This window comes from Molothrus ater, chromosome 3 (genome assembly GCF_012460135.2).
Source record: "Molothrus ater isolate BHLD 08-10-18 breed brown headed cowbird chromosome 3, BPBGC_Mater_1.1, whole genome shotgun sequence".
In the NCBI taxonomy this organism is placed as follows: Eukaryota; Metazoa; Chordata; class Aves; order Passeriformes; family Icteridae; genus Molothrus; species Molothrus ater.
This window is the reverse complement of record NC_050480.2, coordinates 65,213,693-65,328,216: the sequence shown is the minus strand read 5'-3', so window position 1 is coordinate 65,328,216 and position 114,524 is coordinate 65,213,693. Positions and strand designations below refer to the sequence as shown.

The following is a 114,524-nucleotide window of genomic DNA, read 5'->3' as shown; positions in this document are numbered from 1 at the left end:
AAAGAATCATACAGATTTGTTCATGGCTCATATAGACTGCAGAAGGAACAGTAAAACCCTCATGCAGCTGGCTGCTGTGGGACATTTGGACTGGGTCACAGGACCTTCCCTATACAGAAATGAGACATGTAGTAGACCCACAATGTTAAAAGAGCAGCAATAAATAATGGCAAGGGACAATTAGTGCCATGGCTTATGTGACTCTCTACCAGAGCTCACCCATCAAAGCCTCCTTCAGAGCCATGCTTGGTTTTTCAGACCTGTTCCCTTCCTGCCTGCTAAAATCCATTTTCAGCCAAAAACTGCTAATAAATGTAATGCCTTAAAATAGCAGTATAATGTACACAAATGCTTGTAAGCTGTGCAGGCCCAAGCACAGTGCTACTTCTCAGGCTGCTGTTCTACTAAGTATTAGTACTTTTAATGATTTATGTGGTGCCACTGAGCTGTGTGACATTTCCTAAACTTGTAAGAAGGCTGGTTTAGCCATAAAGTCAGAATAACTTCCTCAGTTTCACAAAGTGAGGCAATGGGCCTCTGGGGGAGGTCAGTCCACCTGGAGGGTAGGTGCAGAGCTGCTTGTGGACAGGACCTCCAACATTTTAAGCATTAATTTCACCTGGAATGAGACAAAAGGCATTACAAGAATTTTCCTAGAATAAAAACAGTTATTATCCACGTGTCTTACGGAACTGGAGAAATGCAGCTTCCATTTCTTTCAGTTGAAGAAGGAAGTGCAGTTTTTATAAACAGAACACCAGTGCAAAGGTGCTCTTTTCCATTGCAACCATGACTGTACAAGATACTACAGTATTAACATGAAGAGGGAATTGAGCTTTTTAAGACTAATGGAAGGAATTTAGGACAGGAGAGGCCTTGGCTGTAACAGCTGGAAGGAGCATGACTTGTAGGAAAACAAAACAAAACCAGTTTTGGCTATCCTAAACAAGTAGAAAAAGTTCCAGAAAAAAAAATAAGAAATAACCTACTGTAAGGATTTACTAACATAAATAAAACAAGATCTGCACAATATGTATTGGTAAATCCCTTTAGTGCGCTAACACACACTTACACATGTCGCATTTATGACTAGTATTATGCATTTTATTGAACTACAGAAATTAGTTCAGTCTACAGATTTTTCCACCTAGAAAAAGTTTGAGGATCATTCATCAGCAAATGAAAGTACAGAAGTTAAAATGTCAAGGGGAAAATAAAATATTAAACAAGTCCACTTGTTTTCAGATGACCTCTTCATTTTAATAAAGAATATTTCAAAGCAGAAAGATATTTCAAGTTAAAAAATGGCCTTTTGTTCTAAAAAAACTCCATCTTTTAAATTCTTGCATTGTTCCATCCCCTCTTGAAAGACATGAAATTTAATGCAAATCAATGTAAAAACAACCATTAAATTGGAAGTCTGGGTCCTTTAACAGAAAGCTGTTTTTCTGAATACTTTCCATATAATGCTTTGCAGCTGTTGTGGCTAGACAAGTGTTAATTTAGAGGGCAAGAAAGAGCTGCCCTGGGAGAAGAGAGCTCTGAGTGAACGGGGGCTCTGTAACTCCTTGGCCCCACAGCTCCTCACACCCTTGGGCTGCTCCCCAGCTCCCAAAGCTGCCACCAGCTGGGCTCATCCTGGCCACTCCTGCACCCCACTTGGCTGCCAGCACAGCTGCTCCCCCACTTCCCAACTAGGGTGGTCTCTCTTTCCTCGCTCACCACTCTGTGAATATTTACTGGAAACATGTTTTCTTGGAGGCGGGTTAATCCTTTTTCATGCAGAGCTCCCCTCCCTTTTCCCAAGAAGCTGGTTCCTGAAATCGTATTTTATTACAGATAAATAAAACGCTGCTAAAATTAGGCTCAGAAAGAGAAGTAGCAGGGTTTCTTGGCTCTACACTTTCCCCTGTGTGGTCATAATCTGTTCCAGAGAGCTGCCTCTGGTCCTTTGCCTCTCTTCTTTGACCAGTTCAGTGCAGTTTTGGAGGCAGCCCATGTCCCTGTCTGTCAGGATGTGTCCTTGCAGCAATTGCATCTGTTTCTTCTGCCGTGCTGACAGAGAATCACAGAATCATCAAAAAAGATTAGGCTGGAAGGGTCCTTAAAGATCATCCAGTTCTAACCCTTCTGCCATGGCCAGGGACAATTTCCATAAGACAAGGCTCCTTAAAACCTCATCCAACCTGTCCTGGAACACTTCCATGGATAGGGCAGCTGAATTCTAGTTTCACAGCTTTCTAACCTCTGCCTCTAACTGCCTCTTAGTAAAAATCAAGGTAACAATACTTGCCAATAATGCAAAGTTATTCTTGATATTTAAAAATGAATCACTTCTTTAAAGATCTGGTGAGATACTTTCTTAGGCTGCCTGATCAGAAAGCAAAATGATGTGTCTAATTCAGTATTGTAGCAATCTGAATTGCTGCGCCCATAGTCCAGGGTAAGGAAGCAAAAAGCACTTTTGCATAATATTCACAGGTGTTTTATTGAGCTGTTTGGTAAGACGTTCAGGTCCCAGCACCCACACACAGAGGGTCTCACTTCCTCTCTGCAGGGGCCTGGGGGCTGACCCTGGTCTCAGGGCGTACAAAGATGAGGGCCAATCAGGGAATAGGGAAGGAGTGTCTCAGGAACATAGGAACAGACGTAGGAACAGGGGAAGGAGTCAATGCGGTCTCACAGCTTTTTGAGGGAAGTTTCTTGTGTCTCCCTAGACCAGGGAATGCCCCTCCAGAGTCTCCACAATTCCCCATTTTTTATATTATTAAGAAAGCTTCTCTGGAGGATCAACTGAATCAACACAAAATGACAAAAACAATCAAAAGCACTCATAAGACAATTTTTCAAAATGCAAACAATTCTGAGTTTCCAATGTCTCAAGAGATTTCTTGGAGTGTCTTAGAGATGGCAGGAGGGATGTGGGGTTTTCTCAGCACGGTTTATTAGGAAACTGAGTTAGGAGAAATCTTTTCAGCAGGGATTGGTTCTCTGCCACCTGAGGCAGTGTTGCTGGCTGGTAATTGGCTGTGTATGAGGTAGTGTAGGTGGTGGTGTATCTGCTGGAAACTCCAAATAGGAATCATTAGCTTTAAGAAAAAGATGGTTTCTTTAGGGAAACTTTCTTTTCTTTCCCTTCCAATCACCCTCCCTCTGGTATTACGAAGGAAATTTGGGGGAAGGGATTAGTGGAGGGAGGCCATGGAAAGGGGGAAAAGGAGGTAGAAATTTGTGGGAACATAAAAAAGGGGTAATAGGCCAATGGAAAGGCAAAGAGGAAAGTGGGAGGGGGGCAGGGGAGGCCACAGGAATTGGGGAAGGATATTAGAAGAAGTGGGACTTATCAGACTGGAAGGTTCTTTCATCATGGAGGTGAACTCTCGGATGGAAGATGGCTCATCGGTGTTCTGTCCTCTTTCAGATTTTAGGCTGTTGCTGGGGCTTGGTTGTTGGTTTTGTGTTTTATTTCTTTGGTGGGAGTGTGGAGGACTTCTATGACATGGGTAATATTTTGCAGGTTTGCAGTTTGGTGCATGTTTATTACCTTGCACTGGAACTCTACCAGGTCCTGTCACATCAGCTGCTTGGGGGTCTTCGCTTCCTTGTATTATATTAAATTCCACAATTTTTCCATCTCCTAGACTGTGGAGGTATTTCTCGGGGTTATTCTTTTTTATAACAGCCTGATGAACAAACACATCGTCTTTGTTATCATTCTGGGTTATGAAGCCATATTTGTTTTTTACATTGAACCATTTCACTGTCCCCAAAATGTTCATGGCAAGGACTTTTTTACCTTTGCCAGTGGGTTTGTGTTTGTGTTGCTGGATGTGTTGTTTGTGCTGAGGTTGGTGCGCTGCTGTGTGGGGTTCGTCCTGCTCCCGGTGCTGGCGGTCGCACTGAGACCTGGCTTTTTCTCGGGGGTCTCTCTCTGCTGAAGTCCACGGGCGCTGCCGGCACGGTGCTTCCAGAGCAGCGGCGGTGGTGCAGGCTCCGCGGCCAGGCGGGGGGTGGCAGTTTCGCTGCCAGGACTGCGGCTCTGAGCCATCTCCTGGCACGGCTGCCCACCCACCAGTCTCGCTCGCCCGCCCTCGGCCCCGGTGCTGTGGGCTGCCGCGACCCAGGCTGGGCAGCGGGGATCGGCTGGCTCACGCTGACCATGCACGGCAGCAGCGGGATGGGATGGCCGTGTGTTTTCCATGGGGGCAGCTGTTTGGTGGGAGCAGGGACAGCCCTTGCCACACACGCTGTGTCCTGTGGTGCTATAGCAACCGAGGTAAACACGTCCGTTCTTTGTTTACTGTCCCTTCCAGCACTGCAAGTGCACGTGGGGTTTCTTTCCCCTTCGTAGTAAGAGACTGGTGCAGCTTTATATTGCCAGTCACGGAGCGCTCCTCTGACCTGGGAGTGTGGAAGCTGTGGGCGGAGGCGTGGGGACTAGAGGGCAGAAGGGGGGACCCTGTGGCCCCTGCCATGCGGTCTCCACCATCCTGAGCACGTGAATGCAAGCATGTGGATGCGGCCATGCAGTGACAGCAAACTTGGGCAGCAGGAGTACAGACAGAAGAGCTTGGAGAAGGGGTTTTCAGCTGGGGTTCACTATTTTTTTAACTGTTCCTCAAGATTTTGAATGTGTATCATTATCATATTCAAAAAAGGATAGAATTCTTTATGGAGTTTTCCTTCAGGTCTTAATTTTTCTCAAACTAGTTCTACAAAGTTATTGGTTAGGACTACATTCCACAAAATATAAGGAAAATGCTTAAATAACCAGTGTAAAAACCACTTTAACTCTTTCTCTGAAAAATTAAATGTTCTTGAAGAAAAGACCTTTTAAGCTGATGTGAACTTTTTGTTTTGCGTGGGTGAGTGTTGTTTCCATCTTAATCTAGTCTCTTCTCAACACCTGAGAGTAAAAGGAGGAAGGAAGTAAAATTGCAAACTCATCACACTGGGGTAAGACAACAAAATTTTCGTGTTGGTTTAGCACAGACGTTTTCTAGGAGAGGAAGTCCCTGCTCAGGCCCCATTTTTAGCAATCTGAATTACTGCTAGCATAGTCCCAGGGTAAGGAAGAAAAAAGGACCTTTGCATAATATCCACAGATGTTTTATTCAGCCATGCGGTGAGATGTTCAGGTCCCAGCACCCACACACAGAGGATTTCGCTTTCTCTCCACAGGGACGTGGAGGCTGACCCTGGTCTCTGGGTTGTACAAAGATGAGGGCCAATCAGGGAATAAGGAAGGTGTGGCTCAAGAACATAGGAACAGACGTAGGAACAAAGGAAGGAGCCAAGAGAGTCTAACAGGCTTTTTGAGGGAAGCTTCTTGTGTCTCCCTAAACCAGGGAATGCCTCCCCAACATTTCCACACAGTATAGAATAAATGGTGTTCAAAGTGAAACCAAATCTACCTTCATATATACAGAGATAGACTCTGAGCTTGCTGAGGTTATCTCTCAAGGACTGAAGGGCTTTTTATTATAATGCATATCTTGTTAAAATATCAATTCATGGATGATAAAAAAAATTCTAGAAATTATTTCAAGGGAAGAGAAGACAAATGTCAGTATTCCCTTGTAGCAAACTGTGATTCAGTTGCATCTTCAATGCACTGGGAATCTGGTATACTTCCTATTTCCTCTCATGTGAAAAATGATACTTGAATCCTAGAGAATAGTTCAGGTGGCAACATGGATAAAGAAACTATGCAAAGCTATATATCAGATGAGGAATGACTATATTAGGGTTTCCTCAGCCTGGGACAGAGAGGGCTATGATGAAGGTGTACAAGACCATGAGTTGATGGAGTTGCCAAGGATCCATTCTTTTTTCTCTTTCCCTTCCAGATCCTGGAGACATCAAATGTCATTGATTAGAATGAAGGTTAAGCACACTTGCTGTACAGTATTTTGGATGTCAGAAAGTCTGCATGGGTTAAAACAAAAGGCATTAGATACAAAGAAAATCCCTGAAACCACACAGGGTGTGAGGACATTGTCAAACTTCTTTTTCCCGCCTCTGTGCTCCCCATTCAGCTATTGGCTGTAGCTGAGATGTGGCCAGACTAACCTTCAGTCTGATTAATTCTTCCTGGTTTTGCATCCTTTTTTGATTGCTATGTCATTGTATTACAAAGGCTCCTCCAGGCCAAGGCAAGCTTTTCATTTAGCAGCACATTTTCCTCTGCAGCAGCAGCAGCTCGGCACTGAGCATGGCACATCTGCTGTGAGCCCAGAAGCCACGTGAACCAGTGCTGCCTGATCTGGAGCCTCTGGTCATCCTCTCTGCTGCCCAAAGAGCTGAAATGGGAACTGTGAATTTTCAAATTCCTGACCTCCAAAACACCCTTCTTTTTAAATTGGAGCTTGTCAGGCCTTGTCCAGCAAGACCTAAAGCCTCAGCAGTTTAAAGATTAAACAAACAACAACATCCAGCTGCCCTTCCCCTTAGCAAAGACAAACAAATCCATGATTTAATGTACTTTAAAGTAAAAAAAAAAATAAGAGTTATATAATTTACAACATAACTACTTCAAAAAATTGATAGATTGATTATCTTGAAAAATTGACATGATTATAGTTGAATTTTCTTCCATAAGAGAACAAGCCATATTGTATAGCTAAAAAGAAGGCAGGATAAAAATCTTTATATGGTTCTGGGTCGTTTTTTTCACATTTTATTCACACTTTGAATCTGGTGCCTCACTGACAAGATGATGAGGTTTAAGCCATTGCTAGTTACAATGCTTGTGTGGACAAACACAAACTATTTTTATAGGAACAAATGTATAGGAAATTGTTTTGCTGTTGAAGTTGGAGTGGTTTTCCAGTGTGGTCTCTGCTTCACTTTAAACTGACTGTTATTTCCTCTATGAAGGGCTGCTTCTGTGCCTCACTGTATTACCACAACCAATAGAAACTGAAAGCTCTGTAAGCTGTGGGGGCTGCAGGAGACTTGTCTCTCTTTTTTCCTTTTCTGACAGAGATTTTGCTCTTCTCAAAGTAAGGAGAGGCAGAAAAATGGATAGGTTACAGAAGGCAGTGGATTTCTACATCCGCTACCAGACCACTCTGGGTTTCAGCATCGTGTCCCTTGTGACGGCTGCCAGCGAGCGCATCTTCTCATCTATGGTGTTCAAGTGTCCCTGCAACTCTGAGAACCTGGTGTATGGTTATTCCTTCCTCTTAGCACCTGCCTTCGTCCTCTTGCTGCTCGGCTACATGATGAATACCAGGACATGGCGCCTGTTTACAGGCATGTGCTCTCTGGAGAAGTATCCCCAATACTGTTCCTGGCGAACCTGGGCCCACGTCTGCCAGCTGTTAGTGCCAATGACAGCCAAAGCCTCGGTGGCCCCGCTCACCTGGATAGCGGTGGCCCTGCTCGGAGCCAACTTCTACGAGTGTGCAGCCAGCGGGAGCAACATGACAGCACACCTCTTCTGTAAAAATAACACAAATTACAGCCAAGAGCAGCTGTACAAAATGCCCTGTGATGAGGAGTTATCAGCAGCGATGTCAAGTGTATGCCTCAGCTTTCATGCACAGTCCCAGGTAAAGCCTCACTGCTCTTCTCCTCACCCTATGGGCTTCAACCCTGGCTGCTCAATGCATAGAAGTGCCTGCTGGGAACTGTAAACAGTCCTTCTCCCTCATGTCATATAATATCAGGTACCAAAAGCACACGGCTTGCCAATATTCGTTGGCAAAAAAGCTGCAACAGAAAAGAAATAGGTGTATTTTTACAATACTTTCTGGGTTTGCATGTCTGCATGGTAATGGTTTGGTACTGTCATTTACAAAACCTCATGTGCAGGAAGCCACCCTAGAGAATGGGACTTTGCACAACAAGTTTTCTTCTCAATTAACTTAGACATGGTTTGAGTTCTTCTCCTTCTCTACTTTTATGTCTTTGAATACCTCAAACTTCTGCAGATAGGCATTAGTTGAGGGGAAGCTGAGATCATTAACACAGGGGGAAGCTGATGTCCCCTTGCAAGAGAATGGTTGCAAGGGGACATCTGGAAAGAGAAACAAATAGGAACAGCTTGTTTGACTATAAACCTCAGTGCTTGAAACTCTTAATAATTTCACACTTGTATTCTAGAAGAATAGTTAAAATATATGTTTGTCTTGTTAAAGTTGCTTGTGCTGAAAGCAAATTGCATGATCAAAACAGTAACACTTGTGGATTTTGTTTGGTTTGTTGGCAGCACTGCAGTTTTGTTTCTATATTTGTGTGGATTTTGTCTTAACTCCAATAGGAAAACCCTGTTTTGCAACTTTTTCTCAGGAAAATATTAAGAGCTGGTTAAGGGAGTTAAGTTTATAAGAGTTCCTGTTTAGTACAAATGCCTATTAAAACAAAAATGTGTTTTTATTTGTTAACTACTTAGCATACTGCTTCTCTAAGAAAAAGGGGCAAACTCCATACCATTGATTTTAGATAGGATAAGAAAGGAGAAAAAACAAGGAAGCCTGACTGTTACTGACATTGCAGTAGAATCTAAAAGAAACATCCAGTCAAACAAAAATAGGAAAAGTGTGAGTATATTTTTATTACTGACCACTATTTTTTATATCCAATCTACTTTCAACAAAATTAAGAACCAAAAAGAACACAAACTCCTTTTCATTTAGCACTCAATACTTTTTCATTTGAAGAAAAAGTCATCCTGGGGTAAAAGAGCATGTTGCAGGATCTCTGCCTAGAGCTTCTAGCTAAGTACCCCTGAGGAGACACCAGCAATTACTAGGACACTTGGTTTTGATGGGACCTCTGAGTCCTTGTCTAAGGGTGTTAAAATCAGATATAAAACAAGAATGAATTCCCATATTCAATAGTCATATCTGTGTCCTGCCTACAACACATACAGGACACAACCTTTCCTCTGCGTTGTGCAAAAACTAGCTGTTTTTGCAGGCTCAGACATCAGGGAGAGTAACTACATTCCGTGAGAACATAGCCAGCAGGAGCTCTAATTTGCAGCACAAAGCACATGGAGAGATTCTGCACCCTTTGTACCATAAATGTGACCACAACTGCAGAAACTGATGGTCAGTATCTTGCCTTACAACTTAAGAAAGCTGGATATAACTGAGTAAATAACTTCTGTCCATCTTCTCTTTTTTCGGTATTCATCCTTAATCTGACAAGATCAGCTGAGGGGTGCAGAAGGTCTGTATGTCTGTCTGAATTGCATGCATGGGATCCCCTACTTTGGCAGCAAACAGACAGTTACATGCACTCCAGGATTCTTTGCTTACGGTTTTCTTATTTTTTCAGTGTTATGTTCTGTACTCCCACATATGGCCATGCAAAACCACCAATAACCTATATATCCTTTTTTCAAGCTGATAGGATGGTTCCTGATAGCCAGCATCATGACTGTGGCACTGATTTCAACATGTGTCACCCACTGCTTCTCCCCTGTCAGCTACCTTCAGTTCAAGTTCTGGAAAATTTACTCAAGAAAAGAACATAAACTCTTTGAGATCAAAGCCAAAGAGCATGCAACCAAGCTAGCAGAAAGAAATACAAATTGCTTTTTTGAAGCCACTGACCCAGCACCATTTTGTACTCCCAGCAACAAAGACTGGCAGAAGGTTTCAGTCTCGTATACCTTTAATTCACAAGAGCAGTATTACAGCATGTTACACAAGTATGTGAACACCGACAGAGGCAACGACGCTGAATTCAAGGAAGAAGGTCGGGATCTCAATGTTTTTGAATTTGTGGATGAAGCCCAGGCAAGCGTTTCAGGGTTGTAATGAAACAAATCCTTTGCAATGCTGGCAGTCTTTTAGCCTACTGATATAAGAAGAGTCTTATTCTCTGCTCTTACTGAAATCTATGCAAGCTGAAAGGGAAAGCTAATAGTTGTAATCCTCAGTAGATTTACTTTTTGCTTAAGTACATTTAAAAGGCACTTTTCTTATGTTGTTGTCTATTAAGAAGAGTTGTATGTAAAATAATCAGCATCCACAAAGGTATCAGCACATATTATGTCAAATTATTACCGATACCTCAAAAGCAGTTGGCAGGTGGAGTGACAATACCAAATCTTATCAAAGAGACAAAGACAGGAATGGAAGATTTCATCAGAAATGCAGCTTAGTTTTTTAGCTCTCTCTTTAAAATGAAGCTTTCAGTGAAGCTTAGAGCAAGCTGTAGATTAAAAAATTTAGCTTGTCTTGAGGGGTTAGGCTCATGCATACCGTGGCGATGTAGGGTGAAGCTTATATATTAACAAGCATTAAAAGCACATTCATACACTTAAGGACATTAAAAATCTGCAATCCATATTAGCAAGTAGTAGTATGCTTATCAAACAACATCTTAATATAATAAATAAAGATACAAGTTTTGAGTGAAGAATAATAAAGTTCACTTTTGTCCTGAAAAGCTGTTGTTTAAGAGAGTGTTTTATGTGGCAGCAGCTCTCTGGCCACAGAGAGCAACACACAACTTTCCCAGGCATTGTCCCGGGGAAGGCTATGAGAATATCAAAGAAAAGAATGATAAACAATTCTTATCTTCACTTGCTGCACCTGTTGTTGTAAACATGTGGAATGTGTTATGGAGGTTTGTTTACCAAAGGGTGTTTTCTTAATTATCCAATGGTGATGGCGTTTTAATTAAAGGACCAATTCGGTCAAACTGTATTGGACTGTCTGTAAGGGTGATGGGTTTCTTAATAAGTATAGTATAATAAAGCAATTGATCAGCCTTCTGGAATCATGGAGTCAATGCTAATTATTACCTGGCCGGGGATGCCATGCTATGACAGTTTTAGATATGTAAGTCAGATTGTTTGGTCCAGGCTGTCCATTTACTTCTCCCAGAAATTCTCTCTTTCTACACAATAAATTCAAAAGTCATTTAGACAGGCAGGCAGGAAACCCAAGAATTTATTCTTTACATTCATTTTGCAAGGAAGGAAGAAGGGGAGAGCCTATTTTAACTAGCTGAATATAACGAGTTTGAAGCTTCTTTCTCACTATAAACTAAAAATATAACACATGAAGGCAAAACCAGATTTAATTCTCGAGTAGAAAAGAATTTTTTAAACATATTCATCACAGTCACTTATTTACTCAGTGCTCTTTTCCTTCCGAGAAACTTGATGATTATGGAGTAACAGTGCAGGGGCTGACCGTCTTAGAGAGCATCTCTGTAGAGAAGGACCTGGTGTCTGGGTGGATGACTATGAGCCAGCAGTGCTCTGGTAGCCAGGAGGGCCACTGGTGTCCTGTGGTGCATTGGGAAGAGTGGGGCCAGCAGGTCAAGGGAGGTGCTCCCGCTCCTCTACTCAGCCCTGGTGAGGTCACATCTTAAGTGCTGTATCCAGCTCTGGGCTCCTCAGTACAAGAAAGACAAGGAGCTACTAGAGAGGCCCCAGCAGAAGGGCCACAAGGTGATTTGGGTCTGGAGTATCTCTCTTATGAGGGGAGACTGCCGGAGCTGGGCCTGTTTAGTCCAGAGGAGAGGATTGAGAGAGGATCTCGTTAATACCTCTCAAAAGTGAGTGGCAAGAGGAGGGTGCCAGACTCTTTTCATTGGTATCTCAGTGACAGGAGGAGGAGCAATGACCACAATCTAAAGCACAAGAAGTTTCACCTCAACATGAGAAGAGCTTTACACTGAGGGTGGCAGAGCACTGGCGCAGGCTGCCCAGGGAGGTCGTGGATTCTCCCTCTCTGGAGACAATCCAGACTCACCTAGATGTGTTCCTGTTGGGACCCAGGACATTCCTCTGGCCGCTCTGGGTGATTTGAGACCCTAGCAGAGGGGTCAGAGGGACCTTGGCACAGAGTCAAAACCACCTGTGGCTTCGATTTTAGTCCATGGAAAAAATTACCAACTTTGTGTGAAGATTTGCAAACCACAAGAGTTTGAGTAGAATGATAGTTAATGTGTCACAGGGTAAAAAAGTAGAATTTTGGAGTTTTAGAATGGGGGTTCAAGAGGCAAGATGGAGGAATCTGGGCATGTCCTGTCCTTCTTCTCCTTCTTCTTGTCCTCCATCTTCTGCTGGGATGATGACACTTTTTGATTGGTTTAGAGTAGAGACAAACTGTCTAACATAGGTGATAGGTATTGGAAAATTATTGTAAATAAAGTACACGTAGTTCTTAGTACAAAAAGTTAACACCTCCCCAAGGGCAGTCACTGTGCCACAACCTGACCTGCTGGACAGATTTCACAGGTCAAAGAAAGAATGTAATAGATAAGAAAAATAAACAACCGTGAAAAGCAGAACCAATGAATCTCGACTTCTTCTTTGGTTTCAGGGCTGGGAAAAAAAGACTTTCTAATACCTTGGAGGTCATCTCAACCACAGAAACCTGAGATGTTCCTGTGTCACCTGCTCTAGGTGACCCTGCCTTGTCAGTGGGGTTGGACTAGATGACCCTCAGGGGTCTCTTCCAACCCTAACAGTTCTGTAATTCTCTAAGAAAACAAGGACAGTATAGGTTATTCACTTTCAAGATAATAACAAATTTAAAGAAGAGAATATTTGGTTAGTGTTGTTGGAAAAAGTACAAATGGCCATTGTCAATAAACAGCCTTCATTGTGGTCAGCCACATGTACATCTCAACCAGCAAAAGCCCCACTGAGGGCTCTTGTACAGGCAGTGAAATCAGACAAACTCTACAACACATTTCAGCTCTAATTAAAAAAAAACAGTAATAATAATTAAAAAAAAAGACAGGGAACATTGTTACTTGTTATAACATATTATTACATGTACATGTTGCCACTTCTTACTGGTAGCAGGTAACAGCGGCTGGGCTGAGACCAAGGCTGTGTAACAAATAATTTAGTTTTTGTTCCCTTCAAAATTGCTCACTTGAAGTGCTATTCTGCTATACCACCACTTTACCACACCATTAAGACAAACAAAGGGAGAGAGATTATCGTGAGGACTGTACAGGTCTGGTGAGAATGAACCCAAGGTAAGAGATGCCCTCATTTAGCATGATGTAAACAGACTGAGGGAAAAATAGGAGAAGAAGGTACAAAACACAGTGATAAAATCAGAGTTAACTTGGGACTACACTGACCTTAGTTGTTGGTATTTCAGTTTAAAAGAAGTGTTTTGATGAGAAGAGGGTAAGGTGGCTTTGTGGGTAGGGTGCTGTGCTAGGACCTGGGGTTTTGTCCAACCCTTATCCAGACATCTTGCATTACACCAAACAACTTTAAACCTATCCTATAACTTGGGTTTCTCTGAGGCTGCTCCTTCTCTACTTCCCAGTCAGGTTGTGGTAACAAGTCCACAGCCAAGAGGAAGATGTTCAACAGCTGGTGGTGAAGGCCAGGTAAGAACAGAAAACACGACCACCAAAACAGTTGTGTGGCAATCTCAGAATTTTAATTCAAGTTTAATTAAAGTTAAAGATTGTGTGGCAATCTCAGAATTTTAATTCAAGTTAATTCAAGTACAGGTCCACAATGGCTACACATTAAATACATCATGCTTTGTTCAGTTTGGTCACAAGATCAGTGCTCTTGGAGAGAAGGCTGACATGGAAAGGCCCATAGCTTGGTGAGACACAAGCACCGCTGCAGTTGTCAGAGTGCTGCAGCCTGGAGTGTGCACAGGACTGAGCAGGAGTGCCAGCAAAACTGCATGTGGGGCCTGAAGAGCTGGAAAGAACACCACCAGCAGCAGTGAAGACCCATACCTCCCTGGTTTCAAAGACAGCAGGATGTCCAGTGTGGAGGACAATGAATGGCAAAGCATCACACATCAAAACATGCACCTGTGAGCAAGACACTGCATACAGCAATGACAGCAGAGGAATCCTTTGTGGATAACCACACACAGCCAGGGAAATAAAGCACCTCTAGCAGCCATGCTTTGAAATATTACTGACAAAATGGGTAAAGGTTATCAGCTTTCCCTGAAAACAATTGGTATACAGACAAATAAATACTACTATACTAAATACTGAGATAAAACTTCCATTAAGCTCGAGAGCCTGGGTATGTGAGAAGAAAGGGCAGATAATTTCAATCTTTTTTACTGATATCTGTGCCACAACAATTGACATTGCTCTCCCCTGCCCTGCCCCTTCTCTTTGCTGCCCTGCTCTCTTCATCTTTCAACCAGGTGACCGGTACAGCTGACTCAGCAAAGCCACTTTTACCCTGTCTTCTTCTAAAACAAAAGGCACAAAATATCCCCAGGCAAGGGTTTCTCCCAATATTTCTTTCATTTGTTCCTTCTGTGCTTTCTGTCTTCAGGCTTCCTTAAAAATGTAATTCCTATTTCTGTCACAGCATCACCCTTCAGCCTGTCCTGGAGGAAGGAAACTTCTGCTGCTAAGTGAACCTGGAAAGAATCAGGTCTGATTAGTTAAGCAAAAAAATGCCCAGTTTTCCACCCTCCTAATGAGCTTTTTCTCTCTCTCTTACCACAAGAGGACCCCCTTTCCCAGGTTTCATAGGAAATGGATATCTAAATAGTTTTAAAATAGCTTTCCCAACTAAGCTAACACAAAGGAAGTTTATAGACACTGGAATTTATATAGCACATTACCCTTCTCCCCAGTGCTTTGCTTTCTTCTGAGACCCTAAATTGCATACTTAATGATTTCGTGATCACAGAATTTCCTAGTCATGTACTAAGAGTTATGATATAATACTTTTGTTACTGGGTCTTGTATCAGATGCTATAATTCTGAGACTGATGTATGAACATAACACCGCAGGGTTGAGGTTTTCGTCTCTTGAAATATAAGATCTATGCAGAATCGCATACTGACAAAAAAAAAGCAGCCCAAAAGTAATCTCCCTGAAGAAGCTCTACAGGTCAGAATTTTCAAATTAAGCCCTTTATTTATTTCTTTGCAAAAAACCTTACATTTAAGGACAAAATTTGAATTGCCATCTGATACACTTCTGATGCTTTGGTTTTAACATTATACTCATCCACACTTCGTTCTCTTTTTCAGCAGGTACCACAGTAACCTAAGAGTATTATTTATCTTGACATATTTGGAAAGCATCTGGGATGACTATTGCTGGCTACAGCTGTGCAGGGAACTGTTATAGGGTCCGAGAGCAGTGGAGGAACCCAACATGCCCCTCTGTCCCTCCACTTTAAGTGTTACCTGTCTTCTTGATCCCACCTGGCTTTTGCACCCAAGTCAGCCACTGAACAGACTGAACAGCCAGGCAGGGACAGTGTGGAGGTGAGATAATCCCATGTGCTTCTCTACCTCAGGATCCACGATCAGCCTTGTCCTCTTTTATCTAGATACAGACATTTAACTCAAGAGGTTAAACAATACTATATTTCCTACTTTTATCTGAACAAATGATTTTGTTTTCCTGTGCTTCTGTGAATTAAGAAAGAATGGAGAAAACAGATGTGCACCTCCTTACCATTTCCAAGGCCCCTCGAATCACACCACAGAGGAGGTTACAATAGCAGAGTGACGCTCGTTCCGCTGGCAGCTCCTCCACAAAATCCACCAGTGGGTTTTTGTCCAGGATTAAGGAGAATTTATTCCCTGTGACACTATTGCAGCTCACACTAGGGGTGACTCCAAGATACATCTTGAAAGCAACCTGCAAAAGAATGAAACTCTGCCGCTTAAATGTGTTGTGTGCAAACCAGAGGTGAAATTTTAGAAAGAAGTATCCTGTAGACCAATTTTACCCCAGGAAATAAGGGGGGAGAGCCAGACAGGCTAGAAATCAAAGTACATTTGTCTCTTCCGTGATCAGCTTGAACCAGCAATGCAAATCTAGAGCTGTGTGATGCTCCAGGAAAACACAACAGAGAGCTGTTCTTCTTTGAAGTTCCTACATTTACAACCCGACACAAAGTGGTTTTACTGTTATCACTCATCTCCTTTCAGTCATGTCATACTCCCTTGGGACCATTAGCATCTATATTAGGTCATTCACTACCTCACCAGCAACTTTTGTAATCACAGCTCAAGATCTCCCGCAACTCTGATCTTTCCATTTGCAGTCACTTCAAAAAACAAACAGCCCACCAAGAACAAGGCTTCCAAGACTGCAAACTCAGTTGGTCACACAGAGCACTGCCTGCTTTCTTTCCGCGCCCGGGTGAATGCCGCTGTGGATGTGCCACATCTGGCCTGCCAGCGTTCTGCAGCAGTGACATCACGGCGCTATCTCGGCAGGGCGGGGGCAGGCGGGGAGAGCCGGGCTGCGCCTCCTCGGAGAGCTCTGCCCCGCCTCACGCCGCTGCCAGCGGAGAGAAACCGTCCCGGCTTTCACCTCCTTAGTGAGTACCAGAGATGGATGCATTCCAAACAATCCTGAAGTTCTTTATGAACCGGAAAACCGCTATAGGTTACAGTTTTATGGCGCTGCTGACAATGGGAGGTGAACGTGTGTTTTCTCTTGTTGCTTTCAGATGCCCTTGCAGCAACGAAAACTTCAGGTACGGTTTGGTATTTCTCTTCTCGCCAGCTCTTGTTTTGCTGGTCATCGGATACTTCTTGAACAGCAAGACCTGGAAACTCTTTACAGGCTGCTGGGTGAATCCCAGGAAAATATTCCCCAGAGGGAATATCTGCCATTTCTTTTACGTCTTTGGACAAATCACTTTAAATGCTCTGGTAGCCCCGGTGATGTGGCTTTCCGTGGCTTTGCTCAACGGGACTTTTTACGAATGTGCCATGAGTGGCTTGAAAAATCCTGCCTACTTACAAGCAGTTTGCCACAGCAAATCGGAGAGCTGCTTTGAAGAGCTACACAAGGTAGCCTGTGACAAAAGTTCCCTGCCCTTTTCAGAGAGTGATGAACTGAAAAGAACACTTCAAGCACAGTCCCAGGTAAGAAAAATGATAAACAAAGAGCATTATCCAGGTTGTACTGCTGCTTTGATTTATCTGTGGAAGATCCTGATGTCAGAAGTTTTGTTAAAACTGTTGGCTTCATGTAAACAATGTTTTGGCATACAATCAATCCATCTTTTGGTTCAGTTTGAGCTGTTCCATATTTCTTAGGGGTCCTCACTGATGGCAGGGTCAATAAGACCAGAAAACCTAAAGCTTTCTTCCTGAATGGAGATTGCTCTAAGGAGGGAAAAAAAAACCCAAACCCAACTGGATTGTTTTGGAGGCTGAATAGATATCACTGCATTAAAGGGGTCTGTTCCTATTAAAAAATTCATGCCACGCTCTCCTACTTTAAATCATTGTGATAACTGTAGGTCACTAACAGCAGAAAAATACTGGAAAATAAGATTTGTGAAATATCTTTTGACTGCTTAAATAATATGCTTCTATTTGTGTTCCTCTTTTTTGTGATGACAAATGTAAGCATGTTTTTGTCCTGCGTGGAGGAAGTGAGAAACAATAAAGCAAGCAGATCATGCAAAGCTGAGATCTTACTACTTTCTACAGTATTTGTGCAGTACAATTTTGCTCTCGGCATTGTAATGCAAATAAATTCAGAGGCAAATAATCAAAACAGTGGAGAGAATAAAAAAAAAGCTACAGAAAAAGGAAAACACTCTGTGGAGCCGGCAAGTTTTTGTATCCATCTGGAACAATTTCCTTTCCAAGAGCTGGTTTTATTTTTAAGTCCTCATGCAAACAGGACAAAGACTGCATTGCAGACAAAGCAATTTGTTTGTTAGTTTTAGAAGGCAACAACAAATAGTGCTTGAGACTTTAAGGTGTATGTATAGGAAATACTGAAAGACCAGGGATTCAGTATTACCATGAGAATATATGAGTTCATTTTCCAAGCTGCAAGAAAGTGAAAAACTGCTAAAAAGAGCGATTTCTCAAGTACCCATAGAAATTGCTAGTCAGTACAAAGTGATTGGGAAACATAAAGGAAAGCTCTAACTATTCTTCTATACCAATTCCTAAGAATAGTTGTTTGTCAAACTTCTCTGTTTCACAGACTTCCCTGAAGAAACTTTCTATATTACATCAGCTAAACACAGATTTTTACTGGTGGTTATTTTTTTTAACATCAGTGCAAGAGTTCACATGAGAGTTCACTCTCCATATCATCACCATTAGAGCATGGGAAATCCGTTCCAGTTCATACAAGCCTCTGAGCCCTAGAATATTTGTCCCACACTGGAACTTTTTCCAGTGTTTGAAAACAAGTTTTTTTTTTTTTTTTTAACTTATCACAGTGGATCAGACAAGTGAAACTATTGGCTAGGTCAGTGGCACAAGGCAGGAAAAAATTGTGTTCCCACTGCTGCTCTCCTTAGAGGAGAACATCCCACAATAACCAGTTCGGGCACATTTTTCCATTCTCTCTTCTTGCTGAGGAAGTAATTATGGAAGTAGCTCTTTCTTTGAAAATGTTCTTGACAGAATTTTGTCCACATCTGAAGCTGCTACAGAAAAAAAGAGTTAAGTGATGCTGGTTAATTATGTAGTTGTTTTGTTGGAGGTTTTCTCTAATAAAAAGAACTCAGAAAACAAAACATCTAACAGTGGTCACAGTTTAAAAGGCTGGTTGATCTGGGACAAAAGTTACTTGCCCTTTTTGGTTTTGTAGTTCTTCATGATTTAAAATTAGTAATTCTTGTTGGGTAGTTTTATGTAATGCTTTCAGGAGTTAGAAAACACTTTACCCTTTACCAAAGAGACACCAAAAGGAGCAGTATTGAGAAGCCTCTATGCTGATGGATTTACTCTTTCTCTTCAGTCCTGACTTGGTTTGAAAAGACAGGTGTTTGCTAAAGAAGGCAGGAGCCTTCCTTGAAATGGAAAATATAAACTCCCTCCCTCCAAATTATTATAATTTTGAAATGAAGGGGCTCTCAGGAGAAGATATGGGAATAGGAATAACAGTTCTTTACTAGGAAAATTAAAAATAAAAAAATTATTAGTACAAGAAAAGAAAAGAAACCACTGACAGAGTCAGAATACAACTTGACACCCTGTGGGTCAGGGTGTTGGTAGCAGTCCCATTAAATGGTGACTGAAGTCCTCCTGCAGTGGCAGGCATGGTTCTGCTGAAACAGTGATCCTGTAGAGGGGTGAAGGTTTTCTCTGAAGGTCTGATGGTGGTGTAGATGGGCTTGGTCTTCCCCTGGGAATCCAGTGGAGAAGACAGTTGCACCTCTGGGTATCCAGTGGGAGAAGGCTGCTCCTCTGGGAATCCAGTGGAAAAGGCTGACTGTGTTGTTCCTAATCTTAGATTATATCCAGGTAGGAATGCTTGGCTCCTCCCCCTGGGCAGAGTTTTCACAATGGGATGATGTAATTTTTTTCAGTTATGCAGTGCAACTCAATGGCCCATGAACAGCAGATATCTCCTGGAGGGAGGATTGGTTGTAGAAGAGATAAAGAGAACTGCCCAATTAACAGAAGATAACTGCCCCACCTTTACCTGATGGGAATAGAATACACACCCCCATTTCCAACCTAAGACAAGTCCCCATGTGGATGTCCCACTAACATCAAGGCCAGCACCAAATGCAAACAAAGTGTGGTCACTTTGTCAGACATTCATGATTCAAGTAGCATTTTCACTTGGGTCTTTTTTAACCTGAAACTGATTTCTTTTGCCTTCCCAGATTTTAGGCTGGTGTGTGATAGTTACCACAGCCCTCCTCTCCCTGCTAACCACTTGCTGTGCCAGCTGCCAGTCAAAAGTCAGCCACCTCCAGCTGATGTTCTGGAGAGTGTATGAGGGGACGGAGAAGGAGCAACTGGAGCAGATTTTCCAGCTGTATGCCACCAAGCTGAGCGAGCGAAACCTGAAGTGCTTTTTTGAAAACAAGGAACCAGAACCCATTTCCCTGCCAGCTTTTCAGGCATGGGAAGATGCTTCCCAGCTCTACTCTTTCAGCAGCAGCAAACAGCATTATAGCACGATTCACAAGCTAGTTGAAGAAGGCCAGAAAGGAACCAGTGAGGAAAGAGAGACAATGCTGGACCTTGCGGATAGAAGGGAAGTACCATAGACCAAGTATATTTTCAGATTTTTTTATATCTTGTTAATAGGCATATTTCTATCTGGTTTCATCTCTATGTTTTTTTTCACAATGGCCTCTTTCTTCTTCATCATGTTTCCTCCCAGTTAGTTACTTGCTCCGAAAGGATGGAATGAAATTATTTCCCTATACAAGTGAAAAGGCTGCAGCACTCCACAGCACCCAGGGTTCATGTCACTAGCTCAGCATCAAGAGCTGAGAGCACAAAGAAAGGAGTAATGGCTTCTACAAGAGGGTTTTAGCAATATGCTATGTAAAATGTGCTAAAAATGCTATGTAAAGTAGTGTGCTTGTCCTATGTAAGTCTAGAGACTGTCAACAAGTAAAGTCATTTAAAGTGTGTGAATATAATAACAAGATACGTGTGCCTTTCTGACAGCCAAAACACAGAAAGTAAAGGTTTTCTGTCCAGGTCATTTCCAGGCCAATTGCAGGTACAGCCTTGTTTTGAGGCACCACCGATCCCTCAAGGCTTCTTTGTCTTCGGATATTTTGCCTCTGTAGGACATCTCCCTGTTATCTGCTCCCAGTCTAGACTTTTTCTTTGTATGGATGTAAAGTTCTAGTTTTCAGCAAGTTTCAGGCACTGGGTGCAGCCTGTAGTGCTCTGTAATATTGTTGTTTCTGGGCCTGCAGCCAGTGTACAACAGAAGGCCTAGAAGGAAATTCCACTTTTTAAGACAAGGAAATATTTTTGCAGAAAACTGACTTCTTTTGTAGAAAACTGACTTTCATTTTTTTGAAGATCCTTGGAAAACTTGGTCTCTGGAGCAAGAAGAACCAGCAGGTGAGGCAACTGCATGGTCAGTGCCTCTGACAAACACATTTCACCCCAGAGCCCTGTGCTTTACGTCACTCACTTGGAATTCATCACATGGCTCAGGGTGTTCAGAGTATTCGCAAATGCTGTATAAAAGGAGAACAAAATTACTTTCCCTGGGGTAGCTGGGCAGGCTTTTGTGCAGCATTTTATTGCCGGTCTCTCTGAGTCTGCAAAGAATCATAGTTTTGCTGTGCTTGAATCATGCTCTTCTCAACAAACCAGGATATCCTGCCCAGCTGTTCTCATGTTCAGTTGGTTTCTTCAGTGGGTAAAAACATCTATATACAGACCATTACTCTTATGAAATAAAACACAAGCGCTAATTCAACTCTCTGCTTAGAATTTTCTCCTTATGTTTTCAAGAACTTGTGACCTTTGAGACAATGTTTTAAAGTTCTTTCATCCCAGATGACCCACTTAGCAGCATACTTAAAATATGTTGTACTTAGCAGCATACTTAAAATATGTTGTATGCTTAAATGAGCCTGCTGCAGCTGAAAGCACAGATGCAACACTGCTGTAATGAAAGTCACAACAGCAGATGCCTGTTGTGTAGGCACATACACCAACCATTTTCTTCCCAGGAGCCTCTCTTGGTATAGCATCTACCTACTTCCAGGCTATATGACCCCTCCTATTTGTCTGGTTTTATATTTCCTCATGAGAACTGCCCCAATATCTTCTGTCCAGCCCCATTTCACCTCCTCCCTGCATACAAAGGGAGTAACATACCTGTTAATAGGACAGCCCCGCTGCCTGGGCCAAACTTCCCTTTTCAAAACTCTCTCCACCTCCTTCCTCAGAAAATCAAAGCAAGTAGGGATGCAATGGGGAGGACAGCAAGTAGGTTAATGAGTTGATGAAAGAAGTACAGGAAACAAGTGGGTTGAGATAAATTAAGGCCTCCAGTGTGATATAATAGCTGGTACACAGAAGCACAGCTTTTAGAGAGACAAGTAGGAGGACAGAGTGATCCCACTTAGAGCTTTTGGTATCCTCTTTTCCCTCAGAAGAAAGCTTAGGGCTCTGCACCTAAGTAGCCCAGGCCATCTGAAATGGCAGTACTTCCCAGCCCTATATTCTGCTTTATTGTGGAGGGGCAAATCCAAGATGAATTTCCCTCTCCTCCTCCTTGCCTGCTTCATGTTTGCAGGTAGCTCATGTTGAGAGTGTCTCCACCCTCAGGAGCTGCTGAACATTCTGCGCTGCAGTGTGTGCCTGGTAGGAGCCCATCTCTCCCTGATCCCCATTCCCAGGGCTGTGTGACTCTTTTACCAAAATGCCTGTGGCTTAATGCAATCTCGATGTGGATCCTAGAATACTTCTATGAAAACAGACTGAAATAACAGCCAGTTTGACCCTCTGTTTTCAACTGGCATGTGGGTTTGAAAAATGTAACTTCGTCCTTCAAGGGGCTATTGCAAAATCCGCTTTCTATCAACGTTGTTCCTGAATCCAGCAGCTACCATAGCAGAAAGAGACAGACTATTGTCCAAAACAAACTGGAGAGAGAGAAAAACACCCAACAAATAAAACCAAACAGCAAGATCAACATTTTCTGCTGGAAAATTTAGATTTTGCATTAATTCTGATACCCATCAAAATATGAATGTACAAGAAAAAAGAAACTTCTGTTCAATCTTCTGTGGTCTGTCCCTTGGTTTAGTCTTTAAATTCTCTTAGCTCTTCTTCCACTACACATCTGCTGCTCCATCAAACTTGAAGTTTGTTATAAGAATAAAGACTTTTTAACCATGCTAGGCTTCATATGCTCTCAATTTAGTTTCATCTGTACTTTACATTATGGTATGATGCATCTGTCCAAATTCTATTGTTAAAAATTCTTGTGTAAAAGAGAACTTGCATGGAAACTATGCAAAAGAAGTAGCTGGTTTGCAATGGAGCATCAAATTAAGGCCAAATTGCAAAGCTGTAAAGTGAAAATTATGAAAATGTCTTGGCAGCAACAATAATTTAGGTGCATAGATAAGCAAATCAATGAATAAAAGGATTTTTTTTCTTAAAACCAGGCTATAACTGAACAGCAACTGCTTTAAAACTACCATTTACAGCTTCTCAGAGCATAAAACAAAGGTCTTTTCAGCCTTTGTGACTCCAAAAGACTAGAAGGTAAAATGAATGAGGTGGTTTAAAACATGCATCCCATAAATGTGTCTCATTTTTATCCATGAAATGGAAGAAAAAAGAATATCTGTTTAGACACGTACATAGGCTTGCCAGCAAAATGATGCCCATATAAAGTAAAACCTCACTTTTGAAAATGTTGTTTACAATGCTATGACATTATACGTTGCTTAATGAGAAAATAAGATCTAAGCAGTCTGAATTAAAAATGTATTCTCTGCCCTTTCTCAAAAAACTCAGTCAGCATTCTCTCTCTCTCAAGCAGCAAGAATAAAAATTGTTAACATTTTGATGGTGCTCAAACACAGCCTAGAATTACTGAAATATTTAGGAAGCCACTAACTTTTCAGTCCCTCTACATACTACTGGGGACTTTTCACTTCCACACTTTTTATGCAAAAGTCATGACACCAAGTAAGTAAGTACAGACTGTTAAAAAAATTGAAACCATGATTTCAGACAATGTAATAACAAGATTAATGAAGGACCAGAATTCATCTGCTTAAAAGGGGAAAGGCAGCCAAAGTAATATTTCTGCTACCATATTTTTCGTTCTTAGTATTTTTCCAGTTAGTGTTTGGAAAGAGGAAGATATATTAAAGGTGTTGTCATCTGTTGTCAATTCCAAACTTGTCTTCCGACCTTTTCTTTACTCTCCACAGTGCAGCACTTCAATGTCCTGTTTACTGTCTACCATAGTAGGCAACCTGCTTATGCATTTCCCTCTCCCTGCTGAGATCTGAAAACCAACATTTGCCAGCTTCATAAATTCTGTCAGCTTCTGTCAGACCTTCAAACTGGCCATGAGTCAATATGCAGGGACCTGGTGTGGCAGCACCTTCCATGACACAGAGACGGACTTTTCCTGTCCTACAGCACTGGACAGGGGCGACATGATTGGATTACCCCATCCTTTGTCATCCCCCTCCAGGAAGCTTTCTTCAAAGACCTCCAGAGATGTTAATTTCTTGTGTTCACAGAGTACTGAGCGTCCACAGTAAAGCCCATCTCTGCAGCCACTGCTTTTCAGGAACAGATCTATCCTTAGGCACAGCACTGTTTAATCCAGCAGTGGAGCCTGTGAGCCAGCACCAGCTTGCTGTGGACCAGAGGGTATGGTCAGGCTGCTTCCACCTCTGGCACACACAGACACCTCCTGGTGCTGGTGAATGTAATATAAATATTAGATCTAAAACCAGAAGCTGTTTTTTGCAACTCATTTGATCAGATCAATTACATCAAGGTCTTTGAGGATAACTTGAATTAAAAATTAGATTTTGCAGGATTATCGAGAAAAATTATCAACCTCATTTCAAAAGTAATCCTCAGTTATACTCAGATCCAAATTCTGAATACCATCTTGGGCATTACTTCTTCAGCTGGGCTTTGCTCTTAATATCATTCCTCAATTGGTTTCCATTTCTTACCCCAATTTGCCAGAAAGCCTACTTTTACACCCAACAAATAAAAAGCCTGTTTCATCTTTTTTTTAATTCAATCCCAACTCTAACCCTGCCAAGTCACAGGACCAGCATGAGAAGACAGTGAACACCATGGGAACTCAGTGTAGAAGGGCTCACTTTGGCTCCTCATCAAAACTTATTGGCCTTTCTCCAGGCCAGTATAAGTTAGCAGTAAAGCCCAGGCTTTGCAGTCTGAAGCAGCGGTGGAAGTTTTAAGCTCCCAGTCACTGCTTTAGGTGCACCTTTCCTCCAGTATTTATTTCTTAATCTGGGAAGCAGGCTTTGTAGTTCTCATTTTATACTTTTTTTTTCTTTTGCTTCATCTCTTTCCATTTCCACAGGGAACACCCACAGCCTGATCTTACAGACTTCTTTGTTTTCCAAAGAACTGAAGGATAATAGCTATGTTAACAGGTGGTTTGGCTTTAACTATTTGAATTGCTGAACTGTCTTAATTACTTTAACTTTGAACTGGTTTTACTCATCCTCAAACAGATTTATAACTCTGAAGACTTAATGCAGTTAAGTATTTAAGCACTTTCTCCTGGCTGGGAACACTTCTGCTGAAGAGTTAAGGAGATCATGTAAACAGCTTCATGATTCTGAACTAAAAAGTTTGATAGAGTATTTGCAGCTCCTTACTGGGTCCCTTTAGACATGTTTTGTTGGTATGCGTCTCAGACAAATGTGCTTGAAGATTATTTAAAAATTGTTTTGCCAAAGAAATATGAAAATACTGTCTATATCACATTTTGCCTCACAAATGTTATACTCCTACTACAGAACTCCTTTGAGTTTGCTAAACATAGTCTTTCAAAGGGACAGTGTGTGCTTTAATGTTTGTCCCAATCTTTCCAAATAATTTTTTACTTCTCTTAATAAGTCTCTTTGGAAGTACAAGCTGCAGAGAAACAGTGTCTTTTTCCATTGTTAATTTCTCACTGCACTTTGCTGTTGAATACCATGTACTTAAGAATGAAGGTTCAGCTGTAATAATCCATTTATAAAGAAGGGAACTATGAGGAATAAGACCCAGAAAACCAGGTATCTGACATGTATGTGAAAATAAAGTACCAATACCACCTGAAGAAGAATGTAAAACTGAACAAAAATTTGATTTTGCAGCCTGGAATAATTTTGTTAAATGAGGCAGTGTATTTTAAAACAAGGACTGAAATGCTGCTTGTCTCATCTGTTTCATTCAGCTGTCTTCACCATTTCCAATGAGTCCCTACCCCAGCTCAGCTTCTTACCCCGAGGAACTTTGTTATGTATTCTTATTTAAATTTCTCTTTGAAATTCCTTGGAATTCTAACTTGCCAGTAGGGGCAAACAATCTTTAGAAACCTGTGTCCTTGTTGTCTGACAGAAGTGTGAACGGCTACTCAATAAAAGGGAAATTTCCATCAAAGTAAGTGAAAGTACATGCTCTGATTTTATCTTTTTGATTTTATTACTAAATTTGTGGGTAGTCAGGAAAATGTTTCTCTCGTTTTACTTTTTTACAGTTCTTCTTTGCTACCACTGAGATTTTTCATTTTGCAGAAAATCCTGCCATTTATTCTTAATATTACCATTTTAAAGTAATAAGATATCTAAGATAATTATGGCAATGATGAGAAGAGACAAATGGCAGAAGTAAAAAAATCAAAGTTTAACATCTGTATGAGACAGTTAAGACTTATGCTCCTAAAAGGGGAAAAAGGAAGGGAATACATAATTTTAAACTAAGATCACTGAATCTGATGACGCTTTAGAAAATGCAAATCTTATTTACCTGTGCAATCATGTCTGCTGTTTCAGAGTAACTACGGCACTTTTTCACAGCTGAACGAGCCAAAAAGTCATCAATGAGCCTTATGCCAATGCTGTATCCCCTGAGGAGGAAACAAGGAAGGCAACATTGTCAATGGGGAACTTCTTTCCACCTGCCATGTCCCTAATGCGTCTCTTGCGCTTCCTCAGCAAAACAGCTGCGTGATCCTAATTGAGGGACTTAATGACAACACATTTTGCTGGTCTACATTCTTCTTTCTACCACATTTTACAGCACAGTGGGACTGCTGTTCCTGTAGTCATTTAAGGAATCATACTTCTTTAAGCATGATAGTCCTGGCAAGGATGATATGAACTGTCTACACAGTTTGCACATTGTCTATACGTATGGACACCAGTCCTGGGCACCCTTGTTGCAGTATTCAGATGCCATAGGAAATGCACTCACACCTGATCTCTTTCACTTTCTTCTCTTACCTCTTCACCTCATTTATCATTTTTCCTTCACAATTACCTGTTTGTCTTTTTTTCTAACATGTTATCTCCCTTCATCTAACTAGCTGACAAAAAAAAAAACAACCCAGAAGTTGTTAGTTAACACCTGTTACCAATAGGTAAAGGCTTTATAAAGGGAGGGCCTTGGAATGTGGCTCCAGCCTGAGGCTTTGGCTAAGTAGAAGGGAACTTATGGGAGAGTGACCCGGCTGGAATAAGGGTAGAGAAACGTGAGAGATGATAAGTGAGAGATGTGAGACGTGCTGTGTGACTGCCACATGTCCACATCCTGTCTGCATTGTGGTGTATGGTGGTTGGTTGACTTGAGCTTGCTGTGCCTTAAAACTGTGTGAACTGGTTAGTGGCTAACTGCTTCAAAAGGCCGGGTTTTTGGCAATAAGGAGCACTCCTTTGTACCTGCCTCGGGTCCCTGCGTCACTCATTACCACAACAAATGCAGGGTTCTTGTACACTGCCATGTCCATTTTGTATTTAAAATACTACAATTTAAAAAAGAAAAACAAACAAAAAGGGATGGAAGATAATGGAATTTTTATAAAACAAATATTAATTTAGCTCTGACACATTAACAAAGGTCAATAACTCCTTAGTTTGCAAAACAGCTGTGACTCCAAACATTTTCTGAAAAATGGAAAAACATCAACACAAACATTTTATAAGAAGGGGTACTCAGCTCAGAAATGTTTTTAGGAAATTCTTCATTCCCAGTTACGTGGATGTTGGCAGTGTCTGCTTGTTTGTCGGGGGCCCTACATCCTCAGTGAAGCAGCCTGAACTCTGTGGAGTTTCTTACTAGTTTGTGTACAACATCTTTGGCTAGAAGACAGTGAGCTGATGACAAGACCAAAAAGTGGATTTGGCAGTGTGAAGATTAAAATTGCAGTATGTCATGTGTCTAGAAACAATTAAATATTTATCTATTGCCTAAGTATCGATAACATCGGCAAATGTGTCATCAGCATTTATCAAGGTATGTATTAGTGACATACAAGACTACTTAGATACATTTCAACTTTTATGCCCTAGATTTGCAAAGTCAAATTAATAACAGACTGGTAAGCAGCTACTTGGCAACTGTACAGTGAGAAACACCCTTCTCACTCCAGACTATATATGTACACTGAGAGAGAGAGATAAGTACACTGTCCCCACCTGTCACAGGTCTGCTGAGATGTGAGGTTTCTTTGTGAAGCTGGGCTGTTTCATAATCACAGAAGTAAAGAACATACTGTTTTATTGAAACCTGTCATTATATGATCAAGTCTTCCTCAAAATAAAAAGATTTTATAGAAACAACTGCAATAATGAAAACATAAGGAGCAAAATCTGTCTCCACACCTTCCAAAACTGCTCTCTAGTAATTTCTACCATGGCATCATTGAAGAAGCCTGTGCATATTTTAAATGTATGATTTTCACCAGATCTGAATGAGAGATGAATACAAAAAAGTATCTGAGGGATGTTATCCCTTATAAGTTTGTGAATAAATTACTTTTCTTTTTCCCAAACAATGAATTTTTTAAAATTTACTCTCATGGGTAGTTATTGTGCTAAAGCTAGATTACAAACTTTCAGGTTCATAGTAAAGTGGTAAGGTTATTCTGTCCACTGTGATTTCTGTAAATCCATTTTGCATGTCCACTTTGCCCAGAAATAGAAGCCTAACTGTTCTGGCAAAGGCCTTACTATATGTTCTTGTTGACCAGCTAAAAAGTTGTTTCTTGATGATTCTCCATTATATTGTCATTTTTGTGGTAGCAATGCCTAGGACTCTCAGTCAGGATGACAGGGCTTGTAAACATTGGATCTTCATTTTCCAAGGAGTTTATCCATGTAAAAATTCACCTTCATTGACATTTTGTGCTATCTCACTCATTGCTGTATGGTCTTTTAAAGGTGAGAGGCTCATTTGTCCCTACCCCAGTGAGGGACATAGGATAAGAAATTTAGAAGATTATATTCATAATTAGCATAACTAAAGGATCAGCAAGGAACAAGTGTAAGCTATGAAAACAATCCTGACACTTTTTCTCAGAAAATTAAAAAGCTAATTGTTGATCTTAATTCACAAATTAGTGTTGTTTCTGTTGAGAGAATATTGAACCTTTTTCGTGTCTTCTCTATAACCACAGACAGAATGCTGGAACTTGTGAGATAACAAACAAAAAGCTGAAAGGTAATATATATGTAAACAAACAGCATTATGGAAAAACTGAACATTTAAAGCAGTACTTACATTCTATCTAAACAGGCATTGACATCTTCATCTTTTTCATACTCCTTGCACAGCTGGGCTACCAAGGCCCCATATGTGAGTACAAAAAGTTCTCTGCTCTGTCAGAAAATAAGAAAATCAAAAATGAAGCAAGCTACAATCCAACTCTTCCATGTTTTAAAGCTGCTGCTCATTAAAAGCAAGTAAAAAATAACATTTAAATTAATAAAGAAATTTTTGTCCATGGATGTATAATCACTGAAATCCACATTTCAAGCATGACAGAATCTATATTGATCCTCACTTGAATTTGTAAAGCATTTTGGTTGTCATAAGTATGATTTCTTGGTATACTCAGAGTTACTATTATCAGTAATTCTTGCATCTTGAGTGTATGTAAACTGGATTGACAAATTCTGTCAAGTGCCATCCAAGAATAATAACAAACAGCAGCAGGAAAAGAGGCAATGAGCCAATCCTTCTGCAGTAGCACAACAATTCACAAAAGTAGGGTTGATCTGAGTCAAATTATTAGCTGCTTTCTCTAAAAAAGTAAAAAGTAGATAAAATTTAGCTCAGAATAATGAAAAAATAGTATAATTCAGGACAAGGGTAAAGAATAACAACAAGATGAAAGGGATGGGGAGGATTGCAGCTCCCATGGAACATGGAGAGCAACTGAAGATGCCAAAGGTATATCTCTGCACTGGTCCTTCCACAAGCACTACTGCGGGGTCTTCAGGTGTCCAACAATTTGGAGGAGAGTTTCCTTTTCTCCCTGCCCTGTCAGATCACATCTGTGCACTGCAGAACAGTCTGTATTTAGCAGGAGAAGCAGCCTTCCTTTAAGTGAGAGATTGGGTTGACTCTTACTAAACTTCTTGGACAGCAATTAATTAAAGTGCTATAGCCCTCTGGCATATGGTCAGATCAGTGCTGCTTTTTGTCTTTAGCCTGTGGAAAAATAATAGTGAATACCAATAAAAACAACAGAACAAATCACACTAGCAAAGTAAGAACAGCTGGGTGGAAAGTTCTGCTTCCTTTGCATCAGAAGTTTGGAGTTTAATCAGTGTTGCTGTTTTAAGAAGTCATTGTTCAAAATCTTAAGCAGAATCATTTTCCAAACTCATTTTAGTGATAACTCTTGTTTGAAGAAATATTCTACTCTTGGCCAAATTCTCAGTAACAAGTTTTCAATGGAGTAAATGGATGTCATACAGGTCCTATATTACTTTGCTATTATTGTTCAGCAAAAAGTCTCTGTTGCAACAAGAAAATTACCTCAGAGAAACTTAAGCATAATATATCAATGTAATCAAATTTATCAGCCACATTTGCAATCCATTGGAATACTTTTTGTCTGTAAACTTAGGTATATTAACTGTAATTTTATTACACTCTTCTATTTGTTTTTCAGTGGAGACCCTCTGTCCTCTTTTCAGAAATTGATACAACATTGTCTTAAAGTCTTCAGGAATTTTTCCACTGCCCTGTTCCTGTCAAAAATCACCATTCGCCATAGAGAAAGCCCTAAGGCTCTTAAATCCTGAAGAAAGGTTTGTTTGGAGTCAAACCATTCAAGCATAGAACAGAGATCTCCTTCTCTCTGTGTTTCATTGAATGGCTATCTAACCACAGAGGTATGTAAACTTACCTGCCATTTCCATCTTAGACCATAAACACTTGAAGCACTTAGACTTCTGTTTCTGAGCAGATTGCATTCTCAGAAACTTTGTGCCCCTCTCTCCCAAGCCTGTACAGAATCCCAGCAATAGGAATAGCATCCAAAAATGCTGTCAGCAGTTCTGCTCTTGTACTACCAATCTTACCCCCATCCTTTCAGTACTTTCAGATGGTTCAGAAATAGGAATGTATAAAATGCATCAATAAAATAATAAGTTACCCTTGCTCCATGCACTATTTTAATAACACATTACAAAAATGTCTTACTATTTTGTGGTTCTCCTGCTTTCTTCCTGGTGACCGAGACATGCTGCTTGTGTAAGTCCTGATGTATTTGATTGTCAGTTTATATCTTTTCTTCCTCAAGCAGCACAGTCTTCTCTCAATCCTCTTTCTCTTCTCTTTTCTCCTCTCTGCTCTTCTGTCTTTTGCATGAGATGTGTTTGCTGCAGTCTGTAATGCTGCTGATGCTCCTCCTATTCTCTGCATGCACTGAGCCCTTTGGGAGGAATTTGACTGGCAACAGATCTCCCACTGTCCACAACAGAAATAATCACTCTGCCCATAGAAATTGTTTGTAATCAAATACACAGCTAGCACAAATGGGAGGTCAAACAGAACAGGTCTTACATTTATAGGGACAGTAAATTTATTTTGTTGTTTCTATCAGACTTTGGTGTTTGGAGAGCTAACAAAAACTTCAGCTCTAAAGGATAAAAACACAATTGCAAGATACTGCTGTACAAGGGAAATAAAAATTGATTGTTTTCAATCTAAAGAAGCTATAGTAGTCTGCCAACTCTTACTGCTGTAGTCTGGAGAGTTAATATCTGCCTAAGTTGGGGAAGTGTGGCTTTTAAGGCACTGCTACCACCATGTTCGTGTAAAGCAGCCAGGGCAGATTGAGAGATCTCAGCTTCCCAGAGAATAAATTCTGTATCTGTACAGCTGCCAGCTTGTGCAAATGGCACTTTCACTAACCATGTTCCTAAGGGGTGTATAGAATTATTATTCTCTCATTCTTAACCTTTTATAGCCCCTATTTCTTAATATCCTTGCAATGAACATCCAGGCTTAGTTCATCTATTTTCCCCTGTGGTAAATTTGGCCTACGTGGTAGTTTTGATTTGCAATGAACTTCAGTCGATGGTCACTGGTGAATTTAGAAATTAATTAGGTAGTTGTCATTCCTTATAGGACTTACCTGCACATACATTCCAACTGAGTCTTCTCAGGAAAGGAAGTAAAAATATATGGCCTCCTCTGAATGCCATGCTGTTATTTAATTTCTGTTAACTAATAGATCCAGTGCTAGAATACAATTACATATATTTACTGATACAGATACACAGAAGGCATTCAGATGTGATTAATTTGAGATAAGGAAGATTACTTTAAAAATGGTAGTTGAAAGTTATGACACAATTTAACCAGGAAAAATAAGGATTTTCTGTTTTTTCTGTGTAAAACTCAGTCATCCAAATTGCTTTTATTTCACACAGAATGAACTTGTATTGACAATTTTACAATGTAATTGCCTCTTCCATTTTTTTTTCAGGTGCTCTTCTGACCCTGTAAAACCTTATTCCATTTTTTAAGTGAAACAATTGTCGGTACTTCTCATATCTAAATTTTAATACATTTTAAAACTAAGGCATTACAATTATCTGGATAGTTACTTGCATTTCTAAACTGAGATGGGTTTGTTTCTCTGATTGTCTCCAGCTGGTGACAAGCATCAAATATGCCCCACATTAGAACAGTAATCCCATATTCCACAAGAAAGTGTGCTGCATTACATTAAAAAAAAACAACCTGCAAAAGATTATAATTAGCATAATTCAGCTTTAGAGAACCCACCACAAAGCACTTAAGACTACTCATAAATGAGCACAGTTCTATTTATGTGGTTCAGAATATATATGGATTAATTACTTCAGCCTGCATTATTAATACCATAATCATGAGGAACCTTGTGCACCAGACAGTGCAATGGCAAGGACGCATCAACATCCTTTGAAAAATACAGACATGCCCATGTGCACACAAGTAAATTTACACATATATTGCTGTGTATTGAGCAGAATGTACTGCATTTCAAAAGGTTTGCACATTAGTAAGAAAACAAAGCTGAAATGGTGTGTCCAAATAAACTGGATTTAATGGCTCCAGTGAGGGAACAAGTCCTTGGTGGACTGTCTTGCAGCCCTGTGAAAAGAGTAGAGGTAGGCACACATCTGGCACCTGTTTTAATCCTAAGCATATACTTCTTAGAAGTAATCCAAGGTAATTGGAATAGTGAGAAAGTGGGAATCACCCTCCACCTCCCTTTCTGTCCTGTTTTTCAGGTGAGAAATTTAGTGTTCAGCCCCAAGGTGAGTCTTCACAGGGCTTGAGCATTAGACTACATCAGTTCTCTCAATTCCCATCAAACTAAAAAACAAAAACCAAATACAAAATATATCCCGAAGCTCAAAAGCACACACGAAAGCATGCATCAGCACTCTGTCTCTTGCAATGGACTGCCTATTATGGGAAAACTGACACCTGCAGAGGTAAGTACATGATATGTGCAACATAGAAGTAAATCATAAATTAGATATTGCCTAATTAGAAAGCCGCCCCCAAAAAAAAACAGTGAAAAAATTCTTTGAGCCAAAACAAGAATGCAATAACCACAAAAGGTGAGTGTCCAAATTAGTAAAATACAGGATCAAGCTTTCGTTTGCTCTCCATTTTTCAGATGGATAGACCTTGTATTAAATTTTCTCTGACAGAAAATAGAATCACAAGAAGATAAGTGTTGAGGATTTGAAGCTATGTGAAAAAAAGAACTTGAACGCAGGTTTCTCATATCACACGAGTGCTTTTACTAGGAGTCCAGTGTAGCTGCTGCTCTTGCCATGTTTCCAAGTAAAGCCATGCCATTGCTGTCACTTTGCTGTAGTGCCCTGGGAAGCATTCTCAGTTTGACCTGCTGAAACTTCTTGTTTAGGCTATGTTTCTCAAGAGGGTGTTTTGACATTTGAGCGCCTCCTTCTGCTTCTGCAGGAACCTAAAATCTCATAAATTTGCCTATAAAACACAGCTGAATTCTGAAGTGAAATATGTAAGCTTTAAAAAAATCATTAACAGATTTCTATCCTTCCCTAAACATAAAACTTGTTATTTTTTTCATCAGTGCTTGTCCTAGTTATGGGACAGGAACTTCTCCAAAGGTCAAAGAGACCATGAAAATTACTTGTCAGCCTGCATCTAGACCATGACCTGGCAGCTCACAGGACATGGGCAGTGCTCCCTTCTACTCCCACATGAAATCTGTCATGCAGGTGCTTTCATATCATGCTTGCTAACATGCACAGGTGGGCTTGACATCCATGCAAAAGAGCTCAAAATGCAGCTAGAGGAGCTACAGAACATCAGCCTTTTGACTGCAAACTCAGTGGTGAAAACACACGACCAGGATTCAGTCTCCTCCTCCAGACTTCAGATGGAAAATAGAAGATCACTTCCCTCTTCCTCCTTAACTTTGCCTGGCCTAATAACAAAATTCTGGTCTTTTTTTTGATCCAATAAATATCAAAATCCTCTCTGTGGTGAAACTAAGCACAACTGGTAGAACTATGGCAGGAAAGTTGGAGAACACAGCTTCTTTGCTGCACAGTGACATCTCATCACTAATAATAACTGAGCTTTTGGAAGAAAGAGATGAGTGAATCAGTTTTTACTAGATCATGTGGAGAAGGGAGCTGAAATCTCTCTGTTCTGCCATGGTTGCTTTATTTCAATAAAAAAGGAGAATAAAAATTGTTTGCTGCGTATGGGAAGGTGAAATCTGTCTTTCAAACATCATGTTCTAAAAGAAATTACAAATGATTCTCACTCCTTAAAGAAAAAATAAAAAATCTCTCCTTCTCATAAGAGAATTTACTGGCAGTGAGTTCAAGCTGACAGAGCCCTGCAATATGAAAAGGAAAACCATGACTAAGGTTTGTCCATGGATCCTATTTGCCTGAGATGTCAGCTATAAGCATCTTTTTGCCTCATAGGCCAGCCAGCTGTCACCTCAGGTAGTGGTACTTTGGATTGCATCCAGTCCTAATTCTTCCTTGGAATTGGACAAAGAGCCTAAATGTCTACCTCAGGACCCTGGGTTCCTCTGCAAAGGCAAGTACTTAAAGTTTGATGTGCCACCCAAGCTCTTAATTGGATCCAACCCTGTAATTTGTTCCATAATAGGATGACCCAGCAGGATCATTTACAGCAGGCAATGAAAGCAAATGCCAAGGAATGAAAATGCAGAAGCACAAAGTTGTTGTATTGATTGTATAAATTGCCTCATTCAACAGCCTTAGGCTGACTATTAATATTTCAGTGTTGGATACCACTTCAGTTTCACATCTAATGTGTTTCTTGAGTAAACAAGTGATGCTTGGGAAAGCCTTCCTCCCTTATAAACAAAAGACACAGGTTCCAAAAGTAATCTCAGAAGGAATCAGAGATTTTAAAATGAACTGAGGCATAACAGAAGACTTTTATAAAATAATTTTGTGATAGCCTGATAGGTTTATTTCACTGTTTTTTTTTTCCCCAAATATAATGTCACTAGTACAAAAAAAAAAGTTACTGAAAATCCTGTGTAACTGAAAGAAAATGAAGGTTTAAAATGGCAATATTCAGACAGCTCTATTGTGCTTTTACTGTGTCCAAACAACTAAGGAATGTAACAAGTTCCAGAAAAGCTGTGATAAAGTGCTGCTGGATGTTTCAGCATGTTTCTGTACTGCTTTTAATTTTGTGTAACAGCATCACATTGTTTGAGAGCCTGTTACCAGCAAGAACCTCCTTCTCAGATGGTGACGGGGGACGAGACAAGCAGGTGTCCACCCTAACAGTGCACTGGAGGAACAGGGTCCTGCCTAGTGAACAGGCAAGGCATGTGTAACAGGCCATCCCTGTGTGCAACAGCTGCCATCCAGGCAGACACCACCAAAACTGCTGTTTGAGATGAAATTTATTATTAGCAACCCTCTCTGCAAGGGGAGAGAAGAGGCTGTGCAGACACTATTATACCACACAACCAAGTCCCCCCATGCTGGAGATAGACATCTGTAATAGGAAGGTAAATTTCCCCATAAACTTTCTGGCTAACTTTTACCTTTTTCCTTTACTTGATAAGAATGTTTATATGACAGACTGTCAGACTTTCAGTACTGAAACACAAGTATTTGCATGTTCAGATCAGACTAGGTTATGCAATGCGTAGAACTACTGGATAGTGTGACCATAGAAAAAGTGTGATCCAGAGAAAATCATCAAAAGTGAAATGTTTTCAATTTTTCAGACCCCTGCTTAAGGCTTGATTTGTGAGAGATGCTAAGAGCTCAGGTCATCTATCCCAAGATACAGAAACCAGCTGTGGAAACGCTTAATTGAAAAATTTTTATCTCTGTCCATGGAATAGGACTGACTATACTTGCAGAAAATCTTAGAACTGTAATCACAAGCACACTATATAAATACCAGCTGGCTTGACATTTTGTGAATAGCAGATTTTATATATATATATATATATATATATATATATATATATAAAATTAAAAAAACAAAACCAAAAACCAAACATCAACCCTCCCTCCCCCGGAAAAAAAAGATGCCAGCTTCTTGCCACCTAGAGGTGAAACGCTAAAATCCTCATGATCCAGCAGCTAGCTACTTCTCAGACTCGTGTTTCAACAATTAATTGCCTGAGAACTGACATCAAATGCAAACAGCACTGGGATTCCAAACATTGTGCAACTTACAGAATATCTTATAAATTTATTTAAAAGTGGAAGCATTCTCTTTTTTTTTTTTTAATCTGTCCATTTGCCAAGGATTTGTTTGGATGATCTTTTATGAAGAATAGCTGGAAGGCTCCTTTTTTTTTTTTTTCCTAGTTTCGTGCCACGTTTCTTCTAATTACTCTTGATTAGAAAACAGCTTAGCAATTAACCCTGACAGGTTAGCCATCAGTTTGATAGCACTTTATGTCATCCAAAAGGTAGGGGGAATTTATTGTTAATTTCAGACAATTAGCAATGGGCTGGCAGAGCTCACAACAGCCTGAAAGCTCAATTTTCCAGAACAGCTGAGATAAATCACTGAATCAATTAAAACACATCAGTGAATGTCTGCAAGCATACTTAAAGCTAGCAAACAAGCCACTGAAAATTAGTGGGAGGAGAAAGACTAGTAGGGGGTTTTTGGGTGTTGTTTGGTGGTATTCATTTCAAGCTGTTGGTGTTTATTCTGCTCTGCCATCGACACTAGTTAAATATAACTAAAAGCTAGTATTGACTTAAATCAAAAGAATCTGGTAAAGAATAGGATCTAAAATGACTTTCCTTCCAAAGTGGTTAACTTTTCTAAAAGGCAAAGAGGTTGTTATTGCTAATGCAATAATTGCAATATTGACAATTGGTGGGCAGCAACTTTTCTCTTTTTTCACGTTCAGCTGTCCCTGTCATGTTGGACAGAACCTTATCTATGGGCTGGCTTTCCTAGGAGTGCCTGCACTGATCCTTCTGATTGTTGGCTATGCCCTGAACAACCAGACTTGGCGGCTTGTTATGGGCAAAAGCTCTCATTTTGAGAGGGAGATGTCATCAAACTGGCTGCTGAAATGCAAACTGCTCTGCTTTGTCCTGTGCAGCATCACAGGGAGGGCACTGGTTGCTCCAGTCACGTGGCTTGCAGTCACCCTGATAAATGGCTCTTATTATATCTGTGCTGTGAGCGAGTACGTCCCTGTGCATTACTATGGAGCTGCTCCTAATGTCACCGCTGCTGAGCGCAGCAGGATCTTGGCTACATTTCCTTGCGGGCAGCTGGTTCCTCCAGAGCTGGCCCGGGCGAGAGATGAAGTGATTCTCCTCCTCCGATACCAGTCACAAGTGAGTAACTCCTGTTGCCTGTAAACTTGATGGTAAGGGGTGAAGCTAATCCAGCAGGCATAAAACAAGATCAGTGTCCTCTGCCTTGAGTGCTAAGTCTCCATGTATTTTGAAGTATGTTCTTTTCTTTTAAGTGGAACTGAACTTTATACATTACTATATCTGCTTGTCCCATTTGTTACCTGCTGCCTGAGGACATATTCTTCCTTGTGTAGTATCCTGAAAAATAATACCAAGTATGACAAATGGAAGTTCAAGAGCCAGGGAGGGTATGAAGTTTCTTCATTAAAACAGAAGAAATGTGACTAAGAGGCCCAGGCTGTGAGAGCTTTGTGTGAACCCATGTAAAATCTTGGGGTTTAGATCAGACTCAATTCTAAAAGTTTGCATACTGGGTAAATAATAGGAGAAGCAACTTCTCTGAAGCTGTTATTTCAGAGAAAACTGTTTTTAAACAGGCTATCAGCTAATATAGTCTAGGACCTGTGTGGCCTATCTTATAATAATAGCTGAGAAAGCAATAGTTTTAAATCTGCACAACAGAACTTCCTTGAACTTCAAAAGGAGTAAGTGATCTTATGACATGGCTGCCTCCAGCAGGCATGGACTGGGTTTGGTGGTAGCAGATGCTTTCCAGGCTTATACCTTGTTACTGCTATTATTTAGGAAAAGCAAGTAAAATTAATCTTACGGATTTTCTGGTGCTCAAAAGTTACCACTGTGAGTATTTCCAGGTCTAACAGTTATTTTCTTTTTTTTTTTCTTTTGGTAAGGTGGCTGGCTGGCTTTTGATTGCTGTGGTGGTCATCACTGTGTTCCTTTCTTACTGCCTGGCAAGCTGTTTCTCCCCGCTCAGCTTTCTACACTTCAGATACTGGAACAGCTATGTCCACAATGAGCAGGAGCTCTTTGATGAGGCAACAGAGCAGCATTCCAGGCTCTATGCCATGCAGAATGTAAGGAAGTTCTTTGGCTTTGTCCCAGGAAGTGAGAATGTAAAGGAAATTCGTATCCCATCTCTCAGGGAGTGGCAGGCCATTTCTGGACTGGCCTTTCTGAAACGAGTGGATAAGGAGCACTATGATTACAGCCTCCTCCATGACTGGGCACTCAAGGAGCGTGCAAGTGGAAAGTATCTGAGGATTGATGAAGATCCTGGGATCATAACACAGCTTTGAAGATCCAAGACCTCACAATACTTTTCAGAAAAGCAGGAACCTGTCTAGCTCTATGTCAGACCTGAGCCGCACTGGAACTTTCCAATACAGTATAACATTGATATATAAATTATGTGAGCAAGTGAATCTTGTTAATGTAGTCCATCAGCACCTGCTTACAGGTGCCTTTACTGATAGTGTTTTGACTGCCTGTGGGATGTGGTGATCTATGCCTAGATCAGGGTGGGCTATTTCAAGCTTCAGCTCTCTGCTTTCTAATAGTTGTACTGAGAAAGTTATTTACAAATGCTTTTAATTTTTTTTTCCATTAAAAGGATTTTTAAGAGGTAGACCTTGATTGGATCCTATGAATTGGTCCATTCTGTATGGAGCGAGGGCAGCTATCCAGCTTTTCCTTAGTGACACCTAGCAGAAATTACTTATTGTCCCTCTTCTGCTATTTTTTTTTTCTGTATTATATAGGTAATCTACACTGAGCTAACTACTAGTTAAGTCTGGGGCTACTTGTAGCATGCAAGAAACATATATTTTATCATCAAAGGCTGAGTTTAGATACAATGATGAGAGAACTTTAAATTCTTATAAGGAGAAAAAATCTCCACTGAGGCACATGGTGGAGGTGTGTAACACATAGCAGCTGTATGAACAAACACTTAACATATGGCAAACTGAGCTGAAATGTATTCTGGCTGAAAGCAATATCAAGGTCAGTCTCCTATTTGGAAATACTTCAAAATCTCCAAGGTGTTTGTGTGCTTGGCTACTGTACAAATAGCAAATGAGGATGGGAAAAATCTCAGTCTGTACAGCAGGGTTTGCTTTGCCTCTGTAAGCTTGTAATTTATACATATTCTAGGCCCATGAAAATGACTGTGATTAAAAACTACTTAATTTTGTGAAAGAAGGCTTAATGATGTTTTTGTGTTAAGTCAGTTTGGTATGATGTAATATTACTCATCTCCTCTCTAACCTCCTGTGCAGATGTTTCTAACTCTAAGTGGGAGGGAAATGCATGCCATAGTTTTTTTTAATGCTTCCTGCATTGCCTTGCCATGTACACATACATATGTGGGCTCCAAAGCCATATGCTACACTATAGGATGCTATCTTCTCCTAATAAATGACCCCAGGGGCTTTAAGTGGAAAAATCTAGTTATTTAGTACATTTTATTAGAAAATGCAGGAGTCAGAACTGCTCTGTCCCTCTTCTCCTCATTAGGATAGAGGAAAGAGAATATAAGGAAAGTATCATGGGTTGAGATACAGACAAGGAGAGATCACTCAGCAATTACTGTCAAGGGCAAAACAGACTCACATGGAGGAATTAGTTTATTTTATTACCAATGAAATCAGAGTGGGATAATGAGAACTAGTTCTTAAAGTACCTTTCCCCACCACCTTCCTTCTTCTGGGCTCAATTCCACTCACAAATTTTCTACCTCCTCCCCTCCAGTGGTGCAGGGGGTGTGAGTGAATGGGGGTTACAGTCAGTTCATCACATATTGTCTCTGCTACTCCTTCCTCCTTGGAGGGAGGGCTCCTCACACTCTCCCCCTGCTCCAGCATAGGGTACTTCCTCCCAGGGCCAGTCTTCCATCGACTTCTCCAGTGTGGGTCCTTTACAGAAGCTGCAGTTCTTCATTAATTGCTCCAGTGTAGGTCCCTTCTACCAGGTGCAGCCCTTCAGGAGCCACCTGCTCTGGGGTAGGTTCCCTGCAGGGTCACAAATCCTGTCAGCAAACCTGTTGCAGTGGGGGCCCCTTTCTCCACAGGTCTTGCCAAGAATCTGCTCCAGCACAGGCCCCCGGTGGGATCAGAGCCTCCTGCAGGCACCCACCTGCTCTGGTGTGGGTTCCTCGAGGGGCTGCAGGTGGATCTGTTCCACCAGGGACCTCTCTGGGCTGCAGAGGCACAGCTGCCTCCCTATGGTCTGCTACAGGGGAACCCCTGCTCCAGAGCCTGTAGCACCTGCTTCACTCCTTCCTCACTGAGCTTGGTGTCTGCAGAGCTGTTCCGCTCACTCCTCTCTCTAGCTGCAATTTCTGTTGCTCAGGGTCTTTTTCCTCATTTCTTAAACCTGTTATCCCAGAGGTGCTGCCACCATTCTGATGGTGCTCAGCCTTGGTCAGCAGCAGGTCTTGGAGCCAGCTGGCATTGGCTCTGCAGGACACAGGGGAAGCTTCTGGCAGCTTCTCACAGAAGCACCCCTGTAGTGCCCCTGCTACCAGAATCTGGCCATGCAAACCTAATAAAAGGTAATGGGGCTGCATTGTTTATGTCAACTCCTTAGGAAACAATGTACCTCTGGTAGTAAACACAACTTCTGGTTTAATTTTAAAAATATTTGGGGTTTTTTTATTTAAGATGGAACACTGTAATCTGGAATACATGCAACTGATTTGTGTATCTGAAGCTTTTGATAGAAAACCTTTATGGTGATGTCTGGATCCAAATGACAAAAACCTGTGGTCTTTAGTCCATGTGAATTCTTTCCACTTCTATTACTTTACAGCACTACTGTAAAATGATGCAATGTTTGCAGTTAAGAGTAACCTGTAAAATTATTTTTATATATTGCTCACCTGATTTTTAAATTTGGCTTCACGGCATCTGATTTTGTCCTGATTACTATTTGTCCTGTATTTTTCATAATGATATGTAATTTAAAATAGAGTGGAAATACTGTCACTGTGAAGTCAGCCTGCCAATATACTAAACAGACTATCATTTTGTTAGTATATATTAATCCATAGTACTACAGCTGTAGTATTTTAAGTTTTGGGGTATTTCCCTTTATTCCTCTCCTCTTTGAAACATGTCATGGATTGGTAGTGAAGGCACAGCTTTTAAATTCATTCATGATTACATACAACTGAGTTGGTACAGTTAAACAGTCAAACTCTGCTGAAATGAATAATCTTACCCAATAATCCACTTGGAATTTCAGTTTACTCACTTGCGAATTATTGTCTTTATGCCCATGGCAACTTTTCTGAAAACCTTGTGCTTATAAAATGTCTCTGCGGAAAAATTGCCAGCCATGGGGCCAGGAACGAGATGGACCTTACATCTACTCTGTGTACCACGTACCCATCAGGGTCTGCTGTTGTTTAACCCTCGTCAGTCTTAAATCCATCCTGGCAGGTAACCCCAAAGCATGGCAGCTCCCAGTACCGTTAGCCTTGGTGACTCCTGTTCTGCACACGCATCATGGCAATGCCGCCGATGCGATGGGACTCCTGAAATCACGGTGAACGTTTCCTGGGAAGTTTGCAGGCGCTGTTTAACTTCAAGGTGCAAATCACCAGCTGCATCGAATAAACTTCCAGTTTCTGGCAGAAACGGCATTTAGCTGCCTTCACGGTACCCTTACGCACTACCTGGAGCATCGCATTTGAACCCCCTTCAGTTTGCTGATCCCTGTAAATTTTCAAGCAAGAACGTCCCAGAGTGAACCGTACCATCACTAGTCTGTGCAACACAGGGACTGCGGACCTCAGCTCTGCCAAGGCCGCCGCTCCCGGGAGGGGCGGGGAAGCAGCGCAGGCTGGGATCCAGCAGGATCCCTCCCGCACGCCAGGTACGCTCCGTCCTGCCCGGAGCTGAGCGCTGGAGCTGACCGAGCAGCGGGCACCGCGGCTGTGAGGGCACCGGGGACCAGCCGGGCCGGCTCTCCGTGCGCGGCCTCCCGCCATGGCAGCCGCGCCGCCTCCTTCCGTCGGGGCAGCCCGGCCCAGCCCAGCCCAGAGGCGGCATCCCGCCTACCGCGAGCGCGAGGCATGCTAGGAAGGGCCGGGACGGGGCCGGGCCAACGCAGGCGCGGGCGGGGGTGGCGGCGGCGTCGCGGTGCGGGCGGCCCATGGCCGTGGGCGGCGGGCCACGATGACCGACTACAGCGAGGAGCAGCGCAACGAGCTGGAGGCGCTGGAGTCCATCTACCCGGACTCGTTCACGGGTGCGGGGCCGCGCCGGGGCCGGGCCGGCAGCCGGCGAGCGGGGGGAGGAGCGGGAGGCCGCGGCGGGGCTGCCGCGCGTCCCGCGGGGGTTCCGAGCGGCGCGGCTCGGGTGGGTGCTCGGGATGTTGGTTCGCTTTCCCCGGCCGGGAAGAGCAAGGCGCTCGATGGCCCCTGTGGCCCGGTCCGTGGGCTGCCCCTGCCGCGTTCAGCGCCCTGGCACAGCCGCCAGCCCGGCGTGGGCAAGCCGGTCCCCTGCGCTGGAAGGATGCTCTTCGGAGAAGCCTTTCAAAAGATGCAGCCCTGGGAACTGGTTTGTGTGCCGAGCGGTTTTCCTATCCGCTAGCAAGCTCGTCGCGGTCGTGAGGCATGGGATGTTTTGGGGTGCTTACAGATGCTGTTTCCTCCGTAAATTTATTGCCAGGACCTGCCTTACCTCGTTGCAGGTAAAAAAAAAGGCAAGCTTTAATTCCCTGGTGCAGCACGTTATACTGCTGGAACTTTCATGTAGTGGTTACATTGGTTCATCAGTTTTTCAGGATTTTCAATTTACTATCAAACAATCAAGAGTATCCAAATGCTACTTAGTCCAACATGATTTTTGGCATTCTGTATCCAAAGAATATTAACAGTGGAAAAATTGAGGCATTTTCTGTTTCCCTCCTGCACAGTGTCTACTCTGCCTAGAGTTCCACAGCATCTTATTTGGCAGTAACTTCATCACACAAACGTTTGCCCAGTACAACTGCCTATTGCTTCAATCTGAAAATCTATTCAGGTCTTCAGTTTTATTTTAAAGATTATGTAAAGGTATATAAACTGATCTCTGATAGTTGGGGATGCTGGATATCTGAAACTGATATGGAAGTCATATTCTTTTATACAGCCTTTACTCTGATGCTTACTCAGAGTTATTGTTCACTCATGCTTTTATGCCCAAGAGAGGAGAGGGGTATAAAGATTGTAGTAGTACATTAGCAATTAGGCAAAAACTCAGTTGATACTTTGAGACCATGTACACTAATTTGGGCACAGGTTATAACAGAGATGCAGAGCACCTCTTACATGAGTATGTGGTCTGCAACCCACAATTGTGCAATGAGGTTTTTAGCCTGGGAGAAATGCAGGTCACAGCTCTTGCTATGTTGTGTTGTCTGTCTTCTAGCTGCCTGATTCACACACTTTCATTCTAGTATGTTGCTTGGTTAGTAGCATTTCTTGCATTAAGCTGTTTTAAATATAGGTGCCGACATACTGTAAAAATAGTCCACGGTCAAGAGTGCACTGGATGCTCATCAGGCACATTTAGTGCAGTAAAGCAAATCAGCTTTGGTAGCTTTCTGCATGCAGTCAGTGCACTACCAGAAGTTGTTTCATTTGATTTGCACTTTCTGGAACAGTGAAACCTCCAGAAGAGAAAGTTTTCCAAAAATGAAACCCTTTAGTATTGTTTGATGATGTATGGTCTCATTCAGAGAGACTCCTGGCATCACATTGTATGAAAATAGCTGTTAATTGAAAAGTATTACCTTAATAAGTTAAAAACACTGTATCAAGAGCTTACTTTCTTTATAAGTCTTTTAAGAAGTTCAGTTTCACTGATGTGAAGAAGTAATTGATTTAAGGACTCTCCCTGACTCTTGCTTTTTTTCCTTTGAACAGTACTGTCAGAAAAGCCAACAACTTTCACAATCACTGTGACATCTGAAGCTGGAGAAAATGATGAAAGTAAGTTAATCATGTCTTACTCAGAAACTTCTCCTGTATATGTTTAAATTGAATTCTATCACCAACAGCTGTGTATACCTCCACTTAGATCCTTGTAGGGGCCTGGTACAGCAAACATTCCCTCGCGAATATAGTTCAAGGATTTGGGTGATCCTTGTTCAGTTTGCAGAAATGTTATGCTGTCACTGTAGGACTGCTTTCTCAAAGGCTGCTGAATCTCAAAGGCTTTGTAGTGTAACTTCAAAAAGCATGGGTTGTCACCATCCTTTCAGTGGCTTACAGACATGTTGTGAGGGGATTTGTTTTCTGGCAACTGTGTGTGTGCCAGCTACGTGGGAGAGTTGAGTCTATGTGCTGTGAATATGCAGCCCTTAAGGAGCAGTTCCAGAGCAGAAGGCTGTGGGTCCCAAGTCCCTGTGTATTTTTTGAGTACCAACAATTGCGTGGGCATATTGTAAGCAAGCCTTACTCCGAGCAAGTTTGAAAGCTGCTATTCTGGATGCTATAACAGAAGGAATAAACTGGTGCTGCCTTACTTAGTTTGAAAGGAATAAGCCCTGCTTAGAGTCTGTGTTGCACAGACTGCTGTGCTGCCGAAAACTGTGAGTCTGGAACTAAGGGAAAGCTTCTCCTTGGTGTTCTGGGAGGATGTATAAAAGGAACTTGATTCTCTTTTGCCTTGTTTCCATGTTAGCCTGGCTCTGAGCAGTTTCAGATTGAATGCATTTTCCTTAGGCAGTTCTCTACTTAATAATTTGTACTGGACATAGTGTGTTTGTCCACAGTGTGGAGCCCTGGAACCCAGCACAGAGGTTGATACTTCACTCAGGCACACGGAACCTGAGGTGTTAATATGCTGAGATTTTCTCTAGTTCTGTTATTACTAGACTCTTGCTGTTTTCCAGCTTCAGGTAGATTCTGAGGGAGATTACTGCTCTAGTACCTGTCATACCACAGAAGGTTTTTCAGTCTTCCTAAAGACCTTTCAGACATGAGTAGGTTTTAAAAAAAATAGTTGGTGCAAATGTAAACTTTATCATCTTAATTTCTTTGAACTCTTGGGTTATGTTTAAATCTGTTCATATTGTTTTAACATCTGTGTAAGAAGACCGTTCCTTAGAGGCAAGAATATTTTATATTCTATAATCTTTAGGCTGTTGATGCAGTAGGCAAACATACCATTAAAGTTATACAGAATTATCACCATAAGAATATGTGTTTCTTTATCTTGTAGCTGTCCAAACTACCCTTAAGTTTACCTATAGAGAAAAATACCCCGATGAAACTCCACTATATGAAATTGTCTCACAGGAGAATCTTGATGATAATGATGTCATGGACATAATAAAACTGCTAGAGCAGCAGGTAAGAAAGAATATCTTGCTACAGCTTGATACCACTTCACACATGGGCTAGAATTTCTCTCTCAAATCAGTTGTTTTCAGAGGTATCTGCTACTGATCTGAAACCTATTCCATACTATAGAGACTTACTTTGTGGCTTGAGTTTGGTGAATGACATCATTGAGGTAAGATATAGGGCTAATTCAGTGTGTGCAATAATGTAGAATAATGAAATGGAAGTGCACTAGGGTTTCCCCTCTTTTCCACTTCCAGCTTAAGGTGAATTTGTTTAACTGTGTGTGTGTGTATATATATATATAGATATATATATATATAGATATATGTATATATATATATATAGATATATGTATATATATATATATATATATATATATATCTATATATATATATATATATATCTATATATATATATATCTATATATCTATATATATATATATAGATATATGTATATATATATATATATATATCTATATATATCTATATATATATATATATAAAATTTGTGAAAATAAGCTATGTCACTTTCATTTGGAAATATTAAAAAATGCCACATTGATTCTTGATTCTTTTTGATAACATAACTGTTCGGAGGATGGATCTCATCAACCTTTAGGATCAGTGAGAGTGCATTGTGAAGGAAAAAAGGAACCACTTCTTTAGTTTCAGGAATTTCTGACAAGTCCTCACTGCCTTAAAATTGCCATAATATGTTATATGGCATAATATGAAGTGTCTCACTTCAAAGAAGCATGTAATAGAATTTAGGAGTAAACTGTTCCAAGAGAAGAAAGGTTCTCAGTGGCTTGTCTCTTATGATTTATGATATTCAAATTTTAGAGTTGTGTTTCTACTGTAGGTTTTAGTTTATTAATGAAAAAGCCTTTCAGAAGATATGTATAATGTTTAATAACCCAATCACAGACGTTCGTCTTTGTGTTTTGCTGTACACCCATTTGGGGATAACTGACTTGATTAACTGGCTGGTTGAATTTGAATTTTACAGCAAGCTTTTGAGACTGGTGCAGAATGTGTCAGCTGGGCCCTCTGCATTTGCACAACACCCTGCTTTCTATAAACATATTTATGCATTCAGGTTCTTCTGTTTCAAGTTTTCTTCTTTGTGTTGTAGGCAGAAGAAAATTTAGGAATGGTAATGATCTTCACTCTAGTCTCAGCAGTACAGGAGAAATTAAATGAAATAGTGGATCAAATAAAAACGCGAAGAGAAGAAGAGAAGAAACAGAAAGAAAGAGAAGCAGAGGAAGAAGAGAAGGTATGTAAAATAATGTCTTCAATGAAAAAGACTTCCAGCTTCTTTAAAATGCATTGGTTTGATGCAGGAGCAGTTCTCAGTTGCAGTGGGAAAAGAACAGCTATTCTAAAGATTATTTAATTGAAACGTAGACTGTTAAATGAACTTAAGTGATCTTTTTTCCCCCCTTTTTCTTAAGCAGTCTTTTTAGAGTCTAACTGCATGTTCACAGTCCCTTCTAGCATTACTTCCTAAGGGATTTTTCCCAGATGAAATCAGATTTGCTGTAGACAATTTTTTTTTGCTGGAAGAAGGGGAAGCAAGAGGGAATGGGGAGCAAAAAAGACTAGAATATGTCACGCTGCACACAGCCTCTGTGATTTGAGGAAGGCTGTCTGCCTTGGTAGACTTGAGTAGATAGGGTGGAAGCAGTGGGACCAATCTTCAGTACTTGTTTGCCCTCCTGTAAAATAGTTTCACCATTTGTGGATTGTGCTGTGATAAATCCAACTGATGAGTCTTCACTCGCTTTCTGAGAAATAGCTGGAGGGTGATGGGACTTGGAAGGTTCTGTATTTCTGAAAATTGGCAAAGAAATATCTGAGAAAAAATAATTTTTTTTTTTCTGTTTCAGCAATATAAAATGATTAATATATTTTAATAGGCAATAATTCAGTGTAGATTGCACTTAAGTGTTGATAAGAAGTGCTGCCTACTTATAAATACACTACATTAGTGGGGAGTTGTGAACTATTGCTGTCTAGGTCCAAAAGGAGTATGCAGGGTTCTTCCACGAGAGTTTTCACCTCAGTATAGTTCTCTAAGGAGAGACTCCCATGACAAAAACCACAAGAATGTGTTCTTTATATACTCTCAGGATTAGGATTAATTTCTCAGAATACTTCACAGCAAGCAGTATATCTGGAGTGTTGTAATTTAAATAATTAAGAGAATGCTTATCTTCACCTGTAGCTTTGCAAGTTGTGTTTGCAGCCTTGTTTTCTATTCTTCCAGCAACGTTTTCATGGCACTCCTGTTACCATTGAGAATTTCCTTAATTGGAAAGCCAAGTTTGATGCAGAGCTTCTAGAAATAAAAAGGAAAAAGATGAAAGAAGAAGAACAAGCGGGCAAAAATAAGCTAAGTGGTATGTTTTAATACTGGTTGTGAAATTTCTGCAATGCTATCAACCTATAATGACAAGTCTAAAACTAATTTTTACACTGATGATAGGTCTTAGCATCCTCCTCCATAGTCTGCATGGCTTAGCTTTGAACTGGTTCTCCTGTGATGCTGGATCTACTTTTGACCTGATTAACTGAAAAAAAACATGACCAATGCGGTCATGCTGTATCACTGTTCTGTTTTCTCCTCACTTCTGGCTAGTTTTGATGAAATGTGACAGAGATGGAAATTTTAATGGTATTAAGTTTCATGAAAAGCAGTACAGGACAGGGGACATGCTTGATTTCTCTCTGAAGGGGTATGCATTTGGGGATCTGCAAAGATGAGATAACAGAAATCAGGCTTCTAGTTTTCCTGTTCTTTAAAGTATTGTTAGTATGTGGTGTCTGTTTTTCTCTATACAAATGTAGTTTGTGAAAGCTTCCCTTTAGAAAATCAAAACCAAGCTTATTCTCAGATGTCGTTAGTGTGATTCCAGTATTACCATGGACACCAAGCAGTCTTGCTTGTGGAAGCTTGCATGAGCAATGTAGATGGAGGACAGATGATTTATGTGGAAAGAGTCCTGAGCTTTTCTTCTTGTCCCTACTAGTCAGAAAAACTTCACTCTTCTGTAATGTTGCCTTCACAGCTGTGTGTGTGTGTAGGAGCTGGTGATTTGTGTAGATCCAAGTTGCTTTTTGAATGGGAGAATTTATGAAAAAAGGTGGAGGAGTCAGCTGATTTCCTTCCCAGTTCCCACGGAGGATTTCTTGTGGAATGCAAGATGAAGACTAAATGAATGTGGAATGCAAGATGAGCACAGGCTGTGGAGTGTAAATTTTTGCTGCCCCCCATTATTAAACTCTTAATAACATTACAGTGACCCATTTCACTTGTTGGCATGGATGAATCCTGGATGAATGAAAAAACAACCAGAATGGGGAGCTTACAGAAATTAGCAGTTAAAAGCAGAAAAGGCTGCTAGAATTGGTTGATTTGAAAAGACTAAAATACACATGCTGAGTAATTGTTGCCTTGGGTTGAGAGTTGCTTCAGAACTGTACTTGCTTATATATTGTTTTTTATTTTATTTCTAGGTAAACAGCTGTTTGAAATGGATCACAACCTTGACACCTCTGACATCCAGTTCTTGGAGGAAGGTAAATTCCTATTTGATTCCACTACTGAAAGTCAGTGGCTTAAAAAGGTCAAAATTCCTAAGCAAAATCTGTGTTGCATTTCTGACTTAACATCTTATATCAGAATCCCTGAGAAGTACTGCTTTGCAGAGTGAACAGAATTTTAACTTTTCCCAAAACCAAAACCTTTTCAAGATGATAAAGTGTATTTATTTGCAGCCTTGTGCTTGAGGTGATCTTACTTACGTTGCTTCTATTTAAATGATTGGACTGGGAGCAAAACAGAAAAAAAAAAAAAAAAGCAAAGCAACAACAAAATTAAAAAAACCCAACTCAGCCCTGATTTTTGATTTTTTTTTCTAATAGCCAGCTGTCATGGTTTGACACTGGCACAATGCCAGTGCCCCCATGAAGATACCTTCTCCCTGGTTTCTGCTGTGAGATGTGACCAGGAATAAGCAAAGCAGGTTTCTGCTGTGAGATGTGACCAGGAATAAGCAAAGCAGGCTCCTACTTAGGGAAAAAAAGAACCAGAACTTTATTAACTACTCTACAACTACAGATAAAAAGGAACACACACACAGGGAAAATGAAAACCTCACAAATGCATTTCCTCCTCCCCCCACCAAATTTCCAACACAATACATTTGTTCCTCAAATCACCAACTCTCGGTCCAGCAGCACCTTTTAGACAATCAATCCTCAGTTCATCAAGAGGAGAGGAGTCCTTCTTGTGCCATGGGCTTCCCCTGGAAACACAGTCGAAGCCTCGTGTGTTTCTGTGTCACTCGTGGCACTGCCCGGAGTACATCTGCCGTTGTGACTTCTTCCTTTTCATGTCCAGTGCTCTCACCACTGAACACGGACCAGAACTGCTTCTAGGGTTGTCTTTTAAGGATGCTCTGTCCCGATCCAAAAAAAGGCACAGTCTCTCCTTTGGGACACCTGTCCCCACAATCTCTCCTTTGGGACACCTGTCCCCCCCATATTTTTTCACCCCCTGGGGCCGAGGGGCATCAACACTGAACCCTCTTGGTTCTGAGGCCATTGCCTCCCCCTAGAATGCAGTCTGTATCACAAGGAACATGGTTCTGTCCATGGCTATACAAAAAGAGTCCAGCAAAAGCCACTCCATCATCTCTTCCCACTAGGATTCTTCTCTATTCTTCTACTGTCTCTCACTCGCCCAGACCTCTCTCACACTGGCCCATTTCCTTCCTCATCTTCCACTCTATCTTCTAGAAAGGTCAATGTTCTGTAAAGTTCTCATTCTCCAAAAAGGGGTTAAAAGCTCCTACAAGTGGCCGGCTGAACCCCCCCTTCTTCTCCGTCCCAGCTGTCCCAGCCGTGCTGCCAGCGCAGGCCCATGTTTATCAAGCTTCAAGGTTACAGTCCCAGGCAGCGGCTCTCTCTCTCTCTCTCTCTCTCTGTGTCTCTCAGGGGGGGCTGCCCGATGGCTCCCGGGGTCTCTCTCTCTCTCTCTCTTCCACCCTTCCACCCCCAGGCTCAGGCCTACCTCTCTCGGCCTCATGGCTTTCCCCTCCCCCTGCCCAGCCAGCAGCTGGGCCGGGGCAGAGACCCGAACTCTTTCCCGCAGGAAACCCAAGAGGACCCTCCCAGGGGAGAGCTCTGCTTTTAACCCCGTGTTCTCAGAGGCGTGTCCATGTCCCAATGGCCAGGTTAAATGCCAATATTAAAGTCTGAATATCCATTGGCCCAAAACACAGCATCCCAAAAAACACATTTCCTGTCAAACCACCACACCAGCCTTCCTTGGCTTCAAGCATAGGTCTTGAACTTTTGTCATCTATTCTCTGAACCTCAACATCAATAGTAAACATCTCGCAGGTCAAAATAAATGTTACTGGCTTCTGTGCAACCCAGTTCTTTTTCATGGTTTCTGCAGATGGGCCTCTTACCTTACCTAAAATACTGACCTGGTGCCAGATGAAAATTCTGTAAGCCTGGGCCAGAAAAATATTAAACATGGAAAACCAGTTGGAGATAAAGCACATAAAAGCATACATACTCACAGTAACATACCTGTTTAATTTGCTGCACCGTTTTTTAGTATCCTAGTTTAAAATACCTGAGTTTTGAGGCAAGACAGTTCTTTAATGCAGCTGCATTATCTACTGGTATCACAAAACACAGGCAGAAGAGGGTAAAGATTCTTCTCTGCAAGTAACAATTTAAAACAAGTTTATGAATGTCAATGAGTATAAACTTAAAATGGTAGTTATGGGGAAGTTTAGTTTCTTTAACAGGGAATAATTTAATCTTGTCTTCCTACAAAATACCTAAATTGAAGATGGTTTGTTGATGGCACATTTGGCTGCCTCAAGGGAGGAACAGACCTCTACCTGGGCTCTGTGCCCAGATGATTTGAGATTAATGTATTAATTTGTAATCCTGTTGCTACTGGTGATTAAAACTGCCATACTTATTGCTGCTTGCATTCTGTCATAAATGCAACAGGTTACTAAGTTGTTTAATATTACGGTAGCATGTACTACTAATTTTCAGAGGATAATGGCATTATCTTGTATAGGTGGCTTCAAGCCCAGTGAAATAATAGAAACTTTATTTGATGACCAGAAGATGTCACTGTTGATATATAAAAATGAAATACCAGTCCTCAAGTTTTATCCTTAGGTCAGCAGCATCTCTTTCAGAAGAAAATGTGAAAGTAGCCAAAGCTTCATCTTGCTTCTAAAATTTAAATCTGAAAGCCAAATGCATGGATGTCAGTATATGGTGTGTAAGGAATTTTTTATGAACCCTGTGCATTTATCTCACTAGGATGGTAGTAATTATTCCAACTGTGAGGTCCTGAGCTCCTGCTTTGGTTGTCCTGGGGAGAAAGAATCTCTGCTTCTGGCAAATGTAAATGTTAATTTCCTGCTCCCAATGAATTCTGAAGTTCTGTGTGACATTTCTCTTGACTGGGTTTTGATACAAAGAAAAAAAAAACTTCAGCTGTAGAAAGACAAAATGTGGCATTTACTTTTTTACATCTATTTGATGTATAAAAGCCAAGTAAGCTAGCAGTTACCTACATTGAAGAACTAATCTTGTATGTTTTGTTGTTAATGTTTTCCTTGTTGCATGAAATTAAAGTATCTTTCTATTCCTTACAGCTGGAAACAATGTGGAGGTTGATGAATCTTTATTCCAAGAAATGGATGATTTAGAGTTGGAGGATGAAGAGGATGACCCTGACTACAACCCTGTTAATTTAGATAGTGATTAGACTTATTTGAACTGATTCTGTCATCAGTATGGACATATGTAAGGAGAGAGGGGCAGGCAGGAAAGCCACAGCATCTGTGGTTTTAGTAATGTGTATTGTTTTTCTTTTTTCTTAATTTTTTTTTCCAAAGAAAAAAAACAACATATTTTAAATCCAGGAGAATGGTCTTCTGATGACTTTCACTATAAATAAATTTACTTAATATTTGAAATGAAAAATTTGAGAAATATTGATCTGTCTGAAAACACTTTTCTATTTTCTCTAATTTTTTTTCTCCCTACTTCTGTAATTGTCATTTTAAGAGAGTGGCAACATGCAAGATGGAAAGATGTTACAGCAAGCACTAAACACACCTGCATCTGAATGCTGAGCAGCTTTTCTGCTGTCTTCCACCTGGGGTAAACATGGACAGCTATGGTGAATAAAAGGGATCACATACTATGCAGTTACTTATTTTTTGTTCCTCCTGTGGAATTTTTTAATAATTCAAGTCAGTTCTGGTGCCCCAATTTATCAGCTGTAGATAGACAGCACAAGTCACCTTTGCTGTACAGCCTTACTAAAGTCCAGTGGAAACCATTTCCATACAATTAGAATGAATTTTTTTGCCGTAGTCATGAATAATATTTTCAAAATGGTGAGTTCAGGTCAGGAGGGGGAAAAAAAAATCAGAATGTGAAGCCTCTTGAAGTTTGGTTGGTTTATTCAGAGATGGTTTGGGTTTTTTTGAATGTGTGCCTCAATGAACTTCTATGAAAAATCAAAACCCACCTTAGGAAAATGAGTTTGCTTTTGGCAGCAGACTGTATTGAAACACTATGAGTGGAGTGCACATTGCAGCAGCAGGGTTTACAGAGTGCTCTACAGGTTTGAATGTAACTGGTGTAGTTTTAGAAGCATTGTGTTGGCAGCCTGTAAAGGTTAGCACAGAATGCAGTAAAGCTACACATCAACTTGGGGATGTTGCCCATCCTTCAGAGTTGTTTCTGAAGCTAACAGCTGTTGGACTCCTCCCTTACCACCTCCAAAAAGCCCAAACTGCAAGAACTGCAGTGTTTAAACATGCTGTGTTTGAAACTGCAGTGCTAGAGCGATGATGGTGTCAAAAGACAGCTTTCCAAACAGAGAGACAGGCACCTCAATGATTAAACACTGTGTGCTGAATTTTAAACACTGTTAGTAGACTGCCTTAACTGTGCCAGCTTCAATCTTTGAAGAAGGTTGCACTAAAGTATCACATTGCTAAGAGGAATAATAAATTTATGAATTTTAGTATTTGAAAATTCCATAGTCAAGGTGAGAAATTTAATTATGGAATTAATTTAATGGTTATAAGATTCTCTGCTCATATCACTCAAGAACATCTGTTTAGGATGACCTCCTTTAACCTTTTTTTTCCCCTTTTTTTATTCAAGGTAAATGAATTTCTAGTAGATAGAAATAAGTGTTCAAGTACCCTGTAAATACTTTTATAAATTAACCATGTGCCTTTGTTCCTACTGTTGTCCCTTTGATCTTTTTAATTTTGGCTACTAAGAACCCTAGATAAGCATCTAGGTCTCAATGATAATGTTTTATGTTTCAAAGCAATAAGCAGGATCTGTGCTCCAACAGAGTTACCAGATACATTAAAAAATTGTGAGCTAATGTGATATTAAATCTTGTCTTTTCCAAAGAGACAGTTGGATTGAAAGCTTCATAGTTACTACATCCAGCTTCCTGTGTAATTGCTAGGATGCTTTAAAATACTCTTCAGCGCTGAACTTATTTCTGGTATGTGTCAACTCAGCTGCATAAAACCCCATTTAATTCCTAAGGTTGCTTTCCATTTCTAGCTATGTATGTTTAAAACTGCTATTTTTTCATTAAAGGAGTGAATTGGAGCTCTCTAAATTTGGACCAAATCCAAGAATCCTGTGTAGTCTGTGCAAATGTGATAATCAGAAAATTTTCCAATTGGATCACTGATAAGTCATTTACATATGAAAGAAAGTTTCTCATGAATTATATTTCTAGAATAATGAAATTTTCTAGTCTGTTTTCACACTAACATATTTATTGGTTTTCATGCAGAGAATGTATAGCTTAAAAATGTTAAAATTATGTAAAACAAGTTAAAATGTGAAAATGCGTTTTTGCTGTTATATTTCAAAGCAGAGGAGATAATAAGGGTTGACATGACAAAGAAATTGCATAAAATCTGTTCCTCCAGGTCCTTGGAAGAAGTTGTAGCGATTCAGTCTGAACTGCAGATTTGTTTAGCTTTGTTAGCAATTAACATCTGAAATAAAAAGGGAATTTGACTGAGAATAAGCTTGGCTCTGTGTGTGTATGTGTGTTAGTTTGCTAAAGTGAACAGAGAGAAGGGTTTTTTAGCTGGGATATTTGAATTTGCTTATCTACTTTGGATTAAATTGAAAACTAGTTCATATTAACTGAATAAAACCCCATTTATAAACTTTGACAGAATTACAGTAATTTAAAATCCTGGTGCTGACAATCTTTCTTGTATGTTGTTTTTAACTGCCTCAGTTCAAAGCATGCACTGTAATGCATGGAGGCAATAGTGAGTTGCAACACTGCACCTTGACCAGAGTGAATTTAGTTTTGAACAGGCTGCGTTTTGAATAGTTGGTGCTAGAGCTCTGTTAAAACTCAGAGGATGGTGCCTACCACATCAAGATGCCAGGGGTATAATCTCAAGCATGCTGCAAAACCTAGGATTTTGCATCCAAATTATGATTGCATTATTGGCATCTCTCCTTTTCTTTCTGTCCTTCCATTTGTTTGACACCTGCATCACAGACCAGGGCTAACATGGAGCTGATAGTCCCCCAATTCCCAGGAACTCTCTTCCCTAGTCTGAACCCCTCGAAGTGTCCTAACTATTTAAACCTTTCACAGCTTAAAGGCCACTTCTACATACCTACTGAATGAATGCATTATTGTAACTATTTTTTAAAATTTTACACATATTTCAGAAAAATCTGTGATTTATGGATTGTAATATCTGTACATGTTCATATTTCACTGCTTCCAAAAATAACAAGTTCTTATTGCCAGAGCACATGAAACATGAGAGAAAGCAGTTAAGGCTCTTACACCTGTATTTGGGTGTCAGCATAGAAGGCAGTCTAAAGGAAAGGGATGTATCTAAACTCCAATTACAATAGGTGGATGCATGATGGTAAAGCTGGTAAAGCAAAAGCACCCTGTACTACCTCTGCAACACACTCCACCATCCCTCCCAGCCATCAGCTCCCCTCCTGAAGGGGCAGGGCTCTGACATTCAACCAGAGCAGCACATCCTAGGTACAGTAAAATGCCTCGAACACCCAAGACACTTGTTTCAGCAGACAGCTCCAGTCTCTAAAATGGCATTAACCCCACACAACAGAGGCACTAGTCAAAATGCAGTGTCCTTTTGGGATATACATTATAAAACACAGAAAAAATAGAAATTAAAAAAAATAGGATGAAGTGAAAATAGAATAAACACTTTAAAAAATATATTAATTTTATTCATTCATGGTAGAAAAGGAATATTTTCTTCCTCTATCCCAAAGAATTGTCTTGCACAGCACCTAAAGCACACACACACTATTTTGGACACTGCTTTGTTAGACCTCTTAGCCAATGCCAACACTGATCCACCTCCTAAGCGCACGGATTCAAGTGATACATCTAGAGAAGCCAGCTAATTGAAAAGAAGTTTACTGGTAAATTAATCCCTGGTGCAACAGACTGAATTGTAAAGAAACAGAGGACTGGTCACAGTGGCAGCATAAATACATTTACAGAGGTAAACCATGACAGGAACTCCAATGAAGTAGCTCCATAGTATCTTTATCCACTGCTGATTACCAACGGTGCATAATTTGCTACAAGACAGTAGGTGTTGCTAAGAAAATAACACATTTTCTAGTGAGACAAGGACCAGTATACCTCACAGTTACATTTGAATCAGGATACCAGAGTTTTGACTGAACACAAAAACTACAGGTTTACTCCAGTGTTGTGCTTTCCCAGAGCTCTGAGCATTTATGGAGACACAGTTTTAGTCTAAAAATTGTTAAGGTCACAGTCCAGAATTTAATGTTTTGCATCCAGCAAGTTCCAGAAGCAGGTTACAAAGGTATCCTTTAAGGTATCTTCTCTGATGTTAAGACCTGAGAAGCACGGCAGCGAGCCTAAAAACAGGTGGGAAGAGAGGAAAAGAAAATACTTTGATGAACAAAACCAGCACTTTAAAAAGCTTCTTCCAAATTAGCAGTTTAGTAATCTTAACAAGTTTAGAGGTTCCGTTCCATCTTACTTAAATGGAGACAACACTCTAAACAACTGATATTTTTTAATATAAATCAAATTTTTGAAAAGAAGAAAAAAGTGGCAAACCAAAACCAAATGAACACCACCACCCTCACCAAATCCAAAACAACACCTTTTTTACACTGTGTCCTGAATTTTAAGGCTTTTTTCCAGTAGGAGGAGAGGATGGTCATTTTTCACTGATACTTCTGACATGTTCAGGGCCAGAAAACACTTAAGACAATACCTCGTTTCAACATACACATTAAATATAGCTGAGCAAGTGATTCACTTGCCAGTTATTTCATTGTTTAAATAAAAGTGTGTCCTGAAGCTTGAACATGCTGAACAGTGCTGATATGACACCACAGAATTGGAACACCTCAGAATCAATTTGTTAGTGTAGGAAAGAAAAAGCTTAAGAAACAAAAACCACATTTGACATCTGCTGAAAATTTCTAAGGTCTTAAAAAAGGTAAAATGCCCCAAAGTCAAACACATGGATAGGATTCATAATAATTTCAACAGCTCAAACCTCTGAACATAATTTTGCACTGTGAGTGTTTGTAGTAACTTACATGCTCACAGTCAGTTATTTAGGAGAAAACATTGTAAGAGAATGGAAAATTTAAAAAAGCCCAATTTACATCTGCAAATAGCTGAAAGCTTCATACAAGACCTAGAAGTTGTCAGTTGCATCAAGGTGGCATTCATTTATATGCAAAATGTTATTGGTTTTGATATCCTGAGATTATATAGGCAGAAAGCAGGAGAGAAAAAGATCAAGGAAAGTGAAAAGATGCAAAAAATTCACCATGCAACCATATATGCATATGCACTTAAAAAAGAGATGCAGATGGTCCTAAATTTTCACAAATAGAAACTGTTTTCTGAGATACTTACAGCTTTCTCTTCCAAAGAGAGCACCCCATCTACAGCCACTATCTGATATTGCTTTTCTTTCAGGCTACCCACAAATTTCTGAAGTAGTCTGAGACCAGTTCCATCACTGTTTTGTTTCAGCAGTTTCTGCATTTGTTGGGAAGAACATCCTGGGTCAAACAGTAGCAAACATAAGCTTTTGTTCTTCTTCTCCTCTATTCCAACAACAGTACGACTGTGACCTATTATGAAAACAAGAGTTTCAGTAGTTTAGAAACACAAATCCCATTTACTACCTTGTTACTTATAACTGATTTTCAGATCAAGGAAGGCATTACTCAGAATTTAAGAAGACAGTTATAAGAGTACATGTCAAAAAGCTGAAATCCCAATCACATTCAGCTCTTCCATCCAATAAAAATACAAACTTTAATGTTGTTCTTATGAAATAGGAAAATTACAGGAAATAAAACCAAGCCTTCAATTCAACAAAGAAGGACTAAAAAATGCTGCTCTGAATTGCAGTACATATAAAGAGAGATAAAGAATAGTAAGAAACCAGCACATTGTGACACTGACCTTGATGTTGCAAGTAGATAGGTGGTTTGGAAGTACACACCACCTTTGCACCACCTTCATTATCTGCAGAATAGTAATGCAAAATCCACTCAAACAAGCGAGGGTGTGTACCCATAGGGCCAGTGGGTTTGTGAAAGTCAATGATTTGGCACCTACAAAACATTGAGAATGAAAACAACAAAATTTCAAGCAGGCTGCTTCTTTTCACCTCTGGGTCCCTGCCTCCTGCACCCAGTGGTCCTTACTTTCTTATTTTTTGATACAGGAGTAGGGGACATAATTACAAAGCAATGAAACATATACTGTCACAAACTGGAAAATTTATTACATAAGAAAGAAGTGCTCTACTCTGTTCAGTCTAACAAGAACTTGGGAAACTTGAAGAAATTAATGTTACATTTTTTTGTATGTTATACATGTATGCTATAGAATCCAATTAAAAGCCATAGAAAATAGATGAAATTCAGATTCTTTATGAGAAGAAACTTTCAGAGAAATGAAGTTTTTAATCAATGCTTTAATTTATGCATAAGTGGCATAACTCAGCAGCAAGTCTCAATGATCTAAGCAGTTACTCAGTTTATGTACCTCCTATAAATAGCTACATGTACCTGTAAGTAGTTATACAGCTTCATGCTGCATTAAATCAGGTTTGTTTATATATGGTTAAATTTAGTCACTAAGGTGGCTTCATCATCACACAGTTGGGGATTCTAACCTTTAAAGTTACAGGACTTAAATCAGCAGTTAATAATAACAACCACAACAAAAAGCAATATTTACTTTATCCTGAGACTGGTTAACAGTGAATAAATTTCACATGCTCCTATCCATGCTTTGGAACCATGTAATCTGTTGTTGAAGTGAGATGCCCCATGAGGATCAAAACCTTCTCTCCAGGCATCTTCAATCATGGACTGAATCTTTGGGATACTAGGAATTAGTGTAGTATCTGGAACAGAAAAGCTTTTGAATTGTTGTTACAGTGACTGAAATAGGCTATTAATTAAAACTATTCAGCTTCTTTTATAACAGGCAGTTGATGTTACAAAGATGCACTAAAAAAACTAAAGGCAAAACTTCAACCACACAATTTCTTGCCAGTATTCACCTCTGACTCTTCCACAGTAAGTTCCAGTGGTATAACCACCATTTAATAGGTATCATTGACCTTGTAAGACTTGCTGTGTAAATGAAAAGGCAAAACATCAGTCAGCAGGTTGTCATCCAAGGTACGTGGAACAAGCAGCATTTTGTTTAATACCTCTCAGGCAGTCATTGTAGAAGCTGTTTTGCAACAGTGAGGAAAGGAGCATTTGGAAATTCCTGTAACCACAACCCCAGCCTCTGTCACCCAGAGATGAGTGGAAATGATCTACTCCTGCTGAAAGCCACACACGTCTCACATCTTTGTTCTCACTCTGATAGTACTTGCACAATGCTTCAATGACTCCTAAAGAAGACAAAATATGAAGTTTATCTGTAAAATGTACTACTAAATTTACCAGAAGATTCCTTCCCCAACTTGGAACAGATACAGATTAATACAATTTATTTTAAAACTTCATTACATTTAGAGCCCAGATCACAAAAGCAGTGGAAATTGTCCCTATTTAATTTCAGAGGTCTTTAATGAATTTATGTACTATGAAGCTTTCAAAACTAGATCTATTTTTCCACTGTTGCTACACAATGATTATTTTAAATTAAACAGCTTGGACTAAATTATGAACTGTGATATTCAAAGGAGCTATTACAATGATATAGAAAAAGTATGTTATCAATAAAGCATTCCTATGTCCCTGCCACCTCCAGTACAACCTCATCTTAAAAACATGGCAATACTTCTGCATACTATGTAAACCTTTTATTCCATCCAACTTATTTTTCCTGGAGAAACTAAGAGGGGAAAAAAATACAAAAAAAAAAGGAATGGCAGAAATGGCACAGAACTTGAGAATCACTGCAAATATTTTGAAATAATACTCTTATAGGATATTCCGAGTTCTCCTTTGTTACATGAAAAAATATGCTTGGGAATGCTCTCTCCAATTCATATATGTAAATTCTCAAAGCCCTTTCATAGCCATGCTGTTGTGAAGAGAATTATTCCATAGTCTCCACAAATTATTTTCTAAGAAATCTACATCGTTACCAAGAACAAAAACTTTAAATGTGTTATTTCCATGTAATCCATTTCACAGAAGAAATTTTATTTTACCTGTCAAGAACCAATATTCTGGATATTTTGTAAGCCAGAACCACCAGCAATAGGCTCAAAGACCATTGAATTGTGGTCTTGGAAAGACAAGGGAGCCTTTGAAAGGGACACAGAGACCCATCTGCCCTGTGTTTCTGCACCAACTATAAAACATTCAAGAGAAGATGTACCAAGTAGATGTCTACTCCTCCCAGTCCTCTCTTGGGCTTTGTAATCAGGTGAACACTGTGCTTACCTGCAACCAGCTTTCACAATATAGCAATTAACAGACACACAAGACAAAAAGCTGCTGCAAATTTGAACAGCTACACTCGATTAGGAACCAATGAGTACTAAGCAGTGATCAAGCACAACAGAGTCAAGGGCAACCAGCTTGTGATAAGGCATGTACATCTTCTGATACATATAATACATCTATCTGTGCCCTTAACCAGACAACTTGGCTCCAAGTTCCACAGCAAAAAAAAAAAAAAAAAAAAAAAGAAAAGAAAAACAGGCTGCAAGTTAGAACACAGATTAAAAATATACCAAGATATGATTTAATTTCCTTATTTAGGACTTTAGGACTGTAACAATTTGGATTGATCTAGAAAATTATGATTAGAACTAGGACACAGCCAATATTAAGCAATGAATTATACATTCTGTTAAAGACTGGTTTGGTCACTACAATCTAAGGTCTAGAAAGTACAGTTTTAGTTGTATAATTTCAGCATCTTTACCTGATGTCTTGGTTCTCCCATCATCTATACCAGAAGCCAAACTTTCCATCATGTCAGCTTTTCTCTTATGATATTCAAAGGGCTGCATCCTTCCTCTATCAACTTCTCTTTCCATATTCTTTAGATATTGCTGCTTGAAGCCACCAGAATTATCCAAACCATACTGTCTCTGTTAGGGATGGAATGCACATGATTTAAATCACATTTTTAAAATTCATCTTTTGTCCATGCAGTTTCTCAAAATCACTATCAGTAACTTTGAAAAAATGTGAGACATAAAAACTTCAGAATTACAATTATTTTAGAGCTGAAGACCAAGCTTATTCCTGAACATGAATATGGGACTAGGAAAGCCACACCTGGAAGAGCAGACACATCCCTCTGCTCCCTCTTGTCAGAGCCATTGGCACAGAGGTAGTCTGGCAAGGAGGTAGTGTGAGTGGGAAGTGAGTTACCAGGGCTATGAGATGGGAGACAGAGGGAAGCAGGACCTGGAGCAGGTGATGGTATTCCAGTAAAGGACAGCCAGGATGCTCAGAGCCTTTGGCACTCTGGCAAGGAATATGCTCCAGGCTGTACTGCAAGGCAGAGCACAAGAGCTGGCTGGAGCAGAGGCAGCAGGTGTTCTGGGAGAGCAGAAGAGCAAGCACAGGGAGCAGCCAGCCCCATCCTGAGCCAGCACCACTCAAAGCTGTAAAGCCAAGTAGCTCAAGGCTGTCATGTCCAGCACTCTGCCAGGATCAGCATTGCCAAGAGACTGAATTTGCTTCCAACCCATCCCTGCACCATTACCTCAACACAGACTGTGTGGCTTGCACAGTCTGACCTGGTAAGGCCTTTCCAGACATTACAATTCCAAGATATTCAGCTTCTAAAGGCACAACTGGTTTCAAGTTTACAATTAGAAACAAGAGTGTACCTGCAGCTTTTCAAATTCTTCTCTCTCTCGCTTCTCTTCTTCTGATCTCTGTCGTTCATCTTCTTCAGTTTGGAGCTGCCGAGCCAGTTCTAGATCTCGCATGTCTCCACCTGACCCAGGAAACATTTCAAAGTGAGGGGACTTGGTCAGGAGGGCAGTAACGCTTTGAGGTATCATTTCTAAGCAGACATATGTAAACACAATTGGGCATTAATTTTAGGAGATGCACCCCACATTATTTTGAGCTATTAGCAATGAATGCTGAACAGGACTGACAGCATTCAGTCTTCCAAGACTCAGACTCTTGACTTGGACAAAGCTCATGCAGTTACTGGAGGAATTACTTGGCAAACAATGCACATACCTGCAGCACTGAGAAGACAGTTTTTGTTTACTGCGTTTCACTTCACTATTAGCAAGAAGTCTCAGCTCCTTTAACACCACTTATTAGCATCTAGGACCATTGCTAGCAGTCTCACAAGGAAGTGACAAAAATTTACAATCGGAGAACTGAATAGGGAATCCCTAAGATTCTCTTAGCCATGTTATAAAATAAAATTAATTTAGACTTTTTACTTTAACGCTATGATTAATGAATCGGCAAAGTATTTGCAGAAATAAATTGAGAAAAAATGAAGTTTTCATAAGCTATAAATTCTCAACTCATCACGGTGGAACGTGCTGCTGTAAACTCCACTTATGTAAACCTTCTATAGAGCTAGAAAAACAAATATATATCACTGTTGCCTTTTAAAGATTTTTTGCTCCAAGATTTTCCTTTGGCTAGCATGCATAGACTTCCTTATTAGCCTGGTAATAAACAAGAGCACTTGGGCAAGTGATAGGACCTTAGCTATGTTAACTTCACTATACATGCATCCAAATTCCCTTTAAATACAGAAATATATTTTTTTAAATTTCATGTGAGATTCTACACTCTTCTTCACAACATGCAAATACCTGCAAATGCTTTCAAGTATTATCAAGCCTGTGCCCTTTCACATACCTTCTGAAAAGTTATGTTCCTCTAAGTGTAAATTCACATGTTCTTCAAGAATCTGAATGTTTGTACAGGTAAGACTACACATAGGACATTCATACAGCTGTTCAGTATTTCCTGTGTCTGAAAAAGAAATTCAGTCCTTGATTAATGCAATTCCTGTGGTTCTCTGCAAGAATCATCCCCTAACTGATATACAATCTAAAACAAATACACAGTAACGAAGTTTGTGTTGCCACTGAAATTCCTCAGTGAAAGGAAGCAAATTCTAAACAGCTGTTACTCTCTTCAGCAGTTAAGAATTTGTACCTAAATACATGAAAAATTTAAGACATATTTTCCTTCTTTTGATTAAGTTTTTTTTTCCCCATTTAACTTACAGATCACAATTTGCTATGAAAACATTTGTATCAAGAAATGCTTCGTCTGAAATATGAAACCATTAATAAGAAGATGTGTTCTGCTAACAGAAAAGTTTAACATTCACGTAATAACACAGCAGTTGTTGGCCTGAAAGAATAAAAAGTGGTGTCATTCTTATTTTGTTGGTCTTCCCACATCTCCTCGAATAAATGTTCTTTCTGCAGTTTTAGGATTATTATTGAGGGTACCACGTAGTATAGGTAAAATTCAAAAGGATTTCTGGAGATTATATGGTCCCTGGTAGAATGGTCACATTAAATAGGTTAAGTTACACACAGCTTTTCCCAGTCATTTTTTGAATAATTCCAAGTATAGACTCTTCACAAACTCCCCAGAGGAACAGTGTTTAACCACTTCACAGTAGAAAGAAGCATTCTTGTATTTAAATAGCATTCCTCATATTTTGACTTCCGCCCACTGCCTGTTGTTCTGTCTCTAGGAACCACAGACAAGTGCCTGACTCCATCTTTACAGCTCTCCTCGAGTCCCTAGGATTTATCTGCACCTTGCTCTGTTCACGAAGCACAAGAATTGATACCCTGTGTTAGCAGTTTCTGGAAGGCATTTGTCCCAGCCAAATGTTTATGACTGGTTGGAGGAAAACTTGGTGGTATAATCATCTACATTCACCAGAAGCATTTAACGTAACCCTGACAAATACAGTTTCCTGAAACCTGTTAAATACATAAAAAACTAAAACACCTTAATACAACTATTTTTAAAGCAGAAACTAGCACGCAGGCAAGTAAACTATTCAAACCCTGCATTAGTTGCACACATGGAAGTAAAATGTTGTTCAATGCTAAGACCTGGGTGTGGGGTGGGTGTGTTCTTGGGGGGGGGGGGATTTGTTACGAAAAACATTTTAATCACAGATGATGCAGTGTGGTTGACTGTACAGGCACATTTTACATCCTAACCATCATTTATCTAGTCAGTATATGTAGCTTGTTTCATCACAAATGTTAGTCTAAGGGTATTACCCATCAGCAGAGATGCCACCCTTAAGTTTCTTAATTAACTACCCGCATTCGGCCAGGTAGACAAAATAAAATTCTCATCACACCCAGAATGAACTAATTAAATTAGTTCATTAAACTACACTACCTAAACACATAACTACTTCCTTTGCTCCAACTTTATCCCCCGGCCGGTTCCTCGTCCCCGATCCCCGCGGAGAGACCCATCCCACCCCAGCGCCGCTCACCCGTGCCCGGGGCGCCCAGCAGGTGCCCGTGCCGCGCCCTGACGTGCTCCTCCAGCTCCCGCCCCGCCGCCTCCCCGCAGAACGGGCACTCGGGCGGCGCCCCGGGGCGCCGGGAGCCCGGCGGGCCCGGCTCCGGGTGGGCCGTCTCCATGTGCCGCCGGAGCTCGCCGCAGTCCACGGCGGCGGCGCAGAGCGGACAGCGGGGCTGGCGGCGGCACAGGGACGGGAGCCGTAGGTGCCGCCCGGCCGCCGCCTCAGAGGGCAGGGCCCGGCCGCACACGTCGCACAGCACCATGGCAGCAGCGACACCGCGGACAACGGGCCCCTTCACCGCCTTCCTTCCTTCCTTCCCGCCCGCCGCGCCTCGCGCCCCGCCCCTCCCGGGCGCGCGCTTCCCGCTGGGAAGCGCGGTTTCCCGGCCCGGGCGGGCGCGAGCCGCGCAGAGGTTACTGGGAGCGGCGGGCCCCGCCTCCCCGACCAGTGCGGCGCGCGGCGGGGCGGCGTCCGCCATCTTGCATCGGTGTGTGCTGTCGGTGCGGAGAGCTCCGGAGCGGCGAGCTCGTGTTTGCACGGCGCCGGGCGCCGGGCTTGTCCGCCGCGATGGGTAAGGAGGGAAAGGCGCTGAGAGCCGGCGGGTAGGGGCAGCAGAGGCTGCACCGCTTGGGGGACGGGGTGCCCGGTGCAGGCCGGTCTGCCGCTGGCTCCGGCGGCGCTGCCCGCATGGCAGCTCTGTCGGGGCTGGGATGGGGTGTCTGCTTCCTCAGGGAAGACGGCTCTGCCGTCCCGCCCCTTCCCTGCCTTGCTGCTGGTGGAAGGGGCTTTCCACCCTTTCTGCTGGGGACGGGATGAAGAGCGCCTCTCCTCGCAGTGTGTAGCCTGGGTGGGTGGGTGTCCGGCCTGTCGGGCTGACAGTCGTCAGTCGGTCCCGGCTGTCTCGGACTTGGCCGGTGCGAAGCCTGTGGGCAGCGTCCGGCCGGCGAGGGGGCGGAGGGACAGCGAGCCGCCGTGTTTAGTGAACCCCAGGTAGACAAGAAGGAGGGAAAAAAAAAAGTGGTATGATCGGTGTTAGGCTATGCACAACAAGTGGGTGCAATGCAGGAGGTGGTGGGTGGAGGGATTTAATGTTAAAGCCGGTGTAGTTTTGTAGCACAGAAGTGAAGACTCGCGTGGATCTAGATGCAGACAGTGTGAAACCAGGGACTGCCAGTCTTCTTGCCTTTATGATGTCTATATTCAAAGCCTTGTGGTAGGATGGAAGCTATAAATTTCTCAGGTTTTCTTTTTAAAAACAGTTTCGATGGGACCTTCCTTCCAGTTGACCTTCTGTAACTTTTCAGAGAGGTGGTGACCGGGTTACTTTGAACGTGCATTTCTCTTGTTCAGTCCATTTCTCGGCCTGACAGTTTCACTGGCACAACTAAACTAGCAAGGCATGAATGATTAAGAAAGGGATGGTGTTGTAGGGCTAGATAATCCAGTGGCATTGTTGGGAAAATAAAGTTACATGACTGTTGCTAGAAATCTTCCTTAGACAGTGGCACACTTAGCCTTGTTGTGCAGAGATGTCAGTAGTTTACTTAGGTTCTTGTGAAGCAGATACTTGGGTGAAACAGGCTGCTGAGTCCTTGCGGTGGTGCCTTGATATCAGCCTAAGTCTGCAGTCTGTTTTCCTCTCATAGCTTGTGTTTATGGCTTAGTCGTCCTTGGTACTGATGATAAAAAAAAAAACCCAAACAAAAACCCCAAAACAAATTGTCTCAGCATGGAAGTTGCCAGAGAATTGTGCATAGCTCAGGAGCTGTAGTTTACATGTTTTCTCCTTGTAGAATTCCAGAGGAGTGATAGTTTGTGTAGAGTCTTGTTTTTAACAGTTGTTTCTCAGATGAAGGCTTCAGTTCTAGCTTTATAAAAAGGCACTGTGCTATTAGCAACCTTTTCCACTCTGTTTGATCGTTCTGGTGACAGAATGGTGAACTGTCACTTTTATCTTTCCACAGCTGATACACCTGAAATGACAGTTAGATTCTAATCTTCTAAATCCATTAAAAGAACTGGTAATTGGAGTGAGACAATAATTTTCTTAGTTTAAAATGAAAAAGAGTATGCTTGTCTGTGTGTTACTGACCCTTAAATTACTTTCCTGCACACAGTTTAGAAGGAAAAGCATAGCCCTTAGATCCTGTTATGTTTGTGAGGTAGTGAAAATAAAGAAACAATGCCATAAGGTATTAAATGAAGCACTAATTACTGCAGGTTTTCTTCTTGGGTTTGTGTTTATTTGGGATACATTCAATGTCATCTTTATGAGAGGAGGAAGTTTTTTTGCTTGCTTGCTGACAGAATCAAAATCTAGCAGCATAATGTCTTTTTAGCAGCTTTTTGTTTTTCAGTTGGCTTGTAAGATGCATAGTTTCTTTTTACAGTAGCTTATGTCCTTTAATGCTGTATCTGATTCTTGACTTGAACTGTAGTTTAATCTGCAGTTTGGAAATTCCTGTCTAGGCATAGGTTTTCTGTGGTTTCCGCATTAAAGATTTTTGTTGATGAACTCGACATTGCAAACAGATGCAGGAATATATAGCGACTGCTGTAGATATTTTCATTGTACAAGAGATGGCAGGTGTGACCTTTTGAAGTAATTTTGTATTTTTTCAATAGACAACATGGCGAGCCCAGGTAAAGATAACTTCAGAATGAAAAGCTACAAGAATAATGCACTTAATCCCCAAGAAATGCGCAGGAGAAGAGAGGAGGAAGGAATCCAGCTTCGGAAACAGAAAAGAGAAGAGCAGGTAAGCATCTTGGGGAGCTGTTCACTGTTCAGTCCCTGTGGAGCTATATCCAGGGGCCTGAAAGGACTTTAACACACTCATCCTCTGGAATGGAATCCAGGAGTGCCAGGTTGAATGTCTGTTTTCTTTGCATTTGTGGGAAGCACCAGGGCACCTCTCAGTAGAATAATAAAAAGATGAATAGAAGCTCTTTTAAGTAACTAGGGCACACAGAGGAGAGAGCTGTGACTTTTAACATCAGTCCATAGTCTAGGTTTATACATGTGAGACTAGACCAAAAGAACACTCATATTTCCAGTAAGAATTTGAAGCCTTGCATTCTTTGCTAGAGCTGGGGTCAAATTTGGTGCGTGAAGGGAGAAGATTATTTTCATCTTTGATACTATGCTTCAAATTGCCTAAGAGCTCTTCTACACCAACTTAATAAAGTGGCTACCAGTTAGTGTCTCTGAACTATTACACAAACTTCTGTTCTCATTGAATTTTTAGTGATCAGAGTGCGTGGAACTTTGTATTGTTTAATAGTTTGTCATAGTTCCTCTTCACAGAATGTTTAGTAGCTTCAGGAAGGTAAGGAAGGTAGTTTGTTTTTCTGTTTGGTCTAAAGTGGATGACTTTGTCTCCCACAACCTGGAGAGTGTCCCAAGCTCTGGTCTACAGTCTCCTGTGAGGTGGAATGCTTACCCTTCTACTGGGAAAGTGGTGCATGGAAAAAGAATTTCAATTATTTGGGCCAGAGCAGTAAGAGTCAGAAGTGGTGTGGTACTAGAGCACTTATCTCTGAATGGGTAATGCATTGCAGTTCCTGCTGAAAGTTTTGTTTACATATTTTGTAGTAAATGCTCCCTAGATAAATTATGAAAATAATGGGTGTTTCCTCTCCCATGCTGACTGTTAGTAACTATGAGACTACTGTTATGGTCTGCTTGATCTTAGTTTGTTGGACTGGTGTTTTTCAGCTCTTCTTGACCTGAGAATGAGTTTATGCAGGGAGATGAGATTGCTTGTGCTCCAGAAGAAATTGTGACCGGTAGAAAGACCAACCAAGTTTATACTTTTCAACCAAGAACTTCCGTGTCCTTGAGTGTTGAGAAAGAATGGCTGGTCTTCCAAAAGTGCAGTATAGTTTCTTGTTCCTTTGTGGGTTTAAATGGAATTAAGCCTCACTTGCACTCAGTATTCTCTAGTTGCTTTGTGTCCAGAATTACACCCAACCCATAAGTTCATCAAACAGAGGAGAGAATGCCTTGGTTTAGGTTCCTGTTGAAATAGAGCTGGATGTAAACATGGAGTTGTTCTGCAGTTTTGGACATGTAGAACAGCAGAAGCTAGGTCTATAGATACCTAGAGGGACAAAACGTCAGGATTTATAGGTGGTTTCATTATTATGCTTACAGGTAAAATCTTAGTCAATGGCCTGAGAGCCTATCATTTCTTTCTAAAGGCAGAAATGTAAATATTCTTAAATTTGTTGGTTACACTTGTTGTAAGTGTAGTACTGGAAAAAAGATAAAAATTTAGGTTTGGTTTCTAGAAGAGAACAGGTCAATGTGAATGTTTTGCTTATATGCCAGAAAATTAAGAGGCACTCATTGCATATATTTTATTAAATACTACAGTGCTGGTATGTATTCTGAGCATAGAAAGTGTGTGCAGCTAATTGTAAAGCAGTTTTTGGACATAGTGAATGTTTAATGTTGCATGGTTCAGAAGTTCACCTTGAAGCTACACTATTTTTTTCTCTTCTATATGAAAATTATCTTTCTAGTTTAATCTTTCCCCATCTGGATATAAAATACAGGTGCTGCTTAGTAGTCTTCTGTAGAAGGGCGGAATGCAGTGTGCTGAAACACAAACATTGCCTCTGTGTTGGTGATTTTAGCCTAAGAACTAATGAAGGGGAAAGTAGCTTGTAGAATACTATTTCTTGTTTAAAACGCGTGGTAATTATAAGGGATAAAAGACTAAAAGCAAAAAGATCTGTATCTTCTTTTTCTTGTGGAAAATATTATGGATCTTTATAACTAGTAAGAATCTATTCTGAATGTCTATCTGAAGTGTTGCTGTGCAGTTTCTCAAGATACAGATATGATAGTTTTTCTCCTTTATGTTCTCTAAATTTTTGTATAAAATTTCCCTCGCATGGGTGAATAGGAAGGTGAGTAGGTAAAATTCTTTGACTGGTATTGGTGAAAGCATTTCTTCGAGTGTATGTCATCTGCACCCACACTTTGGTTACTCCTAACATCTCCCAAAAATGTCCCCTTTGTTCAGCTGTTTAAACGCAGAAACGTGTCTCTCCCGGGAAATGAAGAATCCATGGTAGAAAGCCCAATTCAGGATCCTGATGTCAGCTCTACTGTTCCTATTCCAGAGGTAAATACTTCAGAGTGTGTTTAGAATGCTATCTATTAGTGTGCATACTACTACACTATAAGAAATCTTCCTTGCATTTTTAGGAAGAAGTTATTACTGTAGATATGGTACAGATGATTTTTTCAGATGATCCTGATCAGCAACTCACAGCAACTCAGAAATTCAGAAAATTGCTCTCTAAAGGTAGGCAAACATTGCCTGTTTTTTCTAGTTGCTTCCTTTTGTGTTATTATGAATTATACTTAGAGTCAGTTAACATTTAGTTATGTTTTATTTTGAAATACATCTTGCAGAAATTTGTAGTTCTGTTTATAAACTGTGCCAAATCTCTTCTGACCTAATGGCTAAATACAGAAATCTTCATTATTTCAATGTTAAGTCTTTCAAAGTAAAAAACAAGGATGTTTTTGATTGAGGTGTCCAGGACAGTAACTAACTGCACACTAACATACTTAGAATAATTGTTGCAGTGATTCAGCTTCTCCTCCCATTCTCTCCTCATGGGGAAAAAAAATTACATGGCTGGCAAAGAAGAGTTGTAACTTGTTTTTGTTGGTGCTGTAAAACATACAATCTTAAGGTGATGCTGGTATCCTTACAGCATGATAGGTAAGGGTGTGCTTGGTCTTTTAAAATAGCATCCAGTAACCATAATTGCTCTTCCACCAACCTGAAGTGTTGTTCAGCTTGAAGGAAGAGTGTTTTGTGATGTTACTAACATGCAAATAGCAATAGTATGTGTTACTGTTATTATATGTAACAGGGTGTTTACTACATTGTACCACTTCATAGAGAAGATTCTGCAAGTGAAAAGTTTGTAACTCCTTTTGGAAAGACAAGGATTGAATGAAATTTTGATAAGCTCTACAAATCATATTCATGGTTTTTGTCATACTGAAAAAGGAATTTATTTGGTCTTTTAACACAAATATGTCTGTTTTTATTCCCTAGAGCCTAATCCACCTATAGATGAAGTCATTCAAAAACCGGGAGTAGTACAGAGATTTGTGAAATTTCTAGAGAGAAGTGAAAATTACACTCTACAAGTGAGTTCAGCTTGTACTGATTGGGAGTTTCAAATGGGATTAGAAACCTTCCAAAAGAGCTTTGGAAGGCGCATGTTGTTTTGTTTGGTGGGGGTTTTGAATAACCAAATATAATTATTTTTCACCACTGAAGCCATATGTTTTCATTATTGCTGCTAAAAATGTGACTTGACTTTGTGAATTTCATAGTAGTCTTTAGGGTCATGTATTCAGCTGGACAAAAACTTGGGTGTTGAAAGCAAAAGGTGTTCAAGTGGATTTACAGAGCGGTATATTAAGATTATCAGCAATGATATGTGAGCAGAATCTGTCTTACTAAGTGTTTAATATATTGTAGTACTTTTCAGCTAAAATCTTAGGAAAAAAATACAGGAAACTGACAGGCTTGTTTAAAATCCTTTTAGAAAATCTTTGAGAAAATATCTAATTAATGGTAGGAGTAACTAGTTCTGTCTACTCCTCCGTGGGAGTAGCACTTAGGCCTTTTGGACATTTGTTCTAGAAGAATTAACTTAGTATTGAGTAAATAAAAGGTATCTGTACTAGTTAATAGTGACTCGAAATCTTTCTTAGTTCTGTAAGCCAAAACCTAAAAATAATGTAGTTAATGAAAGTTCTTACTAAATAGAGATTTTTGTCAATGCCAGGTTTTTTATTGTGTAGAGTACTATAAAATAACTGCATGTCAATGGAAAGGAAAAAAACTTGGAAAATGAACCTCTGAAACTCTTGTGTCAAACTTCATGTCATGATTTTAAGTTTTACTGTTGAGTGGTTTAACATGGTTATGTTTGTGTTCCTCAACAGTTTGAAGCAGCTTGGGCTTTGACAAACATAGCATCTGGAACTTTCTTACACACCAAAGTTGTAATTGAAACTGGAGCTGTTCCCATTTTTATTAAGTTGCTTAGTTCAGAACATGAAGATGTACAGGAGCAGGTAACTGTCTTCTTGAGGGGTTTTTATAACTACTTAAAATTCAGTTATGAATATCTCTTATGGGGTGTGTGGGGTTACAGAGGCTTTGACCCCCATTTGCCTACTAGCTACTTGATCTGCCTGCAGGAAGATAAAAATTTACTGTCACTATTTTTTCCCATCATGGATTTTTTTTCTATTCTGTAATATTTGCTGTAAAAAGTATAGAATATTTGTAAAAGTTGATTTACAAGTATGTATAAATTTACTTGGATGCTTTGCTTTTTAAGGCAGTGTGGGCTCTTGGGAACATTGCTGGTGATAATGCAGAATGCAGAGACTTTGTTTTGAACTGTGGAATATTGCCACCTCTCTTAGAGTAAGTATTGTAAACTATACTATAATATATTGTATGTGTATCGATAAATGAAAACTTCAGCTTAGAATTTACTTGCAAAGAATATAAGTAATTTTTTTTAAATAAAGTTTTTGTCTAATTTGAGAATCATAACAATATAATAAGAAGCAATTTAATGTTTTGGATTACATGAGCTTCATGCATGTCTTTAATTAGTTCATGACTGCAAGCTTTTCTATGTTTTCAAAAGGAGGCAAGTGTTACTTCGCAGTATGAAATTTCTGTATTGTGCCAACTCGGTGTTGTCAGATTTCTGAATGTATGGGGTACGAGACATAATTTGATTCCCTCTTGTACGTTTCCATCTGCCTAGGCAAAGGGCTGTTTTCCCTGCTATTGGTCAGTAGTTCCAAGCTCTAGTCTTCCTATTTATCTATTTGCTTGCTGAGATGAGCTGACAGAATAGTTGTTACATGAGCTGTATTCCGCAAGATTTATCTTCACTAGGAATATCATTCCAGCATTTACTATGTGCTTACCATTGTATTTTTATCACAGGGAAAAATTTGCACAAGACAAATGTTACTCAGTTTATTACCACTTAAAGTAATAAAATGAAACATTTGTAAAATAGCTTAAAATAGCAGGGGAGAACATGATTACCTTCACCATGGGCTTAAAGAATTAACATTTTAGACATTTTGTTATATACCTGATTTCTCAGGTGTTGAATATTTCATGTTCTGTTTGGCAAAAGCAGAAGTAATGTGTTAATTTTTTTACGAGAACTTTCAAGTTTCAGCTTTTTATGGAAGTATTTTTATTATTATTATATGCATTTTCTGAATGAAAACATCAAAGTTCATTTCATGCAGGATTGCGTCTCCTAGCCCCTTCTAAAGACCCTCAGAGAGGTTTAGTTGAATGATCTTTCATATAAGCAATTGCTTACTTTATATGCATGTATGTGATTTGGGAATGAGACCTCCCAAAATTATGCAAAATAATCTCAGATTCAGTTGATTTTAAGAAAATAGTTGCAGCATGTAAGATATGAAGGTAAATAAATTTAAACTAGTGATCAATAATAGAATTTCTCTTCCTTATGTGATGTTCTTTTGGTAACAATACCCAGAAAATTAACTAAATTTTAATAAGAAATTATTTTTTTTCTTATTGTTGTTTCACACAGATTGTTAACAAATTCGAATCGTCTTACAACAACTAGAAATGCAGTCTGGGCACTCTCAAATCTTTGTAGAGGAAAGAACCCACCTCCAGACTTCAGTAAGGTATAATAAAGTAGTAATTTTGAGAAATCAGAAAGCTAAAGAATATTTATGTTTGTAATATTTTATAAAACAGAATCTTTGAATCTGAATATAGACATACTTTCTATGTTTTTAATGTCATCACACAGTCTTGCCCATCTGTTGTATCTGTGAAAAATCATCTACTTTGGCACTGATCAGCAATAAAATCATATCACTTAAAAACTTGAGACTATAATCTGGTGCAAATAGTCATACACTGGTGTGAAGTGATGGACAAATTATACATTCAGCACTAACCATGTGGGACTGTATTTTCTCCAGAACTGTTGTAGAGAATGTGAGTTATAGTTGAAGCTTCCTCAATTTTTATTTTGTTGTTCTTTAATTGTGAGTGCATGCTGCATGAATAAAATTTTGAGTTTCCTGCTCTGTCAGATGCAGTTAAATCAGACTATGATGACAGAGAGAGCCTGTATGCTCTCCCCTTTTTTTTCTTATCTCTAGTATGTGGCTGTAAAGACTCTAGAGACTAGTAGGACTTCTAGCTTTTTTTCAATATGAAATTAATTTCTGGTAAGGTTAATGACTTTAAAAAAGATTAACACTGGATATTCTGGTCGAAGAGACTGAGTTTAAACGATCATTAAAGTTAATCTAGTGAGAGTTTTACCTCATGAGTTAGTAATTACTAACTAGTATTTATTGCTACTTATTAATTTTTTAAGAAATATTAACAAAAAGGGATTTCTTATGTTAGTTAACTGATCACCTCACAATGACTCTGCCTAACCTATATCCTTTACTAGTGTTTTGTTCTGGTAGTGAAAAAAAGATTTTTTGCTGCCTGAATACAAAACCTCACAGGAAAAGGATGCCCTATAGGCAGCTGCTAATAAGACTAAATCTTCTGCTTTTTGCCCTTTGCCATAGCAGCAGTTGGACACATAATAGAGACTGAATTTGCATAACCCATGTAGGGTAAAGAATCAAGTTCTACAAAGAATATGTATTTCCCAGGCTGTGCAGCAGACACCTGTCAGGTTCCAAATGGTGCTAAGGTGGTCTAGTTCGTTTGGCTCTGTGCAGAAGTTACAGGGATGAAGGCCAGAGGGTACAGTGGCAGTGAGAACTGAAATGAGACGTTTGTTTCACCAGTACAGTGAATGTTGGGTGCTGTGTGAGTTACTCTAGGTTGGTTATTACAAATAACTGCCAGTACTTCTGCAAAGCCAGCAAAAAAAGAAAAACCCAAACATTTATTACTTAGAGATTCTGCTCCCTGAATGATTAAAAAGCATCAGCAATTCCTGTAAAAGCAGATGATTTTTTATTTAAGCTGAACAATTATATACTTAATACAGTACCTCTCAATAAATAGGCTGTGAATCAGAATTTATCGAATTTGCTGGTTTGAATTGGATATCTGGTTTAATTAGAAAGTGTTCCACCTGGGTCCTCATTCATTAATGACCTTGTGTACCTGAGCAGTAAATGGTTTTGCACATTTATGCCTTTGCAGAGTGTTCTCTGAAACTTGAAAAGTATGGAACACCTAATTTTATGCAATATTTTTCTTTAACCTAGGTTGCCCCTTGCTTAAATGTTTTATCAAGACTGTTGTTTAGCAGTGACCCGGATGTATTAGCAGATGCTTGCTGGGCCCTCTCTTACCTTTCAGATGGTCCCAATGATAAAATTCAGGCTGTTATTGATTCTGGAGTGTGTCGAAGATTGGTAGAGCTGCTTATGTAAGTCTTCTTCTCACCAAATAAATGTCTTATAGTACTGTTAATGTTAAAATTAAGCTGTGTTTTCTCACCTGATGTCTTAATTTACTTTTATGGAAAGTGATGAACATGAATTCAGTCTGAAATCTTTTAAGCTGCTTGCTAGCTTGCTTGGCTCTTGCAATTATTCCTGACATTGACAGTGAAAAAAGTTTTCTCCAAAGTATTTCCTTATGTTCCTTAAAATTTAATGTGGGAATTCATATACATGAAGGAATAGAAGGGCAAAGACTGAAGACCAATGTTGAATTGTAAATTAATTTTTCTTTTTTTTTTTTTTTTTTTTATTTCACTGTTGTACTTTCCTTTCTAGGATGTATAATTGCTTTACAGACAGTTCTTGTACTCAGTGAAGTCCAGAGGCTGGCTAGAGCCATTTTTAAACTGTTACAGTATATTTGGGTTATGGTTCATTATTTTCCTGGAAAGGGAGACTAAATCCCTGTGTTCACATGGGACTGCAGAGTAGGTCTGGGATAGTAGTTCCCAGCACAGGGGAAGATTGCTTTCTCTTCCATAGAAACTCTAGGACAACTGTGTAATTTCCTTCCCCCACACATCAGGCAGCTGAAAATGGACTTCATGTGCTGGCTTATAGGATTATTGACTCACAAAAGGGGTAATTTTGCTTACAAAACACAGTAAACTTCAGTATACACCTCATAACACCCCCTCTGTTTCTCTGGCTGTTGAATGACACATGTTCCAGTATCGTATTTAATAATACTTGAGCTGAGTGAAATGGATCTACTGAGCAGATTGCTCTAAGTTGTGTTGTTCCATAGAGGTGCTCAGTCTTTGGATCAACAATTCAGTTGTGGGGTTGTAGTAGACAAATTTGGCTAAACAGGGAAAGTGCAATTAGTAATACAGTGTTTTTGATAACTAAATACTTAGCATCTGAAGTAAACCCTTGTTTGCTGAAAATGCAAAATTATTGTTTTAACACTTGGTAATATCAAGCAATATAATATTTGTCTCCAGGCATAATGATTACAAGGTGGTATCCCCTGCATTAAGAGCAGTTGGAAATATTGTTACTGGGGATGATATCCAAACACAGGTAAGACTAGTTGATTTAAGAAAAGTTATTTGGCAAGACAGAATTTTGTGAAAACTTTAACAAAATACATGTCCAGTACAGGTATCTGCATATGTCACTGAAAGAGGCTTTCTAGAAATCTGTGTTGTTGATTTGATAGTTTAAGCTATTTTAAGCATCAAGTTAATACAAGAATGAACTTTTTTTTTTTTTTACAGCATTGTGTATAAAGGATTGCTTCGTTTCTGTATGGTACTTTGACTGTTCCTTTTTTTGTTTTTTGGATTTTTTCCCTTCCTTTTAGGGGGTTCAGTTACTTATTATGGCTCCCCTTTTTCAAGTATTAAAGCTGTCAAGGTTTTCACTTCTAAGCTATGCTTATACTTAATTTGTCCATGATTTGTATGTGATAGTCTTACTGATGTAATTTATTCTAAAGATCTATTTTATTAATTTTAGACAATGGCATTGATTTTGAAGTAATGCAGGAAATAGGATGACAGGTCCTACTTTAAAAATAATTGTCTCTGAAAGGCTGGCAGTAATAGTGGAAACAGAACATAAGGAAAAATGTTACCTGCATAATTTGTGAGCCCTAGAAAAAAGGATTTTGCTAAGGAATTAAATGAAAAACCTTATCTCTTAAAAAATTAACAAATAACTATACAAATTAGATGTGCATTTGTCAGTCATTTTGACTTACTCATATTTTAGCCTTAAGTAGCCTTACTTAGTTTTGCTATTGTCAGTCTTTTTGATCTGAATTTAATTGAAGGCAGATTCTTTCAAATTGCTGGATTGTCTGATCACACACTACAGCATTGAACACTTTAATTTTGCAGGATATGGCACTTCGTATAATATAAATGTGTTGCAAGATCTTTTGAAGTCCTCTGTAAAATGCTTTTATATTTATATATATATATATGTATATTGCACAAGGCTATATATAGTACAACCCAGTTTTCAATTTTTAAATTATTTTAGGTGATTCTAAACTGCTCTGCATTACCGTGTCTCTTGCACTTGCTTAGTAGTCCCAAGGAATCTATCAGAAAAGAAGCATGCTGGACTGTTTCTAATATAACTGCAGGAAACAGAGCTCAGATTCAGGTAAAGCCTGGGAATTTGTTACTTGGTTGGTTTTGTTTTCATTTTACTACTTGATTTTCCTGCACAAGATGTAAATGGATAGTGCACTGACTCTGTATTATTTGTTTTAGTCCTAACTGTCTATAATTTTACCTAACCTAAATGGTTTCTTCCAAACTTTGAGATATTATTTTAAATAGAAATAGCTGTCACAATTTCTACTACAAGTTTGTCCAGTGAAAAGTGAATTAGTTTATAAATGGTGAATATTTTGCTTGGATAAAAGCCCGACATGATGTCACCAGCACTGAGTTGTACTGTTGTGGAAACTACTGCATCCTGAGTATTGTTCCAGGTGACTGGAGCTATCTGAAAGAAGGTTCTGATCAGTAAAAATAAGAATCCTGAATCAGAATACGTATTCCAAAATTATTTTTCCCCTTCTGCTTCAATCAGAGAAGAAAATGTCACTTCCTGATGTAACTTAAAACATGTAATAAAGTCTCCAATTACAGACATGGTCTCTCAATGGAGTCCACAGGACCTCAGTAAAATGAAAAATTTTGTTCTGAGGCTTGATCTTCAGTTCAAGAACTCAGCATGTGTTGTATGATTTTTAAATGGGTCAATCCAGTAAGCTGGGCTCTGCCCACCAGAGACAGAGAAATAAAAAAACAGAAGGTTTTCTGATGGCCACTGCTGTGCAATGTTGGAATAGTTCTGAACTTCACTTTAGCATTTATAGTTTGTATGGCATCATCTAAACAAAATATTCTTTGCTTTAATATCAGCAGGCATCACTGATTCTTGTACTTAAGGCTGTAAGTGTTCTGAAATATTTATAAATGGTTGTAAATTGTTACCATTTCATCTCTTAGGCTGTTATAGATGCAAATATTTTTCCAATATTGATTGAAATTCTCCAAAAAGCTGAATTCCGCACCAGAAAAGAGGCAGCGTGGGCCATAACTAATGCAACGTCAGGAGGAACCCCTGAACAGATCAGGTGAGTTTGTGTGTGTTACTATTTTTTCTGCTTAAGGATCTTCTATAGGGCATATGGATTTCTGCATTTGAATCTTGACAGTCATAGCAACAAAATCCTAAGCATAGCCTAATTTCCTTGAAAATCCAACTTGAAAATGTAGAAATTCAGAAAAATCAAGAAGTACATGCAACAAACTTAATAAATAATTACTACTTTTTTTCAGGGGTGTTGCACCTAAAGGGTGCAACAGGCTTATCTTCTACAGCGGATATTACATTGTCAAACACAATTGGAATAGCTGATGAACAGTTTCAGTGTTTGAAAATGGAAAACTGGGGGGGTTCTTTAGAAAGCTTATGCAGTGGGATTGTACATTTGGGGACAGACTTCAGGGATTTTAGTTGTTTCTTCATGTATTTTAACTTCACTATCACCATTATTTTAAAGCAGGTATCTAAACTTGCTTAGAACTGAGTTTGATTAAACGTTTATTGTCAGTAGCTATTTATGTGCTGCAAAGATAGAATAAAATACTCTCTGGTTTATCTGAATACTGTAGAATAATGATCACATTGAATCAGTAGCTGATAATTTGATTTAAAAGTTACTGTATTATATGAAAGCCAGAACTGAAAGTGATGTGACAACTTTTCCAGCATATTTGGGAGATCTGTTGCAAGAAGTATGTTCTTATTTATAACGTAACTAATCCTGATTTTCTTATAACCACTAAGTGTTATCAGAGGGATAACTGGGATAACAAAGTGTCTTGTTTTTTTGAATCTCTTTTAATTGCTTATAATGTAACATTTGCTAATAATGTAACATTTCAAAATCCAGCATTTTAAAAATAAATTTTAATTCAGGATCTTCAAATGGTAGATATGCATATAATACCATAGCAATGGCTGGCTCTTCATCAAAAATACATTTATATTACTAGTGTCATGAAGTTTTAGTCCTCCTAATGTCCTCAGGGTACTTCTGCCTAACTGCAGGATAGTTTTAAATTAAACTGAATTAAATTAAACTGAATTAAACTGTATTTAGGCAAGCATTGCTGTCATCATTTTACTTACATGCTAGAGAAGCAGAGACACAGGTTATGACTTGTGAAAGTTCATACACAATTTTTTTTCAAAATTGTGAAAAGGAGTGGGTACTCAGAATCCCAATATTTTTGTCCTTGTATTTACAGTTACATCCTTCTCTTTATAGTAGGTGATGCCAAAATCTTAATGGACTGCTAGTGTGGACTGTGTTAGCACAGAACAGTGCCCAGTGTTCTTACATGTATCTAATGTGTTTACTTGATATTTTTACCACTAGAAAATTTCCACTCTCTGAGAAAAGAAATTCATGATAAATTTTTTTCTTTTAGATTAAATTAAGCCCACCTGAAGATTGTGGTAAAAAGAATTTTAAAAGACTACAGATTTCACACTTCAATTAGGAATACACACATTCATGTTGTTTTATTAAGATAAGTTGTAATATCTATTTCATTTTGGGCTAAGTTTCTCTTTGTATTCTTGCATGTTTTAGAAATTCTGTTGTTTCAGCCACTTTTTTTAGCAAAAGTAAGTATTTATAGCAGTAGACTGGTATGTCAGAATAAACGTTCTGGATTATCAGTTCTTTTCCCCTTCCTCTGTTTTGTTTCTGTTATAAAGGTATTTGGTAGCACTAGGTTGTACCAAGCCTCTTTGTGACCTCCTGACTGTGATGGATTCAAAAATAGTACAGGTGGCTTTAAATGGACTTGAAAATATTCTGCGTCTCGGAGAACAAGAGTCAAAGCAAAATGGAATCGGCGTTAATCCTTACTGTGCCCTCATAGAGGAAGCCTATGGTAAGAACACACTTCTTGTAAAACTGCATACCTGAACTTCCTTATTCCAGGCTGTGAAAACAAGACCACTGTGAGTCATTTTGAAATTTGCAGGTAAGTTTTAATACAAGAATGACTCCAAGCAGAAGTAGACATAAAGTATCACAAAGTAAGTAGTGTTACATTTAGGGGAAAGCGGTTAAATGCAGAAAACATCTGGGTGTTTGTCTGCGAACAGTTTAAATGTCCCTCTAGAGAAGCATTCTCAGAAGTGTTTAACCCAGGTGTCCCAGTCTATTGGAACCATGCTTTGCATACATTTATCAGCCATTCCTAAATACAGTTTTTGATACATAGTCCTGTCTGATACAGTTTCATTACCAACAGGGATGTAAGATCTGGGTTTATTTAGTTGATACTAAAGTTGGATTGCTTTTTAATATAGTAAATATCAGTAACAGCAAAATCAACTTCAGGTCATAAAAGAAAATAAGTTTTTACTTTTGCAAGTATTTTGTTTAGTCTCTTATAAAAGTTCTTGAATTAAACCTCTATATAAAGGCATTCTAATTTGTGGAATCTCATGACTGGATTCTTTTACAATTGGCTTATAATGAAACTGGCATACTTTTTGGAGAATTGCCTTATTTGTAGCTCTGACAAAATTGTCAGACATTTATATTTCAGGAACTGCTAGTACTAGAACTGTCGTTCTAATTGACCACATTGCATCTGATTAGGTGGTACTAACTTTACTGTAAAGCTGTCTTTACATCTGAATTCCCTGTTACTGAGTTCACTTTTTTAAATCAAATGCATGCTTGCAGAACTTAACAATTAAATGCATAAGAGGAGTAAGTACTGAAGACTTTAATGGAATTTATTGTATTATAGATTTTCTGTCCATTCATAATTTTTAGTATTGACTCTCTAGGTTCTTTCTTTCTTTAGCACTTAAGCATAGGCTGCTGAAGATGTAGAGTATAAGTTCAAGTAAGGAAAACAGCTGATTATATCACCATCATTGCTTTGGCCTCTGCAGTCACCAGAAGGGTTCATTTATGCTCTTTCTAATCCAACCTAAGTGGAAACTACATCACCTTAAAGAGCTAAACAGAAATTTTATATTAATCTGACTAACTGCCTAGCACTCAACCTCTGCTCCTTTGGCTGAATTATGTCCTCTACTTGCAAAATGATAAGCTTTCCAAAAGGTAGTATCTTTAAATCTTACAATTAATTCAAAAAAAGATACCAGACTGTGTCTAGTGACTGCTCCATGAGTGGAGATAGAATTTAGAGTTGGGGGAGACTTAAGAGTAGAAGAACAGAAATTGGGATATTTGTTTAATTGAAATGCTTCTAGCTTAGTTTTAAAATGAGTTTGGACAGCAGAAAATTAAGACTAGAAATACATTGGTTAGGATATTAAGAACTAGTGATAGCAAATTAATTGAGGTGACTTGGGATTGCATCTTTTGTTTTAAGAAGTACTGTTATACTATAAGCTTTTTTCCATTTGAATTAATCATTCATTTAAGCAACTATATTTTTGAAAATTTTCTGTTTTGAATTTAGGACTTGATAAAATTGAATTTCTACAGAGGCATGAAAACCAAGAGATCTACCAAAAGGCTTTTGAACTCATAGAACATTATTTTGGTGTTGAAGAAGAGGACTCTAGTATTGCACCTCAGGTGGATGAAAGTCAGCAGCAGTTTGTGTTTCAACAGCAGGAGGCTCCAATGGAGGGGTTTCAGCTCTAAACTACTGAAGTGAATATAAGCATAAAATTTAAACACTTGTATGGTTTGGGTTTTTTTTTTTCTCAGAGGTCTTTTCTTTATGGCCAAAGTTAGAGGAAAAGCAGAATATGTTTTACAGAAATAGATGAAGAAACAGCTCATGCACTTTTATATATTGTGTTAGGGACAACTGTTCTCTGTTTTGTATTTGTTTTCTTCATTATCTCTTATGTACAGAAAAAAACTGTGAGTAATCATGTCTAAAAGCATTAAATGTGATTTAACAAGAACTGTTTAGCCAAGACTTGGTAGGATTTTAGGTAGTAGTTCTGAATTTTTCATGTAGTCTCAAACTTCATATCAGCAATACAGTTACTGACAGTTGAATTTTTGGCAGTAGGCTTGACTTGCCCAGTCTCTATCAAATCTACCTCTTGTATTGAAGCAGAAACCTTGCTTCAAAACTAAGGCATGAAATAAAGATGAGCTTGTAAGAAGCTGAATTGGAATGTGAAAAATATTTATTTAAATTGTGAAACTTTTATGCATTACTTACTTTACAACACACTGTTGGAATTTATTTATAAAATGTATTTAAAGACATAATAGATATACATATATAATGCTAATTACCTAATATAATATTGAATATATGAAAAAGTTCTTTCTGAATTATGTGAGAAGAGGACTATTTCAGAGGTTTTCAAATTGGAATCAGCAGAGACCTTGCTGGTCATTAGATGTTGGCTCTGTAATGAAAGCTGCTAAATGGCATTACAAGTCAGCCACAACTGCAGTACTTGGCAGTGGAAGCACCCGCTGCAGTTGCCACAAGAAAGCTGCAGTTAGGACTGACAGAAGGGTGATGTGCATCAATCACCAAGCTGATGTTTTAGAGCTGTCTTCTGTCAAGATGTGGTAACACCACTTTAGTTTGAGAAACATTGCAATGTTTGCCTTTTAGTACAATAGCTTCTTAAAAGTTTAGACAGTAGGTGTTGTTTTTTGACCAAGTATGCTACTGCCACTTGAATTGTTCCTTAGGTTAATGAATTTGGTTTGTTTTTGGTAAGACAATAGAAATACTGCAGTGAAAAATGAATAGTTAATCACACCAGTTGAAGGAAAAGTTTATTGTACTGTAAATAGCATTAAGTATGTGGACACCAAAACTAACTAGAAGTTACTGTCATCTAAATATTTAGGTTCTACAATATACAGTGTTTGCTGTTAAACACTAAGAGATACAGAATTCTAATATTTATGCTAACAGTTTTGAGTACAGAAAAATGTATGCTCTGCTTTGACTTGCATATAAGTAGTGTTTCTGGTGTATTAGTAGTATATCTCATTTGGAGAAATTAATACTTTGGGTTAACTCTGAAGTATGCTATTTTTTATTACCTGTAATTAATGTATTAACATCAAACTCCTGGGTTAAGTGAAATCTGTGACATATGAGAGCATTTCGTGCTTCATAAAAGGCTGCAATTCTAACTTCAAATCACTTACCCATGGCACTGTGCTTGTCACTAAATAATATTTTAATGCACTGAAAAATACAGGTTAAAGGTGGTATCATTTACAGTACCATTTTATATTTAGAATTTTTTTTACATGCAAGTTAAGATTCTAAGATGTTTCACTTTGATGTTACAGCAATATATTCTATATTGTAATTGAATGTGGGACTTGAAGTGGATTTTCTAAATTAATGGTCAGTTTTGACTAAGCTATAACTGGGAGGGAAGCAACCTCTCTTTGAAGTCTTTTTAGTGGAAGATAGAAGTGTAAGAAGTGTATATAGGAGTGCTGTTACTTTATGAACTCTGAATAATGAGATATTTTAGCAAATGACACTTTAAACCTAGATTTGTACAGCATACAACAGTTTTGAATAGTGTGATAATACTGAGTACAGCTGCCAAATTTCCATATAATGTTAGGTGATTGTACTTACGCCCTTTTTACTCTCATAGTTTTAGGTTTTCATACACCAACCCTCCTTCTTTCCCATGATCTCCCCACTGCCCATCTATTAAAGAACAGGGTAACAATCATGGAAATCTACCAAGGTTACTAGCAAATGCTGAATTTCAGTGTTCTAGCGTAAGAGAAATATTCAGGTAACAGGGTATTCCTTTGTTTCTAACAACCTTGTTTTGATAACAACCAGCTGTGCCTGCTTTTTATTTGGAGAACCCTGTAAAACTACATTTATAAACCTCTCTTATTTAAACCAAATCTCAACTATGAAAATCTTAATTGAAAGACTTGAAAATTAAGAAAAGAGGGGAGATTTAAAGTGTTATATTTGTTTTGAAAGAATGTCTTCAGTTGTGTGGATATATTATTCTATCTTGTGGACGGTTAGTGACTGCACTTTACACATTTAGACAAACTATATTTCATGCCTCTGATACATTTAAATGGAATAGTTTGAAAGGGGACTAAAATTGATGGACTTAGGATGATGAAAATCTTTTTTAAACTCAACGTTTGGTTTACCCTGATATTGTTAAAAAATATTAGTGAAAATTGTTTAAAGGATGATCTCTCCTATTTTATCACTGGGTTTATATCATGTTTTGTTAAAAGCACATAAATGAACAAAATAAAACCAGAGATTATGACTTAAGGTCAGCTCCAGTGTACTCATTTGCAGGTAGGGGCATGATTATGATGATACCTAAAGAGATGAAACTAGTATGGAGAGAGAAACAAAACTGTGATATGAAAATCTCTAAGTTTGGCATTTTATATGCAATGTGAAGTGCCCCATCAGTTACAAAGTCTTTTTAAAAATACAGGGGTTTGAGTTTAATTAAAAGGGTACCATTTGTTCTGCTTAAATGTGAATACTAACCAGCTAATCTATGCAACTATGCAGAGCATAAGATTTTTTTATTAGTTCTCTACTCTTGTTACAATGAATCATATCTAATTTTTTCATCATTGCACTTTTGTCTGAGGATTGGTTCATACAGCTTTTTAATTTTCTAGTATTTGCTTTACACACTGTTCGTAGCAGCAATCAGAAAATAGTAATAATGTTGGCACAGAAATGTTTGCTGTAGAGCAAGTTTGCAACTGGAAACTATTTATTGTTGGGCCTGTCTTTAAAAAAAAAGTAAAGATGCACTATTGTCTTTCCTCCATGGTTAATTCTCAGTAGGTTTGAATTTATTAAATTGTACAGCTGAGGATTTTTGCAAAAGGTCTGCAAATTGATACGTGGACTTAAACTGTGACCTCAGGATTTCACTGAAATCTGGAATAAGAAATTCTAGTTACTTATGGCACAATGTCTTACATATATAATGTCAGAAATCTAAATTACCTGTATTAACTTCAGATAGTAATAGTGCATCTTTAAGTCCAGGCCAAAGGCCCATTACTGTAACAGAACACATATAAGTAGTATGCAATATTATGGAATGTTAAATCTCCAAATACCATACAGAAACCAATAAAACCTATTTTACAGATGTTTACTGTATTTATTTAGTGATTCAGTAAGTGTTGCTTCTTAAAGCTAAAAAATGCAAATACCATTTTGAATACAGCATTGATGCCAGTGAGTTCCAAGTGGCAATTTGTGCACTGTCACCAGACAGAAAACTTCTTGGGTGTAAAAATTTTGTGGTTATCTAACCAAAGGTACCTGACATTCTTAGGAAACTACCTCATCCCCTTTAAAACTAATTACTGCTTTTAATCATATGCAAAACATTCTAAATAGTTTTAATTATATGCAACAAATATCCTGAATATCTTCCTAATGAAAGAACCATTCCTTTTCTTTTGGTGATGCTGTAACTGCCCTTACTGGCTCTAGGGTGTGCATACTACAGTTGTCCATTTAGGGGTGAAACTCACTAATTCCTCTCAGCAGCAGTTAATTTTGCTCTTCCAAGGACTTTCAGGTGAAGTTACTTGGTCTTCGCCTCCGCGGCCAGCGCAGCCTCCTCCCGCCATTTGGCCTTCTTTGCCAGGTTCAGGCTCGTTAAGGACTCATGACGTGCCGCTGCCTGAGGAAGTAACAGCGTAGGAGTAAGGGTGCACCCAGGGAAAGCTGCCCAGCCTCAGGAATGGGCAACAGCCACTTAGGGTGGTGGGGGTGACAGAGACTACATTAGCTAAAGCTTGAGCAGCTCTCAGCTGCTGCTCTTGGTTTTCACAGAATTCCATTATTTTAAAGTATGCTCCATGGTCATACCTCACCTTCTTAGCTGAGGCAATCACCGCAAAGCAGGCAATAATTGAGAGCCCAATCATGATGTAACAGGCTTTCACTCGAGCTTTGTTTCTTGCCTTGTCTAGCATCTCTGGCCTGCAATTAAAGTAGTTGAATTGAGTCATTAAAAAAGGCAAAGTATCTCTTCAAAGCATTGCAGACATAACATCACAATTAAAAAAATAAATATAGAATTAGCTTCTGAAACAAGCATCTTCAGCTTGCTGCGGTTAGTTATGTATCAGCCATTTTCTGATCCTAATCCATTTCCCATGGCAAAGCAACATTTAGTGGATTTAGACTGTTTTTGGGGTTTTTTAAGCTGGGAAAAAAATTGCTCAGGCAATAAATGTTTGCTTTTAATGCTTGGGATAAATACACCAGAAATCACACCTTAAACTCTAAACATAGTGAAAGTTGAGTGGGGTTATCAGTTTAAAACAGATGGAGTTTACCATGTATATGTGGTGTTGGATGGAGTAAAAGCAAGTTCCCTTTATTCAAAGTTAACTTTAGAAATCAATTACTGCTGTATCTAACCTGTTCAGATGGTGTTCTGTAGGCTAATGACTTTACATCCTTGGATTGTTGATTAAAGCAGAGTTTGTACTACCTATGAGTTAAAGGTTTTAGTTCTTTATTAAAGCAGCAGCCTGACAGAAAGTGGGCAGCTGATGTCAGCCACCTTGCTATTTCAGGAGCACAGACCTAAACAAGAACAATCAACAGGATTGTTTTTGCTGGTCATCAAAGGCAAAAATAGTGAAAACTGCTGTCCTCTGTTTGGCAGTAGTCAGTGCAAAGGAGGCATTTTACCTCCCAGCAATCTGCTTTGGTACAGCTCCCATTTCCACCCTCCTCTCTTCTGAGCCAGCAGCGTGGCCCTGGGGAACCAGCAGTAGCGGAAATCATGAAAATTGTCCCAAAACCTTCAGCTAAGTTTTTCCAAGTCAAACATTATATGTTGGAGTACAGTTTTTAAGATATTCATAATAATACTGGCTGTGCACCATTTTCCTTTCATAATTCATCATGGGAATGCTTTATATATATATAGATAGACAGATATATTTGTAAGATATTTGTTTTATACGTATGTATAAACCCAGAACTATGTGTCTAAAAAGAATAGTTGCATAAAGAATTGATTTTGTGTTCTAAGTAAACATGTTGTAATGCTCTCTTTCCTTCAAAAAACCTTTAGATTTACTTTAAAGAGTGATGTGGTGGGATGGGGCAGAGCTGGGGATTTGACAGTGCCCATGAAAGCCTGCACCAAGGCTGAGTGCTGCAGTGCTTTGCTCTAAGGTTCGGTGTGGTGGAAGAGGACAGGTCCCGTGGGTGGCAGTGCTGGACCAACCCCTCTTTGCCAGCACACACAGGAGGAGCACGTTGAGCACCCTGTTTCTTGCAGGTGACTAACAATGCCTGCAGTTCTAAGGAGCTGCTTCTGGTACAATGATAAAAATCATCTTCAAAACAAACTGCACATCAGACTGGCACGTAGGATCATTAATCCAATAATCCATTTGTGGCAACAAAAGCAAAACCGTAAATGTTATTAGTCTGATGTATTAGCCTAATTATATTTCACAGTGCACTAATTGAAACTCCTCTGAGGCAGATTTTCACTTTCTCCCTGCTTTCTGCATCTGCTTTAAGGAAAACAGACAATGTTCTTCGCTAATTGCATATTAGGGTCTTTGCTATGCAGTCCTTAATCAAGACTCCAGGCAAACCTCTGCTGAAGTGAGCAACAGCTGGGGCTTTAAAAAAAATCCCAAAGAAACCACAACAGATTTGTTTCATAGTACAAACAATCTTCAGCAGTTAGGTTGTGTTCACACCTTGCAATTCTTCATTTGACGAGTTAAAACAGTGCCACAGTTGAGCCTCAATTACTAACAATCAACTACTTCTAGTATATTACTATTTACAGTGCTGTATAGTGTAGTATAGTCTTACAGTTCTAAAAATACTTTGCTTACCCAGAAAGCACAGTGGTAACACTCACCTGCCAGGCCAGAAAGGAGTGATTTTGGTGCATGTGTCTGTATGACAAATGCCATGTCTTTATCTAACATCCTAAGAAAAGGGAGCATTAAACATCACAGGGGTTTCAGGCGTTTAGTGCCTGACTCCCTTAGGGGTTGCTAATTTTCAGCAAGTCAGAGAACTATAGAGTCTATGTGGTTTGGGTGAGAAGGGACCTTCATCATCTAGGATCATCTAGTCCAGTGGGTCAGCAAGAATAGAAGACTAAGGCCATGTCAAGTGCTCAGTTTTCCTTGATGAGGTCTTCTTCTCTCATTACCTCCTTCCCTATTTTTCCTCAAATTCTATAATAAAAAATAATTTATTGTATGTAGTCATTCAGTGACAGCTCCCTTAGAACAGTTTATGCAAGCTATAAACAAAAAATATTGTTTACCAACAACATCTCTCTTCTGATTGTGTGTTAGGACTAAGCAAAACAAACAAGCCAGTATATAAATGTAACCAGGGCTGTCTACTCAGATGGATCTGTTCTTAATCCCAGGCTCTAGGGACTCCAGCAAGGAACATTTTCTCATCTTAACCTCTAACCAGGACAGGAAATTCTCTTGCCCTCTAATTTGTTTCCAAGTCTCAGTGTTGTAAAACCGATCGTTTTAAGCTCTGTGGAAAAGCCTTAAATCTTCCACAGAATCAGGATCACAGCACTGCTTTCCCTTCAGCTCCATGTTACCCTTGGACAAGGCCAGCGCACTTACGGGATCCTCAGAGGAATCTCTTCTTCTGTCTTGAAACGTCCAGTCCAGAGGAGGATTTTCTTGTCAAACTTCGAAGGTTTGCAACTTGCAACCACCCTGTGAGCCTGCTCAGCTTAAAGAGTAAGAAAAGAACCCCACTTTGTAAACCGTGCACTAAAAGAGAATTATGACTGACAGTAAGGTGTAGAAGGGAAAAACCCTACCCATTTGGTTGTTGTAAGAGTAATTTAGGGATTAGATCTCCGGGTTTCGGCTACGCAGAGTCACCTCCGCGCCGTCTCTGGAATATCCCCGCATGCAGCGAGTATTTCTGCGGGTCTGATTCGACCTCCCCTCCGCCCGCGGCTGCGGCTACCCAAGCGAGCAGGAGAGCGCTCGGGACCACTCGAGCGGGCCGCCCCACCGGGCAGCGCAGCCCCGCTCCGTCCCGGTCCCGGTCCCGGTCCCGAGCCGCCCGCCCGCCCGTCTCCCCGTCAGCCCCGGGACGCCGCCGCGGGGCCGATCCCGGCGCCTCCGCTTCCCCCCGGCTCGGCGGGCAGCCCCTTACCGCGGGTGGTGCCCGGGCTCCGGGCGGGATCCCCGGTGGTCGCCGCTCCCCGCGGCGCGGGCGGGCGGAGCGGCGCGGCGGACAGCAGCCGCCCCGGGCGGAGGCGCGCCGGCAGCATGGCCAGGATGGCGAGGAGCGGCGGGACCCTCTGCCTCGGCCGGACCCTCTGCCGCAGCCGGACCCTCTGCCTCGGCCGGACCCTCTCCGTCGGCCGGACCCTGCCGCAGCGGGAGCGACCCCAGCCCCGCCCGGCCCCCGCCCCGCCCCACCCCGCCCCGCGAACCCTTCCAGCCAACCCCTCCTTCTCGCCGACACCCGGCGAGATCGGTTCCCCGAAAAGGCATCATGTTCACTTACTACACTCACGGATTGCAACTCAAGTGAAGAAAGGCCACCGTCCGAGACAAAACTCAGCTAAGGAAACAGACGCCGTAGTTCAGCTTCATGTTAGGACGTGCACCTGCTGGAGCGAGTCCTGAGGAGGGCCACAAGAACAAGAGACCAGGAGCACTCCTCCCGTGAAGACAGGCTGGGAGAGCTGGGGTTGTTCAGCTTGAAGAGAAGGTTCCAGGGAGACCTTAAAGCACCTTCCAGTGCCTAACGGTGGCCCACAAGAAAGATGGAGAAGGGTTTCTTACAAGGGCATGTAGTGATTCCTATATTCCCATTACAAGGAGTAATGGCTTTAAGCTGAATCAGAATGGGTTTAGAATAGGAAGAAATTCTTTCCTGTGAGGTTGATGAGACGCTGGCACAGGTTGCTCAGAGAGGTTGTGGATGCCGCATCCCTGGAGGGTTTGATGGGGCTTTGAGCAACCTGGTCTAGTGGAAGGTGTTTCTGCCCATGGCAACTAGATGATCTTTAAGGTCCCTTCCAACCCAAACCATTTTATGATACTAGATGGAGTATAAGTTCTGCGACACAAACCTGCCCACATCTGTGTTTCTGTCATTTTACTGCTTTCATGCTCAAATATACTGATTCTCATCATAGGCTTTTCCATCTACTTCAACTGAAAAAAAAATAAAAATTGTTGTTTTTCTTTTCACATCCTGGACAGATTTTGATTAAAAAACAAAACAAGCAAACAAAAAAACAACCAAAAAACCCCCCAAAATAAAACAAAGAAACAAACCATAAAAAAAATTCAGAGAAACCAGCACAGAATAGACATTTAGTAAGTAACAGCCTGTGTCAGCGTGATATTCATGACAGTTTACGACTGTCTCAGCACAGCTGTGTCTGATGCACCGAGCAGTGGAAGATTTTACATGCATCAGCCAAAGCCAGAATAGCTGCAGATGAACAGAGGAAGTCCCACTCCCCAGGGAGAGATCACTGTCTGGCAACAGCCTAAGTCCTGTGCTCAGTGTGACAGCCCAAAAGAGGAGTTTTGAACTATTTGTAGCCAAAACCTCCAGCTATCTTTTCTTCAGGAGCAGAGCATACAAGAAAAAGGAGGAGATGCACCTCTTTACATGCACACACACACACTCCTTGAGCAGCTGTGCCCTCTTTCAGAATGTTGTCAAGGAGATGAAGACACATCAACAGAAATGACCTAGAGGATGATACTTTACCTTTGCTCAAAGAGAGTGGCATAGTGTGACTATGTCAAGCAGTGCTCCTTGTCCCTGAAGACACAGCTTGGAAGGGTAGGAAGAGTCAGCACATCTGGGCTGGGCTCAGTGTCATTCATCATGAGCAGCATCCCAGACACAGCTATCAGTTGCCCCTCCTGACAGTCACCCGCACATTTAGAATTCCAATGGCCATCAGAAGAGCTGCTGGGAGGGAGCCTGGAGTTCACGTAATTTCCAGCACTCACCAAAGAACTGCTCTAAAGAATGTAGGCAGCTGAAAGACATCTACACAGCCAGAGTTACTGAAATCTTGAGGGAATTATGCTCTGGAGAAGAGGACATCAAACACTTGGTGACCTTTGTGGTCTTCATTCTCCCTGAAGATATTCTACATTGTATGATAGTGGCTTCAGAATGCAGCATTTAGCATTATTAACAGTGGATGACATAAGCCCTAAAAATGTTAAATAATATTTACATCCAGAGCAGCCTCCTGCTGACCTTAACAAACTGCATTTTCCCCTTTGATTTCTCTGTGAACAGCACTGTATTGGGAGACATTTGTTCTCTCTATTGATCTCAGAGATGGAAAACATGCCTGTGGGATGTTACTGCTTTGAGAAGTTTTTGGAAAGACCCTGAAACCTCTCAAAGGTTTCAAATCTTTCCAAAGTAAGCAAGCAGAGTGTGCTCTGGGCCAGAAAAAAGAGCTGGTCCCTTTGGCCTCACTTGGCCTGACCTCCTAGGCCATGGCTCTGGGAACACCAGGGTAAGACTTGGCTATGACTCTGGAAGGTGATTCCTGTTCTGTGCTCTGGGGATGAAAATCTGTTTCAGGCTCATTTAATGTCCCCATGACTGACAAGAGGAATAGTTAGATTGCTGGAATACTTACTGCCCTGGGCAGGAGAATGTGCACAAAGGCTACTTTGGCATAATAAACTCCTATTTTAAGCTTTTTCATATCCTCTGTGTAGGGTAGCAAAATCCCTTTATGTTCTATCTACATTTATGATCACTTGCTTCTCACAGACAAGGCATTTAAAGCCATGTAGCACATCTTGGTATAAAGTCTCTTTTTTGCTGTCAAGTCAAGCTCCCAAACCTGTTACAACCTCTCTGCTCCACCATGGACTGTGCTTTGTACAGAATTAGATGGAGCATGTCAGGCTCCTTGAAATTCTGCCATATGCGATGTCCTTCCTCAGAGATACCTTGGTAGAGACCTTCATACTGCTGTCACCAGGCCCTGTTCATCAACACATTCTCCTCATTGTCCCACAGGAGGAGTCCCTGACCACACACAGCTTTCAATCTAAAGGATGTTTCTAAGCAGGCTGAGGTCAATAGTGGAAACAACTTTACAGGTGGGTGCTTTGCTGTTGTTCAAGGCCAAACAGAAGCTCATGGGGTGAGGTAAGGAAATTAAGTAAGCAAACTCAATTTTAAACATCAATATGGCTTTAATCATTCCCTTCATATAGCTTCAAGGCATGCTATACTCAACACTTTTGAAAACAGTAAATACAGGTACAACATTCCAGCCAAATTAACTTTTCTAACCAGCTATTTGCTGACAGTTGTGCAATGTAAGCTTTGCTTCTGTCTTTTAGGGGAAGACTTCTTGGTGCATTGGCTGTCACACTGCAGGCATTTTAACCTTATCATACATAACCTCATGTGCCGAAAAGTATTTGCAACAACTGAAGTATAAATAGCATTCAACATACAAATATATACACATAAACCTTCATTCCTGCAATCAGCAACAGAACATATGTATTTACACAAATCCGTATGTGAATTGCACTCTTGCCTTTCAAATGACTTTAAAATACCTTAATAGATACACAATAACAAGGATTTAGTATTATTTTATAGTAACATGGCACAGAACTTAAGTAGCAAAGTTTCTGTGTTCTGGGCTTTATGAATATGGAGAAGTATTTTACTGTTCCTGTATCGACAATGTAGTTCCACTGTTTAAGCTCTGTCTGAAAAAGCTCTGTGGTGCCATTATCCTGACAGAAAAATTCTTCCTCCTCTGAATGTGCCCTTTCCCTCTCATACAGAAGGCACAGCAGAACTGTGCTCATGGAGCTACAGAGCAGAGACTCATTCAGTGCAGATCATGCCAGGTCATCCTTGTGCTATTTCTCTGTATCGGTGCATTGTCATGTTCTCATTGAAAATCACATTTTTTAAAATATATATCAACCCCCATGAATTTTCCAGGATACCCTCATGCTGATACTGGTCATTACATTATTTATGCTAATGAGAGGAATCAATTGGTGGTTTAAAGTTTTGACATTACACATTGACTTTACACTCTCAAATAAAAGGACACCTGGGGCTCACTCTCCTCGTGCATCAGAGGAGGTGCATGAGGTGAATCAATGTGTCTCTCCTGAGTATGGGGAAAAAAGGCAGATGAACATATGTATAACTACAGAGCTCCACCAGAATTCTCTAATTTCTTTATAGCTCTGTCTCTAGTTCATTACCATGAAAGTAAACACAAGAAAACTTAAATGTTACTACAGTACTCATCTGGAATAAGTAGTACAATTTTGGGGAGGAAAAAAAAAGATTCATTTATACCAGATGAAAAGAGTTACTTTTGGAAGTTCAGAAGACTAGAAAGCCTGTCTTAAAAGTGGAGACTAAGGGACTGGACTTGTTTATCTTGGCAAACAAAGGCTGGGACAAGGCTCTCTTTGATCTGTAAAATGGGGCCAAGATGAGAAGAAGAGCTCCTTAAACAACTGAGCATCAAAGAGGTGAAAGAAGTGGGGAAACTCATGTGGTCCCACTTACATGACTGTGAGAAATAATAATTTTGTGCTGCTTCTGACTCACTTGAGGAAGGGAGGTTGCAGAATAGCTTCCCACAGGTCAATGCGGGCTGGATGGGGAAGGAAGGGAGCTGCTGAAGGGGACTGCACGTCAGCGAGTTTGCAGTAGCAAGGGATAGACTCTGGGAGTCAGGAAAGTCTTTCAGATCTGGTAGTGGATAACTGCCTAAGTACAGGAAAAGGTGTTTAACGTGGCCTGCCCTCCTTGCAGACAGCAAAAGGAAAGAGATCTGAAAGAAAAATGGCTCCCTAAAATGGCTTTTTAACTTCTGGTACTTTAACATTGGCCAGTCATATGCTGGAGACTCTCTTCCTGACCATAGTCCTTGCAGCATTTTTAGGAAGAACTTTTCCTTTTATTAGTGACTGCCCAGGCACTTGGAAATGGCAGTTTCCATTCACAGAGTCATTCTCAGTTTTACACGAGTCTGTGATAGTGGCTCGGAAGCTGGAAGACTTTGAATCTAGAGAAGCCTGACTAACAGCAACGCTGCCTGCACTCTTAGAGGAGTAAGTGTAAACCATTTTGAGAAAGGCAGATTTTGTGTTTGTTTCTTGCTTGTAAATGATGATATAGCATTTTGGAAGAAAAGTGCAGCAGAGGATTCCATAATTAGATATTAAAACAACAATGATTTCCACTGCTGGCAAGTATTTGCCAAATGTGGTTGCGTAGACAGGGATAAATACGATCCATGCTATAAAGTAAATTAGCATGCCAAAAGTGATGAATTTAGCTTCATTGTAATTCTCTGGCAACTTCCTACCTTTAAAGGCAAATATGAAGCAAATAAATGCTAGGGCAGCGATGTAGCCCAACATAATCCCAAAAGCTACAATAGATCCCTCATTGCATTCCAGAATTATTGCTCTTGGGATTGAGAAATTTTGATTTACAAAAGGTGTCCTAAATATTAGCCAGAAGGTGCAAATGATAACTTGAATTCCAGTGCAAGTGACCACAGTGGGAATAGGTTTATACATGCACTTCAGGAAATTTTGAAGCTTGGGATCAAAGCTGAAAGCTAGTAAAATTTTTAGTGACTTTATTAAAATGCATGAAATGCAGAGTGTAAAACTTATACCAAAGAGTGCTTGCCTAGTTTTACATTTGAATTCTGTGGGTATATCTATGAAGAAGACAGTGCTTAAAAAAATTAAGAAGTGGCTGAAGAGAATAATATAGCAGACAGTCAGACCACCAGATGCCTTTACTACTGGTGTGTCCAAGTTTTTGGTAAATATTACACAAATGGACAAGACCAACACAACCCCAAAAGCAGAGAGGAGGAGGAGGAAGATAGCAAACCAGTCAGTCCAGGCAAGGAAATAGATTGTCTTCCTGTAGCATGTGCTGCTGTTGATGGGAGCCCAGTAGGTTTTGTTGTTACATCGGTAGCAGTAATCCATATCTGGAAGCAGAAAAAAGGGAAGGTATCTTAGAACCCTAAAGTTAATAAACTGCAAAGCGGATTGTAGGGATTTGAGATACAGGAGCAACTTGGGAAAGGATGCTAAAGGGAAAAGATGGGTCTGCCTGGCTCTGAGTCCGGCTGTCGCTGTCCAGGGGGAGGAGCTGCAGGGCTGCGGTGGCTGCGGTGGCAGGGGCACAACGAGCCAAGCACAAATGCCTGGAGCTCCCTGCCTTGCCTGCAGACAGGGGCGAGGAGGGAAAACACCAGGCTTCTAAAACTGTCTTGCTTATCACTGACCAGTGAAACTTTTATTGAAAACTGAACAATGACTCTAGAGGAATGAATTCTATTGCAAAAATTTGAATTGCTTTTCTTTCATTTGCCTATTTTAACAAGAAAACACCATAATATTCTCTTTACAGATAGCTTTTAAAATACAACAGTAAGAACAAACGTTGCTTTAGATAATGATTTGAAAGGTACTTTTGCTTTGCAATTCCTATTTTCTGATATGGATAAAATTTCACAATTAATTGAATAAGCAGATAAAATTTACTTTTCTTCTGTTCTCAGGATATTAAAATACATGCTACCTTAATTTTCTGAATTCCATCTATCTTCTCCATATTTAATTTTCACCTTTAAAAGATTTTGCTTAAACCAGTGGTAAAGTATACATCAGATTTGATACTAGAAAATATTGCTGTACAATTCTATCAAATTACACAGTACTCTGTGGTAAGACACAAAATGTGCTGCTAGTAAATTACATAACCCTTGAACTTAATAGATTCATAGGCTTCCAACCTTTTGGATTGGAAAGGACTTTCAAAGACCATCTATTCCAATTCCTGCAGCAGGGGCAGGGACACCTTTCACTACACCAGGTTGCTCAGAGCTCTGTCAAACCTGACCTTGAACACTTCCAAGAATGGGGCAACCACAACAACTTCTCTGGACAACCAGCGCCTCACCACCCTCAAAGTCAAGAAATTGCTCCTGACTAGACTGAAAGTGCTAAGGAAAGACAGGGAGGAAAGGCTCTATTTAATGAGAGTAAATCTCACTGATAAATCAGCCAGAATTTCCATCCTAGCAAAGGATAATGCTAGTCAGCTGGACAATCTAATTACTTTAGACTTGGCCTTTAAAAAAGCATTTATACCAAGTTTTACAGGAAAGTGATCATAAATAAATATTTAAATCCCATTCAAAAATTTAACCCAAGGTTCTCAAGGCACATTATATCCAAGCAAAGCAATTGCATTGATGTAGAAATAAGCCTTTATTTGGATACTATTTTTTTACCTGTTTGGTTGCTGTAATGGTTTTCTGGGCAGTAAATACACTCATAGCAGCATGTGTGTGGACTTTCTGTAACCTTTTTCACCTGGCCTGGACTGCAGGGCTGGGAGCATGTTGACTGAACCTTCTGCAGTGTGCAGAGGGCAAAAAAAAAGAGATCATCATCTTAGGTACAGCTAATTATAAGGGAACATTAATAGAAACCTCCAGGATTTTTGCAGGTTTTTTTTTTATCATACATATTTTAAGGAAATCTGAAAATCTGAAAATTATGTTGAAAAACAGACATTGTAGGGTCCATGTTTGTTGCATTTTCTCCACTCAGTCAATGAGTAATGGGACATTATTTACCTGATAATTTTTTTGGGGGCCCTGAATGCTAATTTCTGGATTTGTGTATACCTTTAAAATCAAGATCAAAGTCTTTCTTTCAGCTTTGAACTTGCATTTAGGCTACAGAGGATCACCTTCAAAGAATGCACAGAAGCATCTGAAGGGAAATTTGAGTGAACTGCTTCAAAAATGAGATCCTGATACCCTGCTCAGCTGATCAGAGCCCAGGAGGGACACCTTGGCTGGAAGGAGATGCTTTGGAGGCTGCTCTGTACTGCAGCTCTGACACTCCTGACCCTCGCCAGTTTGTCCCTGAGTCATGAAGCTCCACTCCTGGGTGTGTGATCAGGGCCTTCTCTTGAGGTCTCCCTTCATGTCCTCCTTCCAAAGACTTTTTTTTTGGTCAAATTATCTGTCCTGAGGCACACTGCAATCTCATCTCCTTCTAAGATGATGTTTTACAAGGAGGTGGAGACATTCCTTGCACCACAAAGAGGGACAAGGTTTGAGGTTTCCTTCTCTACTCAGCTAAGTTCACATGTGGAGACCAGAATCCAGCTCACCTAGTTAGCAGCCTCTCCCTGTCCCATTAGTGGGGAATGCCTTGCAGCACAGAGCTGTGCCATGAACTCAGACATCCACCCATGCACAGAGGACAGATTGTCCAGCTGGAACTGGCCAGGGCCACCCGCTAGTCCTGTCTACACCAGTGCTGGGGCTCCGGGTGGCAACACCTACGCATGTTACGGACCCCAGCTCTAACAGGAGCAAATAAACAACAAAACTTTTTTTTAAACAATGAAATCAACACATCTGAATCTTCATGTTTAAAAAAAAGATGTGGTGTGTAAGTGAGAGCTTTTTTATATAACATTATTTTTTATTTTAAAACCCCTTTGTAAGATTCTGTAATATCGTCCTTAGGACAGACCTAACATTCTAGGAGAAATAAATAAATAGATTTTGTATCACTGAGCCTGCTCATAGGCTAACATGCATCTCAGGGTGCATGAAAGGGGTTGAATAAACTCAGAAAGGTTTCTTTGCTCTAACAGGAAAACATTAAATCACACAAGAGATTTCTAGCTGGCACATGTTCAGTAGCAAGTGCTGCAGGGAGAAAAAAAGTGTCTTAAAATAAATTTCACACGTTATGTCAACAAATTAAAAGTTACCTTTAAAGCCAGAAAATCTTTTTTTTTCTCTTCATCCTCAAAGATAAAGCCACCTTTCTCTGCATTGTATTCTGCCATAGTGGTGATTTCCATGTGGCCATCAATTTCTTTCCAAAGGAGGACATCATAACTGGTGCTCATATCGCCATTGGAGTCAAATTTGACTTCCTTATCACCATCAATGACTACAACTCTTTTAAGTTCTTCAAGGAGCTGCACATAAGTTTAAGGAATGATAACATACACCAGTATCATGTCAGTGTGACAACCTGAGTAGTTTAGCACACGTATGATAATGTCAAGTTAAAAAGAAATGCTTTTACGACAAAGGAAAATATTAAAATTTGAATTAATTTTGTTTATGGAGTTACATTATACAGACAATCATGCTGGCCGTAAAAATCTATCACTAAAAAGAATCATAATTTCATAAAATCATAATCATAGTATTTTTTTCCAGCCTTGAAAATTTTTGTATAATATTCCGAACAAATATTTTTGCTTGCATAAACTAAGAATCTTTTGGCCCTCCCCTTCTTGTAAAGACCAGTGGTGAGCAGTGCTCCTGTTGTTACTTCACTGTCAGCAGAGTCAATCTGGGCAACATTTGCTTCCAGAGTAAATTCTCCCAGCATGTCTGGGAGTATCTAGCACTGTTCCCAGCTAGATACTTTCAGTGACTCAGACTGAAATTTTGTATGGCAAGGTGAGACTCAGAACTGTTAATAATCAATGAACAAGATATATGCTTTGTCAAGGCAACTGTCCAGCTTTGTATTGCAATCCATTCTGTTCAAGAGGGGAAAACTTTTGCCTCCCTCATCACAAACAGACAGCTGAAACAGGTCTGTGTGAGTCTAGAGAAGGACAGGTTAAGGCACACTATATATTTCCACTCCTAGCTCATGGGGAGATCATTGAAGTACTCCCATTAGCTGCCATGGCTCTTAACTGAAGCAAAAGCTTTATTATTTTGAAGGCCTAGTCATTTTTTTGGCAACAGTAATTAACTGACAAGAAAAAAATTCAATGTTTGGTGAAACTGAGTTCAACTGCACTTGAAAATCGTGCTGTTACATGGGTCCTTTTGTGATATTCATAGCATTTAACAAATATGCTGACATGTATACTACCTCAATAGGCTTTGTCAAATGTATGTAACACATCTAGTAACACATACACATCTAGTGTATATAATATGCCATCTTGTCATGTATAATGTAATTTTATTGGGCATTTATAATTTATAATATAAATCTTATAATAATATATATTATATTAGATTAGATATAATATATATTATATATTATATATTTTACATATAATTTATATAATTTATATATATTATATATTTTTATATATAAATATATAAATATATAAATAATATATAAAATATATAGTATTTCTATTTATTTATATATTAAAAAGATATTTATAATACATAAATCTTTATAATAATTTATGAAGAACCCGTATGTTTCTAATCCATTTGATTGGTGCATTTTATTTGGATGCTGCATAGTTTTCTGGAACTGAGTAGGGTTTTTTCATTCTATACACTCAGATTAGTAATTTAATTTTTCTGTTCTCCACTTTTTCAATTTGTCTAACAATAGAATACCAGAGCTTTTTGAATACATCTTGAGCTTCAGACAGAAGGGGCTAATATTCAGCAACCTCTTGGTGCAACTGGTTTTTAGTATTTTTTGCAAGTCTGTAATAACAATCACTCTATTGTTTCTCTGTATTTGGAGATGTATGATATGGATTATTTAGATCCTAAGAGTTTTCTGTACATATATGTCTTCTTTCCTAGAGGGTTGAATTTTCATGTAGAAGAAACATGTTATGAAAACATCATAGGGGAAATAATTATCTCTCAGTTCTCTTCATGAGTGCTTAACAACTTAAAAGGAGTTAATTTGAATGGCTTGGCATTTAGTCCATTTATGGTGTAAATGTAGCTCCATAAAGCTGCATTCCTGCTAAACAGCCCTGAATTTGTCCTATTAGTGCTTACTAATTCATGTAATTAGTCTGATTGTTACTGGGTTATTGGTTAGTTGGTTTTTATTTCAAATCCCATATCTTGGTTTGACCTATCCTGACCTAGGATAAGAGGTCAGGGCAAATCAGAGTGCTTCAGAGGTTGTTTGACTTTTAAGTGAATATTTGTTTAATCTTCTGAGTAAAAGTGTGTAAAAGTGAATAGTCCTGAGCAGGTTCTTGGGTAAAAGGTCAGGTCAGGTTTACTTGTCTGATTTTTCCTCTTCTTTTCCCACCCAGTAGTGTGATAACAAATACCTCACCCCTCTTAAAGATTATGTCTTTATATATAAGTCAAGATCAGACAGAGGTGCAATGTATTGCATTTTCAGTTTCAGGTAGAGGCTCATTATGGAGGATAATACTTGAATTAGGACAAAACAGATACAGTGGTGAGAGAAAGAGAGAGGAAAATTGTAACTCTTTGGTGGATGCTCCTATCCTGCAGTATCCCCATCACTCAAGAGCACTCACGATATGTAGCACGGTGGTTTGTAGCAATGGGACCAACCACTATAGTCAAATAGCTGATAAGAAGTAATTTGGTAAAAGGACCAAGTGTTTATCTCCAGGAATATGGTGGCAAAAATGCAATGAAACCTAGGCAGAGAGAATGAGACCTGTAAGAATTAGCATCATACCTCCCAGGGAGTGAAGGCAGATGGATCCTTGCAGTCTCTGTCTTTGCATTGCCCTTTAATGGCATGAGCTATAGCATAGACTGCAAGCATAGTACTATGGATAAATCCTGGTTCAACATTAGCATTCAAAAAATCATCTCTCCAGATCTGAGGCTTACTCCCATCATTTTCCAATAGATTATCCTGGGACTGGTTTGCAATGCATGTTTGAAAGTCATGATATTCCAGGTGTGCACAGACTGACAAAAGCATCATATATTCACGTAAAAACTTGTTGTTTTCAGTGGGCTTTTTATGAAGGTTTCTCAAAAACTCTTGGAATGAGGAGATGTCTCCATTTTTAAATCCAAATCCCACAACGGTTCCCAGCTGTCTGATATTGGGAATTGTACTGATCTTGACTGCAGCTGACCAGTTATCACTTGCAATCCAGATTTTATTAACGTTCCTCTCAATTGCCTTCTTGAATAGTTTGAGCACATGAAACTGTCTCATAAAGACAACAATAACATTTACTCTTTTTTCCTTGACAATCTTCTCAATTGCTTGATCAACTTTGGTGTGAAAGGTGCTGTCAGAGAGATAGGCTGGCAGCATCTCTTTAAAAGCTATGCAAACGTTGTTTGCCATGGCCTGGACCCCAAAGCTCTCCAGAGCGAACCGCCCATTGTCATCATCAGTGGCTATTACTCCAATCCAGTTCCACCCAGATTCACAGATCAAGTGAGTCATTGCTCTTGTCTGGTGAAAATCACTGGGGATAGTCCTGAAGAAAGAAGGAAACCTGATTTTGTCACTGAGGATTTCAGCTGATGATGCAGGACTGACCTAGGAAGAGTGAACAATTCAGTTACAGATATGTTCTCCTCCAAAGGATGCCAAGAGTTCCAAAGTTGCCATGATTGCTCTTTCTTCCCACCTGACCCAGGCTCCCTCCTCCTGTGAATGAGCATCTACAAGCTGCAGCTAAAGGGGGCAGGTTCTCTCTCCCTGCTCTTAGGATGCAGACTTATGCCCAGCACTAGTTACACTTTTTCCCTTCCACATAATTCAGTGAAGGCTGAGAGCAAAATCTTTCAAAATAGATATGACAGTAATGATGATATAAAATTTTGTTTTACTCTGTTCAGATACCATCAATATGCTCTTCAAAACAATATTTAGAATATTGGCTATTTTTTGAGTCTCTTTTCAAATTGCTAGTACTCTTATACTTTGCAGTATTTTCCTATCACTGAGTGCTTTAGTATGGTATACACACACCACACACACACATATTTTCTCCCCAATATTTAACTATAATATTTCAAAAGGATCATTAAATAGGTTGGAAGAACCTCACAGACAAACAAACAGTAACCAATAATACAAAATGTTATAATTTTTTCATACAAAAGAATTATTATCTTTTTCTCGTGAATGTAGCTGGAAAAACAAAAAAAGAACATTGCTATTTAAATCTCTCCAGTTTTAATCCTTTCTTATTTTTTTGTTGGAACTTTTTTTTCCCCTATATTTCTTGACAGTTCTTAAAAAGTAAATTTAAGCTTTCCAAAACAAGAGTCACCTGTCTGGAGGGGATACCAAAATCTTATGTGTCAGAACACTACAGATGCTATTGATAAGAAAAATCTGTGGATTCCCATTTTCCATCTACGCTCTACTGCAGATTTTTTTAGTCACTTGCCTTTTGATTATGTTCAAGTGTGGCACTTTAGTTTTCATACTCACTACAGTTCCTGTGGTGGCGTTGGAGGTCAGAATTACTTCCTACCGTTGCAGAGGAGAAGATTCAGTTAGAAGTTATCTTTAGTTCAGATTTTATGTCTTTTCCATTTATTTGGTTAATTTATATCCATTGACAAAACCAAAGTGCAAGACAGGATGGTGTGGAAGTGGATCTGTTTCTTCCTTCTTAATCCTGGCCTTGACCCCAATTTTTTTACAAAGGTGACAGTAGGAAGGTTAGCACAGCCTAAGCACAAATGTGGGACTCTACTAGTCCTAGAGAGGTCAGAAATAGAAAAGAATGTTTTGGGAAGGACTAGTGTGGATCTAAACTGTTGTACTCTTTCACTTCTACAATTGTTTGAAGAGTACTAGGAGAAAATCTTTGTTTTAGAGCAATCTTCCTCACTTCCCTGTCCATAATTTTTACTGATTTCAAATTTAATTTCTCTTGGGCTGGAGAGAATTCCTGAATTTCTGGACAGATCAGATCTGATCTGGTCTCTTTTTTTTTTTCAGCTTGAGATTGAGTATTATCATATTCACCACCAGGCAAAGTGTTCATGTCAGCTGTAACTTTGCTGCCTGAACAACGTCCTTGAGTGTCATCCAAGGTACATTGGAGTAACCAGGACTGACCAAAGGCACTGCCAGACTGACAAGAGCCCAGCATGAGCCTGGAAAAACACTTGGATAAATGTGCCTTGGGTATATAAAATATCCCTTACTGCCTTTGTTTGGGTAAGTGAATCAAGGACTCCACTTGGAGCTGAAGCCCACCCGTCCTGATGTCCTTAGGATAAACCAAATCCTGCCCTGTAATAAATATGTGGCTTTTGCAAGTCCTGTAATTAGAGCCTTAATTCTTGGCATGGTAAATCTGACCCTCTGTCCAAAATAAAATAGTTGCCTCAAACCTACCTGTGGGATCAATTGCAAAGCCAATAGCCTTGACACTGCCATCGACACCTCTGAGTAGCTGGCTCCAATGACTGCCTTGACTCTTGGGATGTAGTCTGAGTAGTTGCACTTGAACTCCACAGCATCCTCAGAAGAATTGAATTTAGACAGAAATCTCAGGGCAGACGCCATGGCTTTTGTAACTTCTGCACACGTGTCGTAGATTTCATAGCCCAGGGTAACTCCAGACAACAGCGTTGAGTTGTTGATGGTTTCAATAGCGTGTATCATTGCAAGTGTCTGAAGAAAAACTTGAATTTCAAAGCTGTCAGAGAAATATAGGTGGTGTTTTTTTAGAAAAACTTTGTTGGAAGCAAGGGTGAAGCAAAGTCTGTTTTGAGCATATCCCTTAGAATTTTACAACTGCTGAAAAGAACTGATGGGTAGTAAGTTTTGTGTGTTTTGCTTGGGTTTAGTGCACAAAAGATTAAAAACCACTTTTTTCTCATTTAACAGGAGAATAAGTAAAATAAACACAAAGCTGAAAATATACTTGAATAAAAGTGTTTTTCTGGAAAAGAAAAAGGTACTAAAAGTTTAATTTTCATGATATATGAAAATTTGCAAGTGATATCTTCAGGAAGCATCTGTCAAAGTCAGTGAAGATATTCTAGTTTACTACACCTGCCCACTAAGTCTTTTAAAAATGTATTTATTTTCACCAAAGGCATGAAGACAAGAAAAGGACGTACTAAATATTTCAGAATAGAAGAAAATATTTCAGAGGTCTGTAGTGGTTGCATTGATGTTTCTAAAATACTCTTCAGACCTGATGAAGTTAGCCCAGATATTTCCCCTGATCTCCAGTGGATGTTATAATAGGTGATTAATCAAAACTGAGATAGCACAAAATGTCTACAATACAACAAACTCTCCTCTCAGGCAAACTTCTCTAAAGATTACAAATCTTGTGATCTAAATTTAATTTCAGATGGACTGGAGATAATTTATGTCTCCATAGAAAAATAATGGAAGACAGACAGAATTATCAACTTACTCAACATTTTGACATAAATCCAGATGGATACCTGCATGCCTATCTAATTGTTAGATTCAGATGTGGGAATTGTAAAATTTGTAAAATTCAAATAAAATTTGTGGATTTGCTCCTATATTTTAATTTTAAAAAATGCATGTTTGGAATTCCTGGTCTTAGGAAATGTTTATTTTGTACTTAAATAAATTCTTCACCAGGTTTCCTTTTTATATATTCCAGAAAAATGGACGTTTCAAGCACAGTAGGATTTGGAGGTAACAGAATAAATATTCTGATGCAAAGAATGCATGCATGACAAGGTGTTTATATGTAGGCTACCATATAACATAAAGCCACAATTATACTATAAGTGTAATAATTATGGTAATTTAAAAAATAACTACAGTCTCACCAGCAAGGTACTATCATAGATTATAACTGAGCTGCCCAAGAGATGGGAGGCAGACTTTCCTATGGGCTTGGGAAAAATGGAATAGTCTGCCTGTGTCCAGATCATGTAGGTTCAGCTTCATAAAGACTAATGAATAGACGCCCAGCTGAGTCCTTCAGACCTATAGTAAATTAGCTATGTGGAATATATATACATGGAAATCAGATGATAACACAAACATCCAAGGCTATTTGATTACCTGTGAAGATTGAAATAGGATCAAAATGCTCATTCCCTTCCTCAGTAAACTGCAGTATTTTTTATTGTAACTTGGCCATATTTTGTCATCCTATGTTAATTTACATGAAATTTATGTGATGTCCAAGGAATTTTTAAAGTCTCAGCAAAGCAAAAGAACCAGAATTTGTTGACCTAAACATAAGAGTTACATGTTCATTGTCAGTGCTCTCTTCTTTGCTGTATTTTTAATTTCCAGTATTACTCACCCAGCACAATTCTGAATTACCGGCTTGATGGGATCTTCTTCTGGATGCAGCATTTCACTGTGAACTGCAAACAAGCCTCCAATAATGATGTCCCCTGGAGAACTGGCACCCACAAAGTCCTCAGCATTCTGGCAGGAGAAAGCGATGTCAGTGCCGACCACGAAGCAGGGGATCAAAAAGATAACAAATGCCATGTGTCCCAGCTTTGAGTCAATCAATCTGCAGTGCCAACAAGGGCCCTTGTGTCATCTGTAAAGAGCAGCAAAGCACAAAGGCTGCACTCAAAAGCTGGTCACACCTCATAAGGTGCTTGTATTTGTCTCACTGGACAAGGCTTTTTTATTGAAGGTACTAAAGCAGTGCTGTCAAATAAAATGTGAGGGTGCAGTGGTGTGAGAGTGGAGAGGGAGGGAGAAAGATAAATGGGTTTAAAAGGAAGTGCTGGACATTAAATCTCTCATGTTGTGTTCAAAGTTTCTGATATCTTATCTGAAACACGTGGCAAATATTTTGGTATAAATTTGGGCTTGTTTTGAATTCCTTCCAGCTGAGTGCAGTGTGCAAAGAAGTAATTATATAATATGGTAGTAGTGATACTGCTGTGACCATGTTTGAAGAGCCTGGTCTGAAAATGCTAAAATAAAAAAAAACAACCCTGTCACAGTGTGCTTTATATCAGACTCTGGTTCAAAAATCCCAACCCCAAACTACCAAAAGACTGCTTTTCTCTCAAACCTTTATATGTTTTTAAATCCTTGTATAAAAATCATTTGGATAAGTTAATCTTCATGGTTCTGAGGTACATGTCTTAGAGACTTCAGTGGGTTTTGGATCAGGTTCCATATTAACAAACCAGGCCAAGTCTGCCGCTGGTTAATGTGATAAACACAAGAACAGTGGGAATCAATAACATTAGTCCCAGTTTTTGCTTTCCTCCCTGTCTGACTGAGGACACCAGTGCACGAACAGCAGCTCCTGTGCTGTGGGAGGAATGGGAAATGGCTGTTCTCACCATCACTGTTCCCCTCAGACCCATAGGAATCAGATGCTGTGACAGAAGGAAACTCAGGGAAAAGAGAAGCAGAAACTGGACTCTCAGTTTTCATAAACCCCAATCTTAAACATCAAAGTGAACCTCCTTAGGACAGAAACGTGACTTATGCTAATAAGTTATTTCATGTGAGGGACACAGATCTGATCTCTGGTCTGATCTGATCTCTGTTTCTGACATTGGTTTATTTCCTGTTTTCTTTTAATAGCTTCTTCAGATTTTGCTTCTTTTGGCAGTATGCCAAAACACTCCCAAAAGAATGGGTTCAGTCATAGCATATATTGTCTGTGATTGTATATAATCTAGGTTTACACAGAAAATTTCAACCAAGGTTTATTTACTGGCAAAGAAAATTAGAAATGGGTTGTCTGTTATGCATTATTTCTGATAAACATAATGCATACTGTATAAATTATTCAAATTACTATATTTTGCTTGCTTTCTCAATAGTCTCTTTGTAGTAAAATATCTATTTACAATGAAGATACTTCTTGTAAATGCAAATGCAATAGGCAAAATACTTGCAAGCGCAAATGTTAATCTCTAGTTAAGTTAACATTTGGTCTTTTTATTTTAATAAAACAGTTTGTATTTCTTTTATCTGCCTTCTTTCTTTCCATGTGGGATTCTCACTGCTGGGTCAGTGCAAATAGTAAACAGCTGCATGCCTTTTCTTTAATAAATATGACCACATTTATTTATGGGCAGATGTTGATACCGGTTTATTCTGCTTCTGCTCTGACTCACAAAAATTCCAGCTATTCCAAAGGTTTTCCTCTTGACTTATAACAGCATTAACTGTAGTCAGATGCTGGCCCTGAGCTATGAGACATTCACCTGCAAATATTCACGTACCTGCTCCTTTGCCATGTAATGCAAACTAAAGCCTGGTTCCACATACTCTAGTGTTTCCTTTACCTTGCATATAATTCTGTATATAAAACCTGTGTATACTTAGATGTAAGTAAGGCATAAGACTGGAGCTAGCTATTTCCTTAAACAAGTCATAAGAAATATTAGTATAAAATGTAGCTTTTAAGGGCTTAATGCTAAATATTATTATAAGGACTCAATGGAAACACAGTACTGATAATTTTAAACTTCAAATTTGCTATGGTTTATTATTAGAAGCAAAAACGGAACTTTACTCTGGCCAGTCTCTAAAAGCATATTAATTTCTATAGAAGAGGATTTTACCTACAAATAGAAAATCCTTACTTGATCACTTTGGAAAGTGGAAGTTGACAAAATAAACATCACATATAATTGATGCATAATTTCATGTTATTTATAAAAACACCATAAAAAGAGTTGTGCTTTCAAGTCAACTTCACGGATTTTATGTCACAGTGTTATTTTCAAAAGAAAGAGGGTTTATTGGTTTTGTTTATTTTCAAGACCTATATCCCATAATTACTACTAGCAAGGAGAGGTATGTAATAGTTATACTAATATATCTCAGCCTAGTATTGCAGAATTGACTTGAACCATTTGCAAATATCCTTTCTTCAGCACTTGGATGCAATAGAAATAATTGTACAGTACAAAGTGTTCTTTGTTTCAAATGTAGTGGCATCTCATGGGCACAGCACCAGACTTTCACAGTTGTCAGCAGAGGAATATTTCCTGGCAGGTAGATTGAAGCATAAGGGTTGGGGAAATTTGGTAAAATTTGGTACCATCATCTCTCAAAAGCTGCCTCTAATGGACTGTGCAAAGATGGAAAACAGGACCCAACAATCCCAAAGCTACTGTGAGAGCCATAGGTGAATTCTAAGAGGCCTTAGATGATCTTGTGGGAGACAAAGAAATCCTGTCGGTATCTCTGTGTGCCCCAGAGTTACCGGTTGCCATGACAAAGTGGTTACTTCCACCTGGACTTTGAGAAAAACCAGAATTGGTGGGGTTTGGAGGATGGCACTTGCAAGCCCTCAGCACTAATCCTTCAGGTGACCTCCTGTAAATTTATGCCTAATAAATTTTTGACCCACAATTAACAAGGTACAAGAGAAGCTGGGTATGACTTGAGTGTGACCAACAGGGTGTAGCCTCAGAGCAGTGGACACCTGGGAGTGCATCACCTGCTCCTCCTGTCTTTGCAGCCTCTAGACCTAGACAGACACATCCCTCTGCTTTTGTGCAGGAGGAAGTTTTGCAACTCTCAGTTGCTTTGTCCAGCAAAGAGGGACTATCCACTGTTACATGAAACAAAGACCAACATTTTGGCTGAACTTCTTTGTCCTAGCTGTTGTTTCTCATGGAGATGATACTGGCTTAGATTCCAACAGGAAAATCTTTTATCTGAAGCCCATCCAGTCAGGTACCGTTAAAGGAGAAAGACATTTTTCATGACTTTCTATTTTAAACTGGTTTTAATTGTGGTGTTTCCAAACATACATCAGATAGCAAAATCCTTGGCCAGACATGCACAATAGCTAAGGGAAGAAAGAAAAAATTGGATATTCTCACTGTTATTCATTTGAATAACATTGAATTTCATTTGAGTAGGGTAGTCCCCCCTCACTCATCCACAACTTACACTGACACAATGGCAATTGTCCTTTTTGAAGAAGCCGGCAACATTCAAATAAAATCCCATCATTTGCATTAAAAAGATTAAATATTGGTTAGGATTGCCAGCTTTCTTCATCAATAGGACCATAGTGTTTAACACAGTGATTTTGATTTACTAAATTTCTTTTAAGGAAGTTCAAACAATGGGAGAAAAAAAAAAGAAGGAGGCATTTAATGATTTAATTTCAAGTACATTTTAAAAATTCTCAAATTTATTAGGACCTATATAGATTAATATTAAATATGAAAATTAAAAATGGGAAGATAAATACCCATTATTTTTATCTGTGGTCTGTTATAAAAAAAAACAAAGATAAAAATAAAAAAATACATGAACAGTGAAATGGAATTTGGATGGAAGCCAACAGCTCACATTAATTCCTGAGAAACAAACTAACTCAATTTTCAAGTTCATTGAGTTTGTCCTCTAGAGGATGTCAGCTGAGCTGCATGGTGGGAAGGACAAATCCTATATTTCTTTACCAGGTCACAATGTTGTAACGTGTCTCCTGATGCTCCTTGAAAGTTGAATTTCCCCTGATGCAAATGACCTTGTTGGAGTACTTCTGGTTGAAAACTGAGATGCTGGGGCATGGAAGTGCCTTCAACCTCCTCCTCCTCCCTGGACTGTCAGGGACATCCTGGGCAGTCTCATAACAATTTCTTTTACAGAAAGTGTTTTAGTAATTAGTCCATGTTGTACTCATTCAGTGCACCTCTGCTGTTTATGCTAGGAAAAGAGTACAAGAAATTAAAACAGAGATGTGAAAGGGCCTACATTTGAACTAATGCCTACATTTATTTTTTTTAGTTCTGGTCAGATATGTTTGTTTCACTTAGCTTTTCTCTGATATTTTAATATAATTAAATTAAATTTCAAGTCAAACACAATTTTATTGTGAAAAAATCAAGGGGATTTGAATTTTCTGATGTTGATAGAATATATTTTTAGCCATTCCAAAATTGAATTTACTTGTAAAGGACCTGGTTGTTTTTTTTAAATAATCCAGCAAACCTAATCCTATCCCACCCACCTAAGAGAGTCAGCTACATTGGTTGGATGCAGGACAATTTTTCATAAAAGCCAGCATGGTAGGCATGACCCAACTTATTGAGATGACATTTCATAATTTTTCAGGTTTTATGTCTCTCCTTTGTTCCATCTCCCCCTCTTTTAATTGAAAAACAAGAGAGCAAAAATGTTATTCATCTGTTGACAATGCAAATATTTGGTCCCAGTCTGTAGTGAAAAGGTCACTCAGAGGGAAAGAAAAGCTCTAACTTAGGTATTTGGGCTTTCTCCTGAGAGGTTGGAGGCCAAGGGTCCTTCTGCCTGTGACTGCTCTCAATCCTAGAGTTACATCTTTGCTACATAAAAGGAGGGGACTCAAATCTTTCTTCTTCCAGTGTCCCATACTTACTAGAATGTCATTGAAAATTTGTTTGAGAAAGCCCTTCTTGCCAGAGCAGTAAGAACCTTCCTAAGAGACCCAGCAAATTCAGAAATGCTTGGGGTTGTATTCCCTTGTATATCTAGCATGTTTTGGAAATGCCTCTCAGTAAGAAAGTTGGGCTGAAGATCACGTCACACAAAAATGCCAATGGCAAGCAAGTATGAAGTGTGTGCTAAGCAACTCTCAGTATTATTAATAAGGAATAGAGTTCAAAATAAAATTAGGTCTATAGTAATTTTAAAATGTAAATGGTTACACATTTTAGACATCTCCAAGGGTATTGATTGTGGAGGATCTGAGAGTGTTGGTTTTGAATACAAGCTGTTAAAGGGACAGGTAACCACAGAAATCCAGATAGCCATCTTAGTGACCTTGTGCTTATTCTCATTAAATCACTTTGCAAAGAGCATTTAGTGATTTTTCAACTCTGGCACTTCTTGTCCCACCTAAGTTCCTTAAAAATATTCACATTTTTCTTCAGTCATTTTGGAGATAAAAGAGAACTGCTAATATTAAACAGTAACTTGAATAAGAGAAATGAAAATAGGTTTTGGAAGCAGGGACTGAAAGTCAGGTCGACCTTAATTTTAAGGGAATGCCTTAATTACTAAAATGTATCATGAAAGTACTCACCCAAATGTTCAAGTCTATTCAAATATCAGAAGATATCTATTCAAATATCAGCAATAATAAGAAGAGAGAATTAATTTGCTTCTGTTCCTCAGTATACTTTAACACGAACACATTTGGAAAACAAGGACTTAAAACTCTTCAGATAGAAAAGAAAATCAAGTCCATGTCTCCGAAACATGCTGGCTGACAGGACCTGTCCAGAATAGCACACCAGGAAAAGAGAAGGTCTTCACTTTTCCATTCTATAAACTTTTATCTTGTCACTGTCTCAAAACCATGTATCTTTTGATACTGATATACTGAATACTTAATTATCTGACACAGAGAAAGATGCTTTGGGATTGGACTGGAGAATTTCCAGATGTCCCTTCCAACATCATCTATTGTGTAGTTCTGTGATAATGCCACACTCAACAGCATCTGGGAATAGGGGCCCATAAATGCCAAATTGTAGAAGATGCAAATGGGATTTGAGGCTCCTCCCAGGACAAACTACTCTAGGCAGTCCTGAGCTCAGCCAGCAGGTCTTGGGGAACTCTGTTTCTTAGAATTTAAATCTCCTTATGTTTGTACAGGAGATAAGCTGTTAAGAGCTCCTTCCCCAGCTGTGAGGAGCTCTGCAGGAAAGGAACAAGATTCCCAAAAGTAGAGAGGTTTTATGCCTTAGTCCAGGTTTGATGCTTATTGATTCAAGGTTGTCATTGACGCCCTTATTTTGGACTTTTTAATTTACTTTGGCTAAGATCTTTTGAGATCTTAAAAGATTTCAGTTCACCTTACAAGATTTAACTGATTGTGTTATAAAAGTAAACACCTGCAAAGAGAGTACAGGCAGAACAGGTGACGCTCATAAAAATTCCTTTCAGATAAGGAAAAGAACCCAAAATAGTAAATCCATGAATCACTCTGGAGGCTGACTTCAACCTTCAGATTGAAAGATTGAGGAAAAAAGAAAAAAAGTTTCCCACATTAACACCATTGGGAATGTTTATTTCTAAGAAGTTCACAGTTACAATATTGTAGAGTAATATAACATTCTACACACTTCCTACAGAATATTGTGCACTATTGTTTAAGGACAGCTTACATATTCAAAAATACTGCATTGTTGACTTTGACTAACAAGAAAAGAGCAAAAAAATTTTTGCTGTAATTTCTGTTCCCTGACAAGAAATTATCTTGGAAGAAATACCTCAAGGATGGATACACCCATTAATCTGCGCTTATTCTCACAAGCATTCTGCTTATACACATTCTTTTAGAAATACAATATGAAATGGCTACCAGCACACAAATGAATTTGATCTTAAGTTTGGCATTAAATCTCTTTGCAATCACCCAGCCTTTGCAGCTGAGGGTGATAGAACAACTATCATGACCTCTATTAACTGGAAGAAACAAGTTATGCCAGCAGCTATCCAAAAGACAGCAAAATTTTACTAGGATCAACCAATAAAAGTGAAATTACATTAGCTATGTGAATTTTTCTTTTACTTGTTGCCAGAGATTGGTTGATATTTTCTCCAGTAGATTTTCAGGCATTCAATTTTCTGCAGTTTTCAGGTACTTCCATCATGGCCTACATAAATGAAATGGTTATTGCCACACTGCCAGACAGAAATTTCATGATTTCATAGAAAAGCAAGGAAGTTTCATCTGAAAAAAAAAAGAAAAAAAAAAAGTTAGCATTTTCCTAGAGGGATACTTAAATATTTCTGTGTTTAAAAGATAGAAATATTTACCAGTCTTTTCTGTTAGATGGGGCCACTCCAAAGTTTGAAAAGATAAGTAAAAAGCCTTGTACTACAGGTTGTTCTAAGGATTCCCCTTCTTTCAATAGAAAAAGGGGCGTCTATCATTTAGAAATAATCCAGAGGGGCAGCAAGAAAAAGAACTTAAGGAGTTTGAGGTCAATTCATATAGTGTTTTTCCATCTGTTGTTTTGGTTTGGTTTTTGGTTTGTTTGGTTTAGTTTGATTTTAAATTAGAATGGTTTACTTCTTTTCACACATCAATTCTTTTATGTAAATTTCCGCCACCCACTGGGGGAGCTCTGTTTTAATGTCACTCCTAGTGATAAGAAAAATCATATTTGTGGGGCATCTAATGTCTAAATTGTTAAAATCTTTACCTCTAATACATTGAAATGCAGATACTGCTTCTTCTAGATCTGTAGAATAAATGTACTTATATGCAGAATGTACTTAGATGCAGAATCCTTTGACATTCATTTGTCTAAGCAGTTTAATAAGGGCAGCAGACTCTCAAGACACATAAAATGGTTTGAAACTGAAAAGGACCATTAAAGATCATCTAGTTCCAAACTTCCTGCCATGGGCAGGAGCACTTTGCACTAGACCAGACTGGTGAAAGCCCCATCCAACCTGGCCTTGAACACTTTCAGATATGGGGCATCCACAGCTTCCTGGGCAACCTGTTCCAGTGCCTCACCACCCTCATTGTAAAAATGTCTTCCTTATATAAACAATGTAAATCCACCCTCTCTCACTTTTAAGTCATTGCTTCCTGTCCTATCACTACAGGACTTGCTTAAAAGTCTTTCTTCATCTTTCTTGTAAGCCACTTTTATGTACTGAAAGACTGCAAATATTTTCTTATTGTTCCTGAGATAATATCCTGGTTAAAAAAGGTAATGCCATTATTTCCACACAAATGCATTCACAAATCACCAACAAGGCACAATCAAAATCTGATGATGATAATAATAATGATGATGATGATGATGGTAGTTCTCATTAGAGTCTGTGGATATATCTGTAGGTTAATGAAAAGTGATTCGTAATATCATGATTACAAGAAGTGAGGCAGTAAAAAAGGTCTCTGCACAGGTGCCACATTTAGTCCTATCTCATTAATGAGAAATTAGAAAACAGAAAACTAAATTATTTTCTGCATTACACCAGAGTAATTTACAGCCTAATTCTGCAGAGCTGTTTAAGCTACACTCATCTGTACCCCCCAGGACTGAAACATGATCGATTGCCAGATAAGGTGTGAGACTATCATGTTCAGAAATGTCCCAATATGCCTTCCAATTCAAAGATCACAATAAAAGATCACAATGTGATCTATAAAGTACCAAGGTCTTTGCAGACACAAGTTTTAATATGTGGCAACGTAGCATATGCATCACATTATTAGGAAATAAATGTTAATGGAAACATAAAAGAAAATAAATGGAAAGTGAATTTTAGAGTCAGAATTGTTTAATCCCATACATCCAACACAAATATTTTGAAAAAAAACCCTAGTCACCAGAGTTTCT

The 114,524-nt window shown here is 39.5% G+C and overlaps 9 protein-coding genes across 9 annotated transcripts; 5 read left to right on the top strand and 4 right to left on the bottom strand.

Moving 5' to 3' along the window:
* Positions 1-7,022: 7,022 nt before the first annotated feature.
* On the top strand, positions 7,023-9,807 carry LOC118685569 (calcium homeostasis modulator protein 6-like). Its single transcript, XM_036381158.1, has 2 exons — positions 7,023-7,556; positions 9,357-9,807. The coding sequence occupies exons 1-2, from the start codon at positions 7,023-7,025 to the stop codon at positions 9,771-9,773; spliced, it is 951 nt and encodes a 316-aa protein (XP_036237051.1). The 3' UTR covers positions 9,774-9,807.
* Positions 9,808-14,203: 4,396 nt separating this feature from the next.
* On the bottom strand, positions 14,204-30,900 carry TRAPPC3L (trafficking protein particle complex subunit 3L). Its single transcript, XM_036381171.1, has 5 exons — positions 30,859-30,900; positions 28,927-29,024; positions 26,176-26,275; positions 15,401-15,586; positions 14,204-14,345 (listed from the first exon to the last, which is right to left on the bottom strand). The coding sequence occupies exons 1-5, from the start codon at positions 30,898-30,900 to the stop codon at positions 14,226-14,228; spliced, it is 546 nt and encodes a 181-aa protein (XP_036237064.1). The 3' UTR covers positions 14,204-14,225.
* On the top strand, positions 16,264-21,118 carry CALHM5 (calcium homeostasis modulator family member 5). The gene is made up of 2 exons (XM_036381169.1): positions 16,264-16,827; positions 19,548-21,118. The coding sequence occupies exons 1-2, from the start codon at positions 16,288-16,290 to the stop codon at positions 19,935-19,937; spliced, it is 930 nt and encodes a 309-aa protein (XP_036237062.1). The 5' UTR covers positions 16,264-16,287; the 3' UTR covers positions 19,938-21,118.
* Positions 30,901-36,962: 6,062 nt separating the features above from the next.
* On the top strand, positions 36,963-39,609 carry CALHM4 (calcium homeostasis modulator family member 4). The gene is made up of 2 exons (XM_036380582.1): positions 36,963-37,526; positions 38,300-39,609. The coding sequence occupies exons 1-2, from the start codon at positions 36,969-36,971 to the stop codon at positions 38,702-38,704; spliced, it is 963 nt and encodes a 320-aa protein (XP_036236475.1). The 5' UTR covers positions 36,963-36,968; the 3' UTR covers positions 38,705-39,609.
* Positions 39,610-42,522: 2,913 nt separating this feature from the next.
* On the top strand, positions 42,523-54,874 carry RWDD1 (RWD domain containing 1). Its single transcript, XM_036380143.2, has 7 exons — positions 42,523-42,659; positions 44,320-44,385; positions 45,620-45,750; positions 46,880-47,023; positions 48,017-48,149; positions 49,267-49,329; positions 52,449-54,874. The coding sequence occupies exons 1-7, from the start codon at positions 42,587-42,589 to the stop codon at positions 52,559-52,561; spliced, it is 723 nt and encodes a 240-aa protein (XP_036236036.1). The 5' UTR covers positions 42,523-42,586; the 3' UTR covers positions 52,562-54,874.
* Positions 54,875-56,060: 1,186 nt separating this feature from the next.
* Positions 56,061-65,151, bottom strand: ZUP1 (zinc finger containing ubiquitin peptidase 1). Its single transcript, XM_036380142.1, has 9 exons — positions 64,823-65,151; positions 63,199-63,315; positions 62,193-62,302; positions 61,274-61,442; positions 59,595-59,783; positions 59,114-59,282; positions 58,331-58,482; positions 57,773-57,993; positions 56,061-56,751 (listed from the first exon to the last, which is right to left on the bottom strand). The coding sequence occupies exons 1-9, from the start codon at positions 65,115-65,117 to the stop codon at positions 56,704-56,706; spliced, it is 1,470 nt and encodes a 489-aa protein (XP_036236035.1). The 5' UTR covers positions 65,118-65,151; the 3' UTR covers positions 56,061-56,703.
* Positions 65,152-65,336: 185 nt separating this feature from the next.
* KPNA5 (karyopherin subunit alpha 5) lies at positions 65,337-85,559 on the top strand. Its single transcript, XM_036380049.2, has 14 exons — positions 65,337-65,426; positions 67,481-67,614; positions 69,889-69,990; positions 70,074-70,173; positions 70,942-71,036; positions 71,844-71,975; positions 72,245-72,333; positions 73,505-73,604; positions 75,171-75,334; positions 76,358-76,436; positions 77,403-77,528; positions 78,386-78,513; positions 80,169-80,347; positions 81,905-85,559. Exons 1-14 carry the CDS (start codon positions 65,423-65,425, stop codon positions 82,090-82,092), a joined length of 1,620 nt encoding a protein of 539 aa, XP_036235942.1. The 5' UTR covers positions 65,337-65,422; the 3' UTR covers positions 82,093-85,559.
* Positions 85,560-85,598: 39 nt separating this feature from the next.
* FAM162B (family with sequence similarity 162 member B) lies at positions 85,599-89,726 on the bottom strand. Its single transcript, XM_036379773.1, has 4 exons — positions 89,609-89,726; positions 89,062-89,173; positions 86,296-86,404; positions 85,599-86,102 (listed from the first exon to the last, which is right to left on the bottom strand). The coding sequence occupies exons 1-4, from the start codon at positions 89,724-89,726 to the stop codon at positions 86,004-86,006; spliced, it is 438 nt and encodes a 145-aa protein (XP_036235666.1). The 3' UTR covers positions 85,599-86,003.
* A 4,615-nt stretch (positions 89,727-94,341) lies between these two features.
* Positions 94,342-105,720, bottom strand: GPRC6A (G protein-coupled receptor class C group 6 member A). The gene is made up of 6 exons (XM_036381040.1): positions 105,527-105,720; positions 103,615-103,918; positions 100,966-101,793; positions 98,279-98,491; positions 96,774-96,897; positions 94,342-95,462 (listed from the first exon to the last, which is right to left on the bottom strand). Exons 1-6 carry the CDS (start codon positions 105,718-105,720, stop codon positions 94,342-94,344), a joined length of 2,784 nt encoding a protein of 927 aa, XP_036236933.1.
* Positions 105,721-114,524: the final 8,804 nt, after the last annotated feature.

Bases quoted from the DNA above. Each gene is read 5' to 3' on its own strand.
- KPNA5 (XM_036380049.2), top strand. The intron at 75,335-76,357 runs GTAAGTCTTCTT...ATTTGTCTCCAG, and splicing joins AGATTGGTAGAGCTGCTTAT to GCATAATGATTACAAGGTGG. The intron at 78,514-80,168 runs GTGAGTTTGTGT...TCTGTTATAAAG, and splicing joins GGAACCCCTGAACAGATCAG to GTATTTGGTAGCACTAGGTT.
- CALHM5 (XM_036381169.1), top strand. From the start codon at position 16,288: ATGGATGCATTCCAAACAATCCTGAAGTTCTTTATGAACCGGAAAACC. The intron at 16,828-19,547 runs GTAAGAAAAATG...TTGCCTTCCCAG, and splicing joins CACTTCAAGCACAGTCCCAG to ATTTTAGGCTGGTGTGTGAT.
- RWDD1 (XM_036380143.2), top strand. From the start codon at position 42,587: ATGACCGACTACAGCGAGGAGCAGCGCAACGAGCTGGAGGCGCTGGAG. The intron at 44,386-45,619 runs GTAAGTTAATCA...TTTATCTTGTAG, and splicing joins AGCTGGAGAAAATGATGAAA to CTGTCCAAACTACCCTTAAG. The intron at 49,330-52,448 runs GTAAATTCCTAT...TATTCCTTACAG, and splicing joins CATCCAGTTCTTGGAGGAAG to CTGGAAACAATGTGGAGGTT.
- TRAPPC3L (XM_036381171.1), bottom strand. From the start codon at position 30,900: ATGTCTCGGTCACCAGGAAGAAAGCAGGAGAACCACAAAATA. The intron at 29,025-30,858 runs GTAAGACATTTT...ATTTTCTGACAG, and splicing joins AGCAGGAGAACCACAAAATA to AGCAGAGAACTTTTTGTACT. The intron at 14,346-15,400 runs GTAAGGAGGTGC...GATTCTTTCCAG, and splicing joins TTCGAGGGGCCTTGGAAATG to GTTCACTTAGCAGCAGAAGT.
- GPRC6A (XM_036381040.1), bottom strand. From the start codon at position 105,720: ATGGCATTTGTTATCTTTTTGATCCCCTGCTTCGTGGTCGGCACTGAC. The intron at 103,919-105,526 runs GTGAGTAATACT...TTTCTCTGACAG, and splicing joins GTAATTCAGAATTGTGCTGG to CTTTGAAATTCAAGTTTTTC. The intron at 98,492-100,965 runs GTATGATGCTAA...ACTTATGTGCAG, and splicing joins CTGCCTTCACTCCCTGGGAG to CTCCTTGAAGAACTTAAAAG.
- ZUP1 (XM_036380142.1), bottom strand. From the start codon at position 65,117: ATGGTGCTGTGCGACGTGTGCGGCCGGGCCCTGCCCTCTGAGGCGGCG. The intron at 62,303-63,198 runs GTATGTGAAAGG...TTCCTGGGTCAG, and splicing joins GGAACATAACTTTTCAGAAG to GTGGAGACATGCGAGATCTA. The intron at 58,483-59,113 runs GTAAATATTGCT...AATGTTTTGTAG, and splicing joins TTAACCAGTCTCAGGATAAA to GTGCCAAATCATTGACTTTC.
- FAM162B (XM_036379773.1), bottom strand. From the start codon at position 89,726: ATGCTGCCGGCGCGCCTCCGCCCGGGGCGGCTGCTGTCCGCCGCGCCG. The intron at 89,174-89,608 runs GTAAGGGGCTGC...TTACTCTTTAAG, and splicing joins GAGCCCGGGCACCACCCGCG to CTGAGCAGGCTCACAGGGTG. The intron at 86,103-86,295 runs GTGAGGTATGAC...TTACTTCCTCAG, and splicing joins TGATTGCCTCAGCTAAGAAG to GCAGCGGCACGTCATGAGTC.
- CALHM4 (XM_036380582.1), top strand. From the start codon at position 36,969: ATGACTTTCCTTCCAAAGTGGTTAACTTTTCTAAAAGGCAAAGAGGTT. The intron at 37,527-38,299 runs GTGAGTAACTCC...TCTTTTGGTAAG, and splicing joins TCCTCCGATACCAGTCACAA to GTGGCTGGCTGGCTTTTGAT.
- LOC118685569 (XM_036381158.1), top strand. From the start codon at position 7,023: ATGGATAGGTTACAGAAGGCAGTGGATTTCTACATCCGCTACCAGACC. The intron at 7,557-9,356 runs GTAAAGCCTCAC...CCTTTTTTCAAG, and splicing joins GCTTTCATGCACAGTCCCAG to CTGATAGGATGGTTCCTGAT.